The 144,179-nt window shown below is 36.5% G+C and overlaps 9 protein-coding genes across 10 annotated transcripts in view; 6 read left to right on the forward strand and 3 right to left on the reverse strand.

Moving 5' to 3' along the window:
* The first annotated feature begins 19,829 nt into the window (after nt 1-19,829).
* Nucleotides 19,830-35,263, forward strand: cpxm1b (carboxypeptidase X (M14 family), member 1b). The gene is made up of 13 exons (XM_073854498.1): nt 19,830-20,557; nt 23,319-23,428; nt 23,529-23,668; nt 23,747-23,831; nt 25,617-25,767; nt 26,285-26,373; nt 27,198-27,321; nt 30,672-30,868; nt 32,151-32,330; nt 33,658-33,952; nt 34,037-34,182; nt 34,303-34,399; nt 34,540-35,263. Exons 1-13 carry the CDS (start codon nt 19,900-19,902, stop codon nt 34,848-34,850), a joined length of 2,583 nt encoding a protein of 860 aa, XP_073710599.1. The 5' UTR covers nt 19,830-19,899; the 3' UTR covers nt 34,851-35,263.
* Nucleotides 35,264-35,931: 668 nt separating this feature from the next.
* Nucleotides 35,932-45,456, forward strand: cox18 (cytochrome c oxidase assembly factor COX18). Its single transcript, XM_055178350.2, has 7 exons — nt 35,932-36,084; nt 36,638-37,055; nt 39,023-39,123; nt 40,919-41,085; nt 41,491-41,606; nt 43,623-43,730; nt 45,109-45,456. Exons 2-7 carry the CDS (start codon nt 36,651-36,653, stop codon nt 45,274-45,276), a joined length of 1,065 nt encoding a protein of 354 aa, XP_055034325.2. The 5' UTR covers nt 35,932-36,084; nt 36,638-36,650; the 3' UTR covers nt 45,277-45,456.
* Nucleotides 45,457-49,751: 4,295 nt separating this feature from the next.
* Nucleotides 49,752-60,722, forward strand: igfbp7 (insulin-like growth factor binding protein 7). The gene is made up of 5 exons (XM_055178349.2): nt 49,752-50,211; nt 53,265-53,374; nt 56,970-57,071; nt 57,225-57,351; nt 60,632-60,722. The coding sequence occupies exons 1-5, from the start codon at nt 49,806-49,808 to the stop codon at nt 60,652-60,654; spliced, it is 768 nt and encodes a 255-aa protein (XP_055034324.2). The 5' UTR covers nt 49,752-49,805; the 3' UTR covers nt 60,655-60,722.
* Nucleotides 60,723-61,977: 1,255 nt separating this feature from the next.
* polr2b (RNA polymerase II subunit B) lies at nt 61,978-77,712 on the reverse strand. Its single transcript, XM_055177656.2, has 25 exons — nt 77,564-77,712; nt 76,784-76,856; nt 76,517-76,667; nt 76,313-76,425; nt 75,810-76,029; nt 75,563-75,721; nt 75,305-75,469; nt 75,029-75,225; nt 73,762-73,881; nt 73,222-73,408; nt 72,986-73,129; nt 72,758-72,897; nt 72,363-72,474; nt 71,212-71,366; nt 70,933-71,131; nt 70,642-70,810; nt 69,284-69,380; nt 68,277-68,371; nt 67,721-67,971; nt 65,306-65,395; nt 64,989-65,096; nt 64,677-64,790; nt 64,433-64,593; nt 63,966-64,161; nt 61,978-62,276 (listed from the first exon to the last, which is right to left on the reverse strand). The coding sequence occupies exons 1-25, from the start codon at nt 77,580-77,582 to the stop codon at nt 62,187-62,189; spliced, it is 3,525 nt and encodes a 1,174-aa protein (XP_055033631.1). The 5' UTR covers nt 77,583-77,712; the 3' UTR covers nt 61,978-62,186.
* Nucleotides 77,713-77,860: 148 nt separating this feature from the next.
* On the forward strand, nt 77,861-82,983 carry noa1 (nitric oxide associated 1). The gene is made up of 7 exons (XM_055177657.2): nt 77,861-79,198; nt 79,662-79,826; nt 80,328-80,539; nt 80,661-80,792; nt 80,865-80,981; nt 81,610-81,727; nt 82,205-82,983. Exons 1-7 carry the CDS (start codon nt 78,001-78,003, stop codon nt 82,444-82,446), a joined length of 2,184 nt encoding a protein of 727 aa, XP_055033632.2. The 5' UTR covers nt 77,861-78,000; the 3' UTR covers nt 82,447-82,983.
* A 2-nt stretch (nt 82,984-82,985) lies between these two features.
* rest (RE1-silencing transcription factor) lies at nt 82,986-93,153 on the reverse strand. Its single transcript, XM_055177655.2, has 4 exons — nt 92,982-93,153; nt 88,591-89,516; nt 87,123-87,206; nt 82,986-86,804 (listed from the first exon to the last, which is right to left on the reverse strand). Exons 2-4 carry the CDS (start codon nt 89,504-89,506, stop codon nt 84,826-84,828), a joined length of 2,979 nt encoding a protein of 992 aa, XP_055033630.2. The 5' UTR covers nt 89,507-89,516; nt 92,982-93,153; the 3' UTR covers nt 82,986-84,825.
* A 1,613-nt stretch (nt 93,154-94,766) lies between these two features.
* b4galt1l (DP-Gal:betaGlcNAc beta 1,4- galactosyltransferase, polypeptide 1, like) lies at nt 94,767-114,961 on the forward strand. Its single transcript, XM_055178071.2, has 6 exons — nt 94,767-95,722; nt 98,880-99,115; nt 104,352-104,539; nt 108,485-108,607; nt 111,248-111,352; nt 113,234-114,961. Exons 1-6 carry the CDS (start codon nt 95,449-95,451, stop codon nt 113,361-113,363), a joined length of 1,056 nt encoding a protein of 351 aa, XP_055034046.1. The 5' UTR covers nt 94,767-95,448; the 3' UTR covers nt 113,364-114,961.
* A 21,067-nt stretch (nt 114,962-136,028) lies between these two features.
* exosc3 (exosome component 3) lies at nt 136,029-138,026 on the reverse strand. The gene is made up of 4 exons (XM_055177995.2): nt 137,744-138,026; nt 137,400-137,549; nt 137,113-137,264; nt 136,029-136,461 (listed from the first exon to the last, which is right to left on the reverse strand). Exons 1-4 carry the CDS (start codon nt 137,975-137,977, stop codon nt 136,254-136,256), a joined length of 744 nt encoding a protein of 247 aa, XP_055033970.1. The 5' UTR covers nt 137,978-138,026; the 3' UTR covers nt 136,029-136,253.
* Nucleotides 138,027-138,273: 247 nt separating this feature from the next.
* The window catches only part of tcerg1a (transcription elongation regulator 1a (CA150)), a 24,929-nt gene continuing 19,023 nt past the window's right edge, over nt 138,274-144,179 (forward strand). Inside the window, exons 1-6 of one of the 2 annotated variants that reach the window (XM_055177991.2) lie at nt 138,274-138,432; nt 139,033-139,234; nt 140,328-140,480; nt 142,042-142,333; nt 142,474-142,710; nt 143,543-143,605. In XM_055177991.2, the coding sequence (XP_055033966.2) occupies nt 138,386-138,432; nt 139,033-139,234; nt 140,328-140,480; nt 142,042-142,333; nt 142,474-142,710; nt 143,543-143,605 (994 nt within the window). In that variant the 5' untranslated portion in view covers nt 138,274-138,385. The remainder of the gene's footprint in view (nt 138,433-139,032; nt 139,235-140,327; nt 140,481-142,041; nt 142,334-142,473; nt 142,711-143,542; nt 143,606-144,179) is intronic. The other variant, XM_055177992.2, reaches the window with a different exon arrangement.

Genomic DNA, 144,179 nt, shown 5'->3' on the forward strand with positions numbered 1-144,179 from the left:
GTGAGCGTGATGGTTCCATTTCCGGGCCAATTATCTTTCTGTTATATGCTTGCCTCTATTCTGATGCTGCACCTTTCTCATCATCTCATCTTGAGACATATTTGCAAATTTAGGGCTTGGTGATATGCGATAAACAGCATGAGGGTGATTAGATAATTGTGGATACATTTGGTGTCCAAAGTCATTCTTTGTTCTGCTTTTGTTATATTCTTACTTATTTTAAAAAATTTGGTACTCATTAGGTACGTTATTGATGGCTCAATCGGTTTGGAAAGCCTTCATGTAAACAACTTAATTAATCTGATTGAGATTGATCGGATGCAAATTTCGAATGTATTGAAAAGGGTGGTGTAGTCCGATCTGTGTAAGTACGCATGTAAACGCATGAATCGTATTATTTTTTCAATCGAATAAAAAAAGACCTTGTGCACACGTGCAGAAGAATTGTGCTTAAGTTCACATCCATCTTATATTTATCTCTTATTCACAGAAACATGCAATAACAAGGCAAGGCAATGGCAACAAGCATTATTATTGGGTAATGGGGTCATGCGCTGTACATTCTGCAGCGTTCATGTGTACATAACATTAGGCTACATAAAGCGATTAAAAAGCGTCGTGCCTGTGTTTTCTTTGCCTATATATGAAAACATCTTAAGAACAACTTTGACTTCGTACATTTATCCAGAGATAAAACGTGAACTTGACGATAGAAAGTTTAAACAACTTGAATTCATAAGTCATTTAAACTTTTTGGACTATAGTTGCTATAAATTATAAAAAAAGTTGCGATTAATTAAGCTCATTCAATTTAATTATTTTATTGTTAATAGTGACTCCTCTCTGGTCAAGAAAGTAAAAATGACTTGCTAATTCAAGTTTAAGTGCAAGGTCACACTTTATTTTACGGTATCACTGTTACAGTGTAATTATACATTTAAGTACTAAGTAATAATCATTAATAACATGTACTTACTAAAGGGTTGGGGTTAGGATTAGGGTTTAGTTTAGGGTTAGTTGCATGTAATTATGCATAATTAACTGTTATTACTAATTACATGTAGCATGTGTAACAAAACACCGTAAAATAAAGCGTTACCCCAAAAAGAATATGATTTTCAGCTATAAAAGCATATTTTTACAAAAGCATATTACATTGTTATGTCATCACAATGAATATGAAATGATTAAAATACTTTTTAATGAAAAATCAAAGAAACATAATTACTTTCGACACTAAATGATGTGCCTGCAATTATAAAATCACACCTGTGGCAGTCTGAAGGATATTACATGCTCCTGTAACTCAGTTGGTAAAGCATAGCATTAGCAGCATAAAGTGGGTTCAGGAACACACATACTGATAAAATGCATACTTCAAATACACTGTACGTCGCTTTGGATAAAAGCATCTGCCAAATGCATAAATGTAATGTAATGTAAATGACATCACTGTAGGAGGACAGCCCATGTCGCTCACAGCAGCAGATTATTAAAAAAAAAAAAAGAAATACTGACTTGGAACAGTACAATAAAATGCAATATAACCATGCATAGTTTATATGAAAACTCCAATTAGGTGATTCTCATGAAAACTTGGTTTTAAACATGTCAAGCATGAAAATGTAAAAATTGCTTAAATTTACTTTTTTTCCCACCAGACATTGAAAAACAAAGTCTGGAGTAAATGGGAACATTAATTTAAGAACTTTTACTTATCATTTAACACTTTTTGTAACATAATTTAAAAAATTTGTCCTAAAAAATCTCATTACCGCAACAGTCAGAAAACATCAACACTGACATATTTTCAAAATGACATGACAAACCTGAAAGAACATAATTTGGAGATTCTGCACAGGCAAGTATTATGCTTCTATTAATTAAATTAACATTTAATAAGCATCTGTTGCTGTAATGATAATCAAAATGTCGTGTACGCATTCTGACAAGACAATATTTCAAATTAACTGTAAAAAAATGATCTTACCTGGTAGCCATCTTGAAGTAACTGGTCCATGTGCTTGGTCACTCAAAATCAAACTTTGTTAAAATTCTGTATGTGTGCCTTAACTGTTCTCAAAAAGTGTTGCGGAGGATGAGAACATCAGGCATGGACACATCATTTTCCTAATTTTTCGTCATTATTATTATACATGAATATTCAGTAATTATTTTTTCTGTCATCTTAAGTAGTCTAGCAAAACATCCATTTATTTTTTTCTTAATATTTTTGTGTTAATTTGATTAAATTACAACATAACGCATGTTCAAACACAGCCGGACAAATTGCGGTAATGAGAATTTCAGCAGAAAATTAGATAATATTTACCATTATAAATTCTTATGTTGAAATCACACATTGTGCAAGATAGAACACAGTATTGTGTTAATTCTGATGCTTTTTAATGTTACTATATTACACATTTTAAAGCTAAAATCATTAGTGCCGTGGTGTTTCAATGGTTTTGTGAGAATCACCCAATTATCTTGTTTCTATGTATGTTCATAATGTTGAGGGTTGTGCAGCCAATTAAACTCTAAGGAATTTGGTGCAAATTAATCTGTCACATGGCCAAATTAGACAAAAACAAACATGGGCAAGTTGCATGACACGCCCCATGCCCACAATGCATGAAGGTGGACTACATTAAAGAACAAAATATTAAAATTCTCTCAAAATGTACTCACCATCATGATGTATATGTTAATACAGTTAAACACAAACTAATAATTTTATCTTATATGAAAGCCTGACATGGCCAAGCTCCAAAAAAGCACTCACAAATGATAAGCAAAATTATATGGTTGCGAGAGAAAATGAGAACTATTTTGATCTGGGATGCATACAACTATTCCTTTAACACAGAAAAAGTGTGTTCACTTTGGACAATAATGCTTTTTGGTAGCTGTTTTGATTTATTACTGTACAATCAAAGTCCTGATGCAGAAAAAGGTGCATGTCAATCAGAAAGGCATAAAATTATAAGACCTTCTGTAATTTATGGCATCTAAACAGAGCTACACAGACGTGGTTTTTACTGTCGTATTTCTCTACTGTGCCTCCACCAACATAAAATAACGTGCCATGTCTTCAACATAACCATCACTCATCTCTTTCATCAACGCAGTCGTCATTGCAGCCGTTTCAAGAGCTCTCCAAGGTGCTGAAAAAGCCACACTTCCCTTTACCTGCGAGGCCCGCCGCTCCGCAACCCACGTCAACCCATCAGAGCTCCGCAGAACTGAGTCGACCTGCCTCTTTAGTTCTCAGCGCTCGTCTCCTCCGTCCCGAACAGAGGACGAGGCTGAGCGGAGGGAGTCGCAAACGACTCCGGGGTGTCTTTGTTTAGATTAATGACTTTTGAAAATACAGCAGTCTCACAAATTCATGGCCAGTGCCACGCAGAGCTCTTAAGGGGATGCAGCGAAAAGACACAGACTGACAGTCGGGCTGCCGGCATCATTATCTGGCTTGAGCCTCCGCCATTAAGGTGGCAAAGAGCTGAAGGGTGTCACCCTCCGGAGCAGAGATTTCACCTAAAGCTCTCATCTGCTCAGACTGCGGGCGAGCAGGACCCTCCCAGGTGAGAGTGCTGAGGTGAGCTCTATTTCATTGCCTTTCGGCACCGGTACATCGACCTGTTAACCTTACTGTGACAGGGAAAGAGACTGTGTTAATGTCTCTCGGCGCTCTTTTGCCTTAGATTGACGGTTACTAAACTGAAATACATGAATACGGTGATGTCTGAACTTGCTCAGATAGGACAAGCTCTTAAACTATGATTTTTAGTTGTGTTAAGAGTACTGAAGATAAAGTATTATCATTACACTGCATGTTAACAAACATAATTAAGCTGATAAACTCAAAAAGTGTTCTGTTGTTTTCTGCGTGAACCCTAAGGGCCAGATTTACTAGGAAAGCGCTGATGGGAGTGGTAATATCTGCGGGTTATTTACTAAAAGCGCAAATTGGCATAACAGCTGATTTCCATAATGACTAACGTGACCAGCGCAAATTCGTTAAGGGTCACAAATAAGCAGAGCTGATGAGGTGCGGGTGATCTACTAACACCTGATGCACTTGGGTTCAGCACCACGGACATCGCAGTGGAAAATTTGGGGTGTGTTATCCCATATAAGTACACTGAAAAGAACTAGAGGACAAAAAATGTACAAGAACTTTTCAAACGTTTGGTATTGTGTAACGTCTCCTAGCGACTTAAATTTATTAATTTCAGCAAATAAAAAATACCATCGCTTGGCAAACAGTATTTTTGATTAATATGTTCCTCTGGCATTCCAAATAATCTGTTACATGTATGGCTGTCACGGTTATGAAATTTGGCTAAGAAATAATTGCCTTATAAATTGTGACGATTATGATAATTAATTGTCTGTTTTATTGCTTTAACATTTAATTCTCATAAATTTTTTGTTTGTTCATGAAATGTTTTTCTCACATTGTTGTGATTATATAAATTAAATCCTTTGCAAGGTTTATTTATATATTTATATAATATATTTGTATAATTTATATAATTATTTAATGAAAATATCAAAACCTAAAAATTCTTCATATGACATATAAAATATAAATGCAATAAACATAAACTGACTATACCAGAACAGGCCTTAAATAGTGGCAAATCCTACTTATGTTATATTAGTACTGGACCAAATGTCTGTAGTGGCTGCAAAAAAATCAATGTTTTACAGATTCTTAAGAATAGCATCCTTCACTTCCTTAAATTTGGAATTGCTGAAATTTTTGAGTGACTTTGAAATGTGCCACGAAACACTGTCAGTTAAGGAGCACCATCTGATACCGTCTTGTTTATACAGGCGCTGCAGCTCCCCCTTGTGTTTTTTAGAGAGATGTGCAATCATTGCGGTGATCTGAAATCATTGTGATGATGTCAAACAACCGCAATAAGGTCAGTTACAAAAATAACTACACCACCCCTTTTCAGCCCTATTGATACACTGCACGAAAATCCCAACAGTCGTTATTTACCGGCAAAATGATGGTTTGCACGGGCGCAAGCTGTTAGTAAATCTGGCCCTACATGTGTTTGTCTCTGTAAGAGTTAGACAATTTTAGATTAGGTAAAAACATTTTGTGGGTCAACCTAATCTTTATGCACTGGGAAATAGAAATAATAATTGCGTTGTTTGACTATTTGCCCATTATTTACAAAAGTTGTTTCACATTTTAAAAATGTGGGGATAAAAATAAAGGGAACAAGAAGCAAAGTAAAACTGCACGAATCTCAGCAGCATAGCTTAATCTAGTAGTTTTTAATGACAGAAGAATAAGTCAGCCAAATTTACTTAGAATCGTTTTGGTGCAACACTACATTTGTCAAAAAAGGTACAACTTTTCGGACACTTTAAAACACTTCCACACTGCCGACATGTTTGCCGTATTTATAAAGCATATGCATCTCAATCTGCAATGGTTGGTATTTGATCACATCATGAAAATGTTATTGTTAAGTGAAATTTATTTTGTCTTTTTTTCGCTTATTCACCAAAAATGCTTTTTTACTATTTTCGGTTGAATAGTTTTGCTTGCCGAACATTCTGTGCATACCAAGCCCCTAAGGTGACATTGGAGTAAAAAAACTCTAAAGTTTAGTTATATGTGCTCACGCAAAACCTTTATGTGCAGAATTTTTTTGAAGTTTAGTTTCGCGCACGCACATGAAACTATCGCGTGCGCACATGAAAGCCAAAGTTTATGCACCCAAAAGTTTCACATGAGCATGTGATAGTTTTTGTGAGCACACGATAGTTTCACGTGCACATGCGAAACTAAATTTATTAAATGTCCCCTTAGGGGCTCCGTATGTGCATCCCTACCTGAATGTTTTTTACTGAAAGGCTATAAAAACTATAAAACTGCACACTAACATCTAATATTTTTGAGGAAAACATTCCAGGATTTTTCTTTATATTGTTGAGTTTAGTGGACCTCAACAGTTTACAGTTTCAATACAGTTTAAAATTGCAGTTTCAATGCAGCTTCAAAGGACTCTAAACGATACCAACCGAAGCAAAAAGGTCTTATCTAGTGAAAAAATTAAAATAAGTATTTTTTACCCCACCTTCTCGTCTTGCACTAGACTTGTGATGCGCCTGCTTGACCTTATGTACTACGTAATCACATCGAAAGGTCACGCATGATGTATGCAAAACTACAGCTCCAGTGTTTATAAGTTTGGAGAAAAAGGACCATTCCAATGTTATTGTATGTGAAATGATACCAATTAATGTCTTTGTGTAAGTTAGTTGTTTGGTCCGCAAGTGTGCATTTCACATATAACCCGTGACCTTTCGACGTGATTACGTAATATGTAAGGTCGCGCTGGTGCGTCACACAGCTAGTGCAACATGAGAAGTTGTGGTTAAAAAGTACATATTTATACGACCCTTATGCCTCTGTTGGGAGCGTTTAGAGTTCCTTTGATGCTGCACTGAAACTACGACTGCTCGATTATGGGCAAAATCATAATCATGATTATTTAACACGGTTACTCAATGACTTTGAAAGCATGCATTTATTTAACTTTTTATGTTGCAATAAGCTACACGTATCGAAGCCTGTGGTGCCTTATGCACACATTGATCCAGCAGCACGCAACTTATATTTTAAATGCACAATAATTTTTTTACCTCAATTATCTTGTTTTTTAATTGAAAATCAAAAACAATTAATTGCACATCCCTAACTAAAACTCCAATTTTAAATTGCATTGAAACTAAACAGGCAATGCAGGTTCAAATCTAGTTGGTGATGCTTACTGCCTCTTCTCATCATCACTTTCACTTTGTTAATACAGAATTATAAAGAGAAAAAGATAAACAAGTAAAACCAAAACCAATTCAACATTATTGATCCATAAAGCTCTCCATTAAAGGGATATCACAGCTTCCTGAAAAGTGCACAGCACAAACCACAGTTTCAATCCAATCTCTTAACTACTATCTTCTCCCTAATTTACAGTTTTCACTCAGAGAAAAAATCCTGCTGATGTTTGCCACATGTCCAGCATGACCATCTTGAAATCAACACATTGTCATGCACTCAATAAACAAGTCATTTCTAATGAGTCTGCTCGCTGCCAGACACCAACACATTTATGTAAGGTTAAGCTTAAAAAGTAGTTTAAACTGGAGTCACAAAATCATAAATCAAACCCTCTGTGGGTTTTTTTGGCAAGACTTCAGGGAGAAACGAAGCGGCCGGGTGCGGGTTTATCCTTGGAAGTGTCTCAATAAAGCCCCTGTGAAAACCTTCGCAACAGGAGCGGTCAGTATTAAGTGTCGAAAATGACACAAGCCGGTTAGCTTTTCCACAGCCGTAGCCACATATGGCAGCTGTTCAGATGGGTGCCTGGATTGAGAGACTGTTGCCGCCATTGCTCGGAAACGGTAGATCCAGAGCAGCTGTGCCGCACTGTTTAGATTAATAAGATCAACGTGGAAGACATTAAACACTAAGCGCTGGCCATGCCAACTCCGGAGAGTCCCGTAATGGTTTCAATATTACTGGGGCATGTATGAAAGAAACCTTACATTAATTCATTTAAACAGCCATTTACATCCTGTGGTGAGGGAGTCGGGTCTGACAACAGCCCATGAGAGGCCCGGCCAGCGATCTAGTGTCCCTGTCAGCGTAATAGGGTCATTTTGACACATTGGGCTGGATCCAGCTTGTATGATTAAATTCTCTGAATGCCAAGCAAATTTTGTGGATTAATTGCTCCCAAAAATTAAAACCTGTAAATTTGCGAGAAACAGTGACCGTTAGTTAACACCAACTAAAATGGTGTGATATGCACAGAAGTAGACAAGAAACAAAGAGTTAAGAGTTTAAGTTCATATGCACTAACAAAGTTAGGAATATGCAAATCTCAATATTACTGTCAGAAAAAATTTGGCATTAAATGGTCCCAAGCTGTCGGTGGGGCGGTGCCCTTTAAAAAGGTCCTGTAGGTGGGTGATTCTCACGAAAACTTGGTTTTAAAAATGTCAAGCATGAAAATGTAAAAATTGCTTAAATTTACTTTTTTTCCCACCAGACATTGAAAAACAAAGTCTGGAGTAAATGGGAACATTAATTTAAAAACTTTTACTTATCATTTAACACTTTTTGTAACATAATTTAAAAAATTAGTCCTAAAAAATCTCATTACCGCAACAGTCAGAAAACATCAACACTGACATATTTTCAAAATGACATGACAAACCTGAAAGAACATAATTTGGAGATTCTGCACATGCATTTACAATCAAAGTATTATGCTTCTATTAATTAAATTAACATTTAATAAACATCTGTTGCGGTAATGATAATCAAAATGTCGTGTAAGCATTCTGACAAGACAATATTTCAAATTAACTGTAAAAAAATGATCTTACCTGGTAGCCATCTTGAAGTAACTGGTCCATGTGCTTGGTCACTCAAAATCAAACTTTATTAAAATTCTGAATGTGTGCTTAAACTGTTCTCAAAAAGTGTTGCGGAGGATGAGAACATCAGGCATGGACACATAATTTTCCTAATTTTTCTTCATTATTATTATATATGAATATTCAGTAAATATTTTTTTCTGTCATCTAAAGTAGTCTAGCAAAACATCCATTTATTTTTTTTCTTAATATTTTTGTGTTAATTTGATTAAATTACAACATAACGCATGTTCAAACACATTGCCGGACACATTGCGGTAATGAGAATTTCAGCAGAAAATGAGATAAAATTTCCAATTATAAATTCTTATGTTGAAATCACACATTGTGCAAGGTAGAACACAGTATTGTGTTAATTCTGATGCTTTTTAATGTTACTATATTACTATACTATATTATTAAAGCTAAAATCATTAGTGCCGTGGTGTTTCAATGGTTTCGTGAGAATCACCCAGGTACACATATGTGGTACTAATATGCACTATTTACATGCAAAAGTGTACTTTTTAAAATGGTACCACTCCAGTGACCATTTTTTCTGACAGTGTACAAAAGCACACTAACAACGGTTACAGTAACAGTTTGCAAGACTATGAAAGTCAACTTCCGAAATGTTTCTTTTAAAAAAAAATTCATGGAAGCCTCATTGTGTCGAGGCACGAGCTTTGGACAATTCTCTACTGAAGGCATCCCTTGCGTACTCGTCAAGATGTCCTTCAAAAGCAATCAATAGGGCACCCAGGCATAAATGGAAGCCAGTTTGAGAGTTTTGCTATGATATGAATTCTCCTCAACGTCCCATCTATCAAGATAAAACAAATGCTGCTCATTACTGGGGAAAAATACACCATCGTTCCAGCAAGGGCAATTTTGCCTCCCCAAAAACGTGTGGGAGTTTTTAATATTGTGGAGTGGAGCGTGTGTCACCCAGGGACCCACTTCAGCTCTTCATCAATCTGCCGTTCCCCCCATCTACCTCCCACCCCCACGGACCTCGTCAGAGATCTACAGACGAATCTGTGCCTTATCGTTTTAGAACAATGCTTCGTACTGCTCGCTAGAGAAATGTCCTATTTGATTTCAGGAGAAGTAAATGATCTTTCATCTACAAGATAAAATTGGAAAGTTTAAGCGTCAATTGACTACCCTTGAAAAAAGAATTTGAGGAAAAGAATCTCTGGCATGTTCAAAAAGTCTTGAAGATTTCAAAAGTTTGATTGATGTTACCATCACACGAAACCCACCATTTTCATTTCATGTCAAGTGAAGCCAATGCAGACTGTTACTGTAATTATCTAAGGTAGCACTTAGAGAAAAAAATTAAATGTAAAGCAGACCCAGAGGAACGTTTTATTGCCCAGGAGTTTCTTTTTCATATTTTAGGATTTCTCAGTTAAAGTGCACCTAAAAACAACGTTATTTTGGTATAATACAATGTGATTGCGTGGTTTATGGTTTAAAAAAACACATTAACATGCCGTACATTTTTTAGCGCTCCATATATCCTGCCTTCCTCAAACGCATTGATTTTGTATAAAGTTCATCGATTTGAAAAGCGCTGTGTCCCTGATTGGCCAGCTGATCTGTACTTTGTGATTGTCCTGAATACCTCTGACATCAGTCGGGAATGTGCCGCTCCTTACCATGTTTGAAAGATTCCCTCACAATGCAATGCTAACAGGAGTTAATTTACAGGCTGTGAGCGGGAGGACTTATAAAAATGTCGGTCTTGTCTACATCACGAATCACAGAAAGTAAACCGTTGCCTACAATCCGTGTGTTTGTTGTAGTCCAACAAAAGAGATTTACATTGGAAATGATAACTCGCGTAATCATTTAACCTTGGGGTTTATTTATTTTGCATATCTTTAACCAGATACTAACACACACTTACTCGACAAAGGTAATCGTGAATTGGACCACACTCTTAGAAAGGATGTGTTAATTTTCACTTAAAGGTGCAGTGTGTAATTTTAAAAAGATCTCTTGACAGAAATGCAAAATAATATACAAAACTATATTATCAGGGGTGCATAAAGACCTTTTTATAATGAACCGTTATGTTTTTATTACTTTAGAATGAGATGTTTTTATCTACATACAACGAGGGTCCCCTTACATGGAAGTCGCCATTTTGTGCCGCCATATTTCTACAGAAGCCCTAAACGGACAAAATTTTTTTGCAAAGTTGTCTCTGTCAATGATATGTTTTTCTGGTGGCGGCTACCGTAGCTTCTCTATGTGTTTCAAAAGCGAGGGGTGAGCAGTGGACTGAGCCGTTGGTTGCAATGCGCAACCTCACCACTAGATGCCGCTAACATTTACACACTGCACCTTTAAAAAGTTAAACGTTTTTTACAAATTATTTCAGTTGATAACACCTAAAACTGTAAGCTTTTTTAACACACATTTTTCACTTATAGTGAAAAAATGTAAGTTGAAAAAAATACGTTTTTAGATGTTACCAATAAAAGTCATTTTTTAAATGTATGCAACTTTAATTTTTTTACACACTGTAAAAAAATTCAGTAGAAATTACAATGGTGTTGCAGCTGGGTTGCCGGTAATTTACCGTAGATTAACATTTATGTTATTTACTGGCAAGAGTTTGTTCAAAGTTAAATAAATGTCAAATATTGACAAGTCTTTATCTTTACAGAACAAAACCATACAATAACAGCCTCATGCAAAGCATTCTGGAAACCAGAAATCATCATCAACCTTTTTCTGTTTTTTGCTTCAGATTTTGTTTCCCAGAATGTTTTGCTTGATGCTGTTTTTTTAGTTTTAATATGTAAAGACAAAGAACTGTAAATGTTTAATGTTCATTTAACTTTGAACAAAATGTTGCCAGTAAAAAACATAAATTTAAATCTACGGTAAATTACCGGCAACCCAGCTGCAATTTCTACGGAATTTTAGGCCAGAAGAGGTATTGCAATTTGTTGCAATGGGGCAAACACTTGTGTATGCGAGTCAAAATATGTATAGTTGTGCAATTTTTCGAATAATTTAGATTTTTGCACATTTCGATTGCAAAAACAAGATAATAATTCGTTTAGGTCATTTGATTAGTGTTCTGCATTACATTTCTTTCATTTCACTTTTGTGTTATAAATCCAGTGCGTCATAAGCGGTTGCACTGCTGCGCCTCTCTCTTTCTCTCGCATGTGCACGCGCTCTCGTATCTGTCCGAAGTCAGATCATTAGGTATTAATCCTGTTTATGTTTGTAAAATTATATGCATTTCAACCGAGCTGAAGCAAAACTATCCCTCGTGTTTAAAATATGAATGGACCGATGTGTTTATCCTATATATATTTTTTTCTTTAAAGGTACCACTGCTTTTACACGTGTAGCCTTCTGCAACGACACTAAACAAATGCATTGAATTAAATAAAATGTTTATATGTATGCATGCATGCATATATGCACGTTTTGAAGTAATCAGGTAAAATAATATGGATTCTGGTTTTTACCCAAAAAATCGGGATTGTGATTTTTCCCATAATCGAGCAGCGATGAAGAATACTATGCAAAGCTGTACGTTCAACTGTGAAGGTACATTTTTGTGTAAAAAACTAGAGCACAGAGCTATAAATATTAATGTAGATAACATTGAGACTATTAAAAATGTTAGAGTTCCTATTTAAATTTCTAAATTCAGCATGTCAATGGAGGACAATTTGAAACGCGGAAATCTCTTCTAAAACTCGAGAGACGATTGAGTTATTAAAGAGATTTTTCTTTCCTGTTAGGCTTACCAGGCAGGTGAGGTCTTGAAAACAGTTCACCCTCATTTCATACATTACTTGATCTCAACTAGACTAATCCAAACACATTTTCTTAAACCTTCAAGTGCCCTTATTATTTCACGCAGACAGTTTCTCCATTATGCGTATGTGCAGTTGAAGTCTAGGTACGCTGATTTAGCTTTCGTCCGGAACTATGCGTCCCTCCCCTGAGGTTTTGGGATCTAAGCCATCTGGTTAAAGTTCTCACAGTCCATTTCCCCATACTTCACTCTCCACAACACCGGCCGAGAGGAACTAATGCGAACGTGAGGCAGAACCGTCCGGCACAAAGGCTCATTATACATCTACACTGGGCCGAGCGGCACACACCCATCAAGTAAAAAAAGTTGCGCGTAGGCTTTATTTAACAACCAGAGGAAAAGATCGTTTCCCGTTGACAAGTCCTGGCCTTAACCCTGCGCCGTTCTCTTTGACTCATCGTAAGTTTTCTATCACAATGCGGTGGAAAATAGCCCTGAAAAGAAAGGATTAGAGCTTTGCAAAAAATATAATAATTTCCATCTGGACAAAGAGAGGTGGGGGAGGACTGGGGATTTCTTCCCAAAAAACATCTGGAGAAGCAATCTGGTGTAAATAAGGAGACAACCACTCACTGCCCACCCAATAAATAACACACCGAGCTAGTTCACAATCTGGGTTTCCCCACAGCCCCGAACATGACATTGAATTAGGCTTAGCCAGCAAGCTTCAGGATGGATGTGAGTGCATGTTAGTGTTTGTTTGTATATTTGTACGTTCTGTCCTATTGCAGTCGTTCTCCTCTGCTTTCCTCATTTGGACAGTCACTGGCAGGTAACACGCATTGGTCCGCATGGAAAAGTATCCCGCCTTCTTCGGGATTGCGTTTGCCAGCGCTCTCGAGCAGAGGTAGGCAAAGAAGTATTGTGCAGGAGAAAACATCTCTCTCTTCCCCGCGGGACTTTCAACGCCTCGCTCAACTAGAAATATTTGTTTTCTCTGCTAAGATAGTAGTTTAGGTAAACAGCATATTGCCTGTTCAACTTGGCACAAACAGGGTTTGTTAATTACATTTTCCATGCCAGACAAACATTCAAAGTAAAGCTTTTTTTGGTACGATTTGTGAACAAAAACACACACTTGTATCACAGCAATTGTTTAACAATCCATAAATAACTTAAAGGTGCATTTTTTTTTATCTCATCCTAAGACACAGAGACAACAAGTCACTACAAGTTGTAGATTGATCTCTTTAAAAAGACAACTGCACATTAAAACATCCTGAGCAAAATGACAATATGACTTTAGCTTGACCAATAGTATGAGTTTGGGGCAGGACCATCTGTTTATTTAACCAATGGCATGCAAGCGAGTTTTAGGGAAACCTGTCTGTAGCTGCAAAACCTTATTCAATTCAATTTTATTAATATACTCTGTCCCCGCCCTTGACGAGTGTTCTCGTCAATTATAGGCAGGGTGCTATGATCTCACCCTACCCCAATAGAATCTGGTCCTTTATTTGATAGACCCGCCCCACACATGCAACCCAGGCAATGATGTCGGTTAGTAGACACGCCCCTTACTGCTGATTGGCTACAAGTGTGTTTTGGTAGGCGGCCTGACTCCCTTTCCAAAGTGTTTTTTTTAAATCACGCACCCCACATGCAAAAGAAAACATTTGCATAAGAACTTGAGGTTTTATGTTAATCTGTAATACCACGATTATCCACTAGATGGTGCACTTACCCAATTTATAAAAAAATTGAAGCAAAAAAAATAGTGCTGGGCAAAGATCAATCGCGATCAATCGCATACAAAATAAAAGTGACCTTTGGCACAATATATGAGTATGCGCTGTGTGTAATTACTATGTATAAATAAATACACACACATTCATGTATGTATTTAAGAAACATTTACATGTTTATATATATTTATTTATATTTTTATATATTCTATATTAAAAATAAATTAAAAACAATTATATATAAGTAAAACAATTCTGAAATAAATATATGAATGTGTGTGTGGTTAAATATACACAATCATTAGACACAGCACACCCACATATATTATGCAAAAAATCACTTTTATTTTGTATGCGATTAATCGCGATTAATCTTTGCCCAGCACTAAAAAAATATATATTTATTAATTTTATACTCCCTGTATGTTTTTGATAATCATTCTGAATCTGATCTATAACAAAATTCCTTCACAAAAATGCAATTACTTCTGGTTTTTGCTAAAAAATATATTTTTTAAGAAAAATACCCATATTTAATCGTTTATAAGCAGAGAAAAAATATAGATAGGATGAAACATTTTTTTTTCAGTTTTGTTTGTTTACTGCTTGTTTGAAAGCAGAGGGTCTGATTTTTCATTTGATATATTTGTATGTTTATATATTTTTTCAAAAAAGGCTGGCGGGGAATGAGTTAATTGTTTCAAAGCAGCTTTACTTATCTATGTTGCAACATTAACAATAAGAAATTTTCCACAAGTAAATGGTACTAATCTGCACAAACATGTCACACTTGCAATGCAAATGAACTGATTTGCATCCCCTATCCAAACCTAAAGTCCTACTTGTACACGAGGGTCAGTGTACAGAGCGCATGACGAAAATTTCATCATCAGAATAGTACACGTGTACTGTACGTGCAATGCCAGTTTTTTTAACCATTCACACATGTGCGTACATTAGGAGTATGTAGACAAGGAGAGGTATTGCAATTTGGCGCAATGTGCATGCGACAAACGCCTGTGTACAAATTTGCAAGGCTGTGCGTTTGACTGCGCAGGTACGCTTACATGTGCCAAAAAAGTTCAACTTTCAGCATACCAACTGTAAGCAAGAGATGTGCATCATACCCAAGCTTACTCCCATTGCCCAGCAGTGCCAGATGGTACAGGCCCGGGTCTAAAGGGTGAAACACAGGGAGTCAGGGCTGCAAGGGTGACCCAGGAGAGGCTCTCGAGGAGCCGTAGGCCACCCCTCCATACATCTATCAGGGCTGAGGTGTTAATGAGAAAGATGGAGCGAGTATTGCACAGGAAGGGAGGACATATTAATGAAAATGACAAAAGAACAGATGTAGGTGAGCAGGTAGAGAGATGCAGAAGGAGGAGGTAAATACAAAAAGGTTGAGGGTCGCTAATGATAAAATCATGCAGGGGTGATGAACGTAATGCTCTTTACCATGGAAAAATGGGGAAAGACTTGCATCTGTATTTATGTTTGCTATTATTTATGCTGGCAACATTCGTGAATTCGAAACCAAATTCAAATTTGGCATCGAAACTCCGCTCTGGTCTTTACCACAGGGGATTGTGCTGATTTTCCCATCATCCTTTGCAGCCAGGTGTGTTTTTGTGCAGCAGGGCCCAGCAGAACATCACATGCATTATGGGATGCTGAAGGGTCGGGAAGCAGGAAGGGGACGAGGGTCATGAATATTTTATAGAACATGAGAGGGACCAAACTGAGGTCATCAGGAGATCATCAGCTGAGCCCATCAATATTGCATGACACTTCCACATGTATTGTTCATGGAAGGGGAACGTCTCAGGGGTTTCGCTCGTTTCGGATGAATCCGTGGATTCGGTCGAGAGAGAGAGGAAAGTTTTATGATGGGATTCAACTTTTTGGTGGATGTAATAAATGACTGATAAACCTGACAGAAAGCAGAAAGCTCGGCTTGATATAAGATTACACGTTTTAAATTCTCTAAATCTGAACTGCAGTATGTCGATACTATAAAGTGATGTCTAGGGAACCTGAAGCTTTTGCCACCTGCTGATCGCAGTTTCCATTTCGCTAAAACACAACAGATGTATTTCCCCTATTAAATCTCAGAGAAAATTATGCAATGTCAAATGTAGCAGGCGATTATTTCGGAAAAGCTTACATGGGAGTTATAAATAATACAAATACCAAATTATCATAAATCCATAGTACGATAAACAAACCGAGAAATGTCAATTAATGCCATGCAAAAGACAGTACAGTAAAATGCCTAATTAACCAATGAGTAGTGATTTGTTACTGACCGCCGAAAAGCAGTCTGTTGTTGTTCACGGGTAACTTAAACTTCTCCATTACACTTTCCAACGTTCTGTACAATCCATAGTTTCGATATATTTATAAGTCGGTCCGAAATCAATAATTGAGCAGCGGCGTATATCGTGCTGTTAGATTCTCAGATGGGGGGAGAATGAATATTTATGGTTCTGAAGTCCTGTAGTGTTGTGGAAGTACACGGAAGTAATGAGATGACACACGGAGCAAAACCAGAAGAGGAAAAATACCTAACATTTGTAACATAGACAAATGTTTAAACTCATTTGGGCTGTTTTATTTGAAACTAACATCTCTTGTTTTTAGGTCAGGACAGGTTAAATTTCTGAATGTGGTGGTTTTTATAAAGGACCTCTGTGAATTAATACAACTCACCTGCTATACAGAGACACCGTGGTTAATTTAGGTGGTATAGTGTGCTTAAAATAAGACTGAGCCAGGCAATGTTACTGTACTTTATCATCTCTCTCTCGATTAAAACATATTTAAAAAGCATGAAGTAATTTATAATAGTCTATTGAAAACAAATCCACATAAGAACCATAAAACATACTGATCAGAGTATATAGTTAAGCTATTAATAATTCAAGCGACAATCTTGTTGTAAAACTCCCCGTACACGCACCCACACCCTCGGTCCTGGCTCTCTTTCTTTCTCACACAGGATTGAGTGCGAGCCTTCACCTGGTTTAGATCAACAGAAGTTGCTCAGCAGGTTCTCAGGTTCCCCGTGTATGGCCTGGGTCCACGGCTCTCATAGGTCATTAAAGGAGCGGCATGCTGCTAACTCTCACTGCTGCTGGGTCAATGTACAGGACACACTCACTTCTGCTCAAACGTGCCTCTAATGAAGGGAAAAGACTGCATTCCCATGACTTCAGATTTTGAAAACATAACCAGGCCAGCTGAGAGATTAGATGGGTAGGTCGACAGAAAAATAAACTTATATTTATGTTGCAGAAAGTAGAGGTATTAAAATGTAAGGTATATGATTCCTTGAATTGCTCAAGACCTTGAACGTGTTTTCGATCTATAAAAAACTATGCATTTTATTTATCTGTAGAAATAATTCTAATAACACGTTTAATTTATGGTGCTCTAACTATTATGTTCAACCAGGGCATTGTGAGCAATAACTTCGTTTTATTGCGTTTGTATGCTGATTTCATACACTACTATAGTATCAGCAACCCACCTGAAATATCACTGTGCTATCATGTTAACACCTATACAGCACAACAGACTATAAGTCTACAACACCCATATGTTTAAAGAGTAGGGCAGGTTCTGAATATATTGCAGTGTTAAACTTACTATTAAGTGTTGACATTTCAGTCTTCACATTGAGTGGCAATGGGTAAAACTGACAGGTTTCGGATTTTCCATGCAAACTCTGTGTTTTCTCACGTTGGATGTGGGCGCATGTGTTGAGCACACACATACTAAGAGAGGAGGGACTGAGAATAAATTAAAATGGAAACATTTAGATTTTTTGCATTTTTTCAGCAAAGCATAAGATCTATTTAAGACACCAATAAATGCATTTAATTAAAATTATTTAATTATAGTAAATATGTTAAACGTTTGTGTTAAATAGTGTTAGCAAACAGCTGGGCATTGTATATGCATATAAATCAAATAGGCTAATACATAAATCTCTTTAACACGCAGTTTACCTATTACAACCTTCAGTGAATAGTGCAACACAGTTTTATTAAATACATTTCATTTTAAACTAAAAACATATGAGGAAAGAAAATTGGAATAAGCATTATAAAAAACATCTGTGTAATAATTGAAAGAACATGAACATAATCAAATACCTTAAATGTTTAATACTTGTATTTTTTACTCAATAAAAGACAAACGGACATGTTTTCCAACACATATTCTATCATAATTAATGGCTGTCTGGTCATTTTTGCTTTGTTTGTATAATGCAAAATCATACTAGTACAAGTGCGTTTAACTTGGCACGTTTGAACGATTATAACGCCACATTTGACAATGCACAGTGTTTTGTCGCCATCTAGTGGAATGTCTTGATCACAAATATGTAGTCTATACATTTATTTAGGTATACACAACATTATTAGCTAAAATTTTCGTATTGGGGAAATTGGGGAAAATTGGAATTACAGTGTTTAATTCCTGTCAATAGCATTCAGAAAAGAAACTACATTTACATTTAAAGAGTTTGTTTCCAAAACGAGATAACTCTAATAAATCTTGTTTTTTGATATTGCGTTCCAATTAATATCAATCAAACTGCAGTTGGTTTGTTTTGATTAAAGCCTTTATAACAGCTAAGTATCACAATAAAACACAATAAAAACATGATAACAAAATAATAAACATGTTTTGACAAAAAATAAAAAATAAACAGAGTTAACTTCATTTAGTCATTTAGCAGACGCTTTTGTCCAGATAGTAATATGCTAATCATAAAATCCATACAAAAAAGCTAAATAATAATGAATCACTGGCTTATGTTCACATATAATAGTTGTACATGCAGGTTTACTGGCTGTTTTTAACAGGGTTTGCCAATCTGGAGTTTGCAAGGAGGTAGGAGGTTCATGATTTGATGAAAACAATTAATTTGTTAAAATCAAATCATAAAATGTAGATTTTAAATTTAAAATTAAATAACTAAAATTACTTGCATAAAATATATATTTTATTTGTTTAATTTGTATGTTATGTGACTATTACAAAACTCTACAGAAGCGGTTTTCTAAGTCTTATCCTAGGCTCAGAATAAAATGCTTTTTTGAGCTGCCTTATTTTAAAAACATCTTGCACTGACATTTCTTAACATATATCAGTCAGGGCTTAACATAAAGGACTGCCCGGTGGCCCGGGGCAAGCGTGAGAGACGTTCGGGCCAGTAAAAGCTATTGTCACTTGCCCGATCGGGCCAGTGCTTCACCCTCAGTCACTAAAATATATTTTAATGTATATAACAGTAAACACAACAGTTTGCTGTCAGTTTACAGGTAAAGCAGAAAAGTTGGGAGCCTTTTTTCAGGAACATGTCTGTTGTATATGTATAAAATTATATTTGACTTTTGAATTATTATTTTTAAATATGTGACACTGACATTTTTTATTGGGGCCAGTACAAATTTTGGCTGGGCAAGTGAAAACTTGAACCACTATAAAAAAAATATTTGCGTTGAGCCCTGCCAGTGCCATTATTTTGTCTCCAGATGCACACCAGTATTGTTTATGTAAGGTATGTTTGTAAAAACTACTTAAATATCCTAATATATCTAAGGCCTAGTCCTGGATTAATCTAAAACCAGCCTGGGAAATTGCCTCATAAGCTATAATATAAACAGGCTAATAAAACAACTGACCTGACCTGTGATCCCCGCTAGGTGGCGCACTGACCCAATTAATCGAGCAAAACCTTTTCGACACTAATTGAGAGAATAATACAGGAGTACAAAAGTGAAAGCCCAATAGTTATTTCATTAGTTTAAACGAAGCTTCTAGTAAGAGTGTTAAAACGATATGTTTATTTATGTGTCAGTGGCACAAGTTACTTTTTAGCCAACTTGCATGCATTTCATTTTCCTCCGTTACACACAGTATGGTTTGCAACAAGAGTGGCGCGTAATTTTGCCACATTACGGTGTTTTACGCATTTCAATTTTAACCAAGCAGCATCTCAAAGCTTACATTTTACACAGAGCTAAGGAAACCATGGCACCAACCGTTATACTTGTATCTTTTTTAACAGTTTTAGTTGGAGAAGTAACTAGTTTGCCTTCTTTTAAAACATCAACCACCACAGTGTCGTCCTATAACGCAAATTACACTCAGACATCATTTGCAACGAGAAGCGTGAAAACCGGTGTTCAACACAAGACCACCAACATTTACAAAAAAATCTCACTAACAAAGGTAAGCAAACTCACCAAGGGTCTAAAACCCACGACAGTTAAACCTGAGAGGAGCACCAAAGCCCCAAAACCCACGACAAAGGCATTAAAGCGGACAGAAGGAACCACGAGCAGCAAAACTGGAAAAGCGACCACTTCACGTCCATTCAAGTCAACTGAGGTGATCACGAAAACGACAACCGTAAAACCAACTAAGACCACTTCAAAGACCATCACAGTGAGTTTCCACACAGAGGACCTGAATGAAAACATTGACAAGAGTGTGGAAAGGAGAGTGTGGAACACTAAAGACAGTGACGAACCACCAGTATTTGGTAAGAAATTAAAATATGAAGAATTAGAATTGCATGCATTTCATGCAAATGAGATTAATAAAGATTGCACACGTGAATCAAAATCTGTATCTCTTATCTAAATAAAAATAATTTATTGGCATAGTAGGTAAAATAGCATGAATAAACCTGCATATATTCATATATATTATATAGATGTGTGTGTTCATATATGCCTTTATGTTGGTGTTGTTCATGTAATAATATGCATGCATACATTCTTCCATACATTAATAAGAGCTGTAATTCATGCAGTCCTTAACCTAGCATGAGAAGAACTTAAAATGTAGGACTGAATATTACATCTGCTAGAATTATTAAGCTACAGCTAATGTCTTCATTATGAAAGAAACCAAAAAAGCTAATTTTCATTTTAGCTTCGCAGTTAAATTGCAGTTTAAGCTGATTTGCTTGAGAAACATTATGTAAGACAAACTACATCCAGACCACTCTAAACACCTCTTAAATATCCTCCCCGCATTACAATCAGTGCAGATGTGTTTTATTTGATGTACATAACACACACAACGTTTTAATAGGCAGTAGGACAATGGTCCAGCAGGTCAAAGTAATTGGGTCATCTAAACACTAACAGTGCCAGGAAACTTCTTCAGTTTTAGATGAACTGGATGGGGCAATTGCTGACTCAGTAAAACCAGAACAAGAGCCAGATGTGCTTTTCATTTGAATATAGTACGATCTATTTTACATGTGCCAATAGATGCTAGTTAAATGCTACTTGGTGCTTACAACCAACTAAAGCTGTAAGAAATGTGTCAGTATTACTCATGTTATTCAGTTGGAAACAATATTTTGGGTGATTAGCATTGCATGTGGTGAACTTAAACATGTTTCATACATTGTGTCCACAATATTAGTTCATGTTACAAATAAAGTTAAATATGCACTTTTTAGATGAAGCAAGTTTATTTATAGTGATTACTCTGTGTTCATAATCTTATAGTATCATTATTTTCTACATTCAAATTCAATAGAGATTCATAAGACAAAATATTTAATCACAAATCTTTTTGAATAGCTAGCATCATGTGAAAGTATTTACTACACATACCATAGTATTAACTATAGTACACTGATAAACTGTAGTAAGTAAAGTACCATAGTATACTTTAGTTCTTACTACAGTAAACTATAGTGTATTTTAGTATACTATAGGACATTATAGTATTTACTAGAGAAATGTTACATTTCCTATAGTAAGTTTACCATAAATTGCTATAGTAATACAGTTTACTTTATTATAGAATGGTTCAAATATACTATAGTATTTTCTAGAGTAATTTTACTTCATTTCCTATAGTTAGTTTACTATAAATGACTAGTATTTTAATACAGTTTACTGTAGTATCTCTATTGTAGCATGGTTCAAAAAACACTATAGTATTTACTAGATTAATTTTACTTCATTTCCTATTGTTAGATTAATATAAATTACTATAGTACTTTTAATACAGTTTATTGTAGTACATTTACTATAGTATGGTTCAAACACACTATAGTATTTACTAGATTAATTTTACAACATTTTTCTATGTTAATTTTATTATAATATACTATAGTATTTTTTCATTTGGGGTTCCTCTAGAAATTGTTTTTTCTTATGCAGTTAGGAATTCCCTCACTGTCCCTCACCTTAAGTCTTTTCCAAAAAGGTTTATAATCAAATGGGTTTCTAATTCAAAAGACAAGTGATGTAAAAAATAATTTTCGATAAAAAATAATAAATCAGTTCATCATGGAACTAACGCACATCAGTTTTCGATTTCATGCTGCGCTGCGCAGCGTGATCGGCCAATGACATCAAAGTACCGCGAGAGCTGAGTGCTTGGTATGCTTTCGATTGGCTCTCGCGATACTCTGGTGATATGAATGGGATATTGCCTAACTTTTCCTCTAACTAGTTTACTACAAATCAAGGAACCGGCTTTACTGAGATGCGCATGACAGTCCCATCACAGTTTTTTCACATGTGAACAAAAAAGGGGACTAACTTCTCACGCAGTAAGTTTTGATACTCTTGTCAGTTGTTTGGCGTCTCGCATCATGAGCGCAGCGTCTTGACACTGGTCAAACTGTTAAAAATTGCGTTGTTTTTAAAAGCACGAACGACTTCTATGTGTAAAACACAACGGGAAATAATTGTATAGTACGGTGAGGAAATACTAAAATACTTACAGGTGCTGTATCTGTTGTTTGATTTTTCTGTCACTGTCCAGAAAACTTAATATTCATGAGCCACGCTTTCGTCAAATAATTTAATTCACCAGCGCGCGCTTAACGTCTGCCTATCAGCCAATGAGTTATGGAACGGCATGTAACGTAATTAAGAATTCATGAGCAAAGCTTAAACCTTAGGTTTATAACTTAAACTTTTTACCTTAACTTTCTAACTTTAGCGTACATAAATATATAATAAAGAATATGCTGTATTTTATGTTCACCTCATTTAGTATATTGTAATACGATAATAACGTCCATAAATAACATTAATACCAGCAAGCAATAATAGATACGCTTTTTTAAAATACTTGAATGTTAATAAATTATGTGATATATATCCAATAATCAGATTCAATGACTGATGGTTTTATCATTTTAAGTATGTTTTCTTTTCATTTTGTTTATGTCGTGTCTCTCTCCAACTGTCTGTCTCTGACTGAATAGCTTATCGCTAAGCCAATCTTTCTTTTTTATTCCTTCCTTTTCTTTATGTCTGTTTCAGAATGTCCCCCTTTGGGTCTGGAGTCTCTGAAAGTTAAAGACTCGCAGCTACAAGCCTCCTCATACAAGCGCAGAGGCCTGGGGCCACACAGAGGCCGACTTAACATACAGGTGATCTTCAATAGTCTCACTTATTAAACATTTCCTCTCTGCATTATACTTTATGCATTTTCATCACACACAATCCATGATGTTTCATGGCACTGTGTAGTCGGGTGTTGAAGATGGTGATATCTATGATGGAGCCTGGTGTGCCCTGTACGAAGACAAGAACCAGTGGCTACAGGTAGATGCCATGAAGCTCACACGGTTCACAGCAGTTATACTACAGGGCCGCGCCTCCATATGGAGGTATTTCCTAATATTTCTTCACAATAATGTCATAACTGATAGTAAATAGTAAGAATAAAACACACTTTTCTTCTGTAGCCTGGATTATGTAGAAACCTTCAAGGTGCAGGTCAGCAATGACACCATTAAATGGAAGCCGTCCATGAACGGGACAGAAGAGGCGGTATGTTGGTTTGTTTATTAAAAAGTGTTTAAGACTCTCACTTCTTTTGGGTATTAAAGGGACACTTCACTTTTTTTGAAAATATGCTAATTTTCCAGCTCCCCTAGAGTTAAACATTTGATTTTTACTGTTTTGGAATCCATTCAGCTGATCTCTGGGTCTGGCGGTACCACTTTTAGCATAGCTTAGCGTTATCCATTGAATGAATCTGATTAGACCATTAGCATCACGCTACAAAATAACCAAAGAGTTTGGATATTTTTCCTATTTAAAACTTGACGCTTCTGTAGTTACATCGTGTACTAAGACCGACGGATAATTAAAAGTTGTGATTTTCTAGGCAGATATGGCTAGGAACTATACTCTCATTCTGGCGTAATAATCAAGGACTTTGCTGCCGTAACATGGCTGCAGCAGGCGCAATCATATTACTCTGTGTCCGAAAATAGTTCCCTGCCATTAAAAGTTACTCTGGCCCTGTCCCAAATGGCCCACTTCATGTGGACTTTCGGTCTCATGGACTTAAATTGCGCGTGCTCACTTAGTTTACGAGTCCGTAGGGTGTCCCATTTCTCATTTTTACATTTTGAAGTGTGCTCATCAGCACCCCCTTTGCCCCCTGATGCGGTCTTCAGCGAAGTCCCTAAAGTCTGCAATACATGATGTCATCAAAGTGTGGACTCTGAGGAGGACCACAAGTCCGGAGTGTGCCATTTGGGACAGGGCCTAAGGGGACTTTTTCCAGACGCTGCGTAATATCATTGCGCCTGCTGCGGCCGTGTTGCGGCAGCAAAGTTCTTGATTATTACGCCAGAATGAGAGCATAGGTTATAGCGATATTTGCCTAGAAAATCGCAACATTAATTTTCCGTCAGTCTTAATACACGATGTAACTACAGAAGAGTCAAGTTTTAAATAGGAAAAATATCCAAACTCTTTGGTTATTTTTTTGGCGTTATGCTAATGGTCTAATCAGATCCAATGTTTTGTGCTATGCTAAAAGTGGTACCGCCAGACCCGAAGATCAGCTGAATGGATTCCAAAACGGTAAAAATCAAATGTACTCTCTAGGAGAGCTAGACTATGAGCATATTTTTTCAAAAAAAGTGAAGTGTCCCTTTAATACAAATACTGCAGGAGCGGACATAGATTCCCCTTATGGCCATACACATAGTTTTTTTACCCCAAAGTACACTGATAATGTTAGTAATGCCATAAATTTGTTTTTCTACATTATCAATGACCTTTATAATATAATGCATCATTTTAGCTGCTGTGCCGGTGAGACTTATTTTACCAACCAGAATAGGACCAATTAAGAGTGTGCTGTTTCTTCATACAGTAACAGAATATGATTACAAATTATTATTTTTATTTTAAACTCATTTCAAAAGATCCAGAATCATTTAATATTCTGTGACATGACCCTTTCAAGTGTCACTATTTCCTATCATTCAACAGAAATCAGCTAAAACAAAAGTTATTTTCCAGACATTCATTGCTGCTGGTCGATATTAGCTTCGGTGTCGTTGTGACATCATTACATCCATTCAGAGGTTCCAGCTGGCACGGGTACTTTGCACTAACAGAGGTTGGAGGCAGTCTCTGGTAGCACTTGGCAAGGTTAAGCATCTCTTTTCAAAAGAAAAGCTTGCCCACTGCGGACTCCACTGTGCCAGGAGTGTGCCCTCCTTGCACAAGGAGCCATGCCAGCTGCCACAGGCAAATGTCATTTGGATCCTATCAGTAGGATGGCTCACCAGAAGTGATCTTGTATGCTAACAGGTGTTTGAGGGAAATCAGGACAGCGAAACGCCAGTCTTGGCGGTTTTACCCGAGCCAATGATGGCACGCTACATCCGCATTAACCCTTGGACCTGGTTTAAGAATGGAACCATCTGTCTGAGAGCTGAGATCATGGGCTGTGAGCTTCCAGGTATGTAACATACGTTGATCTCTCAGTTAAAGGCGGGGTGCATGATCTCTAAAAGCCAATGTTGACATTCGAAATCATTTAAACAAACACGCTCCTAACCCAATAAAATCTTTTTTTTGATACACTACAAGTGTGTTTTGGTACTCGGCCCGACTCCCTTTTCCAAAGTGTTTGCATGCACCCCGCCTTTAACATTTAAAATAACTTGGAATATATTTTAGGTAAACAAAGCACACTTATCAAGTTCATCACAATTGCAAAGCAATGGGCTTTGTGCCAAGCTGCACTGCTTCCTGAACTTCAGCCAGCTCCTTGTTTCCTGTCTGCTATTATTGGACAAACTGATTAATCCAGGTGTGTCTGATTATTGTTGTTGTGACTACTGAGGTCAGGCACACCTGGATTTATCAGTTTGTCCAAAAAAGGCAGACAGGAGGGGAGGAGCTGGCTGAAGTTCAGGAAGTGGTGCAGCTGGGCATAAAGCCTATTCACTTCGTAATATTGGATTATGTTAAAGATCCGAACAATATCTACCCGTGGCAATCTGAGGGGGGCACCAAGGATAAGTTGGATTTCAGACACCACAATTACAAAGAGATGAGAAAGGTAAGGAGGAGCTTTGTGGTTTTCTTTTTAAAGTTAACTTGAAAGTCAGTTTGCAAATCCTTTTACTGTCCTTAGCACTTTACATTAATGTGGGTTCACACCAGCCGCGTTTGAGGCGTAAAAATTGCGTCTACTTTGAGTTTACCCACTTCATTTGCGCGTGAAAGCTGGCAAATTCTAGTCATCGAGACATTCACGTGGAAATTCGCGTCATGGGAGGGGCTTCTGCGACTCCGCTTGCTTCCTGTAATCATGTCACTACTAGAGCAAGCCCCTTTTTCCGCCAAAGTTCCCATGTTTCAACTTGCGCGTTTACTGCGGCAATGCGCAATTCGGCACATTCGCGCAAACTAGACACGCAAATGAGGCGGAATCGCGTCTACTGCGCTAAACGCTTCATTCGCGTCGCGAGACCTCCAGACGAGCGTCAACACGTCTTAACATTGAAATCACTCGCGCTTGAGGCCTCTACCGCGGCTGGTGTGAACGCAGTATTAGGCTACAAGATTTAAAACCCGCCTCTTGGCTAAAAAATCTAACTTTTTCAGCTTTTGTCAAATTGGTATGTGAGTGCAGCCTTGTAGATCACTTATGCTCAGTTTGACCACTATTATGCAACTGTGTCAACATGAACCCAATCTTGTGCGCTGGTAAAGAAAACCACACTTAAATACATACAGAGAAAGAGAAGCACGGGGAATGTTTTAATATATTACCCATTTCTTTGTAGAAGGCACATTAACATTTATTTTGGAAGACATATCAGTAAACTCAACTGCATGTGATTTCTCATAAGATCTCTTAAAAAGCTTCTGACCTTTCAGCTCATGAAGTCTGTGAACGAGATGTGTCCAGACATCACCCGTATTTACAGTATCGGCAAAAGCTACATGGGCCTTAAACTTTATGTGATGGAAATCTCAGATAATCCAGGAAAACATGAGCTGGGTAAGTTTGAGTCATAACAGACTATTTTATCACTAATGTGTTGCACTAATCCTACTTCTCTAATTCAAACACAATAAACAATGATAAATGGAAATTTATTGATTTAACAGTGGCATTAATTACAAAAGTGTTAAAATGAATGCATGATTTTTAAGCACAGACTTGCACCACATGGATGGACCAGATTGAGTCTTTATAAATATAATAAAGATTTTATAACACCTTGGCTCTCCTGATTTTGCCAAGTGGTTCATGTCCTCAGGGCAATATTATGTTGACCCTGGGACAACATTTCAATCAATCAGATTTCAGAAAAAGTTTACAGTTTGTTTTCAAGTTTAAGCTTACAACCAGGATTAGCTGATTCTATTCCATTGTTTTTCACTTATCATTTCGCTCTAATTTTAGGGTTTGGTTATGGTTTGGGGTGGGTTTAGGTTTTATTTACAAAAATGTTGTCCTTGAGGACGTCTCTCACTTGGTAAAATCAGGTTGAGCATCCCACCTGGGTGCATTAAAACATGGTGCAGTGTATAAACTGGAGCGAGATAAGTTGCTGAAACCATTATAAAAACTGTGAAGATGTTTAATATGCAATTAGCAGGTGCAGTTGGTCCATATATGTGACCCTGGACCACAACCCTACTGAAAAATCCAGCTGAGACCAGCATAAGCTGGTGAGCTGGTTTTAGCTGATCTCCAGCATGGTTTTGCTGGTGTAGGAAGCTGGTTTTGCCGGTGTAGCAAGCTTTTGGTCACTTTTTAAGCTGGTCTAGCTGGACTTGTCAGGCTGGGAGGACCAGCGTAAACCACATTAAACCAGCTAAACCAGTTACCAGCTTATGCTGGTCTTAGCTGAATTTTTCAGTAGGGAAACCAGTCCTATGGGTCAATTTTTAAAAAATTTAGATTTATACATTATCTAAAAGCTAATTAAATAGGATTTGATAGTTAAGATAGGACAATAATTGTTCAAGACACAACTATTTGAAAATTTTGAATCTGAGGGTGCAAAAACATCTACATTTTGAGACATTCGCCTATAAAGTTTGTTTGCACTGCATCCACTCAAATTTTCTAAATATCTTCATGGAATATGATCCTTACATAATATCCTAATGTTTTTTGGCATGTCAAAACATTTGCTACTTATGACGGTCCAGGGTCACATATATTAATAATATCACGAGAGTGATTGAAATAAAACCCAATGCCTCTCGTTCTCTTATTCACTCTATTCGTTTACACTGGGCAGCCCATGTGTTTGCATTGGCCTGTGGGCTACACATGTGGTTCTTCAATGAAGGAGCTTGCCAGCGCTGGCAGTGGTTTAGTCGGCTCATGCCAGCACTCATAATGCAGTAGCTCGGGATGCCATTGCAGATTTCAGATGAACGGCTCCAGAGAAGGAAAGTGGAAAGAAATAAACTCACCCGCCTGGTGTTATAAAATTACAAGCAAGTGGATGAAAGCATGTGGCAATTGTACATTTGCCCCAATTAATGTAAAGTTTCTTTGGGTGGATAAACAGCAGCCTAAGGCTCCACATTCAATACGGCTTTTTTTGAATACATATATCTATTCATTATGATGTGTTTGTGACATGAAAACACATTATAAAAAAATCACATGTGCTTGTGTTTAAATTTCTGATGTTCACAGAAAACCTGAAAATATTGGGGAGTTTTGGGTTTAATGCCACATGCAACATGTCAGAGACCTCATAACACACCCAGAAGTCATCTTTTTCCTGTGTTTTTTTTTTAATAGTTATATTTGTAATTATTTTAATAATTTAATACTTATTGTCATGGATCACAAGATGTTTCAAGCCATAACAATATAATATTTTCTGTAAAATGTGTAGCTGAAAAGGGTGATTTTCTGTTGTCTGTATTAGTCAGTGTCCATTTTGTTACTGTCAAGCTCTGTTGCCAAGTAACATTGTTGACAGTATAACTGAACTGGCAGTCATACACAGAGAAACACACTTTCTTTCTCTCTCTCTCGCAAACACACACACAAACACACACACATATACATTAATGTCAACACTGTTAGTCTACCTTGGTAACAGAGTTTGACAATAACAGAGTTGACACTGACTAACTGGAAATCATGATTTTCAGCAATGTAAGACTTTACAGAAAGTGTTATATGATTGTGGACAATAATGTCTTGTGATCTTTGACAATGGGTACCAAATTATTAAAATATAACCATTTTTAAAAAGCATTTTAATGTACCTGCAATTATATAATCTCTCTTTATCTGGCAAGCCTGATTTCCCTACTGAAAAGTCCAGCTAAGACCAGCATAAGCTGGTGAGCTGGTTTTAGCTGGTCTCCCAGCTTGGTTTTAGCTGGTAATGCTGGTGTTGCAAGCTGGTCTAGCTGTGTTTTGGTCACTTTTTAAGCTGGTCTAGCTAGACTTAGCTGGTCAGTCTGAAAGACCGGCTGACAAACCAGCTTGACCAGCTTTGCCAGGCTGGGAGGACCAGCTTAGACCAGCTTTGCTGGATTATCATATGTGGTTTTACTTTTCACAATAATCAGACTTGTAGAGTTTTGCCTTTTTTCAGACACAAGTGTTTCGTCTTTGCATTTATCAACTCTGTGTTGGGAATAGAGGGGTCAAAGTTCAGTTAGTTGTTACTCAGATTCCTTTACTCCTCTGGAAATTCCTCCTCTTTGCGGGAATGCATGATGTTTTCATAGGGAGAGAGGCATTACTGAGAGTCAATGGATCAACTGTTAGAGAAATGGGGGTGATTTAACCTTTTTAATATATACTTTACTTATATACATTACAGACATGACTTTCAGCTCCCATTGGCTGACAAAAAGACTGCAAGCTCCAACCGAATCAATATTTGTAGAAGTAAATCAGCCATGCTTGGTTGCATATGCATAAATGTGTCTCAGTTTTACATCTTTTCAGTCTTTGCATTTACAGAAGATCAGAGTTCACCACTTTCTCCTCATTAGGAAGATGTAAGGAGATGAAAATTTCATGTCTGACTTTTGTAATTGCATGGTTGTTTTTATTGGTCACCCCTTTTTTTGTCACAGAAATAGAAAGCATTTCAAAACAATAATGTTTGTCATAATGATAAAATGGGTAGAGAGAGCAGTGATAAGGGCCCCTTATGAGCTCCTAGACAGAAAGTGCCATATTTCAGACCCCTATGTTACACTGTAGTAAAGATGAAAAGGCATCTGGTCAAAGCATGGAAGGGTGCTTTACAAAACACAGCCGTCTACCTACCATAATACATCTAAAAGCTGTAAGTAAAACATTTTTCTGTGGAGTCTTGAAGCATTGCTAATGCATGTTTGCTCCCCCTGCAGGTGAACCAGAGTTTCGCTATGTGGCCGGCATGCATGGCAACGAAGTGCTGGGTAGGGAACTACTGTTAAATCTGATGCAGTACATATGTCAGGAGTACAAACAAGGAAATCACCGTATAGTCAAGCTGGTGAAAGAGACGCGCATCCATCTGCTGCCCTCTATGAATCCTGATGGTTATGAAAGGGCTTACAAAAAGGTAGAACAGAAGAAACCCATCCAAACCAAGACCTTATTCACAAAGCATAATTCATGAAAGTCATTTATTGCATACATGAAACTTTAAATCTTGATCTTTCTATATTCAAGCCAATTGTAGTCTAATTCTTTTTAAAAGTAATCATTTTGCTATACAGTTACCTAAAGGATGATTAGGAACACCATACTAATACTGTGTTTGTCCGCCTTCAGAATTGCTGTAATTCTATGTGGCATTGATTTTACAAGGTGCTGAAAGCATTCTTTAGAAATGTTAGTCTATATTGATAGGATAGCATCTTGCAGTTGATGGAGATTTGTGGGATGCACATCCAGGGCACGAAGCTCCCGTTCCACCACATCTCAAAGATGCTCTATGAGTTCTGGTGACTGTGGGGGCCATTTTGATATAGTTAACTCATTGTCATGTTCAAGAAACCAATTTGAAATGATTCAAGCTTTGTGACATGGTGCATTATCCTGCTGGAAGTAGCCATCAGAGGATGGGTACATGGTGGTCATAAAGGGATGGACATGGTCAGAAACAATGTTCAGGTAGGCTGTGGCATTTCAACTATTCCCAATTGGCACTAAGGGGCCTAAAGTGTGCCAAGAAAACATCCCCCACACCATTACACCACCACCACCAGCCTGCACAGTGGTAACAAGGCATGATGGCTCCATGTTCTCATTCTGTTTACGCCAAATTCTGACTCTACCATCTGAATGTCTCAACAGAAATCGAGACTCATCAGACCAGGAAACATTTTTCCAGTCTTCAACTGTCCAAATTTGGTGAGCTCGTGCAAATTGTAGCCTCTTTTTTCTATTTGTAGTGGAGATGAGTGGTTCCCAGGCAGGGTCTTCTGCTGTTGTAGCCCATCCGCCTCAAGGTTGTGCGTGTTGTGGCTTCACAAATGCTTTGCTGCATACCTCAGTTGTAACGAGTGGTTATTTCAGTCAAAGTTGCTCTTCTTTCAGCTTGAATCAGTCGGCTCATTCTCCTTTGACCTCTAGCATCAACAAGGCATTTTTGCCCACATGACTCCCACATACTGGATGTTTTTCCCTTTTCACACAATTCTTTTAAACCCTAGAAATGGTTGTGCGTGAAAATCACAGTTGATCAGGACCACACCCCTAAATGCATGGAAACAACTGCCATGTGATTGGTTGATTAGATTGTTGCATTAATGAGAAATTGAACAGGTGTTCCTAATAATCCTTTAGGTGAGTGTACTTCATAATAATAGTGTGTTTGATAAGCATACTTTATCTTTCAGGGTTCAGAGCTGGCTGGGTGGGGATTGGGTCGCAACAGCTATGAGGGCATAGACATGAATCACAACTTTGCAGATCTGAACACGGTGATGTGGGATGCCATTGAACTGGAACAAGACAAATCTAAACTCATCAACCATTATTTTCCCATTCCAGAGCACTACACTTCAGAAGACGCTTGGGTAAAGTAGAGCAGGGAAGATCACATACATTAAAGGGGACATTTCACAAGACTTTTTGTTAGATGTAAAATAAATCTTTGGTGTCTTCAGAGTACGAAGTTTTAGCTCAAAATAAAGATAATTTATTATAACATGTTAAAATTGCCACTTTGTAAGCGTGTGCAAAAATGTACCGTTTTGGTTGTCCTTTAAAATGCAAATGAGCTGCTATTAGCACTAAATGGCAGTTTCGTGGTTGAAAAGTGCAGATTAAGGGGTATTATCCCTTTCTGACATCACAAGGGGAGCCAAATTTCAATGAGCTACACTGTAAAAGATAAATTGTTGGCTCAATTAATTATTTTTTAGTAACTAGTTGCACAGAAATTTTACGTTCACTCAATTTCTGTCTCCAAAGTGTTACCTGGATTTTTGTTTTTTAGTTGGCCCAAACTTGACTCAAATATAAAAAGTATGTTCACTCAACTAGCTTTATAGTTCATTCAACTAAAATGTTTTAATCAGTTGAATCTTTAAAAACTTAAAACAAAGACTCTATCAATTAAAATTTAAAGGAATAGTCTACTCATTTTCAATATTAAAATATGTTATTACCTTAACTAAGAATTGTTGATACATCCCTCTATCATCTGTGTGCGTGCACGTACAAACACATCAACGTTTTTCCTATTTAAGACGAGTAGTTATACGAGCAAGTTTGGTGGTACAAAATAAAACGTAGCGCTTTTCTATGGGATTTAAAAGAGGAACTATATTTTATGGCGTAATAGCACTTATGGGAGTACTTCGACTCGGCGCAGTAACACCCTCCCTCTCCCATTATGAGAGTGAGAAGGGGAGCGGACTTTTCAGGCGATTCGAAGTACTCCCAAAAGTGCTATTACGCCATAAAATATAGTTCCTCTTTTAAATCCGCTTAGAAAAGCGCTACGTTTTATTTTGTACCACCAAACTTGCTCGTATAACTACTCGTTTTAAATAGGAAAAGCATTGATGTGTTTGGTCACTTCTAACTTTATCTCTAAATGGTACCATTGAAAGAATGGGGCTAAGCTAAATGCTATCGAAGCGTCGCAGCGCGCTCCAGCGCTTACGTGCACGCACACCGATGATAGAGGGATGATTCAACAATTCTTAGTTAAGGTAATAACATATTTTAATATTGAACATGAGTAGACTATTCCTTTAAGTATTTACTCAATGTTTTATGTGTTACTTCAATTAATATTTATTATTTGTGAATTTTTAAAAACTTTTTAAAACCAAAGGTTACACACTGCACCTTTAAGCTTTTAATAAATCCCATTAATTCATGTCTTTTCTGAAGGTGGCTCCAGAAACAAGAGCAGTCATCAACTGGATGCAAACGTTCCCATTTGTACTCAGCGCTAACCTCCACGGAGGAGAGCTGGTGGTCACGTACCCATTCGACATGACCAAAGACTGGGCTCCGAAAGAGCACACTCCCACCGCAGATGAGAGTTTCTTCCGTTGGCTGGCCACTGTTTACGCCAGCACAAACCATGTGATGTCCAACCCTGACCGAAGGCCGTGTCACAACGAGGACTTCCTTCGTTACAATAACATTATAAACGGAGCCAACTGGCACACGGTGCCGGGCAGTGAGTACTTCTGAGATCAACAGGGGGATGAACTGATGTAGAAATGCGATTTATCCGTAATGCTGCATGTTTTTGTATTTGTAGGTATGAATGACTTCAGCTATCTGCATACCAACTGTTTTGAGGTGACAGTCGAGCTGTCCTGTGATAAGTTCCCTCACGCCAGTGAGCTGCCTATAGAATGGGAGAATAATAAAGAATCTCTGCTAATCTACATGGAGCAGATACACATATAAAGCACATGTTAAGGGTCCCTAAACATTCCCATATCATTGATCAAATACCTCTAATTTGTCAAAATGTGCTGATGCATCTGAAATCACAGGAGTTTGTCTATGTGGCAGATACACAGAGGAATTAAAGGAGTGATAAGGGACAAAGACACTGAAGCTGGGATCGCTGATGCCATTATAAAAGTGGATGACATCGACCACCATATCAGATCAGGTAGGGTCATTGAGAATCCGCACATCATTATGAAAGATTTTTACAAGTCTTAAAGTATTGAGATGCCAACATTACAAAATAAAACAGTATTTAATGAATTTTGATATACCTCAATGCAAAATGTTTTCTTATGATTTCAGCTTTTGATGGGGATTACTGGCGACTGTTGAATCCGGGTGACTATGACGTAACAGTGACTGCAGAGGGATATTTACCATCATCTCGAAACTGCAGGGTTGAATATGAGCACTACCCCACCATTTGTGACTTTTACCTCACAAAGACACCAAAACAGCGTCTGAGAGAGATCCTGGCCAAAGGCGGCAAGATCCCCAAGGACCTGCAGCTGCGACTGCGCCAGCTGCGCATACGGAAACTGCGTGCCAGCACTAAACTTATTAATCAACGTAGGGTGTCACAGCAACGGAGGGCCAGGGCGACCCACCCTTAGATTGATTTTTAACATCTAACCTGTTTTGCCGGTCAAGTACAGGATTAAACCTTATTAAAGTCGCAGGCAATTGAAATGAACTTTAAAAATTAACTATGATTTTACTACATCCTCCATGCTATATGTAGTACAACTATAGTAACTACAAATTTACCATTGTATCACTACAGTAACAGTAGTTTAACTGTGATATTTGTAAATAAACTATGATAATAATAATACTAAAGGTAATCAATCTGCCAAAAAATGTGGTTACTACACTTTTACTACAGTAAAACCATAGTTAATTTTTCTAAATGAGTGACAGAAAGTTGCCCTTACCTGTTGTAACATACATCTTGTATTATACATTGACATTTTATAAATTGTGTACATTTCACATAGAAATACAATAAAAACGGATTTCTACTTTATACACTTGATAAATTGTCAATATACAAATTGTTTTTATATATACTTAGCAGTTTTGATATATGTGCTTACATGCAAATTATTAGTCTGGAACTGATTTTTTAATGTAAAAAACAAAGACAACATGTAAGCATTTGTGATGTCTAAATATGAGTAGTTATAGATGTTCAGAAGAATATAGAAACGTAACCTGTAAGTATAAACTGTTGTGATGGCTCTTGAACTAAACTTGAACAGCACATATCTGAAGGACACTAGAGTCTATGTGACGCCAATAACTTCCAGCAGATGGCGGTGTTGTCCTTTTTTTAAACTTTATACTTTAGCGTTGTGGAAAATTAATAAATATTTTTGAAAGCTCTTGAATGTATTGTACGAAACCTGTGAGGGGTTTTTTTTCAATTAAAATGTTCGTTACGATGATATATAGGCCGTCTCGCAGTTTTCAATCCGAATGCTGCAGGCTCCGGAGGTCGCATATGCATACGTCATTAATCCTGGTTTATTTAAGTTAACTGAGAATTATATTCGTAAGTCATATGCAAATTACAACAATTTACGATTAACTTAGAATAACAGTCAAATTTATAATTGTTAATATTCTAAAATAAGACAGTCTTGATGACGTATGTATCCTACGAATGTGACCTCCGTAGGCTGCAGCTTTCAGTCGGCCATCGTCGTGTGACGTCATATTTAAGCGCCTTCTCGTGCTCTGACAGTACGAATGAAATCTGTACAGTTGCATACAGCGAAGAATATTTGTCTCTGACCATACATCGCATAAAAGATGTGATGATTGAAAATTTGAAAGTGCCAAAAGGTGAGCATTTTTGTTATGTTACTACCAGTTGACCAGCAAGCAGTCAGTTACTACAACCTTATAGGTAATAAAGGTTAAAAGTGTTATCATTGACGAATATGTTTTATATTTATGCGTAAATGTTGGTATTTCAATGGTGTTTTCTAACCAACATTTTCACGTTTGTGTGATCACATGTAAAAATAATGTGGTAAATAATATTATTGTGTTAGCTTGACATACTGTGGTAAAATGACTAAATAATACTGTAGTGTAATTGAACCTTACCATAGTAAACTTTAAAGTATATTACACTATAGTTAAAACTACAGAATACTGTGATATACGTTATCAAACTATATTACTGTAAAATATTACAGTAAAAAAATCAAAATGTGAAGTAATTGATTTTTTGTCACAGATGCCATCATGTGTTTCTTACTTTTCATGTAAAAAAAATGTGACAGAGAAACTAAATCTAAAGTTAAATGTATTAAATAATTCTTATGAATAAATAAGGAGTTTAGATGCAAACCCCTAAGTGTGTCTGACATATTTTCTTGCATTTTTTTAGACATTAACACAGCATGATGTGGCTGAAGCTGGCCAGGTCATCCTGGCAGATATGTCGCCATGACAACCTAGTGATGCTTAGACCCCACATCAGAAGTTTATCTCAGGGCTCCCTCAACCTGGACCTCAGAATTCAAAGCAACCAGCCTTTCTGCTCCAAGTCACCACTGTTAGGTGCCCATCGCTCCTGCACGCTTGCTCTGGGTCTTCAGCACAGAAGAACTGTGACCACAGCTAGACCAGGCTGGTATGAAAGCATTGCTGAATCCACTCCCGTGTGCCTCACAGAGAAACTCCTGGTGTCCACACAGGAGATTACTGGACTGCCGTGGTGGGCCAGCATCATTTGCACCACGCTGGTTCTGCGCACTGCCATCACACTTCCCCTGGGCATCTACCAGTCGATCATCATCGCAAAGGTTGTATCAGGAGCTGCTACAGTTGTTACTTTAAAGCGAGAATTAGCAGCTTGGTCAAAGCATAGAGCAGATGCAAAAAATCTTGTTAGTAATGATGTTGTTTTATGGTGCATTTGCCATTAAACACTTTTTTTTTTACATTCAACATACACTGTCAGAAAAAATGGTCCCAAGCTGTTATTGGGGCAGTACCCTTTAAAAAGGTACCATTTTGGTACAGATATGTACCAATATGTGCTAATATGCACTCCTTGGTACCAAAATGTACATCTGAGTTGGTAAGATAATAAATAATGTGACAGATTTATATATAGAAAATATATAAATTATGTAATGTGCAAAGACTAAAATGTATAATATTGTATATTTTAATGCTGAGAGCACATTGAAAATCTAAGATTTAATTACGATGTACTATAATACAAATTCATTATAAATATATGGGGCATTCTATAAATTCGGTGCTTTTTCAAGTTAGAAAAATGAAAAAAGCTTAATTAAAAAAAATTATAATAATGTATATGTATGAATTAAAGACATTTTTAAATGACAAAATCTCCTAATTCCTGGAATTAATGTCACTGGAATATACCATTTATATTTTACAAGGTTTTTTGTGAGGGTAACAGGGCTCTAATTAAATCGGGGACACACAATAAAATTATTTATATTTTATAAAAAACAATAATGTATATTTATGCTAAAACATTGCTTAAAAAAGACTATATTTAGAACAATATGCAAATGTGATTTCTGTATCATTTTGCATTCAATTTGCATATTAAAAGTCCTGTTGAAAAAGAAAAATCATTGCAAGGGACAGGCCAAAAACCTTACCCTTATCAGAATAAACGCTATTTTAATTATATAAAATAATATTTGACTTTACATTTGTGTAATATTGATGAAACAATACACATTATTTATATGTTTTTACATCACAAATGTATTTGTTGTTAGAGTACTTCTATGTCTGATTATTATTATTTATTTATTTTGGACGCAAAAGGCACTGATTTTATGGAATATTTTCCAAAAATAAATTTTTCAGTTTAATTTATCAGTCAAATCATTTTTCTTATATAAAGGTAATTTGTAATGACACATTTTGCATTAAATTAGATTTTTTCCTAATGGTCTCAGATGTTTGGATCCCACCGTACTTTAATTTGAAAAAAAAATCAAGGAATATTACGTTTGCCTCTTTAACATGGCAGTGCTTTACAATTGCTTATAATGCAAAAGTTACGGTTCCAGACCCTTGTCATGTGAATGTGTTTATTTATGTGTACTTTGTAAAGGAGGTAGATCTAGAGGTCAGCAGATATAACAGAGTAAACACTAGACATCATGTTTCTCATTAAGCATCTCTCCCAGCTGTGGGATATTTTCTTTTCTCAAGTATGAGGAAGATTGAAGGAATGTTGCCCTCCCTTTTCCTTCCTCACTGATGTCCCATAACATGAGAACATAATCTCCATCATGTCTCTCATCTCTTTAAATGTGCATTTTTAATATCTTAACTCTATTAATATCAGAGATTCACTCAACCAAGTCTGTTGTCTGTTTCAATTACAGTTCTTGATTGATCAAAACCATTTTATAGTCATGGAAAAATGTGTGTGGGTGGTGATCTCTAAAGAATTTACCCACACTCTAAAAATGGTAACCGTGAGTTATAATAGCTCAGCCATTGGGTCATTTTGAACCCAGCTTTTGTCTAATATTTACCTAGTATGGGTTAAAAACCACCCAGACATGTTTAGTGTGCAAATTTATCAAAAGCCAGAAAATTATTTGTTTTCATTTCTATAAATGAAAACACTTGTCCCACTAGACTAGACTAAGGTTAGATCCTTAAGGTCCTTGTCCGGTTTTGAGTTACTGGTTTCATATGCAATATTTTGGCTGGGCTTGAAAAAGAGGTCAGGCTGGAGAATAACACAATGTCCTTTTGTCTCAGCTAGGTTGAAGCTTTGCAGAAAGAGATTGCAGAGTTCGCTCGCCAGTTAAGCTTTGAGATCTCTGTGAAAGCAAAAGAGAAGGGCTGGTCAGAGAAAACATGCAGGTTTGGTCATTTTAAGAAAAATTTTGAAGGAATTAATTTTGTTCATTTTGTTAAAAGTTGATTTTTCATACTTTGTTTTTATATAGTTTATATATTTTATTTTAAAAAACGTTGCCAGTCAACACCAGCATTTTTTATGATTTCACAAAAGTTTAATGCCTTCCTGAAATTTTTCTTCTATAAAAATAGAAACGTTTTTTTGTTTGTTTGTTTGTTTGAAACCAAAGGGTCTGTTCTTTCATTTGATATATTGTACATTTCACCCTATCTTAATTTGTTCTCGTTTTATCACCTCTCAAATATGGGTAGGTTTTTTCAAAAATACAAAATAATGTGACTTTTGTTAGTGATCAGATTCAGATTTAAGATCAAAGTGTTTTATAAGTTGGGTAAAAGCGCCACCTAGAGGATAATAGCGGAAATATAGATTGCTGTAAAAACTCATCAGGGAAGCGTCATTGGCAGGGAAGCGTTTTGTCTTGATTGACAACATAACAAGTTAAAGGGCTTTCAACTAAATTCTCTAAGTGCATAAATAAAGAGGTGCGTATGTCGGATTTCAGTTGTCGAGCTGCAAGAATTTTTATCCGGTATTAAATTTATTGAAAATTGGCAGAATTATATATTTTTTTTGCTTTTAATTTCTTTCAGCGAGTGAAGAGTGACTGGAGACTTTAGCTTTTTACCAAAAAGCTTGCATGTTTTGGAGCATAAAATTTCAATGAAATTACTAAAATTACATTTGTGAAAATAAAGCATTTCAGATACTGACTATTAACCTTTTCATTGCCGTTAACTATTTCCCCTCTTTTCATAAATTAAGAGGAAACCTTTGCATGAAAAAACGTGTTCCCGAGGAGTTTTTATTGTAATCTGTAATACCGCGGTTGTCCACTAGGTGGTGCACTTACCCAATTTATTAAAAATGAAGCAAAAAAAATGATTTACTAATTTTAAACTCTGTTTATGTTTTGATAAATGAATCTGATCTCTGACAAAATTCCTCCACAAAAATGCAATTATTTCAGCTTTTTGCTAAAAAAAAATCAGTATTTTTAAGGAAAATACCCATATTTAAGAGTTTAAAGACGGTTTCATCGGATGCACGTGCGCTGACGCGATACACGTCTGGATCCAAACTTTACTTTCCGGTTTTGTTTTTTTAATGGTCTGACTAGTTGCTAAACTGATCTCTTGAACAAATGCCTCGTCGAAAATAACAAATGTTTTGGTTTCCTAGCTAATCTATGTGTTCTTGTTTTGCTTGTTAAACTACGTTTAAAGAACTTTGTTGCTATTTATTGTTAGCGGAGTTCCCAGAAGTTACGTGCGGACCACGACAACCGCTTGTTTGTTACTGCTGAAATCATCTATAAGTAGAGAAAAAATATAGATAGGATGAAACGTTTTTCCCCCGTTTCTTTGTTTGTTTAAAAGCAGATGGTCTGTTTTTTTTTTCATTTGATATATTTGTAAGTTTATATATTTATAAAACACATTTTTCCTGGAACCTATTTTGTGAAACGTTGGTGAAAATCACAAAAAAATGTTGTCGGGCAACTTAAAAAAAATAAAAAATTGGAGGGGAATGAGTTAAAATGAATCTACTGAACCTAAATATAGTTGATAAAAAAGCTCATTTACAAGAAAGCATCTCTTAAAAGTTATCATAAGCCTTTTAATTACTAAGTGTTTGTTCAGGTCAAATTTCTCTGATAACATTCATTGTCTATTAAACTAACACCTGCTGGATTCTGTTGTGTTAACTCTTTTCTTGCTTTAATGACATCTGCAGGTTTCAATTTAAGAAGAATCTGAAGCGAATTGTATCTGAGCTGTACGTCCGTGATAATTGCCACCCATTCAAGGCCAGTTTGCTGGTCTGGGTACAGCTGCCCATGTGGGTGTGTTTGTCTTTGGCCCTGCGTAATCTCAGTCTGGGAATGGGACATGTTCCTTTTGGTAAGTTGCATCTGTTGGTTTAAGGCAACTCCAGATACTCTAATTGTGTGAAATAGCCCCCTAAACCCTTACATTTTGCATGATTTGAAGGGACAGCCATTTTGTAGTAGTGTCCAAAATTATAGTGGACATTATCAAGTATGCTTATTCAATAACTGGTATACAACCAGGAAGTGTTACCACTTCACAGTAAGGCGTGTGATGGCACCTGCAGCGTTTCCAGCGTTAGTGTCCGAATTCACTTATTTGTATTTATTCACTTATTCAAGTGCACTATAGTAGTGAACTAATGAGGAAATGGGGTTATTTTGGACACAGTCTCATTCTTTATTCTCAGTGAATGTAACATGATCATTATCAACAGCACTGAGACCTCTAACATGCATATTTTTGCACATTTCTTAGCATCTGATGCCTTGCTGGCGACAGGAGGAACTCTGTGGTTCCCGGACCTCACGCTTCCCGACTCTACCTGGATCATGCCTGTTTTTCTTGGCCTCATTAACCTCTTAATCACAGAGGTCAGACAGATGTCCACACCTGAACTTTCTCAAGATCAACCTAAAACATAGCCTTTGATTTGTCTATCACAGAAAAACTTTGGGAAGTTAAGTTTAGATGGTGAAGGATATTTAGGTTTCTTATTTTGAACCTTTAGTTTGTTATTATTACTCTTGATTTGTTATTTATCAGCACTTATTTAGATCCTTTATAGCTTATGTGCATAATAGATTTTAGTTTTGTAATGTGTTTCCTTTAGAGCATTGTGCAAAGGTTGTGGGTTTGATAGTTGTTTTGTTTTTAGATAACATTGATAATTTATGCATATGGCCGACACTTTCATCCAAAGCAACTTATAGTACTTTACAAGGCATACATTTTTATCAGTATGTGTGTTCCCTGGGTCCGAACCATAGACTGTAAAAAATATAGACGTAGTGTCTTTTTGTGTAGTGTAGTTTTGTGAAGAGCTTTTTTGAAGCCAATAGTAGGCGGAGCTTGCCGTCGCCATCTTGGCTGCGCATCACTCGCAGATAACCAAAAATGGGTAAAGAGGCGGGATGTGTGTGAAGCTGAAATGGTTAGTTGCTGAAACCACGCCCCCTAGCTCGACTCTAGTGACAGCAGTGGCAGTTCACCCGTCACTCAAGTGACAACGCCCTTAATTATGCAGAACTTTAAAGGATTAGTCCATTTTCTTTAAAAAATACAGATAATTTACTCACCACCATGTCATGCAAAATGTTGATGTCTTTCTTTGTTCAGTCGAGATAAATTATATATTTTATATAAATATTATATAAATATATTTTCTCATTTTAATGGACTTTAATGGACCCCAACACTTAACAGTTTTAATGCAGTTTAAAATTGCATTTTCAACGCAGCTTCAAAGGGCTCTAAACGATCCCAAACGAGGCATAAGGACTTATCTAGTGAAACGATTGTCATTTTTGGCAAGACAAATAAAAAATATGCACGTTTAAACCACAACTCTCGTCTTCCTCCGGTCATGTGACGAGCCAGCCCGATCTCACGCAATACGTCATCAAGTCAAAAGGTCACGGATGATGTATCGAAACTATGCCCCAGTGTTTACAAGTGTGGAGAAAGAGGACCGTTCCGACGTTGTTATATGTGGAATGATGCTAATTAATGTCTTTGTGTCAGTTTATTGTGTAAAATGGTTCGCAAATGTGCGTTTCATATATGTAACACATGACCTTTCCACGGCATTACCCAATTACGTGAGGTCACACTGGCGTGTCATAGGACCGGAGGAAGACAAGAAGTTGTACTTTAAAAGTGCATATTTTTTATTTTTCTTGCCAAAAATGACAATTGTTTTGCTGGATGGGACCCTAGTGCCTCGTTTGGGATCATTTGGAGTCATTTGAAACTGCAATTTTACACTGCATTAGAGCTGTTACATGTTGGTGTCCATTAAAGTGTCCATAATCCTGGAATGTTTTTCTCAAAAAACATAATTTTTTCTCGACTGAACAAAGAAAGACATCGACATTTGGATGACATGGTGGTGAGTAGATTATCTGTTTTTTTTTTTTAGAAAATTGACTAATCCTTTAAGGCTTAATATAATTTAAACGGATGAGTTACAAAAAAATTCACCCATCTCACAATTGTCATGAAGGGCAAAATTAGCTATAAAGGTCAAAAACACTTTTTATACCAGGCTGTAAACATATATTTATTTCTGCTGTAAAGTTGGGAATTTTTAACGTGGGGGTCTATGGGAATTGACTCCCTTTTGGAGCCTCTAGTGGCCAGTTGATGAATTGCAGTTTAAGTCACTTCTATATCGGCTTCATCAGAGAGATCGGAAGGTTGCCCGTTGATTCGAACCCATGACCTTTTGCATTGCTATGCAATGCTCTACCACTGAGCTATAAAGGAGCATAAACACCTGCATATTCCTTATAAGATTCACCTGTTTAAGCATTCTTGTCATACCAGTTGATGTTTGTTTGTTTGTTTTTAAATTCACTCTCAAGATGATTTTTTTTTTTCGCATCCAGATCTTCGCCCTGAGACAAATAGAGCCTTCAAAGTTCCAGAAGTATGTGACCAACTTCATAAGAGGAATATCTCTGGTGATGATTCCTATAGCCGCCACAGTCCCGTCAGTAAGTTCAGCCATTATCTGCTCCTTCATCAGTCTACAGTAACTTCATGTAAAGCGTATGAGGGTCTGGATCAGGCTCTGGCACGTATGACATCACGTTTTTAAGAATAGACAACAATGGCACGTTATCTGGGTCTGTCTGTACCGACGCAGATATACCCCTTATTGCCCACTGCTTTGAGGCTTTTGATCACGTTATAAAAGGGCCAAGGGGTTGTGTTTCTGAGACCAGCTACAAAAAAGGAGATGTTTTTAACTTCTCCAGCAGATGTACAAATCGATGTCTCGTACTTATCTCGCTCTATTTCTGTTGTGTCTCCCATGATCTTACATAAGAGCGGTGAATGAGAAATCTCTCAGTATGAGAACGCTTCATAAAAACATTCTGAATTCAGTTTAGCAAAATTTAAAGGGGACATATCATTAAAAATCTGACTTTTTCCATGTTTAAAAAAATTGGGTCCCCAGTGCTTCTCTCAACTTAGAAAATGTCTAAAAGATCAATCCAGTAACTTAGTTTTTGTAAACCATTCTCTGCAAGCATGTGAAAAAATAGATCATTGAAATGTGTCTCCCCTTGTGATGTCAGAAGGGGATTCTATTATAAAAATACAACCTCTTAATGTAAACTTTCCAACCATGACACTGCCATTTAGTGCAGAAAGAGAGAGAAAATATTTGACAGCACAATTTAGTTTCAATTTCAACAAACCACTATTATGGCGATCAGTGTTTTTATCAGCTCATTTGCATTTAAAGGACAAACCCAAAAACGGCACATTTTGCTCACACCTACAAAGTGGAAATTTAAACATGCTATAATAAATTATCTCTGTGGCATTTTGAGCTAAAACTTGACATATGTACTCTGGGGACACCAAAGGTTTATTTTACATCTTAAAAAAGTCAGGTCCCCCTTTAATATACAATTATTTTCATTTGCAACACAACAGAACCAAACAATCCAATATATAATCATATTAAAGGTGCAGTGTGTAATTTTTAGAAGAATCTCTTGACAGAAATGCAAAATAATATACAAAACTATATTATCAGGAGTGTATAAAGACCTTTTATAATGAACCGTTATGTGTTTATTGCCTTAGAATGAGACGTTTTTATGTACATACAAAGAGGGTCCCCTTACATGTAAGCCGCCATTTTTCTACAGAAGCCATTAACGGACAAATTTCTTTACTAAGTTGTCTCCGAAGATGACATGTTTGTCCGGTGGCGGCTACCGTAGCTTCTCTATGTGTTTCAAAAGCAAGGGGACTAAGCCGTTGATTGCAATTCGCAACCTCACCACTAGATGCCGCTAAAATTTACACACTGCACCTTTAAATCTCTCTATTTATTTCTCTCTCTTTCTCTCGTAGTCTATGTCTCTGTACTGGCTCAGCTCAAGTTGTGTTGGGTTGGGACATAACCTGCTCATGAAGTCCCCTCGCTTCCGGAGTATCTGCCGGATCCCTCCGACGCGCTCCGACTCGGAATCTCCATACAAGGACATTGTAGCTGCCTTTGTGGCCAAATACATCAGATAGATGAATGCGGAAAAATTCATCTCACATTCACCATGTGGACATCTGCATATGTATGATTAATGATCTACCGTATTTAAATATGACATGTTTATACAGGAAGTTATTTATAAAAAGACTCTTCCAATGTGTAGTAGGATTTTAAGATGCCATTGAAATGATAAACAAGTCTCTTTTGCTGTTTGATGTTGTCACTGTGCTCTTGTCTTCCGATGATGTTTTGTACAAGTCATTGCAGGGTTTTTTAACTTTTCACTAGTGGGCAGGTCAGAAATTTTAAAGTAAGTGGACCTCAATGTCTACTCTCAAATTACATACTCAAATGGATTACATTATGTTTTTTGAGTCATGGATTGAATCAAGCTAAGAAGGGGTTGGGGGGAAATAAAACAAGAACAAATCAAGAAATTACAAGTATATGAAAATAGAAATGATCAAAGTTATAAATAAAGTAATGTCTAACAATTGTATATTTAGGTACAGAAATAGAATCAAATGAATATTAGCACTGTCTTCATGCTATAAATTAAATATAATACATCTTTTTAAAGCTACAGTAGTGAATTACCTTTGTCTTCTGTTGTTTGTTTAACATAATGACACAAACATAAGCACAATTTTTAAGGGTACTGCCACTTTAAGACCGGATAAGCACAGATCCATATATTGCTACTGCCCAGTCTCACGAAATTTCGTTATAAAGTCACGTATTTTTTTTATTCTTTTTTCTTGATCGTATAACGAATTCCTGTTTTCGTGTGATTATCACGTATTGGTTACTCGACTGTTTTGTCCTATTTTCTTACCATTGTCGCTTCGGTTTAGGGTAAGATTAACTCTAACCCTAACGCCAGGTGACATATAAAAAAATTAATCAGAAAAAATAGTATAGATCAATATATAAAGTGACATTCTAATGCAAGCACCAAATCTAACCCTAAACCGAAGCGACACTTTAATAAACAGGAGAAAACACCGAAAAATTGATAGACAACATAAGCAGCAATGTACAGTGCCAAGATTAATTGCGAGCGTAGTAATAATGTAGCGTATAGAAGAGCCTGTTAAGTTAAAACAACACTAAAGAGTTTTTGCTCTTTGCTCCCCCTACAGGTTGGAAGCGGAATTGTCCATTACAACTGTCGTAAATAATTTAGCCTACTGCAGCAAAACTGGCTCTGATTGGATTGAAGGTCTGCCGTTAAGCAAGTTTTTGTAGTTTTTACTCGAACTACAGGAGCGCGACCCAACGGTTGGAAACTTCTTTAGGGCAGGTTTTGGCCGATAGAGGGCTGCAAAGTGAATGTGAAAGTGCCGTTCACCTTGTTTCGAGTGGATGAACGATTTTTGGAAACGTTATTTTAAGGTAAAAAAACTTGGTGTTGCTTTAAGCAAATGTCAGCTGACTCCCTAGGGGTTGAAAAAACTCCTAGGAGAAAAAAACTCCTAGCTTTTTTAGTCGGGGAAAAAGTCCTAGGAGGAAAAAAACCTTGAGAGAGAGCAAGACAAAGCTGATTCAAACATTCATATGTAAGGTTTAAACGCATGCAAATGATAAAATGTATTTATTTAGCGATTATTATTAAAGGGGTCATAGCGTGAAAAAAAATTAATGTTAAAGTGTTATAATTGGGTCCCCAATGCTTCTATCAACCTAGAAAATGTGATAAAGATCAACCCACTAACTTGGTTTTGGTAAGCCATTTATTGCAAGCATGTGAAAAATTTGGTTGTTCAGATTTCGCCTGTTTTGTGAGGTAGGTAAGGCGAATTACAATAATACCGCCCCCTTTATCTGGACTATCCAACCACAACACTGCCATTTAGTGCATAAAGAAAGGGAGAGAAAATAATGCTGCGTTCCAGGCAGGTTTTTGAGCCAGTAAATTACGCCTTCAAACCCCGACTCACGACTTTGTAGCGTTCCAGGCAAGTCACGCCAATCTACCTGAGCGCAAGGAATTTACGTCACCTTAACATGTCCATGCGGTGATATACTTTCAGGACATACTTATTGTTTTAGACACATAACACTGTGTAATAGATAATCGTGTGTATTATTTACTATTATTGTGATATTATTATTAACTTGACTGCAATGTTATATTGTCCTTAAGTGTATTCCCACCGTGTACCACTTGCAGAAACACTGCATCCATGGGGGCGGCCATTGTTGTTTTGTACGGTTTCGCGTGCTATGTGACATCAGAGCTCGGAACTGGGAGTACATCGATCTAGTACGAGTTCACGGGTGTGAAGTCACGGGTTTGACTGCAGTTCCAGTGCACTCTCACGGGTAGAAGGTTGGAAAAACACGGGTTACATGTTGCCTGGAACGCTGCACAGCACAATTGAGTTTCAATTACAACAATCCATCATTGTGATCAGTGTTTGCATATTATCTGCTCATTTGCATTTTAAATGACACACCCAAAAACGGCAGACTTTTGCTCAGGCCTACAAATTTGCAATTTTAACATGCTATAATAAATTATCTATATAGTATTTTGAGCTAAAACTTCACATACACACTCTGGGGACACCAAAGACTTCTTTTACATCATAAAAACAATTCATAATATGACCCCTTTAAAGCGATTATTATTAAATTTATGTTCGATTTTTTGCTTTCCCACAAAAATATTTTGTGTCCTGGGTGGACCACCCTGGCCCTTATGTAGCCTCTCCACTGCTCCTCACCTTCAGTATTAATGTTACAGACACTGCGGGTGGGATATTTGAGATTACATCACATTTATGCATTTGGCAGATGTGCATAAGTGACTTACAGTGCATTCAGTCTATAGATTTCTTTAATCGGTATGTGGGATCGAATACATGACATTTAAATTGGTAACGCAATGCTCAACCACAGAGGTCCTTTATCAGGCCAGGAACCCTTGATGGATGGAAATAATAACATGTGCATACCAAATGTATCATTCACTTTTAAGAATGAATGTGCTTAAGATGCCATAGAAGAACAATTTTTTTATAATCTAAACCACGGTTTTTCAAACTTTACTATGGCTGGGACCCCAACATATGATGTATCTTTAGAAAAGGACCCCTTTCCTAAAATATATCCATATTTTGTATACCTTTTAAACTGTGTTAGATAAAAGTGTTTGTTTTAATACTTAAATAATTGGCTACAGAGTAGACTTTCACAGTTTTTGTTTTGTATTTGTTTTTTTTTGTTTTTTTCTTGGGACCCCTTAAAACATTTTGGGGGACCCCAGTTTGAAAACTTTTGATCTAAAGAACCTTATTAACCTCAAAGTAACTTTTGTGAAACAAAAAGGTTCTTCGGCTGTTTAAGGTTCTTTATGGAACTATTCATAAATGGTTCTTCTATGGCATTGTGAAGCTTCTTATTTTTTAGGAAAGCAAATGTATAGCTTAAATGCATTCGCTTCGGATAACTTCATCCGCTAAATGCATGAATGTAAATGTTTGAAACATTTTAGATGTTTTACAGACAGTGAAAGTAAAGTGACATCACTTAACCTCAAAAGCCAAACTGAAGCAGTACTGACATCTGCCTCCATCATTAGTGCAAAAATCATGAAAACTGGCACACCTTGTCCCCCAAAGTAAAGATGTTCCCTCATCAGTAAGGGTTTTCTTTCATCGAGCCCTCATGTGAAAGGTGTTTCCATCCTGAGCAGGTAAATGAGCAGACATGTTCATGTTTGGATTGTAATATTAAAAACAGTAACACAGGGAGGGGTGGATGTTGACAGATAGTTTAAAAATACCCTTCCTGAATAGTCAAACGTGACCAAGGACACTTCTGTGCTTGTTTCTTCTTGCAGATATGTGTGGGCATGTTGCATGTCAGCTTTAATGTATACAGGATGACAGTTCATTATAATGCTGTCTAAGCACATTTGACAAAAAATTGACATGAACTTGCACATGACCTGCACTGGCATTCCTGTAATACCATGTCATGTTTGGTGACACTTTACAATAAAGTTGCATATGTTTATGCATTAGCTAACATCAACTAAAAATGAACAAAACAGCATTTACTTGTCAATAAAAAATTCCTTATGGGTTGATCATGTTCATGTTAATCAATGTACACCACTAGTCAACATTTAAAGTGGATCAAAAACTAAAAGTTCTTGAACAATACTCATTCTTGTCTTAGGACAACTTTGATTAATTTTTTTTGATCCACTTCAAATGTTGAGTGTGGTTAACTTAAGTTCATAAATGGAATCTTATTGTAAAGTGGGTCAAATATGGATATACCCAACCAATGGGTCCAAATTAACCTCTAAAATATTCTCGCTTGTTTTAACCCATATTTGGGTCAAATATGGACAAACCACCCTATGCTTGGTTGTTGTTACCCAACTATGTTGCAATAACCCAGCATTTATACAGTGACAGTCACATGATCTCCTGCAACACCAACATCTCCAAACAGAATGGTGTTTATTGGGCGGGGTCTGGCTCTCTATCCCAGCCGGGTAGAAGCACCAAACTGTAAAAGTGCCTGAGACCCTTCACATCACACCATGATCTCTTTTCTGCTATTAACACTGATTTGCGCGGCCTCGGCCAGCCGCGTGCCTCGCACCTGCGGCACCTGCGAGTTGAGCGCGTGCGAGCCTTTGCCTGCCGAGGGCTGCGCGTACGGGACGCTGATGGACGCGTGCGGTTGCTGCGCGTTCTGCGCGTCTGGGGCTGGAGAGCCGTGCGGGGTGCGCGGAGTCGCAGCCAAGCGTTGTGCGCCTGGGCTCGAGTGCGTCAGAGACAAGAAGAGTAAATCAGGTGTTTGCGCGTGTAAAAGCGACTATCCCGTGTGCGGATCTGATGGTGTGAATTATAAGACCGGCTGTGATTTAAAAGCAGCGAGTCTGAAAGCTGTGAGTGAGAAAAAACCCGAGATTAAGATCCAGAACAAAGGCAAATGCGCCCAAGGTGAGATGCGTTCAGTTGATATTTCATTTTGAATTATCTGCTGTTTAAAAGTTTTTTACACTTTAGGCTAATATTAAACTCATTAAACTTTGAAATAACATAAATGTAACTTTGGCAAAACTATAGGTATCTTTAGAATTTGCAAAAATTTACTTTTATCAAGCAGCTTCTTGAGGTCTCTCATCCTAAGTATTCACATCTATTCTGGGCTTTTATTGGCTGCTTTTTTCACTATAGTCAAAAATTGTATTTTGAATATATAAAAGATAGTCTTGCAATGAAATAAATGCATAGGTTTGTGCAATTATGTTTTTGCCTATACAACACTAATATAAAACACTGCAAAACTTTAGATCAAATGATTTTTAAGATATTTAGAAACATTTAAGTGAAGTCAACTGAAAATCCGGCACACTCTTAAAGGGGGGGGGCAGTTTTATGACATTTTATGAAATACATTAATTTATCATGAATTCTGTGTAATTAAACCAAAAAAAAATAAGGCTACTAACCCATAGCACTATTAACCCATGTTTTTTTATTAAAATGTTGAGTTTTAGAACAGTTTTTTGTCACAAATTTTCTTTGGGGGGCCGCGCAGGAATGTACCTTACACAAGGGGGGCCGCACGCTGAAAAAGTTTGAGAACCACTGCCATAAAGAGCCTTTACAGGGATAGTCACACAAAAGGAAAAAAATTGTCTTCATTTTCTCATCCTCATGTTGTTTTGAACCTGTATGAATTTCTTTTTTCTGATAAACACAAAAGAAGATATTTTGATAAATGGTGGTAAGCAGTAAGCACACAGTTGATTGTACCCATTGACCCCCATAGTAGGTTAAAAAAATACAATAGAAATCAATGGGTACCATCAACTGTGTGCTTACCATCATTTATCAAAATATCTTCTTCATCATACTTTCATAATATTTGTTTTACTACTATGGAAGTCAATGGTTACAATCAGCTGTGTGCTTACCAATATTTATCAAAATATCTTCTGTGTTCATCAAAAAAATATATATGTATATTCAGATTTAGAACAACATGGGGGTGAGAAAATGATGACAAAATTTTCATTTTCAGGTGAATTATCCCTTTAACATCCAAAAGTTAAGAAGGAAATGGTTATTTTGAAACTTTGACGGAAAATCTTTGGGGAACCAAAATGGGTTTTCTATGGAGTTGTAATGTACACTGTAAAAAGATTCCGTAGAAACCACAGTATCACTGGCAGCTGGATGCCAGCAACCCACTGCAAATTCAACTCTATGTTACTTACCGGCAACAGTTTGTTCAAAGTTAAATGAACATCAAACATGAACAAGTCTCCGTCCCACAGAATAAAAATATAAAACAACAGCCTCATGCAAAGCATTCTGGGAACCAAAAATCCTCATCAACCGTTTTCTGTTTTTTTCCTTCAGATTTTGTTTCCCAGAATGCTTTGCCTGAGGTTGTTATTTTATTTTTATTCTATTAAGACAAAGAATTGCTAATGTTTAATTTTCATTTAACTTTGAACAAACTGTGGCAGGTAACCAACATAAATTAAAATCTACAGCAAGTTACCGGCAACCAGCTGCCAGCAACACTGCAATTTCTACAGGAATCTTTTTACAGTGTAGGCTACTATAAATTATAACATACTTTAAAAAGTATTATTTAATAAAAAATGTATTTCTATAGGTTTTTTTGTTTATTATTTATTATTTAGACATGCATGCTAATTCTAAGTTTTTTTTTTAAAGCTGCTGTGAGTAAGTAAATACCTTGGTATGTGAATATGTTAATCTACTAATACAAATCTTTCAGTGTAATTCTCTTAAATATGCCACTGTAAAAAATCCAGCATAAAGTTCAAACAACTTGGTTTTGCAAGTCAATTCAAACTACAATTTATAGTTTGGACCTAAAAAAAGTTGACATAACTTATAAAAACTAGTTGAAATTGTTTAACTTACTTTGTTAAGTTGAAGTAACATAAAATATTTGACAAAAATGCTGCATTTTTACAGTACTTTTATGTCAGGGGAAATATGTTTTTTCCTGCTTTATAAAAAGTGCTTTATCTATAGTAGGCTACTTAAGTGTTTATAATGGTTGCCAGTAAACTATTTATACTGGTCTGCTTACATGCACAGCATTTGTTGTATTTAAGTATTCCCAGGCGCCAGCAGCCATTTCGAAGTCAAATGTTTACTTTATCCAGCTTAAAATGTGACCATGGGGCCTTACAGTTTATACACAAAGAAATGTAATGTCAAACTAACATCAGATAAATTTTTGCTTAAGTGTTACTGGTCTACATGATTCATGTTTCTTTTTCCCCAGGAGCACCCCAGATACAGTAATCTGCCCTACATTTGACCAGGGAAAACTTTATTGAGAGAGAGAGAGAGAGAGAGAGAGAGAGAGAGAGAGAGAGAGAGAGAGAGAGAGAGAGAGAGAGAGAGAGACTGTGACAGGGTGTGTTAAGCCGAGCAAGCCTGAAGGCCATTGTTTTCATACAAAGTTTAAATGTTTCATGATCCCTGAACAGACATGTCTAAAATTCCAGCCTCTCGGGTGGATTTACAAATCTGTATAGGGAGTTCAGCCTGATCAAATAACTGTGTCTCATTCAGCCAGATACTAAAGCAGACTGTTGGTTTAGAGCAGATTCAGATGGTTTGAATCTGGTTTAAAGCCAACCTTTGTGTAATTTGTTAAAACAGATGATGTGAGATAAAAATAACCAATTCGGTTAATAGAAACATTTCTCTGAAGAGATTTATGAGGCCATAAATCATTTGGAATTTTGACCCGTAGTAACTTTCTCCTTTGACCTACGGTCATTTTTTTTCTTTCTCATGCTAGAACCGAGGTAACACGGCATACCCATAGAGTTGTCCTCATTATAACCTGTCAATCACTTTATTGTGCAAACTCTCTTCAAGAATTCTTTGCTCTTTCAGGCATGAAGCACATATGCTGATAACGCTTGCATGCCATGATTATATAATCCGAATTTGAATGCAACCTCTGAATCATGTTTGTATGCCCTTCACAGCCCCTGTTATTGTGACAGCACCAGCTGAGGTCTGGAACGTGACTGCATCACAAGTCTTCCTGAGCTGTGAAGCCACTGGGATCCCCACCCCGGTGCTCACCTGGAGAAAGGTACCACTTTTGTAAATAAATGCGTATTTTCTTGGTTCTATCGTTGAATGAATCAGTTATGAGTCAGGGATTTATCACTAGATCCTATTCTAAAAATAATGGGGTTAGACAATGCCATATAGAACTATATTTGGCTATACGGGTCCAAAAAAATGTTTGTAAGTACATCCTTTCTAAGAACACAACTTTAATTTGGAAAATTAAGATGAAAAACATGAAATATTAATATGAAATTGGCATATAAAAATAATATTCTAAATATTTAAAAAATAAATAAATATGATAAAATATGCATTTAAATTGGCATATAAAAAATATTGTAAATATGTAAAACATAACTATATATTATAAAATATGCATTTAAATTGGCAAATAAAAATAATATTCTAAATATTTAAAACATAAATAAATATTATAAAATATCCATTTAAATTTTAAACAGCTGTAATTGTTTTGTATAAATCCCAGCTTCACAGAGTTAATTGCTTAAGATTGCAACTAGAAGTATGTGCCATTACGTGCAATCACGCGCAATCACATTTATAGCTACACCTCAGATCTAAACACTAGATGTTATGGTTATGTTTGATTTTTATTTGTATAGCTCTTTTAATCGCCTCTCAAAAAAACTACTGACACCGTTATCGTTCAATAAGTCGATATAGTCATTACCGCGACAGGCCTACTCTGTAGACTACTTGGTAATGACATATTGTGGGCACCAAACACAATTGTTTCCTTCATCTTATGTTAACCTCCTGCATGCAAAAAAAAAAAAAAACGCTTGAAAACAGACCTCAACATAACACCAACGTTACAGTCAAGACACCTCCACATTAAATTACACATTAAATTAAGTACAATGTTGTTACAATGCTACAAACAAAGTTGTGACTGTTGAGTTAGCGCTATATGCTAGTTAATGCTATATGCTAGCGTTTAGGGTAAAGTTCTACAATTGATGTTACACAAACTTACCACTCAGAAACGTTCATTAACAATCTCCAAACAATTGATTGTTCCTCAAAATCTGTATCTTCGTCTGATACAGACTCAAACATAAGGTCTGTTTACACACACATAGAGCTACTAAACTGAGCTGCTCTGTGAAAGAGCCAATCAGAGCAGAGCTCAACATTATTATTCATGATCCTATCAAATAATGTAATAATAGACCATTTCGTTCTAAAGGCAAATCCTAGGGTTGTAAATGGACATGAAAAGCAAATTTTTGCACTTAAAAAGATTTTTTTCAATGCATTCTTTGGCACCTTTAGGGGTGTATAGCGCAGGCTAAAATCCTGCATGGAAAAAGGAAGAAGGGAAATACATTCCCGAAGATGTTTGTGTATACAGTAAAGATCCAGCTATGTCAAAGGATATCCTACTCTATGAATAACAGCTCATAGAAACAATAGAGCAAGAAATATGGGAGAGATCAGGACAGGAAGGATTTGATCAAACATTCCATCAATTATCATGTGTTTCCACTGTAAAGCTAACAGGATTCAGACTCTTTCTGATCTTAGATATATAATACCTCATGTGCAATGGATTATACATTTTAAACATTACAGTAACTCATACAATAAGCCAAGGTGAAGGACCGGAAAATGACGGTCTAACAATTAACTTCTCAGGACGTCTAAAGCCTTAGGAAGTACCACACAGGCCAGATATACAGTACATGAGGTAATGTCCTTTGTATTTTCTTAAAGGGATAGTTCACTCAAAAATTAAAATTCTGTCATTACTTTTCCATCCTTATTTTGTTTTAGACCTGTATGAATTTATTTTTCTGATGAACACAAATTAAAATATTTTGATAAATGATGGTAAGCACTATAGTAGGAAAAACAAATATGATTGGATTGGTTGGTACCATCAACTATGTGCTCACCATCATTTATCAAAATATTTTCTTTTGTGTTCATCTCGTGTGTTAAAAATCGCAGCTGATATGCTTTTAATTTATTTTTAAATTATTTTTATTTATTTTTAGTAAAACCATGGTCGTAAATATTTAGGGATGTAGTTGATCTGTACCAAACTCTTACCTTCAGTTTTTCTGCCAAGTTCTCTTTTGAAACAGACATTGAAGGAGATTGCAATAGAATAAGTTATTAAATAAGTAAAGACTGTGACCATCAATGTCATAATGAAAATTGCGCCCCTGTCTCTCAGTCCCAAATTTAGCAGTTTGGGGTAACAGAAAAGTTGCCCATCTCGGATCAGATTTAAGAACGCTGATTGGCTACATTTGATGTCTTAATATGTGTTTACTTCTTTAGTCACCAATTGGCCAGACTTCTACAAAGACCCGCTCTTTTTTTTCAGAAAGACGGTTTTGGTCCTTTAAGGTAGTTGTTATACACAGATATACACTTACCTAAAGGATTATTAGGAACACCATACTAATACTGTCTTTGACCCCCTTTCGCCTTCAGAACTGCTTTAATTCTACGTGGCATTGATTCAACAAGGTGCTGAAAGCATTCTTTAGAAATGTTGGCCCATATTGATAGGATAGCATCTTGCAGTTGATGGAAATTTGTGGGATGCACATCCAGGGCACAAAGCTCCCGTTCCACCACATCCCAAAGATGCTCTATTGGGTTGAGATCTGGTGACTGTGGGGGCCATTTTAGTACAGTGAACTCATGTTCAAGAAACCAATTTAAAATGATTCGAGCTTTGTGACATGGTGCATTATCCTGCTGGAAGTACCCATCAGAGGTGGTCATAAAGGGAAGGACATGGTCAGAAACAATGCTCAGGTAGGCCGTGGCATTTAAACGACGCCCAATTGGCACTAAGGGGCCTAAAGTGTGCCAAGAAAACATCCCCCACACCATCACACCATTGCATTAATGAGAAATTGAACAGGTGTTCCTAATAATCCTTTAGGTGATTGTATGTTCAAATGTTCACTTTTGAGATAAAATTATTTTAGATAGTAATTTGATGCTATAGGAACAGGGCGTGTCGTTATGATTGACATTTGTGATTCCTTCAGCGCATGCCCTGCGTAAACATCATCGTACATTTTATGTTCAGTTCATTACAATGGAAGGAAGCGGCATCGCACCGTCCATCTTTATTTCTTTGGTGCAGGAGAGGTAAAATATGGGGAAAGCAAATATTTTCCATCATGTCACAAAATATATTATATATTTATTTATATATTTTACAAAATAATGATAATTTTATTATTTTGTGAGTGTGGCCAAGGGTGGGCGGTGCCCTTGCGCCCGCTATTGACCACCCTCCACTACAAATTCCTGTGAGATAAGGCTGGATTTACTGTAAATGAGGAATTGCAAATCTAAACTTATTCAAAACCAAATACTTGTATCCCTCCAGACCAGAGAAGATAGAAATATTAAAACAAACACTAGAATTACCTTTAATAATAAATACAAATTGTTTTTATTCAATGTATACTTTGCTACCCTGTAAGATATCCAGTAGCTCAAAATTTTCAAGTTTTAAGTCTCTTTAAACCTGAAAATATTACTAAATATTACACTTATTGTTTATTCTGCTTATTCTGAATGATCCTGCTTGGGGTTTAGCATGAGTTTGTTTCTCACAGATTTCTGATGGGAAAATTGTACCTCTCCCTGGAGACAGAGAAAACCTGGCGGTTCAAACCCGTGGAGGCCCGGAGAAGCATGAGGTCACTGGTTGGGTCCTAGTAAGTTTGTTCAGTTAAATATATAGTCTGTGAATATAACAAAATATGAATATTTATTAGTTCTCTGCAATTTAAAACAGTCCAGATTTATCACACAATCTCGATTTACATGTGCTCAGAATAGGTAAAAAAATCAGTTGCCGTCTCTTGCAGATATCTCCTCTTACCAAGAATGAGGCCGGTTCCTACGAGTGTCACGCCAGTAATATTAAAGGTGAAGCTTCGGCTGTAGGCACCATCCATGTGGTGGACTCCATCAATGACATTCCCGCTAAGAAGGGTGAGTGCAATTTAAACAACTTCATGCTTCAGGTGTTGTAAAAACTAGGATTTGTCGAAAATATGAGTGTGTTTGTATGGGACTTTTGTGTGCTGCACATGGATCATGTCCCTGCATGCTGTGCACTCTTTACTTGGCCCATATCGGCTCTTTGTAAGCAAGATGGTTGGCGTGACAAGCATTGCTGCCGTTGCCTACTGCAAGTGGCAACAGTAAAATACCTTGCAAAAGAATGTTCCCTAGTTATCAAGCTTAATTTCATCAAACCAGATTAAATGTTGGCATGCTCAGATACACCACAAAATTACAAAATGTGATTGATTGCCTAATTGTACTCAAAACAATATGTGCCTCTTTCATGCATAAAAAACTGGGCCAGTGCCTAAAGATAAGAGCCTGGGATATATACGTTTCATGGGTGGGCCACTTCTTCTCACAGTCTATTGAAGGCTTCAGGGGATAGTTTACCACAAAATGAAAATTGCTACAAAGTTGTTTCAAACCTGTATAAATTTCTTTGTTCTGCTGAATACAAATGAGATATTTTGGAGAAATGCATATCTGGGGCACCATTCACTTCGATAGGGGTCATATTATGATAATTTTTTTAAAGATGTAAAATAAAGCTTTGGTGTCTTTAGAGTGCATATGTCAAGTTTTAGCTCAAAATACCATATCGATAATTAATTATAGCATGTTAAAATTGCCACTTTGTAGGTCTGAGCAAAAATGTGCCGTTTTTGGGTGTGTCGTTTAAAATGCAAATGAGCTGATGAAATGCAAACACTGATCGCAATGATGGTGGTTTTTGCAATTGAACCTCAATTGTGCTGTCAATTATTATTTCTTTCTCTCTGCACTAAATGACAGTGTTGTGGTTGGATAGTGCAGATTAAGATTAAATTTGCCTTGCTACCTAAATCATAAAACAGGCAAAATCTTTCACATGCTCGTACAGAATGGCTTACCAAAACAAAGTTACTGGGTTGATCTTTTTCACATTTTATATGTTGATAGAAGCACTGCAGATGCAATTATAGTACTTAAACATGGGAAAAAAAATCAAATTTTTACGCTATGACCCCTTTAAAAAATGCAGATATGGGCCACCATTCACTTTGATAGAATTATTAAAAAATGCAGATATGGGGCACCATTCACTTTCATAGTATTATAACAAAAATGCAGATCTGGGGCACCATTCACTTTCATAGTATTATTAAAAAGTGCAGATCTGAGGCACCATTCACTTTTATAGCATTATTTAAAAAATGCATAATAGGGGGCAACGTTCACTTTTATATTATTATTAAAAAATGCAGATATGTGGCACCATTCACTTTCATAGTATTATTAAAAAATGCAGATCTGGGGCACCATTAACTTCCATAGTATTATTTCAAAAAAATGCAGATCTAGGGCACTATCACTTTATCAGTATTATTAAAAAATGTAGATATGTGGCACCATTCACTATTATAGTATTATTTAAAAAAAAATGCAGATCAAGGGCACCATTCACTTTCATAGTATTATTAAAAAATGCAGATCTGAGGCACCATTAACTGCCATAGTATTATTTAAAAAATCCAGATATGGGGCACCGTTCACTTTGATAGTATTATTAAAAAATCCAGATATGGGGCACCGTTCACTTTAATGCCGATCTAGGGCCCCATTCACTTTTATAGCATTATTGAAAAATCCAGATATGCGGCACCGTTCACTTTGATAGTATTATTGGGAAAAAAAGCAGATCTAGGGCCCCATTCACTTTTATAGTATTATTAAAAAATCCAGATATGGGGCACCATTCACTTTCATAGTATTATATAAAAAATGCAGATCTGGGGCACCATTAACTTCCATAGTATTATTTAAAAAAAATGCAGATCTAGGGCACCATCACTTTTACAGTATTATTAAAAATGCAGATATGGGGCACCATTAACTTTTATAGCATTATTTGAAAAAATGCAGATCTAGGGCACCACTCACTTTCATAGTATTATATAAAAAAAATGCAGATCTGGGGCACCATTAACTTCCATAGAATTATTTAAATAATCCAGATCTAGGGCACCATCACTTTTATAGTATTTTTAAAAAATCCAGATATGGGGCACCGTTCACTTTGATAGTATTTTTAAAAAATCCAGATATGGGGCACCGTTCACTCTGATAGTATTTTTAAAAAATCCAGATATGGGGCACCGTTCACTCTGATAGTATTTTTAAAAAATCCAGATATGGGGCACCGTTCACTTTGATAGTATTTTTTAAAAATCCAGATATGGGGCACCATTAACTTTTATAGCATTATTTTAAAAAATGCAGATCTAGGGCACCGTTCACTTTAATAGTATTATTTAAAAAAAAAAAATGCAGATCTGGGGCACCATTAACTTCCATAGTATTATTTTTTTTAAAATGCAGATCTAGGGCACCGTTCACTTTGATAGTATTTTTTAAAAATCCAGATATGGGGCACCGTTCACTTTGATAGTATTTTTTAAAAATCCAGATATGGGGCACCGTTCACTTTGATAGTATGATGTAAAGATCCAGATGTGGGGCACCATTAACTTCCATAGTATTATTTTTTAAAAATCCAGATATGGGGCACAGTTCACTTTGATAGTATTATTAAAAAATGCAGATAAGGGGCACCATTCACTTTGATAGTATTTTTTAAAAATCCAGATATGGGGCACCGTTCACTTTTACAGTATTATTAAAAAATGAATATCTGAGGCACCATTCACTTTTATAGCATTATTAAAAAATGCAGATCTGAGGCACCATTCACTTTTATAGTATTTTCCTGCTATGGTAATCAATAATGCCACAGATCCACTTGGTTACAAATAAAATATTTTACTTTCTATTGAGCAGAACAAAAAAAATTATACACGTTTGCAACAACTTGACGGTGAGTAAATGATGACAATGTTAGTTTTTTTGGTAAACTACTCCTTTAGGACTGCACATCTTGTCCAAGAACCCAAAGACAAGTTGTCCCTCCAGATGATAGCCCTTCCAAAGAAATCTGCGTTTCTGGAGAAGCCTTACATGATGATGTTTGTCCTTTTTATCATCCTAAAGTAACAAATCAAAAATGTTATCATAGCGGAGTTATGGAGAATCTTAAATCTGTTCCTATTTATCTCTTGTTTTGCTGTTGTTGAACATTTCTGATCGGCTGACACAACACTATAAATGTGATGCATAAAATGCAATATTTTATTGTGATTGGTGCCTCCTGTGTGTTTGTATGCAGTGGTGAATGACGAGGAACTGTAAGGGGACTTCATGACCTCTGATGGGAGTCCTGTCAGGAAAACCACATCTTCCTATTGTTCACCTACGCATTTGGACAAGCACTACACTCTGCCTGAAGCACACATGCAGCACTTTTTTCTATAGTTGTTATTCAGACACACTCACGAAAGCCAAACCTTGACATTTACGTCCATTCATTTTCTTTACCTCACTCTGCAATCTGTCTGCCTGCAGAACAACTTCGATATTGTAAAGCACTAAGATCAGATTGGGCTCAAATATGCACACACAAATCCACGTGAACATTCAGGCACGCAGACTCTACGTGGCTTATGCTATCTCTCACAAATCCATTCACACTCGCATGCAATCGAGGCACTTGGGTATATCATCTCTACTTATCACTTACATCCTTTGATTCTCTTTGCAATTATTTTTAAAGATAAGCGTTTTTGTTTAATACAAGTATCGTGCTCAATTTTAAGATATTGTCTCACAGTCAACGTCTATGGTGCTGAATAACATTTTGATTGTCGACTGTTTTTGTGCACAATTTTTAGAAACGGTTTGCCAACAGGGCTCGATAAAGCTTAAACCAACAAAAGAAAACATATACAGCTGCCTAATCCTTCAGCATAACATTGTAATGCAATTAAGCTATTTGTCCATTACTGTCATAGTATTAAATGTTGTCCTATAAAAGTGAGTATGTATCTACTGCTTTTGTTTCAACGTTTTTGTGTATCTCTAATGAATAAAGATATACTTTACAAGACATAAAGTGTATTGTCTTTGTTGCAGGCATTTTTATAGAGCCTTGTTTAATAAAAAATTACATTAAAACTGTATTTAGGCATAGATGAATAATAGGAGTTATGTATATGCAGGGTTTCCACACCTTAGTTAACTTCAAATTCAAGGACCTTTCATGGAATTTCCAGGTCCAATACCCTCAAATTCAAGGACTAAATGTGGGGATACATTTCAAGTGAGAGCAAGGTTACATTGTGTTACCTTTTAAGATACATTGTTACAGTTCCCTTTTGAGGGAACTCGTGCTGTGTCACTGCGGTGACACTTTGGGGACGCTTCCAGGGGTAAGTGCAATGTTGTTAAAATGCTAAAAACAAAGTAAATAGACCATTTCATTCTAAAGGCAAAATCTAGGGTTGTAAATCGACATGTAAAACAGTTTCTGTATATTTCTTGCACTTAATAAAGCCACATACCCTCTATGTGGACATCAGAGAACAATTTAACAGATTATTTCAATGCATACTTTGGCACCTTTAAAAAAAAACGTTTTATAACGTTTAATAACCTTTAGTACAGAGTAAAGACAACTTTTAGCGTTTTTTAAAAAAAGCTTTATTTTATTCAGGCGGAAACCAAAACATTGCTGTTCCAGCACATTAACACATGAAAAAACAACAAAATATAAAAGTACACAAAAGCCCAGCAGACAGGAAGTGCTGTTGGGATCCATTCAAAATCAATACGATTTACTGAATATTCCCAGGTTCCTGTTTCCCATGATTCAGCTGCGTGGGCGTTCAGCTGGTCATCATTCGTGGGGCGATGCTCATAGACATCAGCTCCTGGAACAAGAGTTTACAGGCGTACGGCATCCTGACCAGAGATATCTGAAAGAGCAGAATAGGAGTTGGTTCCGAAAAACAACAACAACAAACAGGACTTTAAAAAAGACTGTGAATGTGTAAGTCGTTTAATTGTCCCAGAAATAAAGACGATAATAGTCATTATTTACATTTTGAGACCATGTTGTCACAGATTATATAATTACAATAAAATCAATTCTTTTTTTTGTGATGTGACACTGAATTTAAAGGGGGGTTTAATGGTATTTCAAGCATTCTGACTTATTAACACAGTTAGAGTTGTTTCCTCATGCTAAACGTAGGCAAAGTGTCAAAACAGCAGTTGGACGTGTTACAGAGTATTTCTGTGCCGAATGCACTTCGCCAGGGTTCGTACAAGTTTCGGCAAGTTTTTTTCGATTACAGTTCTAACTGACGTTTCAGGGGTTTTCGATACGTATCACTTCTTTATATGGGCTTCCGCCGGAAAACTTCCCCCGGAAAACCCCGCCCAGCCGTCAGTCAGCGGGAGACGCTAGAGCTGCTAACAGCTTATCACGCCACTCAGCTTTGTTTAATTTCAAAAGTCAACAATGGCACAACAAGAAGTGTGTTTTTGGATGTAAGGAGAAGACATCCAGCCTTATGGAAACAATGGATATAGTTTATTAGCCGGGGTAGCAGCGGAGTTTTGCGTGTGTGTTTGATGCGGTGGATTTTCAGAACCGGGTCATGACGAGTTACACGTGGTAAGTAAGACTTCTGTCTTATGTTGGAAATAGGCACGTGCATATTATATAAATGACACGAACATGTAGTGAATCATAAGTTAAAACAGTGTTGTATAGTGTTGCATGACTCGTACTCGCTCCTCCTGCGAAAGTAACTCCTCATTTTCATTTTTTCGTACATTATCGGAAAGATTCGGTAAAGCTAATCTTTCTTTTATAAATCTGATTAAACTAAAGACTCTTCAGAGATATAAAGGATGTCATACTACTCTATAGGTACTCCAGATTAACATCAGAAATGCAGAAACAGCGTGTGTTACGTGAGCTTTAAAACCGCACATTGTACTTTCTGCATCTATCATCAAAGTATTTATTAGTAATACAGTGTATTACTTAGTAGAAATGTGAATATTTGGTTAGCATGTTGATTTACGGTATGTGCCCCTTAATTTTCTGGTTGCGCACCTAAAATTTTCAGTTGGGGCCACTGTGCTCCTAGTGAAAAAAGTTAGTCTGGAGCACTGTATATATGGATTTTTTTCCAGAAAACTTTCAATGACCTGTATCTATGCATGCATGTTTTCAAAGGGGCGTGAATTTTTTACCCAGATTCACAAACTTTCAAGGATTTTAAGGACCTGTGGGAACCCTGGTAGTTACACGAGTAAGTATGTTGGCACAAAATAAAACTTTAGTTTGGAGCCATAGGAATGAATGGGGCTAGGCTGAATGCTAACACATTCAAGACACGCTGTACAAAGATTAAGTTTACGCACTGAATAAAGGTATGTATATATTCATTTGTCTAAGTTGAGGTAAGAACATAGTAAAATATTGAAAAACAATGGTGTTTTCCTTTAATGATGCTTTGGCGTTCCTAAAATACATTTGAAGACATTCATAGCATTGCAATAGTCACAAACCTAAATATTTGTTAATACCGAAATACACAATTTGTAAAAGACGGAGTGATTATCCAAGATGTCTACGAATAACCGCTCACCTGCGTCTTGTTGCGGCAGCCCCTGCACTCGTAGGTGTGCGTGCGGGTGTTGGCGATGGCCATGAGACCGCACAGATTGCAAACGTGGACCTGGTACGGGTCAGACGCCTCGAATAGCCTCTCCTTCAGGAACTGTGCTGCACCGTGGGCAATCTGACAATCACGTTCCATCTCTCCGAATCGCAGCCCACCATCACTGCATAAAAACAGTCAACCATTACTTTTTGAATGTATGAATTACATTTCTTTTAATTCACTTCTAGGTTTGATAGACACTTTTATCCAAGCTTGATATTTTTGCGAGTATGTGTGTTTCTTGGGTATCAAATCCATGACGTTTTACGCTGCTAACACAATGCTCTACCAATTAAGCTACAGGACAGTGTATAAATACATGCTTAAACACTTCAAGCCTTTCTTCCATCATTCATAAGATCCTGTTTATCTGGTGGTTGACCCCAACTTACCGTGATCTGCCCTCCATGGGCTGTCTGTTGAGAATCTGGACCGGCCCACGGGCTCTGGAGTGAATCTTATCGTCTACCATGTGCTTCAGACGCTGGTAGTATGTGGGTCCAATGAAGATCTGTGAGGTGAGCTTACGACCAGTGAAACCGTTATATAAAACCTATCAAAACATAAAATAGGGGGAGACAATCTCAAAAAGTTTAAAACAGCCATTTTTAAATAAAACAGAAGACAAATCTTCACCTCATTTCCTCTCAGATGGTAGCCATATTCTGACAGCAGGTTGGAGACTTTTTGTACGTTCACAGCGTCGTTAAATGGTGTGGCATCACCGATCTCTCCTTTGTTAGCAGAAACCTGAGGAAGCAAACAGGAAGTGTTCAGCATGTTGAAGCTGGATGTGTTTAAAAAAAAATCACAAATGTATCCAATCTAAAATGACCTTTGATGTTTAGAAATGAGCAAACATGTCAGCATGACATCTGGAAAATGTTTGCAGCCCTGTGTCCATCAACAGAAGGACCAACAAAATAAAAGGACGAAAATGAAACCTACCTTCCCTTGCAGACACTCGATCAAATGGCCGACTGTCATTCTGGACGGGATGGCGTGAGGATTGATGATAATGTCGGGAGTGATACCTTCACACGTGAAAGGCATGTCCTAAAAAGACAACACACATTCAGGGTCAGACATCTGCACTTGGGTTTGATGGAAATCGTTTACAACGTCAGTGTGCTATCAGGAGATGTTTAGGAGTAACATCCTGTGCGAAGACCTTCGAATGCACGCTAGTCTAAACAAAGCAAGCCTACACACTCGAGAGTGAGGAAATGCAAGTCTTGAATTTTCTCATGAAATCTGTTTCTCACCTCTTGTCTGTATTGGATACCGCAGGTACCCTTTTGTCCGTGACGACTGGCGAACTTGTCTCCGATTTGGGGAATACGAACCGAACGCACCTGTTTGAACACAAAGATTATTTACAAGATTATTTACAAAGATTATTTGAACACAAAGATTATTTACAAATTTACATATTTTATTTACGCTGGAGTGATGCATTACACATGATGACTCAAAGTACATGGATGAATGGAAAAGTCACACTTCAGAAAAGTCATGAGCAACCAATCAGCATCAAGTAAGCCGGGGAGCCCAGGGTTTCTGCAGGTTTCACCAAGTCTAATTTAAGACTTTTTAAGACCATTATTAGTGAAATTTAAGACCTATCACATGACAATGAAGTCCAATTTTATAGTCCAGTGTGCATGCATCAATGTGTTTTTGAAGACCTTTTATCTTTCATGACAAAAAAGATGTATTTTCTAGAGGTGTGACAAGACACTTAGCACGCAAAAAAAATGCGACACGAGATTTTTACACTTTGCTGATATTACGATACAAAATTTTAAGAAATGCCCAATAATAAAATATAAGAAGAAAAAATTGCCTTTTAATTAACTAAAATCACATTTTTAAAATAATTTAACCAATCTAGGGGTTTCACTAAAAATTATTTTGGTAATAGATGATGATCAGGTAATCTAATTTTTTTGGTAATAAAAACAGACCTAAGTGGGTAAAAGCATTTAGAATGACAATAATGATGAGACAATAATAATTGGTTCAAATAAAGTATCAAAACCAAATAAACACATGGTTTTAATAAACAACAATATTTAGTAATATAGTAATATTTAGTAGACTTAATACCAAGTAAACAACTTATAAAAAGCTTTGTTTAATTCAGTTTTAATTTGAAACTGTTAGAATTAATCAGCAAATTATTACCTTTGTGAAAATGGGACATGCTTCTTTTTATTTGAACTCTTATTATTTTATGGTTTTTTTTGTGTGTATTTGGGTTAATGCGTTTTATTTATTTATTTATTTTTGTATTATCGAGAAGGAAACTAGATTTCGCCTCGTTCACGCGAATTGAGCGTCTGGCGCGAATGGTGCTTATTATGCATTTTGCGTTTGACGTGAATTTGGCGTGAAAATTTAAACTTTGGAGGATTTTCGCGCTGCGTTAACCAATCAGGAGCCTGCTTGCTGCTGTGGCGGCAACCCCGCCCGGATTCACTCATTCAACATGGAGGAACGTTGATATTGTCCGTGAGCAGTCACCCGGAGCTATGCGACACAAGTTCTTATTTCTATAGAGACAGGAATAAAAAGGACCTCACTTGGGCAACCTGTTAAGTTGTAAATACACATTTCACATTTGAGGCATGTGACGTTTATAGACCCGTGGCATTCCCTCCGTTTTTTTAACTATTTTCCCTCTATAGTAAGGTGACCAAATACAAACGGGTAATTATCTCTTAAATGCACAATCAACATCAGACATCTTGCAAACAGACAACCGCATAGCACTTGCCCCTCCCACAAGAAGTGGATTTCGCCTCTGAAGTAGACGCGCGGAAAAAGCAAGCATTTGACACGCGTCTACTTCGCTCTAGACGCGCGAATGCATTCAATTATTTTCATACTACAGAATATAAGACGTTTAAAGACTTTTAAGGATCCGCGGACACCCTAAATAAAGACAAATTCATTTAAAGCTACGTGAAAACAGAAGACGAAGACAGGCTTCGCTAGCAGTGACGCCAACCAAACGTTGATTCGATGTCTGATGGAGCAGAAGCCACGGCGCTTAAAAAGCTGCTGATGTTTCGCATACCGTGGCGCTCAGAGCTCAAACTTTTCTCCATTTGCTTATACCCGGTCTACGCACTTTAACAAACTCCCTGCAAACGTGTGCATTAGTTGGTTCAGCCTGACATATAACGGACATGTAAAACGGTTACAATCTTCTTCTTTTCAATCTTGAACTTTTCAAAAAATGTATGAAAGGTTCAAGCCAGGTCCATTTTTTACTGGATATTGGTACAGGTGAGCCGAAACCTTTTCTATTCTATAGAAGCATGGCAAGCTTTAAAAATAATTTCTTTTTTTACACTGAAACACATTCAGTCACCGACTTCCAAACTTCAGTGTTAACTGTTGTTTACTTCAGCAGTGAGGCATTAGCACCATTGAGAGTCTCAGACTGCACAGCCAACACAATAAAACTGTTACAGGGGTTATAAAAAACCAACGTATCCGTCAAGTGTTGGTTGGGCAACATTATAAGACCTTTGATACGCAAATTTAAGACATTTTAATGCTAATTAAGGCCTTATTTTCATACTACAGAATATAAGACGTTTTAAGACTTTTAAGGATCCGCGGACACCCTGAATAAAGACAAACTCATTTAGAGCTCCATGTATACGTACTCTGATTTTGCAAAACTTGTAGCCCTCCTGGTTTAGTGTGACCATGACTTGGTCGACAATGCCAGTCTCACTGGTGCGCAGAAAAGTGCTACAGTCTCTCTTAGTGTAGCGACGGTTGGTGCTATCCATCTCATCGTCGTTCTCGGGAAGAGTCACGGTTTTTCCGATGATGACGTCCTCGCCGGATACACGCACACCGGGAGCGATCAAACCATCGTCATCTAGCTTGTCATAGATGGCGTGTCGCATGCCTGAAAAACAAGAAATGGGAGATAAACCTACTTAACTTGACTGATAAACTTCACAATATACTTTCCACAGAATTCTTAGCCATGCATGATAAACACGATAAAGCACAGTTCAGCCGTGTCAATCTGACTTTACACATGAACATCATTTACATCACACAAGTCTGTTTGCTGGGTTTTGAGCTATACTGAAACGTTATGGTTCAAAAATCTGCTCCATATAGCATCTTCATGTCAATGAGATTCATCATTCTTGCACTATTTTTTTTTTGTTTCATTGATTGAGAAAAACTGTCATGCTGGGTCACCTTGACAGGTCTCTCTGGTGGGTTTCTCAAAGATCTCTTCCTGGTCAAAGCCTTTCTTCGATTCCTGTTCCTTATACGAGCGATAGAACACTGACCTGAAATCAGAGATGGATTAATTCAAACTTTGCTCGCATCAAAGAGGCTATTTGTACCTGGTATTAAGTTTACCCAAAAATAAGGTTTACTCATTGGCTAGTCATCATGTACTCATCCTCATTATTTTAGTGAACACAAACGATGATATTTTGGATTAATGATTTGTGAGCACACAGCTGATTCTAACCATTGACTTCCATAGTAGTAAAACAAATATTATGGACATATTGTGATAAATGGTGAAGATATACTTTTTCCTCACACATTTGATGGTACCCAGTGAATTCCATCGTATTTGTTTTTCCTACTATGGAAGAACTATCCCTTTAAGATGCATTTTGGTCGATCGGATCACAAGTGGACAAGAGATTTGAATCGGTCTCTTTTTTTCTACTTTCGACCGCGTCTGTCTTGATTACTTTAAGGGGGAGGTCTGTGGGCAAGCACGTCTGCTTTCGTTTAAACGCGTGCGGGAGAAATTACACAAATGGTTTAAATTTAAGAAAACTAATATTTTGTCACAGTGAGTCAACTGCTTGTGTTGTTAAACATCCTGCATGAGTTTTATAGATGCATGTGTACGAGCTTTCTCTGATATTTCAGCGCAATTGATCAAATAAGCTTGCGCAACTTTCACATGCTCGCAAAATGAAACAGCCACTTCAGTTTTATCAATTAAAACCTAAAGATAGCACTGTACATTATGTGTTTGCTCTAAAAGTCAGGTCCTATGCTAAAGCATTGTGCTCGATACATTACATTAGATCAATAGGCTGAGAATAGGCGTTTTTTTAGGGGGTACACATCTGACCCAGTTTACACCTATATTTAGCATCGTCCACTCACGATCCGATCGACCAAAGTGCAGCCTATTATGTCACCAGCAAACATCTACCCAGATGACGACATACCTGAAGAATCCACGATCCACAGCCGAACGGTTCATGATGACAGAATCTTCCTGGTTGTATCCAGTATATGAAGCAATAGCCACAATAGAATTGATGCCTTTAAACAAAATATTTAAATTACTACTTTAATTCCATATATATAGCCCAAAATGTATGCAGGGTTCCCACACCTTAGTTAACGTCAAATATAAAGACCTTTCAAGGACTTTCCAGGTGCAATACCCTCAAATTTAAGGACTAAATGATGGGGACATATTTCAAGTGAGAGCAAGGCTACGTCGTGTTACCTTTTAAGATACATTGTTACAGTTCCCTTTCGAGGGAACTCGCGCTGTGTCACTGCGGTGACACTTTGGGGACGCCTCCAGGGGTAAGTGCATCTGAATGTGTATATCAAATTCAACCAATGGTGAGGCTTAACGACAAAGACAGGGTGACGCGGGAGCCAGGAAGTATATCGCTATCTGAAATATTCCCAAAGACGGCGTTACAGGGACGCAGGAAGTATGGCAAGAGAGACGCAGCGTCTTGTTCCCTTCTCAAGGAACAACAGTTACATACGTAACCCGAGACGGTTTCATGTGTCAAACACAACTATGCAAAAAAAGCATTTTGGTATGAATCAACATTCACATACAGAAGATATAAGCACTTAAAGTGAACAGCTTACCACGTGTGCTTAAAAAGTCTAGAATATTTATGATTTTATCCTACACTACACAGGGAATAATATGGATTTTTTACAGAAAACTTCTTGCATAAAATAGATTCAAGCACTTTCAATGACCTGTAACTATGCATTTATATTTTCAAAAACTTCCCAGGGCCTTGAATTTTTTCCCCCAGATTCACAAACTTTCAAGGACCCGTGGGAACCCTGTGTATGTGATAACTTACACCCTTCGTGTAGAGTAGGGCTGCAAGGCCAAAATATTGCAAATGTGCACATCGCAATGGTTTGCTATAACTGAATAATTTTAATACTTCAAACATGTATATAGATGGTTTTATAGTTATATTTTTATACTTATAGTTATTGTTATCATCAATAATGGCCCTTTACGCTAGAGCAGGGGTCTCCAACCTTTTTGTGAGCTGTTTTTAGTCTACAGTCAAAACTTTTTTGTTTTACTTGTTGATTTTATTTAATTTGAGATGATTTATCAAACTTTAACATACATAAAAGAAGACAAGCTAATATAAAAAATATGTAACAAATACATTTATTAATAGAATGTGCTTTGGTGGGCCATGTTGGAGACCACTGCTCTAGAGGAAACGAATGTTTTAAATCAATCACGGTAGTAGTATTATCACTATTACTACATCTGTGTGTATCAGTGTGATGGACAGATGACCTGCTGGCAGCTCTCTGAAGCGCAGATACTCCATGGAGCGTGTAGTGACGAGAGGTTTCTGAGGGTAGTACAACACGTGGGCCAGGGTGTCCATACGCACGTGGAAGTTGGTGATGTAAACTCCCATGGCTTGTTTACCCATAGCAGACTGGTACGTGTTTCTGGGAGACTGGTTGATAGAAGATTAAAACCAATAAGCTTCAAGTTCATTGTGGGGATATTAATCTTTTGTGGTTTACTGTTTTTACTACATAAAATCATTCACACTGTCTAAAAATATGTTGGTGGTACCTGGTTGTGATCAGGGAAGGGAATGATGGATGCACAGACTCCCAGGATCATGGACGGGTGGATCTCACAATGCGTGTAGGTGGAGCAATAAGCCACGCTCTTCTCCTGAAGGTCATCAGGAGTCATAGCCAACATCACAGTCTCCTCTTCTAACGTGTCGATATATTCAACAACACCGCTGGCCACCAGGTCTTGCCAACTGCACAGAGATCATTCGTTACAATGGAAAAGTAAAAAACTGCAACCGTCCTGAAATAATATATTCACACGTCTTTGTACCTGTAGTTATTATATTCCCTTTCCTTAAGCTGGTCGATGTGTCGCCTCTTCAGAAGTAGTTTCTGTTTCTCCACGATGAGAAGAGGACGGCAGATCCTACCAGCATCAGTGTAGATCCTGATCTCCCTTTCACGAATGTCTCTGATCATCGACACCTATAACAAAACAAAAAATGTTTACGACAAGCAAACGGTACCACAAAAAGTATTAGATAGTATTGTGTCTCCATTGAGAAAAAGGCTTAATTGTTTTTATATAAAAGCAAAGATGCAAGAGTTATTTTTTTTACCACATAATGTCATATGTAGGGCTGGATATTGTTGAATTTAATCGAATTTTGATTCTTGAGGCTTCGTTTCAATTTGATTCGATTCAGTATTGATTTATTTGCTTCGATATCAATTCAGTAATAAGTAAATACACAAGAAATTAAGTGCTTGAGTATATTTTTACAGTGTTTCCCACAGGATTTTGAAAAACTTTTGCGGTGATGACGTCACACACCGATTAGCATATATGTGACGTTATTGCGTCGTGTTTTACTCTTTGATCTGTCACATTACATTGCATTTTAACACAACTGAATGCTATTTTTACATATTATCTGGTCTGTTGTCTATAAAATAGTGACTAAACACAATCTCACTAGAGTGTTGCCCACAGCGCCACCACTGGCCGGTGGGCTGAATCGATTAATAGGATTTGATGAATCGATATTGAATTGATAAACAAATAATTGCAATGCATTGATGAATCGATATTTTTACCCAGGAAATGTCATTATTCTGAAAAAAGTCAGGGCTGCAAAACGATTAATCATGACTAATTATTTGAAGAATAAAAGTTTTTTTTAAAAATTATTGAATCATTATGAATATATAAACACACAAACATGCAAATATATATTTAAGAAATTATATAAATATTTAAAAAAAATACACATGCATTATGTGTGTTTTACATATACATAATTATTATACATAGTACACACACATATGACGTAAACAAAAACTTTTATTCTGCAAACGATTAGTCGCAGGACGTAGTGATAGTCTTATTGTGAAACAACTTCAATATTCCCCCAAAAATTACACTTTTCATTTCAATTCAACCATTTTGCATCCCTAGAAGAAGTAAGTGTAATGTCACACCTCAGACACGATGATGTCCATCTGTCTCCTCAGTTTTCGTAAAGTGTTCATCAGTTGCTCAGGGTCTTTATGAATGCCGACCCAACAGCCGTTCACAAAAATCTTAGTTGCACTAAAAAAAAATCAACATACATTTTCCATGTTTAGGTTGTTTTTTTAAACGCTGTGGGACAGTTTCCCAGACAGGTTTCAGATTAATCCAGGACTAGGCCTTAGTTTAACATTAGCACATTTAAGTAGTTTTTACAAACATATGTCAGTTAATAAGCCCTGTCCGTGAAAGCGTCCCTATGTATTCAAATAGCCAAATGAATAAAACATTTTGTAGAAAAACATTGATTGTAAAGTAGATTTTTGGTATAGTGCTGCCCCCTACAGGTCAGGACGACACTCACTCGGCAATGGCAGCGGGTGAGATTTCTTCCAAGTTCTCCATACTCCACTCCTCCAAGAACTCCAGGATGGGGGAGGGCTGAGAACCCACAGAGATGTAGGCCATAAGAGCCAGATTCTTCACCAAACCTACAGCATGACCCTAAAAAACAAAACAAACCCATGCATTTCAGCTCAATTTCTGAACGCATTTATGCTCAGAATCAAAGTAAGACATTTGGTAGTACTACCTCAGGGGTCTCGGCAGGGCACACCATACCCCACAATGTGTTATGGAGCTGTCTAGGTTTGGCAAGTTTGCCATCTCGCCCGATGGGGGAGTTTACGCGACGCAGGTGAGAGAGAGTGGATGCAAATGTTAACCTATTCAACACCTGAGATACAACATTACATTCAAGTTACATGACTCTCAATACATCTTGATCATACAGTTATTATCAAACACAATGCAGTAAGCTCATCATACCTGAGATACACCTGCTCTGGCCTGATGGGCTTTCTTCACATCCCCCCAGTTGCCCGTGGCTAGTGAGTACTTGAGGCCATCAGAAATAATGCGTGTCTTAATGGCCAGCTCCAGATTAAAGTCCTTGCCCCTATCAATGAACTTCTGTGCATACATTCTGATCTCCTTCAGCAGGTTCTTGAACATCCTGGCAATGAGAGACAAATGAGGATTATGTCATCTTCAAGCATCCACAAGTTTTATTTTGTGCCACCATACTACTCATGTAACAGTCTTTAAATAGGGAAAACATAGAAGTGTTTGGTGGCTTCTAAATTCATCCCTGTTTGGAGCCATAGGAATGAATGGGACTAGGCTAAATGCTAGCACATACACGAGGCGCTGTATAAAGATTAAAAGTGCACGCATTGAAAAAAGATAGGTATGTATTCATTTGTCTAAGTTAAGGTAAGAACATAGTAAAATTCAAAAAAGTGGTGTTTTTCTTTAAGCATTATTTGATATGAGCCTCTGTAGTGGATACAATATTAGTGGTCTTACCCTCTGAAAAGAAATGCAAGCAGAGGTCCGGCAAGATCAAGCCTCTTGTTGCCGTAGTGATCTCTGTCATCCAGCTCTCGCCTACCCAGAGCAGCCAATAGCAGTCTGTGAACCATGTAACCTAAATATGGAAAGAAATATGCGCTTAATATAATTAATACAAAATAACAATATATAAACTAGAAATGCAATTCCCAAGCAATTACCAGTGCATGAAAATGCAAAAAAGTTTTAAAAATTGATTGACAGAAATGTAAAAGAAGTTTGGTTTAGTAGTCTACCTGGCTGTTAAAATGTTTTAGTGTGAAGTTAGCATGATTTAATAAAGTTATCATGATGTAATATGAAGCTATCATGATTTAACATGATGTTAGCATAAAGCTAACATGATTTAACATGATGTTAGCATAAAGCTAACATGATTTAACATGATGTTAGCATAAAGCTAACATGATTTAACATAAAACAAGCATGATTTAACATGAAGCAAACATGATTAAGGATAAAGCTAACATGATGCTAACATGATTTAGCATGATTTAACATGAAGCTAGCATGATTTAACATGTACCTAACATGATTTAACATGAAGCTAGCATGATTTAACATAAAGCTAACATGATTTAACATGAAGCTAGCATAACATTAGCATGAGGCTAGCATGACGTTAGTATGATTTAACATGAAGCTAGCATGATTTAACATGAAATTAACATGATTTAACATGAAGTTAACATTATTTAGCATGAAGCTAACATGATTTAATATTATTTTAACGTGATTAAACATGAAGCTAACATGTTGTTAACATGATTTAACAAGAAGTTAGCATGAAGTTAACATGATTTAGCATGTAGCTAACATGAAGCTAGTAAGATTTACCATGAAGCAAACATAATTTAACATGAAGCTAATATGAAGCTAACATGATTTAACATGAAGCTAACATGATTTAGCATGATGTTAACACGATTTAACATGAAGCTAGCATGATTTAACATAAAACTAACAGGATTTTGCATGAACCTAGCATGATGCTAACATGATTTAACATGAAGCTAGCATGATATCAACATGATTTAACATGAAGCTAGCATTATTTACCAAGCTAACATGATTTACCATGAAGCTATCATGATTTAACATGAAGTTAACATGATTTAACATGAAGCTAGCATGATTTGGCATGAAGCTAGCATGATTTGGCATGAAGCTAGTAAGATTTAGCATGAAGCTAGCATGATAACATGAAGAAAAAAATTTTTACCCTAAGAAATACGCCTTTTTGGTCTCACAGAAATCTGATACACCAACGTGTGGCAGCACCTCCTTCTGAAGAACCTCTTTAGCATATTTAATTCTTCTCTCTTTGGTGACACCGGGTTTGGCGCCTCTAGAGCCAATGAAGTTCAAAGCTACGTTTTGTTCCTGAATCACAAAGGCCTCATCCAAAGATGGTTTGACCTGGGGAGAGACGAGTCCATTTTAGTACAGCACTTCTCTAGATAAATCACTATTTATTTAATGAAAAAGGATTAAATACCATCTCCATCATCTCAGGATCATCAAAGTCATAGATGATATGTTCAAGGATGTCTCTATCAGACACAAAGCCCAAAGCTCGAAACACAATGATGATGGGCACTTCCTGCCGGATATACGGCAAAGTAGAGACAATCCTTTGTCCAATGGCGCTTTTCTTTACTCCCTTGACACACACAAAAAAAAAAGATTCAGTGAACAGAGGGCTACTGCACATATGTAACGCTGTATGGAGAAAGAGCCCTCATAAGAGACTGACCTGTCCTCCACGGGCCATCATGCTGACCCAGATGGTGCTGGTGGGTCTGGAGGAGTTCTCCAGACATGATCTACACTCTCCAGTGTAAGCATACTTGGAGTCTTTTTTAGCAAACACATACACTGTGTTAGTTGCCATCTTCTCTTGTGCAATCAGGACCTAGACACGTAGCAAAACAGATTAGGTAAATCTCTTAACCAGGCAGGTAGGTATAATCACTAACATATGGTAGCTGCCCGAAGCAGACCTTTTCTGAACCGTTGATGATGAAGTAGCCTCCTGGGTCCAGTGGGCACTCGTTCAACTCGCAGAGATCACGATCTGTCAGGCCGCTCAGCAGACAGTACGTTGACCGAAGCATGATGGGAATTTTGCCAATGAAGGTTTTCTGATGCTGCGTCTGTTGTTGCTCTTCTCCGTCCTTTATGATTGTTTTTGTGATGTCCACATAAAGAGGAGCAGAATACCTGCAGTCCAGTTTTAATAATCAGTAATAATCAGATTTTCAGCTATATAAGACACTTTTACAGAAAATATTATATTGTTATGGCCTAACACATCTTTTGATGACAACGAGTACCAAATTATTAAAAATATAACTGTTAAAAAAGCACAAAAAGCAGTAACTTTGGACACCAAGGGGTGGTTTCCCGGAAAGGGATTAGATTAAGCCAGGACTAGACCTTAGTTTAATTAGGAACCTTAGGAACTTAGTTTAATTTATCCCATCTATTGAAGGGCATCACTCACGTAAGATTACGTAATCTGGCCTCATTTGGCATCATGGGTGAGGGAGCGCCATCTCTTTCCCAGTGAGTGGGTTTGGACAAGTAGATCTGCTCAAACTTCAGCAGGTACCGTGGCTACAGATGGGAACGCAACCAAATAAATTAATTAGTTTTAAGCGGCAATTAATGAAATGTGCATGAAATAAAAGGTTGTAAGGACACTTACCGGGTCCTCCACCTCTCCAGATGTGTGCTGGGCCTCAGCCTGCAGGTCGATGGGCGGAGCATCCTCCACGATCCTCTGCACAGACATCTGGATGAACTCATCGAACGAGTCCAGCTGCTGTCGCACCAAACCCTTCTCATCAAAGTACGAACTGGAACATTTAAAGCAATGACAGATATCTACATCAGCAAATTTGATGTTATAACTCCCACAAGTTGTTTGAAGTAAAGATTCGTTTTTCAAATATCTGATCTTGGTTTGCATTACCTGATAACAATCCAACAGGCCTCCTGCCACAGATCAGGGGTGATTTCATCATCATCTTCATCATACTGGATATCTACAATAGTAAATATTACAAAATTTAGTTAAATGTAGCATCTCCACTAAGAGTCCTTAAACTAAAAAACCTTACACTGAAATGTACATATTACGTCTATTATTTCTACTTTAAAGCATTGCAATTCAATATGTAACCCTGTGTGATTTACTATTTTCTACATTAAATCATCATACAATACATAACGTAACGAACAATACATCTTTGAATGAGTAACGTTAAAGCCATTAAACTTTGATGCTCCTAAAATTAGATCACCTAGATATCACAGACAGGGTCACATATTATTAAACAGCAATTTGTATCATTCACATAAACGCTTTAAAAAAAAGTGTAATTGCATTTTTTATGTATCTGAGGACCAGAGATATTACAAAGGGACTTTGGTTGATAACAATTGTTCAATGAGGCTAGCAAAGACTGCTGAAACAACACTGTTGCTGTCAATTTAAACGTAATAAAACAATTAAGTTATCGATACCCAAGTTCTTATTATCACTCTGAAATGCATAACCACATAATTAATAAACACAAATATTATACAAATGTAAAATTGCTGTTGTACAACTTGCTCAACGCCACAAAGCTAACTTTAGCTTTTAGCGAGAAACGTAGATCTAACGCTGAAAACTTAACTTCTACAACGCATTTCAATGTAAAAACACAAGAAACAAACATATGCTGCACTTAAAATTTCGCACACATACCTTCATCTTGATCATACATGATGATTGTCGACAAAAATCCTTATTTCTGATCAAAATACTCTTAAGTTTATTTGTGCGCCCGCCGCACGGCGTTAATTTTCTGAACCGCTATGGACGAAACACAACGGCTACGGAATTATGCGTCACTTCCGGGACCCGTGGTATATATTTATTTATATGTGCTTTATTATATATATTTTTTTATTTAAACAATCCAACAAAGTAATTACAAATCCTAAAATAAAAATGTAAAAATTTACAGTTTTTAAATTATATTTTATTTTAATAGACTGAAGATTGACTTCCGGTGACGTTTTGATTGTACGGCGAGCGGCGTTGTGTTTTCTCACTCACGTGGATTCGTTGTCTTTCAAGGTTGAAGTGACTGTAGACATGTAATTATTCAGAAAAAAACATATACTGTCATTGCTGTGATAATGTACAAGTTTTTAGGATCACCGGTATTTAAATTTTACTCTCGTGCGTGTTTAAAACACACCCCAGTGTTGAGACTGCAGCTGTCAAAATGTCAAGGGATGGAGATGCCTCTGCGGTCATTTAATGAAAAATCTCATACGAGTTACAGATCATCCAGATGTGAGGCTTTAAATCTGAAATGTTACAGCACTGATAAAGGACCAGCGGATCAGCGTCAAGGTAAGGATCTGTACACATTAGTGCAACCACAGAAAGAAGAGGATTTTATGTTTCTGGACTTTGCTGAACAAGTGGACAATAAACATGATGAACAACCTGATCATCTTCATTTACACAAACCCACTGCAGAAGCAAAAGTTCATAAAAAGACGAACACTGACAAGCTTAGAGGACTGGAAGTACAGCTAAGTCATTTCAAAGAGCCTACAGTAAAGGAAGATTCGTGGATTGAGTTTCACGATGAAGGCTTTCCTCTGGAGGTACAAACTAAATCAAAGAGAGTTAAAAAGCAACAGAAGATCTATGGGAGCCCTGATGTGGAGATGCCAGTCAGTGACACGTGTTGCTCTGGATGTGGGGCACTCATGCACTGCACTGACCCTGACATCCCAGGTTACTTGCCAAGCGAGAAGTTCAAAGTCCTTGCAGAAGAAAATAAACTGAAGAAGGCCATATGCCAGCGTTGCTACTTGATCAACCACCACCAGAAGGCTTTGAACGTCACCATGTCCAAAGAGGAGTACAGAGATATAGTGGGCAGAATTAAAGCTGAGACGGCTTTAGTCCTGTTGATAGTGGATCTTCTGGATGTTCCAGACTCCATCATCCCAGATCTTCCACAGCTTGTTGGGACTAATAAGCACATTGTGATTTTAGGGAATAAAATCGACCTGCTGCCTGGAGATGCAGAGAATTATCTGCAGCGCATCAAACGTCAGCTGGCGGCCTACTGTGCCAGCATGGGTATTCCAAACAAAGATCTCAAAAACATTCATCTTATTAGTGCCAAAACCGGATATGGAATTGAAAACCTTATTTCCACACTACAGTCCACCTGGAAGTATAAGGGTGATGTTTATTTGGTTGGCACTGCTAATGCTGGGAAATCCACACTGTTCAATACGCTGCTAGAGTCTGATTATTGCAAATCCAGAGCTTCGGATGTCATCCATAAAGCTACTATATCTCCATGGCCTGGTGAGACATGTAAAGGAAATGGTCTACTAAATGTTGAAATTTGGAAATAGTAATATAAGAAAGAACAAATAGGTGTGTCCAAACTTAACTTAAAACTCCTTCTAGGAGTTTTTCCCACCGTGTTTTCTCCTAGGGGGTTTTTCGTCCCAGGGAGAGTCAGCCAACTTTGGCTTAACTTAGCACTTTACTGTATAAGTTACATTATTACTATGCTCGCTTGTACGGTTTAACCTTAGCCGCTATATTCTACTTCTTATATTATCTATTGATTTTCTGTGTTCTCCTCTACATCTACTCATGTAAAGCTGCTTTGCAACAATTAACAATTGTGAAAAGCGCTTTATAAATAAAATTGAATTGAATTGTAAATTCTCAAAAATTAACCTCTGCAAATGTATCATATTGCTGTCACACTTTCTTTAACTGTTAAAAACACGTGGACCCCTCCTGTCTCTGAATCTAGGAACAACATTAAACCTCCTGAAGTTCCCCATTATTAACCCGACCCCCTATCGTATGCTGAAAAGGGCGGAGAGACTCAAACAGACATCTCTTCTGACAGAGGAAGACATGAACCCTCAGGAACTAAAGAGAATCAAACAGTTTAGCAAGCAGGGATACTTGGTCGGTAAGTTTTGTTTAATTTTTGGCCTTTTGATCCTTTCATTGAAAGCATTGAACAGAACAGAAAACAGACAATGAAGGACTTCACGTAAGAACCAAGAAGTTTTTAAAGAGGACATACCATGAAAATTTGACTTTTTTTAAGTGCTATAATTGGGTGCTTTTATCAACCTAGAAAATATGAAAAAGATCAACCCAGTAACTTAGTTTTAGTAAACCATTCTCCACAAGCATGTGAAAAATAGGTTATTGAAATTTGGCCCCCCTTGTGATGTCAGAAGGGGATTAAATCGCCCCTTAATCTGCACTATTCAACCACAGCACTGCCATTTAGTGCAGAGATCAACTCATTTGCATGTTAAAAGACACACCCAAAATTGCACATTTTTGCACACACCTACAAAGTGACTTTTTTTAACATGTTATAATAAATTATCTATATGATATTTTGATGAATATTTAGGGGACACTTTTATCATCCCGTTTTTAATCTGGCTTATTTTAGGTCACATCGGGAGGACATTCCGATCGGATCAGTCCCATAAGAAAACTCTTGTGGAGTTTGATCCTGACAGTCTGAGCTTTGGGGAAGATCCAGAAGAGGACAACAAACAGTTTGTGTCTGTGGATTCCCCCACGGACACAGAATTAACCTATAATGAAATTAAAGATGCTCATTGGTTCTACGACACCCCGGGCATCATGAAAGAACGTGACGTGAGGATCCTTATTAAATACATTTTTATTGTATTTCAGTGTAAAATTCAGGTACACAATTATTTTTGTAATAATAATAACTGTGTTACAGTGTTTCACAAAAATGTCACTTTATATACAGGTTCTCAATCTGTTAAATGACCAAGAGGTGAAGTTGGTGGTACCTACTCAGGCCATTACTCCAAGAACATTTGTCATAAAGCCCGGTATGGTCTTGTTTTTGGGAGCTTTGGCACGCATCGATTATTTGGAGGTAAGAGACAGCTTGACTTTAAGGTAAACTTTTGTTTACTGCATGTTTTTAATGTTTCATAATTCTTATTAGGGGAAAAACTCATGCTGGTTAACAGTTGTGGCATCGTCTCGAGTCCCGGTTCATATCACCAGTTTGGAAAAGGCTGACGAAATCTACCAGAAACATGCTGGGAATATTCTTCTTGCAGTACGTTTAAACACAGCACACAGACGAGGCCATAGATCTTGGAAACATAACACTGGTCAAAGTCATTACTTCAGATTTGAATTAAAGGGATGGTTCACCTTAAAAATGAATAATTGCTTTACTCACCTTTAAGCCATGCTAGGCAGACACACAATTGCAGTTATATTCAATTTAAAAAAATTTAGCTTTATAATGGCATTGGATAGTGCCCCATTTTTAAAGTTACAAAAAGTGCATCCATCTATCAAAAAAAATGATCATTACAGTTATTGAATGTTGTCTTAAATAAAGCAGTGGGTTTTCGTAAGAAAACATTTATATCGTTTTTGATGGATGATGCACTTTATGGAGATTTAAAAATGGGGCACTATCCAATGCCATTATAAAGCTGAAAAGAGTCAAGATATTATTTGATTTAACTCTGATTGTGTTTACCTAAAGAAGAAAGTCATATACACCTGGAATAGTTTTGATGTTGAGTAAAATATGGGATCTTTTTAATTTCTGGGTGAAATATTCCTTTAAAGTTTTCCAAAAGTAATCAAGCAAATAAAATATTTCCTTGTTCACAGTCATAACTGTGTGTTTTGGATGCATGTATTGATGCAAATGTTTTTATTTTGGCAAGGTCCCATCAGGTGGTAAGGAGCGCATGAAGGAATTTCCACCACTTATTGCTCAAGACTTTGAACTCCAGGGGCAGGGCTGCAACACATCCATTACTGATATCAAACTTTCATCAGCAGGTAACATGAAGGAGTGGTTTCCGGTGTTTTTCAATAATACCTGTAGCCCTCAGTTGGTAGAGCAATGTGATGTGGGTTTGATTTTCAGTGAGCACACATACTGATAAAAATGTTTTTAAAAATGCATTGCAAGGATAAACGTGTCTGCCAAATGTATAATTGTAACTCAAGATTATTTTAAGCGTATGTTGCTACCTTTCTAGACTAACAGTTTTTTGATTGGTAATACAATCACTAAAATGATAAACAAAAAGATAACATGATATGTGAATTTGTCATTCTCTATAGTATTAACATCTGATTTTCATCTTTCGTGTTTATATCAAGTCTTTAGAACAAACTTTATATTTTAGACCAAATTACTCCTATATATGTGGCTACACATCCCCCATTATGAAAGCTCACACTATATAAAAAAATCTCCTATTGAATGTTATAACGTGAGCCCCAGTTTATGATTCCTCTCATGTCTTTCAGGTTGGGTTGCTGTGACTGCAGCAGAAGGAGATCATCTGTTACTGAGAGCTCACGCCCCTGAGGAGGCAGGACTGTGTCTGCGCACCCCGCCTCTACTGCCCCACATCATCAATCTGAAAGGAGAACGAATCAAAAAAACTCCTGCCTACAAGAACAAAAAACCACAGGCGCTGGTGGACACCGGCCTTTCTGCAAGAGCAGCTGAAAGACTCAAAGTTAAAACAAAAAAAGGGAAACATTGAAAGCACAACGGCCAAATACTTGCACTCTTAAAAATAAAGGTGCTTAAAAGTTGCTCATTTTTGGTTCCACAAAGAATGTTGGTTCACCCAAAAAGAAAAATTCTGTCATTATTTACTCACCCTCATATTGTTGTAAACCTTTATAAATTTATTTTTTTTGCTGAACACGAAGAAAGATTAACTTTGGGTGAACTATTTCTTTAAATAACAGTTTCTTTCATACATTTTTATAATTTAAAGAACTTTGAATACGAAGAAACTTTTGTGAAAGGTTCTTCAGATGTTAAAGGTTCTTTATGGAACCATTCAGCCAAAAAATGGTTCTTCTCTGGCATCATCAAGCACCGTTATTTTTAAGAGTGTGGAAACGAATTAGTGTTGAAAAAAATCGAGTATGATTTAACAATGTACTGATGCTTGTATACTGCATTATGTATTTTTATTCTGGTGCACTTGAAATGTGTATAATAATTATGAATTTACCAGATTTGTACGCTTATTTTATATGTTATTTCATAAAAATATAAGAAACAGAAAGCTGGTGGCAATAATTTTATTTTTTCATCTAAACAGTACAGGTCATAATAGATTTCTATAAAAAGCCAAATATAATCATTACCCAATCGAATCAAGGGGACCACATTAAGGTTGATTTTATCTAATATAATTTTGACTACCTAACATGACAGTCACACACTTGAATAAAGTAACATGAAAATGACTCGTGTACTAGAATAAAAAAAATAAACACAAAAAGTGACGAGAAAAATTGTACAGTGATAAAGTATCAAACCGTTCAAGAGTGCAGTTTTACAAGGGTACCTGTCTATCTGAAGCCTATGATTCTGCTCCTACAACCCTGTAACTACGTCTTGCTTTGGCAACATACAAAATCCAATATTGCACTTAATGCACTACAGGCAAATTACTCTTACAGTGTTTATTAATCTTTATACATGGGAGATACTAACTGACGTAGGTTGAAAGCACTATTATTTGATAAACTTTGGATTACATGTAACACATTGATGCAGATATAGTTTATTCCAGCCCATTCTCATGAAGTGCGTACATACACCAAATTTCAATTTTGCACGCATATGACACGCCAGTCCCTCCAGCTCGCTTAATACTGCACATCATTGGTGTTATTTTATCAATTTTTAGTTTTTTACCATTGTCGGTTGAGTTTGGGGTTAGAACAACTTTGGTTAGAATCAAAACCCTGATTCTAACCCCAATTCCAAGTAACCACGGTTTAAAAATAGACAAAAAAAATGGAGAAACCTATATATTAAATGACATCCTAAAGCAAATCCCAATTCTAACCCCAAACCCAAGCGACAATGGTTTATTAAAACAGAAGAAGAAAAAAACATTACATAAGATGTCACGAAAAGATGCACCGTATAAAGTTAACGGTAGGGGCTGGCGTATCATATGCACGCAAAATTTGAATTTGGTTTATGTATTGCATGACTTTTCACACTGCGTGCAATTTATACGCACTTCGCGAGAATGGGATGTTTATTCTGTGAAAGGGAATGTTGCATGGTCGAAAAAGGAGGGAAAAGACAAGCCTCTTCCATCTGAGGTTAGATAAAAGAGATCTACAAAAAAAAGCTCAATTTGATTGTCTGAGGCTTTGAAGAGCAAAAGAGGAAATAAAAATATGTACAGTTTATTAACAAAAGCAACCATCTTTGGATTTAGCATCAAATTTTAAATTGTATCCGAAACCTACGAGAGAAATAAATCTACAAACTGAGGAAATTCTGTCTTATAGACAAATTGCAAATGAAAAACATTTAAAAGCAAATTTACAATAAGAGAAAAGGCCTGCAAATGAAATGGTTAGTTTCGTTGTGCTTGCACAATGACAATAAATTTCTTCTCAGTTCTAGTTGTCAAGTGCTCTCAAAAAAAAAAGGAAACAATGACACAAGCCAGCTTTAAACGAACATTTTGTTTCTTGCTGACCAGTGATGGAGCTGCTTCACTCAAGTGGAAGAGCACAAAGACCGTGAAAGGCCTTTTATCATCAGGCCTATTCAGCAATGGACCACCTGGGTCTGTCTAAGATCAGATCTTTGCTGAGATGGATGCTTCCTTGCTGAATAGCCCTCTGTTTTGTTGCTTCCAAGTAGTGTGACAATAAACGTTGATGTTCATTTTGACCGAGTATTTGTCACTACGTAAAGTTTCTTTTGTGGACTTGAAACGGTAAATAAAGGAATACTGTGATATGAAATCAATAAAGTTGAATTAATGTCGTGTCAAGCTAAATACTGAAAATCTTGAAAAGGCTTAAAGAAACATCCTCAAAACTAGCCACGGACACAAAATAGCTAATTGCAATTGTCCAAAGAAGATCAGCCCTTACTTGTCACCCTGAGCCGGCCCCTCCAAGTAATACACATTTACTAGATGGCGGTTCAGATGGCGCCGGTAGTCCATCTCCATAGAGAACGTACGGTCACAGAAGATACACGTGTGACTGGGAAGTTTGCTGGAAGATGGAAGCTCCTCCGTAGGAGTCTCTGGAAGTTTTTCTCCACCTTCTGTTGCGGCAGCTAATCCGTTAAGGCCAGAGTCATAGCTTCCTTCAGAGGCACAGTCGCTGATGTCACTTCCCCCATCGTTACTATGGATACCCTCATCATCTTCCGCATCGGTGGATTTGTGACCAGGTGGACCAGGAAGTTCAAGAGTTGGGCTAAACCCGGGCTGCTGTTGGCTGAAGCCTGGGGAAGTCTCGCTGTCAGTAGGCGAAGGCATCTCACTTCCACTGTCAACCTCTGAAATTTCATTTGGAGGTCCTGATGAGGTCTTGTCCTCCATTCCTTTAGGCAATTCTGGCTCTGGGGTTTGGTGTGTAGGTTCTTGCTCAACAGAACTGGTCGTGCAGATTTTCTCTTCTTGGCAGGTCACTGCTGTAGGTATCTGCTGGTGTGGTCCATCAAGCACCTTGGGCGGTTCTGTAATGGGCGCTTTTTCAGTTTGTGGGGTGCTTGACTTCTCTGGGTACTCAAGGACATTGTCACAAGTGTTCTTGGGTTCCACAACAGATACATTGGGTTTGTCTGCACTTGTTGTCTCATTTTTGCTTTTGCTCTTCATGGCCTTGAGAACCTCAGGTATGGTGCGATTGGTCACCGAAGCACATGAAGTTGCAGATGATGACTTGGTCGAATCTTTCTTCTTGCGCTTGACCCGCTTGGACGGATTGTTTGGTTCTGAAGTCTCCATCTCTGGTAGATTCATGGCATCTGCTTTTCTTTTTGATGGTTTAGTCCTGACTTCTTGGTTTGCCTCTTTTTCACTGCTGACCTTTGCTGATTTTGTCTGCTTCTTACATGGTTTCTTCGTTTGAGGTTTTCTGCAATCCTTTGCAGTATCTTCAGTGTTTTTCACTGTCTCGTTAAATGATCTGTTTTCTTTCTCCAGCTTCTTTCTTTCCTCTTTTTCTTTTTGCTTATCTAGAAGGTCTTTCTCCACTCTTTCTTTGTCCAAATCTAGACTTTGGCCCTCTGCCACAACAGTTTGATGTTTTGCAGTTGCTTCGTTTGCAGCCTCCTTCAATGACTTGTCTTTCTTGGAATGACCCTTTGTAACCTTCCCCAAAGATTTAGAGGACTTCTCAACCTTTTTTATCGCTTTCTCCTTTTTACTGTCTTGTTTGTCTGTGCATTCCTCTGGTTGTGTGGTCACAATGTCCATAACTTTTCCAGAAGTCTTACCTTTAACCTTTTTAACTTTTTTCTCTTTCCCGTCAGTTTTCGGCACTGACTTTTTCTCAGTAGGTTGCTGGATTGGTTTTCCAGATTTTTCTTTACCGATGACATCAAGGTTTTTCTTCGAAGTCTGGTCTGTCAGTTCAGGTTCTGGAGCAGAGGTGGGTTTACTGTGTTTCTTAATGGAGAGGTTAATGGGGCCTGATTCAATGTCATCCAATTCTCCTGCTTGCTTTTCCCCGTTTTCCCTTTCTTCGACCTGATTCGTCTCAAGATTATCGTCATCATTCTCGGGTGGGTCATCACCGTCGGCCCTTTTGGCACGCAGCCTCACCTTTGACACGTCCATAGAAATTTCAGAGCATCCCGGGTGTCTGGACTTGATGTGGTACTGCAGGTTGCACTTCTTGGATGCGGCATACTTGCACACCGGGCAAAGAAACTGGCGAGGGTTGACGTGAAGCTCAACATGTTTTTTAAAGTTGCTGCGGTCTGCCGTCTTGTACTGGCAGTAAGGGCAGCTTAAGGGCTTGGGTCCATTGTGGACCTGTCTGGCATGGCGGGTCACTTCGTGCTGGTTGGCTGCCAGGTAACTGCAGCTGTCACATTTGAAAGGCCTCTCACCTATTGTAAAAAGACCATAAGGAGAAGGTCAAGGCTGAACAATGAATCTTTTATATCAACATTTTGAGAGGAACACAGATGCAAATCTCATGCGGGGAGACAGATAAAAGACGGGTGGACACATCACAATACAGAATCACATTCTAATTCACACCGTATATCACAAACCGTGTACCATTTTATCCAAAGCCATCTGGCTCCATGGAGTGCAACAAAAAAGAGAAACATCAAGTTGATGTAGCTGATGAACAACAGTTTATATCAAACCCTGCATTACGAATTTCCCTTAAACTACATAAAAATACTTCATACACTCACCTGAATGGGTTCTCATGTGTCTAGTAAGGTGAGTTTTTTGTGAACTGGAGTAATCACAGTATATGCACTGGAAAGGACGTTCACCTGAAAAATGAAACGTAAACACTAATATTAGCTAACAGCTATCTGATTATTGATTATTTGTCACACCAAATTGGCAGTAAAAATTTGAAGTTCACCCAAAAAGTAAATGAAGAGCTCAGATGCAAAACCCTCTAAGGATGCATCTGACATGTTTCTTGTAAATGATTTTTTTATGTTTAGGTTTAGTAATTTCACTTAAATAGCAATGAAAAGGTTTTAAGTAAGTTATTGAGATGTGTTACAAATGCAATTTTAGTCATTTAATTTGTATTTAATAAATTTGACTGCAAAGTCCTCTAAGGGGGCATGCACATCAGTTGTTTCCAATGAAAGCACCACGCTTTTCAAAAATGCCAGCAGCTGGCGGGTTTTGTCCGCACTGAGCGCCGGCACTCGGCAGTTTATCCGCGCTAACTGCTGAGCACAGAGAGTTGAAAACTATTCAACTTTAGGTGAAACGCTCAGCTTGCCAATGTGACTTCTCACTCGGCCATCAAATCAGAAGGGGAGGGACAATGTCCCAACAACCAACTGGCGCATTAAATGGTTTGATGTACACACCACTTGAGTGCATGTTGGCTTTTTAGGCAAAGATTTCCACTTCTAAAAGTCTCCCATCATGCTTTTCTGAATAAAGATAAAAAGCTAAAAAAAAATCGTCAATACCCTATACAATAAACCTTCTTTAAGCAAGTAAAAGCTCTTGTAGCTCAGCAACTAAAATCAGACGTACAAGTGCCGTCGTTCATGCTATTCATATGTTCATGCAATTTCTTTGTGGTGTTTAGCGAATTCTGCCAACAAACTGGTATTTCTGAATTACCGAGCCCCTAAGGGGACATGGAGCAAAAATTAAACAAAGTTTAGTTTCGCGTGCGCACGTGAAACGTGCTCATGTGAAACTTTCGCGTGAGCACGCGAAACTTAAGCGTGCGCACGTGAAACTACCGTGTTTAGTTTTGCGAGCTCACGTGAAACTTTCGCGCACGCATGTAAAATTTTCATGTGCGCGTGCGATAGTTTCACGTGCGTGCGCGAAAGTTTCACGTGAGCACGCAAAACTAAACTAAAAAAAAAAAAAATCTGCACATGAAGGTTTTACGTGAGCACATGATACTAAACTTTAGATTTTTTTACATTTTACAATGTCACAGTGGCTCGGTTCTGAATGGCCTGAGGCCGGGATTAAGCAGATTTGAAGCAAAAGTATTTGATAAAAGTATAATACGTACCGAAAGCATTCGGTTAATATAATTGTAAATGTTTTTGACGGAGGTGATGTTTAGCAGTTTTTGCATCCGAGCTCTTCAAATATTATGCCATCATGTCATCATACTTTTGTGGTGAACAAACCTTAATTTATAGAAATTTATTTCAGACATACCAGTGTGGGTCCTGATGTGCTGTATGTAGTTATTTTTGCGATCAGAAAAATAAGAGCACTGGTTGCAAGTGAAAAGCTTGCTGGGAAAGTGATTCCTCAGATGTTTTTTCCAGTGGTATTGACTGATGGTGCTGTAGGTGCAAATAGTGCACTTGAACACTCTCTGACCTTCTCCCTCTTTGGTATGATGCTTAAGATGAGCCACATAATGGTCGTAGCGATTGGTGTTGTACCCGCAGCGCTCGCAGCGTATCACGCCTTTGAAGTTAGCCTGACTTTCGCTGTTCTCTGGGTTCTGGGTGTGAGGTTGTCCCGATTCATTGGCCAGGTTGTCATCTGAATCACCCACCCTGTTTTCCGCAATCATTTTATTAGCGTTGTGAGCGCCAATATGAAGAATGAAGTCCTTCTCGTTCTCAGCTTGGAACTGACAGGGTTTACAAAAGAAGGGCTTTTTCTTTTTGCCGGACTCATAGACGGCGACCGGACTGCGCTTACGCTTTTCCACAGGTGGGGGTTCCGTCAAGTTTTTTTCAGAGGGGTCCTTCGCCCGCTCAATCTCACCATGATCAAGCACTATTTCTATCACCTCTGGTTCGACCGCAGTGGCCTGTTCAGCGTAATTGCCCTCGGACGTCTGCAAGTTGTCAAGGCTGTATCTGACGACGCCCTCTTCGTCGCTATCAGAGTAGTTGCTTCCGACAGTTATGAGTTCAAACATTTGCTTCTCTTCGGCATTGCAGTCCGAGGCAGATGTTTCCGATGATAACACCACATTAGCCAGCATGACTAGCTGAGGGGCGACCACATCGTTTCGGGGCAGCTCGGGAAGATCATGACCCACCTCTGGCAGGGGAATGCCAACAGTAGGCATGAAGATGCCAGCTGTAGATGGATAAATTGTTTGAGCAGACATGCTCAACCAGCTGAAATACAAACAGAGACAGTTGTTTTAGTAAAGCCCACCCTAAAACTCTAAATTCCAATTAAAATGTATGAGCATTTATAATAATATCCTATAATGTGTTTTAGGGAAGATCATCTGATGGTGAAACAAAACAAATAGCTGCTCTGTCATGTGCCTTGTATTTGGTTGACTGATTAAAGGCGGAGTGCGCAATGTTTGAAGAATGCTTTGGAAAAGGAGACGGGCCGACTACCAAAACACACTTATAGCCAATAAGCAGTAAGGAGCGTGTCTACTAACCGACATCCTTGCCGGGTTGCGTATGTGTGGGACGGGCCTTTTAAAAGAAGGTCCAGATTCTATTGGGGTAGGGGCGTGTTTGTTTAGGTGATTTCAAATTTCAACATTGGCTTTCAAACATTGTGCACTCCGCCTTTAAATCACTTACATCACTTTTTCGCAGATAATGAGTTTCTGTGATTGAGTAAAGATAAATAGGTCCAGACGTCACGTGACCCATTCTGTTTATCCCCCATTCTCATTCATTCAAAAGATTTAAATATGTACATCCAAAACTTAATAGATGAAACATAACAGATCGCGATATTGCATTTTAACGTGTATTAGCCCAGTTTTTTACATTTTAAACTCTTTCATGTCATTTAATGGCTACTAATAAACATAAAACCTTTAAACAGCATGTTGAAATAGTAAGGTTTGAAATAAGAATCAAATGTTTAACTCTAGGGAAACTGGAAAATGAGCATATTTTCAAAAAAAGTAAACAATACTGTAATGTGTTGTATAAATGTAAAAATAAAAAGCTTCTAGGGCTTCTAATATTATCAAATAGACCATTTTTATGTGATTTGTTTTTGTTTGGATTTTGTAAATCATTTACATTTGTACACTGATGGCATTTATGTACAACTACAATGCATTGCTATAACTCCCATTGTTATACATGTTCTTATGCAATAAAAAAAAACTTTAAGAAAAGTCGAAATTTTTAGGGATGCACCGATACCGATACTGGTATCGCTCTCGATACCACATTTTCTAAAGTACTCGTACTCGTTAAAAGTCCCCCGATACCGGGGATCGATACCACGGTCTGAGAAATGTCTATGTTTGAGCGGCGTGTAAGGGGCTAATGCCTCGTGTTAACCAAAGAGGCAGAGCTTACAACAAACTGAAAAAAAATACTCGAGTTGCACTGTCATTGTTTACATTTTTTATAATTATGTATTCTGTAATATGTTGCATACAACATGCTTTTCATTTTAAATAAATGTTCTTAATTCCAAACTTGTCCCTTGTTTTTTTGTTAAATTATATGACTAAAGCTGTTACCTGTAAATAAAAAAAAAACATGATTTAAATTAAGTACTCGGTATCGGCAAGTACCGAAATGCAAGTACTCGTACTCCAAAAAAGTGGTATCGGTGCATCCCTAGAAATTTTATTTTATACTAAAAGCACATTGAAGTAAAGTATATTTCAATAAATGATGCAGTACTTTTATGAAGTCACTAAACTACGAAACAAGATTTAATTCCGGGTGATTTCTGAAAATTAATTACAGCAGACAAAAGACAGCTTCAAACTCTTGACCGATAGATAGATAGATAGATAGATAGATAGATAGATAGATAGATAGATAGATAGATAGATAGATAGATAGATAGATAGATAGAGAGAGAGAGAGAGAGAGAGAGAGAGAGTCAGTTTAGTTACATACAGTCAACACTGTTACTCTACCTTGGTTACAGAGTTTAATACTAACAGAATTGACTCCAAGTAATTCAGAAAAGAAAATTATGAATTTCTGCTATACAACATACTTTTTACAGAAAATATTATATTGTTGTGGCCTATAATTATTACCAATTATGGAAAAATATAACCATAACCATGACTGTCAGTTTTGTTACATACAGTCAACACTGTTACTCTACCTTGGTAACGGAGTTTGACAGTAACAGAATTGACTCAAATTAATTCAGACAACAAAAAATTATGAATTTTTGCTATAAAACATACTTTTTACAGAAAATATTATTATTGTACCAATTATAAAAATATAACCATTTGAAAAAACTGAAGAAAAAATAATATCTTTGGACACCAAATGTATCTGCATTTATTTTATCACACATTTGCCTATATAGACTAGTATTTTTTTCTGATTATTGAAAACAAAGTTATCTTGGCACTAAATTTTTAAGTGTCTATTTCAGAAAGAGTAAACAAAATAAAACTATAAAATTCAGGTGAGGATTTTTGCTATTCTAATTAACACCATTTCCTTAGAATACTTTTAAAAATATATAATTTCCGTATTTTATAATATATGTAAACAACAACTCATAACAACAAAAACTAATCTATAAACACTTTTACAGTACAAAATAATTTCTAAAAATAATTTATTGTGTTTTTTTTTGCAGTAAGAAAATAAAGCAACTTTCTTGAAATACAGCTTAACTTTACACTAACAAGCATACAAGTAAACAAGTATAGGTATGGCAAAAAGCAATGCATGGCCTGAGTTTTGTGTGCTCAGAAATGTGTTCGGCCATTTTAAAACAGCACCAACTTCAGCCTGCGAGTGGAGGAGGAAGAAACTACACAAACGAGGAGAAAACTAGCGCTGTTTAACTGTACAGTTTTGTTAAGATGAACACATTTTATTAATAAAGCATTAAGCATTTGTTGTAAAAGGTTCAAACAAACTTTGTGTAAAACGCGAGAGCGATTTTGTTAAATCAAAGTTGTCAAATGGACTGAAAAAACTTTGACCTTGTTGGACAGCTCCAAACGCGAGCCATCTAAGTTAAGCGAGCTGCGCTTATCTGACTTAATTCTAACGTTATTTATTAAAACACACACGTACGTTTAATTAAAATGAGTGTTTTAAGAAAGATATCGAGATTAACGCAAATAAATAATAATAAAAAAAGATGTAAATCGCATCACAAAACAATCTGGGTGATTTCCGAAAAAGGCTCAAGTAAAAACACAATATATCGTTTACATTGAACAATATAAGCCACAATACATCTGTGGAAAACTTTTTCATTTTCCCTTAAACAAGCCGTAAAAAGTTAACGTACAAAGCTTCTTAAAGATAAAAACTGCTTTCCGGAAACTCCACGCAACAACAACACAAACGCCACACGACAACCCCACAAAGTTACGATTTAAAAGCAATGACTGATCGAGAAATTCTTGTTTCTTTTCTTTTTGTGCTGTTTATGGGCACTTTTGTGTGCAGTTTTGGTCAGAGTAAGTGTCTAACTGTGTGTTAGCCGTGGTCCTGATCTGATCTCTCACCACACTGCAATGCACGAGCTCAGATCAGCCCTGGACAGCGCCTCACCCTCCATTTTCACTACAACTCTAACTTAGTCAGGCCCGTGCACTCAAAAAGCAACACAAAACCACACCCCAAGATCCCATGAAAGCAAGCCCGCAAACTCACCAACTGGGTTCAACCGCTGTTCGACGATAATGTTGTAAAAAGAGGATTCGCGCAAAGTTATTTCCAAACTCTTTTAAGTCGATCGAGGAAGTGCGCGAGACTCACGCATTCCAACACATAGCTCTCGCGCGGCGCTCGCGGGGGAGGCGTGACGTCAGCCCAGTGTGCTGCTCGCACAAGGATTGCTCCTGTTCTCGCTCTCCTAAAGTTTACTATTGTATGTTTACGTACTGGAGCATCAAGACTATACAGACAGTACTCGTGATTAATGTATCTAATCAAATGTGGAGTCCTAGTAGTGACGACATGTTCAATGTAGCTGAACAATGAACAGTTTGCTTAGGCCAGAGTGATTGATTTTATGTTAATTCTGAACCACATGTCACAAACAGACAGGAAGTTTTTTTTATTCTAATACCTAACATATTCCAACAAAGGCATCATAAACTTTGGATTTTTAGTTGAGAACACAAGTAAATATATGTGACACTGTCTGTGGAATCCAGGCCAAAGTTTTTTGATTTGAATCTTTGACATGATCTTGGTCAGTATGAAAGATATCAATGTTATTTTTCACAGAATCTTCACCAAAATTGACTTTAGCTTTAGCTTTTTGTTTTTACATCTGTGTCACTTTAAGTTTGATGCACATAATCATTTATATGCTTTAACGGCTTTTATGCTTTTACAAACTAAGAAGGGTCAATTGCATAAAAGTTGCTCCTTTTATATATTTATAAGAGACAGAGAGATTTGATACAATCAGGCTGCCCTGCTGAAAAAAAACAATAAAACCATTACAGAAAAGTCTAATGGTTTTATTGGGGATTTTATTGGTTCTAATGGAATATGCCCCAAAACACACAGTGTATTGTGTACAGTGGGTTTTGTTAGTCTCTAATGGTATGTATTGGTTCTATTGGTTCTATGTATTGGTTCTAATGGAATATTGCCCAAAACACACTACAGTGTAGTGGTTTTAATGGTAACAGCTAATGGTTCCTATTGGTATTTTAATGGAAACGATTAGAATTTTCTGTAATGGTTTTATAGTTTTTTCAGCAGGGAGTTAAATGTATACCTTTCTTAAAGGGAAGTTGGATGTTGATGCCCACTGGGTGTTGAGATCATTCATGATGCAGTCAGAAGAAAAAAATCATTACATTCTAAGGATCTGAAAAGATATGTTGTTGGTCACTTTCTGTCATTTTATAATAATCATCAAATTAAGTTCTCTGCATTTTGTTTGGAACATTGTTGTAAAAACGTTGTGATATTTATTTGTGGACACAAGGTGGCGCTCAAGACCAACACGAGAATCATGTACCATTTGGTTCACAAATTTTTTTTTTTTTTTAAGTTTTCTTAGTCCCTGTTTTAACTGATCTCTGTTAAAAAAAATCTGAAATGCGATGTTGTTATTTTACATTTGAATAACTGTATCTCTGACATAAATGCAAATTAATAAAAAAATGGCAAAAATAATTAAAATACTGCATGCTGTGCCAGTCAACGTATATTAAACTTTAAAACATGCCAGTGACATGTCAATAGCTGTATATTTATAAAATGTACATATTATAGAAATATACAATCTATGTATTATATATTGTTTCGGTCACTCATTCGTGTTTAACGGAGCTATTATTTTGAAAACGATCCTTTATTTTGTTGCTGGCTTCTTGTGATGACGTAAATATACGGCGGCCTGCGCTGATTGGCTGATCTGTAAATCATAATAGCTGCCTGATTCGCGTACGTATTGTATAGAGATCAGCGGCTTCTATTCAGCAGCGAACAGTCAGGCGGCGCTCAACTTTCTTCCAGATCTTATGAACTGATCTGAAAGCGCTACACGTTATAGTGAGGTCTGGCTGGGAAACTGCCCGGAAACTTACCGACATCTCCGATAAAATCTCGGATTACGACGTAACGGAGATATATGCAAACATCTGAGGTTTTGAAGTTGTGGGATTTTGAGAAGAGAAAGGCGTTTGAAAGCGAATTTTACTTATTTTGTGGCGTTATGTGAGTCCTATAAACTTTATAACGGACTTGATTATTCGTGTTCATACGCGTTTAAACGTTCAACGAGATCCAACGGTTTAACGTATAAACGATTTTTTTGTTATAGTTTTATTTTTAACGACGTTTTACCTGACGAAAATGAACATATATAGTGGATCACACGCAAGTAGCTGGGAACTGAACGACTCTGTTAAATCATTTAAAATGTAATGGCCTCAATTGAGGTTTATATTGATAGAAAATCTATACGATTTCATGTGGAATTATAATAACAATTTAAAACAACTGTGATAAAGTCGATTAGTTGTTCAAATGTATCCAAAAAGCCTATGACATGGCATAAGGGTTGACTCATGTATTTGTGGTAACCCTTCGTGCGACGTTATTCTCAAATCCTATTTGAAAGCTTTAATAAAAAGCCCAAGCAATTGCTTCTACAATGCGGGATACAACTTTAAATTTCAGTGGTTTACACAGGACTTGTTCCCTGGTGGTGCTACTGTGTTTCCTGCACATTTTTGTTACTGTGATATATTACGTTAGAAACTCCGATTCAAAACAAGCATTCGTACAAAACCAGCAAACCCCACAGATCCACAGAAAACTGACCGAGCAAAAGGTCACTACAGAGGAACCCAGAGCACCACAGGCTAATGCACCTTTAAATGTGACCGAGAAACTGGAAACATGTCCTGACAACCCACCTCGACTGGGTAAGTTGATCTAAATTTGTGTACATTTGAGAACCTTTTAGGCTTGTTACTGTCATATTTATAATACAGAGATTATGGTATAAGGTAAATGCATTGTCCTGTAAGGCTGTCTTCATAATAACGTTCATGATCAAAATACTCTGATAGTAGCACAAACCATTTTTAAATTTTGAAGAATTTTGACACTTCTTTTTCTACACAACGAAAGTGAAAGTTACCCCAAAAATTACAGTGAATGGGGACTGAGTAAAAGTTACCTAAGAAATTGAAAGTGATGTTGGCACTGAGTGAAAGTTACCCCAGAAATAAAATAAAGTTGCCAGATGATGAATTGTAAAGAATTTTGGCAAATATTTTGTATATACATCGAAAGTGAATCGGGATTGAGTGAAAGTTACCCCAGAAATAAAAAATAAAGTTGTCAGATGATGAATTTTTAAGAATTTTGGCAATTCTTTTTTATATACAATGAAAGCGAATGGGGACTGAGTAAAAGTTACCCCAGAAATTAACAAGTTGCCAGATGATGAATTGTAAAGAATTTTGCCTATTCTTTTTTTTATATACAATGAACGCGAATTGGGATTGAGTGAAAGTTACCCCAGAAATAAAAATAAAGTTGCCAGATGATGAATTGTAAAGAATTTTGGCAATTCTTTTGTTGATATATATTGAAAGTGAATTGGGACTAAGTGAAAGTTAACCCAGAAATAATAAATAAAGTTGCCAGATGATGAATAACAAACAGATGACGAATCTGGCAATTCTTTTTTTATATACAATGAACGCGAATGGGGACTGAGTGAAAGTTACCCCAGAAATAAAAATAAAGTTGCCAGATGATGAATTGTAAAGAATTTTGGCAATTCTTTTTTTGATATATATTGAAAGCGAATTGGGACTAAGTGAAAGTTACCCCAGAAATAATAAATAAAGTTGCCAGATGATGAATAACAAACAGATGACGAATTGTAAATAATTCTGGCAATTCTTTTTTATATACGTTGAAAGTGAATGGGGACTAAGGGAAAGTTACACCAGAAATAAACAATAAAGTTGCCAGATGATGAATTGTAAAGAATTTTGGCAATTTTTTTTATATACTTTGAAAGCGAATGGGGACTGAGTGAAAGTTACCCCAGAAAAAAATAATGTTCTCAGATGATGAATTTTAAAGAATTTTGACCATTTCTTTTTTATAAAATGTGGATTGAGTGGTGGTTCCTCACAAAATAAAAATTCAGTTGTCAGAGAATGAATAAAAAATTGTCACCTCTTTTTTTGTACAACAAAAGTGACTGAGTGAAATTTATCACAAAATAAAAAAAATTGTCAAATGGTACATTTTAAAGATTTTTTTAAAGAATGGAAGTGCATGACTGAATGATAGTTCCTCGCAAAATAAAAAGTCACTCGTCAGTGGATGAATTGTTAAGATTTTTGGCACTTTTTCCAATGCAGTGAAGTTTATGTCCCCCGGAGGTAAGAAACTCTTGTGGGTTTGTACTGAAACAACATGACAGTGAGGTTTTTATGTGAAGTGGGGTTAAACCAAATATGAAAAAATGTTGTCAGATGATGAATTTTAACGGATTTTGACACTTCTTTATTTGAACAATGAAAGTGAATGGAAAATATTACCCCCCTCCCAAAAAAATAATTTGTTATCAGAGGGTACATTTAAAAGGAAATTGATGATTCTTTTTCGTGACAATGAAAGTGCAAAGGGATTGAATAAAATGTGGAATTTTTTTGGAATTTTGGTACTTTTTCTATGACGTAAAATGAAACGCCTTGAATCACCTTTATTGTTGGAAGTAAGAAAGTCTTGTGGGTTTAAACTGAAGCAACGTGACAGTGAGTAGATTTTTGTGTTAATGATCTCATTAAAAGTTTTTAGCCAGATTTTGATGTAAACCTGTCACTTTTTAATGCTTATTTTGATATACTCACTTTTTGTCATCCAGTGTAGTGTGTCTAAAGTAATAATTTGTGACCTGTCATGTTGTGTTCTCGCAGACCACATTCCTAAAACAAAGGCATGTTTTTGCAGCTGTCACGACTGGATGTTAACATTTACCCCACTGTGTTACATTTGTTGACAGTTCTCTTGCAAAAGTGAATTGGTCAACTTTACTTTATCTACTCTCGCTGAATTTTTCACGTGGACGTGCCTGAATCTTTAGACCTCTATTTTGTGGTTATATCAGGTGTTATGTTACGCCATTATAGCATCCTGCCATTTATTTTCTCTAGACAGTATACCTTTGCTGCTGCGTCATAATGTACTGTATTCACACATACTTTAGGTGTGATGAGTAATCATAAGAATGCATGTGACATTTTCAGATAAAAAAATTTAAATATTATTTCACAGAAATGTATTAATTATCCATATATTGAACCATATGTTTGTATTTTTCTAAACCCCTGATGATAGAGTCTAGACATCAGAAAAATATCTGTTTATAGACGGTTTCAGCAGTAACAACATACACAAGCGGTTGTTGCGGTCTGCACGTAACTTCCGGTAAACTCCGCTAAGAAAAAAAATAACAACAAAGTACTTTTAACATAGTTTATTTATATAACAACAAGCAAAAAACCCCCACATAGATTACCTAGGAAACCAAAACATTTGTTATTTTCGACGAGGCATTTGTTCAAGAGATCAGTTTAGCAACTAGTCAGACCATTAAAAAAACGAAACCAGAAGTAAAGTTCGGATCCAGACGTGTATCCTGTGGGTCCGATGAAACCGTCTATACTCAAGTTTTCAGTTTTAGTTAAAGGAAATAAATGTGTTATGACCAAAAAGGAAAGGTTTTTGGAAGACAACAAATTATGTAGGAATTCTGTGAATTAAAATGCACAAACCAGAAGCAATAATATCCAACAAATGGAGAAGGGATGACTCTTCAAAGAACAAATATTTTTTTATTTTGGGGTGCAAATTTATGAGGATTTATGAGACCTCCTTAAATTGACATTTAAGATATCAGTATGGTTCAAACATTTGTGAAAACTTTATATTTTCTGGGTAAGTTTGACATTTGCATGCAGTTGCTCATAAATGAAATCCAGAATAGTTTGTGTAACCATTTATTCAACATCTCCATGTATATAAAGCATGTCCATTGTGTTTTTGTTTGTATAGTGGGACCACTCCGGGTAGAGTTTTCTGACCCTGTCACCCTTGATCTGGTGAGAAGTCAAAACCCAGAGTTGCAGCTCGGTGGACGGTTTAAACCTAAAGACTGCATCGCCCAGCAGAAGGTGGCCATGATCATCCCCTTTAGAAACCGTGATGAACACCTAAAGTATTGGCTCTATTACCTGCACCCCATCCTAGAACGCCAGCAGCTAGATTACGGCGTCTACGTCATCAATCAGGTTTGTCTTTCCATCAAGCAGTAAAATAGATTGTAGCAATCTTTGACCCTTTGTTGCTGTCGCAAATGCTTAATGTGCAGTTACATGGGTTCAAAGGCCTCCGGTACAAATTCAGAGTAATATCACTGAGTCAAAGGTTAAAATTTGTTAAGTTTATTTAAAGGAACAGCTCACTCATAGTTAAAACTTTTGTCATAGTTCACTCTTGGTTGGAAACACTGTTGGTGCTTTTTTTAAAGTCTATATGTCAAGGTCAATCTTAACAAAAGCACCATAAAAAGTGCTCTACACAACTTGCCCACTATACTTTTAAGTCATAAAAAGGCATTCAATGCTTGTGAGGAACATACTTGATGTTGTGTTTGTGAAATAATCTTTCTTGAGCCGGTCTGAAACCGTTCAATGATCCAGTTAACAGATTATCAGTAAATAATGATTGTAATCTTTTGCTTGTTTCTAACAGAAAATTCAAAAGATTCATGTGTAGCATAGACGTCAACCGATAGTGGATTTTACCGATAACTAAGTTGGTTCCTGCTTGCCGGTAACCTATTTATCAGCCGTAGGGCTGTCACGGTTAAGAAATTTGTCTGACGGTTAATTGTCTAATAAATTGTGCCGATTAATTGAGTGCTTTGACGATTATGATGATTAATTGTCCGTTTTATTGCTTTGACATTTAATTTTCATAATTTTTTGTTTGTTTACGAAATAATTTTCACGCATTGTTGTGATTATTTAAAATAAATATTTTGCAAGGTTTACCTGGCAGTACATATTAATACACATAACACATATTTAAAAGTAATCTGATAATGTCTCATTTATACAGGCGCTGCAGCTCCCCCTTGTGTTTTTTAGAGATATGTGCAATCATTGCGGTGATCTGAAATCATTGTGATGATAAGGTCAAACAATCGCATAAAAAAGGTCAAACAATCGCGACGAGGCGATTATTTAATCATTTTGACAGCCCTAATCAACCGATAGTTTTTAAAATGGATAGTGAATAAAAAACAAACATAAGACTCAAAGTGAAACCGTGCTGAAATATATTACAAAAATAATAACACAACAGTACTGAACCATGAAAATGTGTTAAATGAAATAAATGTGTATAAAAATATATGAATTATATGAAGTATTGACGTAAATACTTCTGTGAAATACTCCCACTGGTAAAATTCAAATGACGTAAATGTTTATTATATCTGTAGTCTTGTATTTTAAGTGCTTCTGTTTTAACATTTAATTATTATCTAATCAAAATAACAAAAGATGTTTTGCAATGATGATATAAGAACTGAAATCAGATTTTGATTTGTTGGATATATTAGCGTAGCCGACAACTGCATATGCTTGCTTTCATTATTAAATTAAAAAATATGGACTGGTCCTGCTAATATTAGCGTCCTGTCAGCCGTGACAACAAACTTGGGTTTTCTGCAGTTGTTTCTCTGCTAATGCAGCATCTAGTCACCAAATGAATTACTTTATAATGATATAAAGCAACAGACGCACTCGGAAAAACTTTCAGCATGGATTTTTTGCAAATAGTCGATTGTTACACCAATGAACTATCGGTGCCGATTAATCGGTCTACCTCTAGTGTAGCACACAAAACATATACTATGATATCACTATTGTGCTCAGTTCTAGTCCCTATTCCGTCTTATGGCATGAAAATTTTTTTTTGTTTAACTAGGTCTTTACTGTCTATATTGTTTTCCCTAAAAACTTAGACTAAATAAATGCACACGTATTCTGTGTGCTTTCCTTTTGCTCTTTCACATTGTGCTGATAAAACACACCGTACCCATGCTAAAATTGTCATTGATTCTTATGGCTTTTGTTAGCGAAGTGGAATGTTTCCCTTAAGGCAGACTTTTGTAACAATATCCTCTTTATTTTGCATTATGTAGTACTTTTGCTTTCTTGTGTAGTTACTTTTACTTTATTCTTCTGCATACTCAAATTTCTTTATATATACAATACGCAATGATATTGACCAAAATTCATATGTCTGTATATTTGGGAAAACTTGATATACCGCTCAGCCCTAATACACATTTCATACTCAAAGATCATTTAAAGGGCGTTTTTTAATAATCGGCATCATTTGTTTTGGAACAATGTAGCAAAATGTTTACAACTTGAGAAATTATGCCTGTGACTCACAAGTACGGGCACGCTGCACTGCTCCAGCCAGGTTCTCATGCTTTTAAATTATTCCTGCCCTTCAGAAAAAAGTAAACTGAAACTGGGATACGTTACACATTACACAGCAGTTCCCTTAGCTATTGTAAAGAGCAGCTGTCTGCAGTTAAGCGTTTCTTCGAAAAAGGCATGTGATTATTTTTGACAGTATGCAAAAATCATACTGTCTTCATACAGTAACTTTCCATGACATTAAAGAGAGAGAGAGAGAGACTCGAGAGTTCTCGATTCTGGTTGAATTGGGGTTTATCAAGTTATCTTAATCTAATCTATTTTGTCTTTTCTGTGGTTTGGTATTCCTCCAAACGATGAGAGTGATGTTATTTGTGGCTTTACACTAAAACTTCCTATCCAAGAGGGTCTTGATGACATCTATTTCTGATTGCTTTCCAAAGCATTGCCTGATTGTCCTTTCTAATTTTTCCTCTTGCTCTCTCTGTCACCCCCTCCTTTCTTTGCACCTTGCATTTATTTTTTTCTCCCAACTTGCATTCCTTCCCGTCACCCCGTAAACCCCTTTTATGCACATCAGAAGCCCTTGCTGTCGGGAAAAGGTGAGACGTCTGCTTGCTCTTTTTCTGGCCAATCATGCTGCGTGTCACTGGCTGCACCTGGTGAATGGTAACGTTGATCTCTCTATTGTCTGTTTCTCTATCAGTTCTTTTCTTTTAATTCTCTCTTTCTCTCTTAGTGCATTGTTTTTCCGGTAACGGCAACTTCAATTCCAAAAATAGCTACATTTTATTATTTTAAAAGTGTTTGTGTAGCTCAGTTGGAAGGCTTGTGGGCTTGATTCCCAGATAACTCACACTGATAAAATGTACTTTAAATGCACTGTTGCTAGGGCTGCATGATTCTTGCTTAAATGTGAATCACGATATTTCTTCATGGGAAATATTAAGATCATGATTCTCTTAAACGGTTCTCTTTTTTTCGACAGAAACATTTATTGCACTCAAGTAAAAAATGTGCTACACATGACTTTTGGTTATAATAAAGGGTCTTAAAAGCTCCTTTTCTTATTTTAGACCCCTTAAGATGGCTAACTTAAATTTTGTTAGCTGTTAAACCTAAACAATAGAATGTTGACATTAATAAGTAAAAAGAATAAAAATTAAGAGCACCTGTCCTTTTTGTACACTCGGACTGGCCAACCTTAAAACTTTGAAAACACAAAACCTTTTAAACACTAAACAATGATACAGAGGCCGTTTCTCAATCCAATACTGTATATGCAAGTGAATCGCCGTCATTTAGAAATAAGATCACATTTATGTATGAATCCAGATCGTGATTCTTTTTTCGATGAATCGTGCATTAATGTTTTATTTTATTTATTTACTTCTTTGTTTATTTACTGTAATATATCATTGTTTATTTTTGAAAGTACCGCTATTTTTTCCTTTAAATAGGAGCATTATTTTTCTAATTTTGTTGGAAGACCAGCGACTTTTGAAAGTGTTGTTTTATTTATTTACTACTTTGTTTATATTTCATTTTATTTAATTGTTGTTGTTTATTTTTTAAACTTCCTCTTATTTATTTATTTTATTTTGTTGCAAGACAACTTTTCAAAGTTTTAGTTTATTTATTTACTCATTTCGGTTTTATAGTTTATTTTGGTAACCACCCACATTTTTATTATTATAAAATTATTTTTATTATAAAATATATTTATACCTGTATTTATTTAGCTTTAAATCTAAGAGCGTTATTTACTTTATTTAATCTTGTTGCAAAAAGAGCGACTTTTCAGTGTTAGTTTATTTATTATTTACTTGATCTAATCTTGTTGCAAGACTAGCGACTTTTCAGTTTCAGTTTATTTATTTACTTTGTTTATTTATTTAATTTAATTTTTATTGTTTATTTTGGTAATTACTTATATTTATTTTATTATAAAATATTTATTTAGTTTTAAATCTAAGAACATTATTTACTTTTTTCAAAATAACTTTTTTCAAAGTTACATTTTATTTATTTACTATGTTATTTATTTTATTTGTTGCTTTTTTAAACTACCTATGTCTGTTTATTTTGGTAACTATATCTTTATTTTATTTAAATTTAAGAGCATTCTTTACTTTATCTAATTTTGTTGAAAGACTAGCGGCTTTTCAAAGTTTCATTTATTTAAAGTTTCATTTAGTTATCAGTTTATTTAGTAAATTTATTTACATTTTTAGTTAGATTTTTTTAGTTTATTTTAGAAACTACCTATATATGTTTTCTTCTTTAAATCCAGGCCCGAGCACCCTGTTCCAAAAACGTGGATGTTTTCTCGACACCTAAATCTCCCCTATATGAACAATGAAGCTTTTGACTTTTAGTTCTTTGTGTTTTGATTTCTCAAGAGTCAAAATCTCCTCTTTAGTCTCAGGAATCCTCTAGCGAGACACAACAGACTGATGATCAGATCTTGGCGTTGACACATGAAACCAGCACATTATGTCCACTGAAAAGCTCGCCGGAGAGCAGAATGATCTAGTTCTTTTAACTTCATCCTGAAAGTGGAGGCCACATCTTTCAGATCAATCGTGGATGTCCTCCACGACTCGGCTAGAACAAGCACACCTCAGTTTGTTTGGGTTTCCTGTTATAAAGCACCATATGACTACTGTCTGCGAGGTGTAGGGGGGTTAACAGATTACTCGTCTCCCGCGAGGCTACGCTGTCGTTAAATTTCATTACACAGGCTCAAGTGCTGCAGTAATGCTCTTTAGATCAAGAAAAGGTGGGCTTCAGGCAGAAACGTCATCCATTAATCATGAGCCCAAAGCCTAGATCCAGCGAAAGGATATGACAGTGCTTTGCTTTGGGACTTTGTTCTGTCCGGCTCAACAATCATCTTTAAAGCAATGCTTTTCTTGTTTGAAGTATAAAAATGTATATGCAATATTAAGCAACAAAGCATTATAAAACCCAGCTTTTGTTATTTATTTGCAGTCATTATGTGTAGTTTGCAGCTCGGTATCTTCCTGATCTCTTCCTGAAAGTCTTCCTTCCTCATCATTGACAGGAAGGCGATGGGATATTCAACCGTGCCAAACTCCTCAACATAGGTTACGCGGAGGCCCTGAAGGAGTACGACTACGACTGCTTTGTCTTTAGCGATGTTGACCTCATTCCCATGGATGACAGAAACATCTACAAGTGCTTCAGTCAGCCCAGACATCTGTCTGTATCTATGGACAAGTTTGGCTTCAGGTATTTTTTGTCACATCGTAACAAAAAATGTAACCATTACATAAGACAGTATCATAGTTTTTTATAGTTACTGCATGGTTGTTCAATAATGTTACTCTTTCTTTCATAAAGAGGCTTCATAAAACCGTAGAAGAACTAGTTTGGGATGAATTCAATTTCTTTCAATCATATTCTGTAAAAAGCATAATGACAGTCGATTGGATAATTAAATACTCCACTTCTTGGGAAATTTCAAGTGACATCACATGTGTGTCAGATTGGGATCCTTTGAAACCTTAGCAGTCTGTGAGGAGTAAAACTATAGCTTGTAAGACCTCCAGCACTTGCTTCAAACGCTGCGCAACCACGTAGACACAATCCTGGTTAAGCTGCGCTTTGCATGTCATTCAAGCATGCCGTGTGATTTCAGCCTTGAATGTTTTTGTTTGCTTTTACAGTGTGTAATGAGCAAATGATATCTGATCAAGTTTTGGTTTAAAGACGCAATCCTGAGGGCTGTTCCATAAAACAAGATTATGAAGAAAACAAGATTATGAAGAAAACAAGATTACGAAGAAAACAAGATTACAAAGTCAGACTTATTGACGGTCGATTCGGTTCCATTAAAGGGGTCATAGCGTGAAAATCTGACTTTTTTCATGGGTCCCCAGTGCTTCTATCAACCTAGAAAACATGAAAAATATCAAGCTAGTAACTTTTGTTTTGGTAACCATTTTTTGCAAGCATGTGAAAAATTAGGCTGCTCAGATTTCGCATGTTTTGTGAGGTAGGTAGCAAGGCGAATTACAATAATACCGCCCCTTAATCTGCACTATCCAACCACTGCACTGCCATTCAGTGCAGAGAGAAAGAGAGATATAGAAAATAATTGACAGCACAATTGATTTTCAATTGCAACAAACCATCATCATTGTGATCAGTTTTACATTTCATCAACTTATTTGCATTTTAAAGGACACACCCAAAATGGCAAATTTTTGCTTGGACCTACAAAATGGGAATTTTAACATGCTGTAATAAATTGTCTGTGGGGTATCTTAAGCTAAAACTTTACATAAGCACTCTGGGGACACCAAAGACTTATTTTACATCTTTAAAAAAAATCTCATATGACCCCTTTAAGCAAACTTGAAAACTCAGTCACTATGGCAACTTATGCTGGGAGAATAGCCTGCTCCGGGGTTGGATAAATGTCAGGCTAAGCCTCAGTTATTGCTTAACTAGACTTTTACTAACACTGAACTGTAAATGCCTCAACTTATCGTTATGGAACTGATTTAAGTGTGACTGATATATTTGGTTAATTTAAGTCAGGATTTGAATTTTAATCCACGCTGTTCCAAGCAAGTTTTATGGAACAGCGCTCTGGTTTCAAGACGCAATCCTGGTTTAAGGATGCAATCCTTGACTACTTGAGCCTCATTCAAATTAGTAGGACTGTGTAAACCTCAACTAACCATTATGGAACTGATTTAAGCGCGACTGATATATTTGGTTAATTTAAGTCAGGATTTGAATTTTAATCTCTGCTTTTCCAAGCAAGTTTTATGGAACAGCGCTCTGGTTTAAAGATGCAATCCTGGTTTAAGGATGCAATCCTTGACTACTTGAGCCTCATTCAAATTAGTAGGACTGTGTAAACCTCAACTAACCATTATGGAACTGATTTAAGCGCGACTGATATATTTGGTTAATTTAAATCAGGATTTGAATTTTAATCCACGCTGTTCCAAGCAAGTTTTATGGAACAGCGCTCTGGTTTAAAGACGCAGTCCTGGTTTATGGGCGCATGGGCGCAGTCCTGGTTTATGGGCGCAGTCCTGGTTTATGGGCGCAGTCCTGGTTTATGGGCGCAGTCCTGGTTTATGGGCGCAGTCCTGGTTTATGGGCGCAGTCCTGGTTTATGGGCGCAGTCCTGGTTTATGGGCGCAGTCCTGGTTTATGGGCGCAGTCCTGGTTTATGGGCGCAGTCCTGGTTTAAGGTTTATGGGCGCAGTCCTGGTTTATGGGCGCAGTCCTGGTTTATGGGCGCAGTCCTGGTTTATGGGCGCAGTCCTGGTTTATGGGCGCAGTCCTGGTTTATGGGCGCAGTCCTGGTTTATGGGCGCAGTCCTGGTTTATGGGCGCAGTCCTGGTTTATGGGCGCAGTCCTGGTTTATGGGCGCAGTCCTGGTTTAAGGTTTAAGGGCGCAGTCCTGGTTTATGGGCGCAGTCGTGGTTTATGGGCGCAGTCGTGGTTTAGGGTGTAAAGGCGCAGTCGTGGTTTATGGGCGCAGTCCTGGTTTAAGGTTTAGGGCGCAGTCCTGGTTTAAAGGCGCAGTCGTGGTTTATGGGCGCAGTCCTGGTTTAAGGTTTAAGGGCGCAGTCCTGGTTTAAGGTTTAAGGGCGCAGTCCTGGTTTAAGGTTTAGGGGCGCAGTCCTGGTTTAGGGTCTAAAGGCGCAGTCCTGGTTTAGGGTCTAAAGGCGCAGTCCTGGTTTAGGGTCTAAAGGCGCAGTCCTGGTTTAAAGGCGCAGTCGTGGTTTAGGGTCTAAAGGCGCAGTCGTGGTTTAGGGTCTAAAGGCGCAGTCGTGGTTTAGGGTCTAAAGGCGCAGTCGTGGTTTAGGGTCTAAAGGCGCAGTCGTGGTTTAGGGTCTAAAGGCGCAGTCGTGGTTTAGGGTCTAAAGGCGCAGTCAGGGCTGTGACGGTGGCATTTTTTTACCACCGCGATGGTAACGCACAAATAAATAAATATTGCGACGTGATGTGACGTGAAGTAAATGTGAAGCATTTAGGCCACTGATGTATTTTAAGATATGTCAGTGCAAGTAGGTTTCAGTTTGGACAGCTCTTACATGTATTTTAGTCTAGGACTAGTCTAATCCCTGTCTGGGAAACCGCCCCTATAACTGTTAATGTTATGAAATAAGACAGTCTTGATGACGTATGCAGCTTGCAAGCGCTACAGCCTTAGGATTGAGAAACGGCCAATATCTTTCTTCACAAATATCTTTGTGACATGACGTTTGTGATTTTTACAACCGTCACAGCCCTAGGCGCAGTCCTGGTTTAGCTGCACTTTGCATATTATTTAAGCATGATGCTCGTGTCCTGTATTGTATGTTTTTGGACACTTTTACAGTGTGTAATAAGCAAATGATATCTAATGAAGTTTTGTTTAAGCCAACGAAGCATTTTTTTTTTTTGTAACACATGTTGGCAGTCTTTTATAAGGCCGTAACAATATTCAGCGCTGTTAGTGTGGCCTGCTGGATCCGAGCAGCCGGTTTTTCCCACAGAGCTTGAAAAGCATCTGGAAGCGATTTGTAATTTTACTGTGCGGAAGAAAGTCAGGAAAGACTGCTCGCTAGTACCTAATGCAGAATACCACGTTTACTTATTTGTTTCAAACTCAGTTGGCATTTGTTTACAGGTGGTTATGCAAAACAAAACTCAAAGTAGGAATAACAATGCAATCATGCCATATAATCCTGTTTGTGGATCTCAGAAATTGATCTTAGTGCGATTTTCCTAAATTTCAATTTAAATATATTTTAATGTTTTGTATGCATTCATTTGAATGTAAACTAGCATTGTACAATACCCTATTTGATGTCACAAAGGCTGTGTAAAAAGAAGCATTTTACCTAACAATGAGACAGCCCGATTGGCTAAACAAATCTGGGCTTGCTCAATTGTTTTTACATGTCTGTCACAGAAACGGTCTTCTCAGAAAGCCTGATTTCCAGGTAGCAATATCACGTCACACCGCAGTACCCACCCACAACATCTATCCATCTGGTTCACAGTGAAACTCTGAAGCCGCAGATGTTTGTATGTTGACATTAAGCCCCTGCTAATTCTCTTCAATGCAAAACACAGCTTTCCCCATAGAGAAGCACCGAGCTTAGCAACTGCACAGTGCACGCAAAGTCTCCCTTGAGTCTCAAATCTCTCTCTTTTTACAGGTTACCGTACACGCAGTACTTTGGTGGCGTGTCGTCTCTTAGCAAAACCCAGTATCTTAAGATCAACGGCTTTCCAAACAACTACTGGGGCTGGGGTGGAGAAGATGACGACATATTCAACAGGTTTGAGTTTTTTCCATCTTCCAACCGAGCGCTTGTGCTAACGTCATCTAGCTGTGGGGTTTTGTGAGGTCTATTAAAGCCGGATGTGTAAATTGTTCTGAGAGTTGAGATATAAGTGTCACTTCCTGTCGCAGTGGTGTCGACACATCATTTCACAATCTTAAACTCGTGGATAGGATATTTATAGCTTTGTAGTTGCTTAAGGGGCAACAAAATAACTGAAATGCCCAGCACACTTTTTAGTTTCAGGAACTGTTTGTTTGAGCTATCTGGTTTTGTGTATGTGATAAAAAGCATTCTGGAGCCAGCAGGATGGGCCTGATAAACCTTATCATCAGCATGAGCATTCATGGGTGTGGGGGCACTCAAACTGAAGTTGGCATTTTATGTCTTTTCTGCACGTTGTTCTTATTTCTTGTTTTTGGCCACTTTTTTGAGAAGGTTACAGAGAGAACAGGAAGTGAATCCCGGATGTGCACCAATGCTCGGTGTGCCACTAGGCCGTTGATAGTGGATTTTACAGATGCGGATACAAAGTTAACCGATTAATCGACCGATTAATAAGACTCGACCGAGTTTTTAAAATGGCTAGTGGATAAAAACAAACATAAGACTCAAAGTGAAACAGTGCTGAAATGTATTACAAAAGTTATAAACCAACAGTATTGAACCATGGAATTGTTCTAAATGAAATAAATGTGAAAAAAATATATCAATTATATTAATAAGTATTGAAGTAAATACTTCTGTGAAATACTCCCACTGGTAAAATTGAAATTACATAAATGTCTATTATATGTGTAGTCTTGTACTTTATTTGCTCCTGTTTTAACATTTCATGATTTTCTAATCAAAAGATGGATTGCAGTGATGATAAAAAAGAACTGAAATCAGATTTTGATTAGTTGGATGTTAAAGGAACAGTATGTAGGATTGTGGCCAAAACTGGTATTGCAATCACAAACCTTGTGGCTAAAACTGGTACTGCAACTGCAATCACACAACTAGTGGCCAATACACAAAATGACAACATAAACATCAGTTGAGGGCTACAACTCCACTTTTTAAATGACAATATCCTTGCCAGGCCACTGATGTCAGTGATATAAATATTTGAAATGAAAATTAATTCGTAATGTCTAGTGACATATCAGGACCATTTTATGATTCATTGATATAAATTTCTTACATACTTTTCCTTTAACGTAACCGAAAGCTGCATATAGGTCAGTTTCTTTCATTATTAACTTAAAATATGGATAACAGTAATCCGCTGGAAATAAACAAATGCAAATCCATAATAATAATCATGACAGTAAACATTTGGGTTCGATTTATCTGCGTGTATTTTTTTTTTTTTTTTGAGAAACTACTAATATTATTGTCCTGCCAGTCTTGATAACAAACTTAGGTTCCTGGTGTTGTTTTTCTGCTAATGCAGCATCTAGTCAGCAAATTAATTACTTCATAATGATATAAAGCAACAGACGCACTGTGAAAAACTATCTGCATGGATTTTTGCTGATAGCCGATTTTTCCACCAATGAACTATCGGTGCCGATTAATCGGTAATTAATCGGTCGATTAATTGGTCTACCTCTAGTTTTTTGGGGGGGATATTTATTACTAATGCTGTCTGAAAATAGCATATGTTTTGGGCTCTAAACAGACCATATGTGACCCTGGACCACAAAACCAGTCATAAGTCGCCAGGGTATATTTCGAGCTATAGCCAACAATGCATTGTATGAGTCAAAATTATATTTATTTTTTATGCAGAAAATTGTTAGGATATTAAGTAAAAATTATTTCCATTAAGATATTTTGTAAATTTCCTACTCTAAATAAAAAAATAATTTGAAATGAGTGTTCCTAAGGGCTTCATTTGGACAACTTAAAGGTGCAGTGTAAATTTTAGTGGCATCTAGTGGTAAGGTTGCGAACTGCAACCAACGGCTTAGTCCACTGCTCACCTCTCGCTTTTAAAATGCATAGAAAAGCTACGGTAGCCGCCACTAGACAAACATGTCATTTTCGGAGACAGCTTCGTAAAAAAAGTTTGTCCGTTAAGGGCTTCTGTAGAAACATGGCGGCACAAAATGACAACTTCCAGGTCTTTATACACTCCTGATAATATAGTTTTGTATATTATTTTGCATTTCTGTCAAGAGATCGTTCTAAAAATTACACACTGCACCTTTAAATGTGTTTTTCTCAATATTTTGATAATTCTTTTGTACCCTCAGATTTTCAAATAGTTGTATCTTGGCCAAATGTTGTCCCATCCTAACAAATACATCCATGAAAAGCTTATTTATTTAACTTTTAGATGATGCTTTATTTTTAAATTCCCTTATGACTGGTTTTGTGGTCCAGGGTCACATATGTATAAATAACATATTTTAATCTTCTGCACAGGCACCTGCCACATGTGATTTCTTGTGAAAATGTAAAAATCTCTTGTGTATCTATTGTGTTCGCTTAGTCTTGTTTAGCGCTAATACCAGCGGTATTGTAGCATACAGGAAAAAGCACTTCCTGCCATCCAACTGGCATCCTGCTGAGCGTGTGAACTTTGAACCGGTGTTATGTTTGCTTTACGCATAAACGAGTCCAAGCTGACATGAGATGTTTTGGCAGGATCAGCTCCAAAGGGATGTCCATATCGAGGCCCGACGGGATGATCGGCAGGTGCCGAATGATTCGTCATGAGAGAGACAAAAAAAATGACCCAAATCCTCAGAGGTACATGAACACATCACAGGCTCTCTTACAAACACAGACCGTACTTCAGAGCTTTTAGTAAACGTTTAAGCTCTCTGATAAGCTCAAAGGTCAAATATCTCAGTTGGCACATTGCACAGTTCTGTTTATCTTATGCAGTGAATTTAACTGTTCATTCATTTCTGCATTAATAAATGACACTTTGTAAGATATAAAGGGAAAGTTGACAAAAACATGTGTTTTAATGAAAAAAATCATTAGGATTTTAAAGATCATGTTCCATGAAGATATTTTGTACATTTGCAAATATATAAATAAATAAATAAATAAATAAATAAATAAATAAATATATATATATATATATATATATATATATATATATATATATATATATATATATATATATATATATATATATATATATATATATATATATATATATATATATATATATATCATTAGTAATATGTGTTGCTTAGGACTTCATTTGAACAACTTTAAAAGCGATTTTCTATATAATTATATTTTTTGTTTTTTAAATAGTTGTATTTCACCCAAAAAAATACCCTATATTTGAAGAGTTTGGTTCCAAACGCGATAAACGCCATTTTTTTAAATGAGTTACCGCCAAAATCAGTATTGTATCAGGTCAGTATTAAAAAGTAAATTCTTAATTTTACGCAAAAGTCGATATCCCCCATGTTATTCTTTCATCTTTTCTTCGTTTTCCCAAAACGCGATAAATGACAGTTGTCCAGAATCCAATAAATCCGCTCAACAAATCACAGCACCCCATTCCACGCATTGTAAACGTTCAGCGCAAATTGAGCGTTGCTGCGGGAAACACATGAGTTGAAAAATCTGAACTTCGGTGGATTTCCGCGCCGCGTTAACCAATCAGGACCTTGCTGTAATAGTGACGTGATTACAGGAAGCGAGCGGAGTCTCAGCAGAGTCGCAGAAGCCCCTCCCATTACCCAGATTTCCGTGTGAATGTCTCGAATGACTAGAATTTCATGCCCGGCTTTCACGCGCGAATGAAGCGAGTAAACTCAAATGTTCAAGCGTCAAACTACGCGCGAATAGCGCGTTTTTGACGCCTCTACCGCGGCTGGTGTAAACGCAACATAACACATTGACCGCAGGGGATCTTATGAAAAACTTTCCATTATTTTACTCTAAGTCAACGAAAATCGAGCAGGACCAAAACATTTTACAGCTGATCGCGGTCAAGTTCAGTGACGACGTCCCAAGTATAACAGCAGCAATGACAGTGTTATTAATAAATGTAAATGTTTTGATTAATGCCATTAATGTTTATTTTTTTTATCAGTGTATACCACTAGTCAACTAAATTAATATAACATGGTAAAGATGAATGCATATTTATATATTGATTCAATAGATTTATAGCATTTTGGGAAAAAAACTCTTTTTTTTATTACATTTTGCGGAAAAAAATAATCCGTTTTTATAATAAATCTTTGAAAATCAAATTGTGGATTTGTATTTTTTATGTTTTTATAACCTAAAGATGCTATGTGAAAGTTTGTAACAGAAAAGTCACTTTTTTGATATAGAAAACGCATTGTTACCCAAATCAGTCAAAATGGATTTATTGTGTTTTGGAACCAAACTCTTCATTTGTAACCAAGCAGATCTGGGGCACCATTGACTTCCATAGTAGGAAAAATAATACTGTAGAAGTTAATGTAGCCCCAGTTCTGTTTGGCTTTTAATGTATCTTAGAAAATCCTCTTATGTGTTCAGCAGAACAATTTTTTTTAACAGGATTTGTATGTGAGTAAATGATAAAAAAATATTGTTTTGTGAACTATCCCTTTAAGAGGTTAAAAGCCCTCTGGTTTTGTGGAATGTTAATGTTGTCTTTTCCTGCCGCAGGTTTGACCGAATAGCTCACACAAGGCAAACAATGGCAGGAGATGGGATCAATTCACTAAAATATAAAGTTGTTAAAGTGGAAAAAGACCAGCTATTCACAAAAATCACAGTGGATGTTGGGAATCCGTGATTCCTGCGGGTCCGACTCAACAACAGTGCACAGCAACACTGGCTGTAAAAACCAAATGTGCCTTGATATATCAGAGACGATCTTCAAATTCTATATTTCTAAAAGACTTCATTTTTTGCCATCTTTGCACATGCGATGGTGAAAACGGGGAGCGAAACTTTATTCCTAGAGAATCAAAACTATTCAGCAGCAAAGAGGACATTTGAGATGGTTTCCAGTCTCGGACACTTTCGCTGGGAGAAAAGATCTCTTGAGCCGTTTGACTGTGATGTAAATCGCTGACGAAAATGTCCCGGTTTTGGGACGTGTGAAGATTGTGGGTTGATGTGTGTTTGGAATTATATTTGTTGTTTTGGAATCATTGAGTGTGTGTTTGAAGGGAAATCTTTGATGGACTAATTTTGTTAATTTTGTGCAAAGTAAGCGAATGCAACATAATAAGGCTGTTGATCGTGTGTAGACGTACAGTACACTTAAAAAATGCTGGGTTTGAATTGAACTTATACTGGGTTGTTTCAATTAAAAATGTTGGGTTGTTTTAACCCATTATTGGGTCAACCCTAAACATTTTCTGGGTGTTTTTGACCCAGCATTTTTTAAAGTGTATACCAGGCATTTTTATGATCGGTATACATTTTCAAATTACATTTTTTTTCTTTTCTGATTGCTGTAGCAGGTATGTGTGATTAATGAGCCTTAAATGACGTCTCTCTCTCTCTCTTTTTGAGACGAGACGTCTGAATGTATTGGCTTTAATATTTTCTTCTTCCAAGTGCTTGATGTGTAGCGGACCAATAAGTGGCATCCGTGCATTATTACATCTGAAATGACATTCGATTTCTCCTTTCTGTTTGTTCTTGAATTATCTTTGTTTTATTTAGATGCACAATGAAACTTTCAGATGTATGCAGAATGAAACTTACAGATGTATGCAGGTCACATAAGGGCACAATCACATTTACGCTGTACTGAAATTACAACACGAAGCCATTGACAACTTTTGTTGATAATGTATTTTTCTTCTTTGTGTAATGTTTGTCAAACCTTTCAGTGGAAACCAAAAATGCCTTTTATCTCAAATGCATGTCAGCTGTTTGCTCAAGTGCTTTTCAAGATGGCTGCCCGTCCGTACACAATGTACTGAATATTTAAGTCACGGCAGCCAAACGGGAGGAATTTTTCTTTCCGTGTCGACCAACCCAAAAGGCCCACAGATTTTCTTTCCAGCTTAAAGTCTCTTATGTCTTAAATCCTTTGCAATGGGAAAGAAAACTAGCTTTCTACACGGCACAATGCATATAGAGAGAAGGGATTAGCGGCTATTTACTCAAATAAAGTCAAACCAAAATGTTTAAGCAAATAAACTTTGGCTTTTATGGCTTTTTTCTTGGTCGGTTAAAGCGAGGTTTAAATCTCTTCGGACAATGGTCTTTGTTTGAGAGCCAGCTTAATTAACTTGTTTGTTTGTTGTCCTCCTCCTTTCTGATTTTACAGCACAAACTGCTTTTCTCTGTTTTGACGCCTCTCTTGTCCGATTTCCTAAATGTAATGCAGTGAAAATCAAACTAATCTGAAAGAATTAAATTGTGTTTCATGTGCTTTGGCTCCTGACTTCAGTGTGTTGTGAAATTAAAGAAGGTAACCTGACCTGTTCACCTGTCCCCCAAGAGACCCAACGTGTCACTCTAACTTTCCATGCACACAAACCAAGTTAACCCTTACTTAACCAGGTAATAATTTGTAGCGTATATAGATTGTATGTGGGTCATTCTACAAAAAAGGTGGAAATGCTTGTCCCTGGCTTTTGCAGACATCTTAATCATTTAATTTGACCCAATAATCCCATAATGATATATATTTAATAATAAATATAGACCGTCCTTAAAATGATGAGAGAGTTTATTTATGTAATTTTCTTTTTTTCCTTTTTTTTTGAAAGTTGCCCTGTCCCTTTGATCATACATGGAAGTTGAACTGTGTACTTATTATTTAAAACCATGTTTTTTATAAAACAAATCTAATTTACATTTACCTTTAACCCTGTATGAATTTACTACAACACTGAAATGGTAAAAATACACTATTAATATAAATAATATCAAATAAATATTTGTCCCCCAAATTTATGTCATTGGTGTTACCCTACCCAAAGCACCTTTATTTTGAAACAATGCATCATCTCTTTGAAGTTTTTCTTGGGGCAAGAGGTCAGTGGAGGAAGGCAAAAGGTTTGTGAGATGTCTTGCCTTATTTGTCTGAAATATCATGATATATCTAAGAATTTTGAGAGAAGATTTTTTGGATGTCATTAGTGTTACTCTTTTTTATAGCTGTGAGTGTTAAGATCTTTACATAAAAATACATTATACTGAAAAAGTATGTGATTGTTACATCTCTGATGAAATAGCACATGGCTAATTGCAGCCATTTTGTTAAAATGTTTGTTTTTTCTGTAAATTGTCATTAGTGTTACCATCATTGGTGTTACCGTCATTAGTGTTACCGTCTTCTCTAATGAGTACTTTCTAAGCACTATTCCTTTAACTGACCAACATAAAAGCATACAAACAAAACAAGATGGAAAAATGTTTAAGTTTATAAGTTTTATCATATTCATTATCTATTATTATATTCTGATTTTGTCAGGTATTGAAGATACAACGTCATGGATTCTTTATTAAAATGTATTAAAAATTAAACATAGATTAAGTTCCCCGTTTTGTGGATTTTCATAGATTTGACAAGCTAATTAATGCTATTATAGAAGTTTTGGGTGTTTTGAAAGAAGTTCATTTAAGCAGATTTCCATCACCCGGGTGATTCTCACGAAACCATTGAAACACCACGGCACTAATGATTTTAGCTTTAAAATGAGTAATATAGTAACATTAAAAAGCATCAGAATTAACACAATACTGTGTTCTACCTTGCACAATGTGTGATTTCAACATAAGAATTTATAATTGGAAATTTGATCTCATTTTCTGCTGAAATTCTCATTACCGCAATGTGTCCGGCTGTGTTTGAACATGCGTTATGTTGTAATTTAATCAAATTAACACAAAAATATTAAGAAAAAAAATAAATGGATGTTTGTTTAGACTACTTTAGATGACAGAAAAAATATTTACTGAATATTCATGTATAATAATAATGAAGAAAAATTAGGAAAATGATGTGCCCATGCCTGATGTTCTCATCCTCCGCAACACTTTTTGAGAACCGTTTAAGCACACATACAGAATTTTAATAAAGTTTGATTTTGAGTGACCAAGCACATGGACCAGTTACTTCAAGATGGCTACCAGGTAGATCATTTTTTTACAGTTAATTTGAAATATTGTCTTGTCAGAATGCTTACACGACATTTTGATTATCATTACCGCAACAAATGCTTATTAAATGTTAATTTAATTAATTGAAGCATAATACTTTGATTTTAAATGCATGTGCAGAATTTCCAAATTATGTTCTTTCAGGTTTGTCATGTCATTTTGAAAATATGTCAGTGTTGATGTTTTCTGACTGTTGCGGTAATGAGATTTTTTAGGACTAATTTTTTAAATTATGTTACAAAAAGTGTTAAATGATAAGTAAAAGTTTTTAAATTAATGTTCCCATTTACTCCAGACTTTGTTTTTCAATGTCTGGTGGGAAAAAAAGTAAATTTAAGCAATTTTTACATTTTCATGCTTGACATTTTTAAAACCAAGTTTCCGTGAGAATCACCCACCCGAATTCCATCTTTTCTGTAGAATGACCCATATATGTACTTATTTTTTTACTAAAAAAAAATAAAAACAATACCCAACCTCCCTCACCTTAAAAATACCATTATGTATGAGCTTTACTGCTTTCAGTGTGAGCGGTTAACAATGGGAGTGTGATTAGCTGGTGCTGATGTTAATGTTTACCCTATGACAGGAGGTTTTGTGTGAATTATTTACTGTAGGTGGGGTGCATGGCACCGCGCCTGTTTCAGTGAAACAGAATTATTAACCATTACTTTGTATGGTGTGCTATGAGGAGGCAGTAGGGTTGGTCAAGCGTGGTTGTGGGTCAACGTGAACTGATTAGGGTTAGGAGTTTTGGGGTAGGAAAATTGTACTTTGACATGTTGTTTCAACACACGATTTGTTCCAGCGATGCATCTTTTTTGGTACAACCATCTGTTAAGAGTTTATCTTGAGATACAAACCTGATTCCCAGTGGGCATTTAACTTTCAGATCACCACAGCATGCAGAATGGAGTTTCCTAAACAAAGCGTGCTGTTAATCAGATTTTGTTTGCTTATGCAAAGACGTGTTTTCATAGGAAATAGGTTAATGCATGCAAATGCGGACGTGCTTCATATGACACTTTGATAAAGAACTATATTACACACAAGGGCAGTTTCCAGTACAGGTTTAGATTAATCCAGAACTAGGCCTTGGTTATATTAGGACATTTAAGTAGTTTTTACAAACATGCCTTACAAAAAACATTACTGGTGTGCGTCTAAAGACAAAACGGTAGCACTGAAGAAATGTCAGTGAAGATGTTTTTAAAGTAAGGCAGCTCAAACATGCATTTTAATCTGGGATTAGGATCAAACCTGTACTGGAAACCGCCCCACAGTATTAACACACAAAACAAATATGAGTGCCCAATGTTTGCATGCACTAACATTTATAAGGTCTTTACCTTTCCAAAAAAAAATAAATAAATAAAAGCCGACTGTGTAATGTTAATAAGATCTCTTCCATAGTTTTATAGGGGTGGCCAGAGATTAGTTTAAACCAGGACTAGACTTTAGTTTAATTACGAAATATAGTTTTAACAAACATGGCTTACTAAAACATTACTTGTGTGCATTTTGAGTCAAAACAAAGGGCACTGATCTATTTAAAGATATTGCATATTCCCTATATGGGGCGGTTGTCCAGAGAGGGATTCAACTAGTCCTAGACTAAAATAAATGTAAGAGCTGTCCAAACTGAAAACAACTTGCACTGACACATCTTAAAACACATCTGTACTCTTTGTTTTGCCACAAAATGCACATAAGTAATGTTTTTAGTAAGGCATGTTTGTTATATTTCTTAGTTAAACTATAAGGTCTAGTCCTGGTTTAAGATAAAAAACCACCCCATAGAGTTTATGGGGCATTGTTTAAAATGTTAACATGCATAAAAGAAGCCAGGCTAATGTAAAATATGTAAATAAATATTAAAATTGACAAAACAATGGCAATAATGTATTTTAAGTTATGTCGGTGCAAGCTGTTTTCAGTTGAGACAACTCAAATGTGCACTTTAGTCTGGGACTAGACTTAAACCCATGAGAAATCGCCCGTATGTACAATTTGTGTGTCAAATAGGATATATATTTAAATATGATTTCAGTGTATGATATTTAAGTGTATCATGTTTAAGAGTTTCTGTGGTGTTAAAGGAAAACAGCACCGTTTTTCAATATTTACTATGTTCTTGCCTCAATTTGGACAGATTGATACATGCCTTTCTTTTTTTAATGCGTGCATTTGGTTTTTGTACAGCGCGTCGTGTATGTGTTGGCATTTGGCCTGGCCACATTCGTTCCTTGGGATCCAGGCCGGGATGAATTTGGAAGCCACCAAACACTTCCATGTTTTCCCTATTTAAAGACTGTAACATGAGTAGTTGCACGAGTAAGTATGGTGGCACAAAATAAAACGTGATTTTTTTAAACAAATGATTTTTTTGTATATATTGTATGGCGGAAGAGCACTTAGTTTGCAGCACTTCGACCTTGGCGCGCAGTGACATCACCACTCCTGACTCCCCACTCGCTCAAATTATCGTTAATATTACTGCACCCGAAAACATGAAAGTGTTTGGTGGCTTCGAAATACATCCCTGTTTGGATCCTAAGGAATGAATGGGGCTAGGCTAAATGCTAACACATTCACAACGCGCTGTACAAAGATTAAATGCATGCATTAAATAAACACAGGTATGTATTAATTCATCCAAGTTGGAGTAAAAACATTGTAAATATTGTAAAACGGTGTTTTTCTTTGAACACAGGCACACTTTTGGTAAATCGGGATATTTCTGTAGTTTTTGTTTTCCTTTGCATCCAAACAAGCACTTTTATTCCCATTTCTTAGTCATTATAATTTATTATTATATATACTTTGAATGATTTAATAATTCATTTTCTTGGTTTCTGTAAAGCTGCTTTGAAACAATGTAAAGTAAATTTTGATTGATTGGTTGGTTGAAATATTACAAAACATTTACTGAAATTCCAAGTCACAGATGGATAAGGGTGGTATCAAAGTCCATTTCCTCCTCTTTCGCAAGAAATGTTTTGAAACTTCACAATGCAGTAATAAAATGCATCTGTCCAGTATACTGTAATGCTAATATAATGTTTCTCTTCACAGGCAAATAAGTCCAACTGATATTCATTGAGTCCTGGGGATGCCTACATTATAGGCCATGACATGATAGGGAAGCTTTTTGGCAATAGACAGCAGTCCATTTATTAAAAATAAAGAAAATGTTGTCTACTTTTGTAAACATTTTGTATACATTTTAGTTTTAAACAAGTAGTAATATGAAAAGAAAATGATATCACTGTTGTTGAAGTCGATGGGTGCTATACCCCTATCATTTATCAAATTATAATATAAAAAAACTCATACAGGTTTAAAACAACTTGAGGATTGATAAAGACAGTGTTTTTGGGTGAACTATCACTATGTAAGCAGATTTTTTCCTGTGCAAGAGAGACACGACAGCGCCTGTTGATGGAAAAAAACCTTGCTGTCATTTCTTCAAATACAGGTACCATGATACCCATGTCCTGATACTCTTCCCAATAAATGAAACTGGTTCGACAAGGAAGTTTAATTTGCATGAACAGGCATTCAAGCATTAAGCAGGAACTTAACATTATTTGTGTAGCAAAATAGCAAAAACATTATTTATGCAGCAAAAACAAAACTAACCCTGACAACCTGACTGACGATAGTCAAAAGATAATTTTACATATACAGTTTAAAATCTGTGTAAAGTCATTTCAGAGAATTGTAGAAAGTGTGATACTCTCTTCTGAATGCGGATGTATTTTTTTATCAGTGGTTCAGTGTTGCATAATATTCTGAATATAAAAAGTCATCCAGTAATGGTAATGTGACACTATTTCCTTATCTGAACAAACTCACTTTTAACTTTTCAACCAACGCCTGACTTCTCAACCTCACTTTAACAGTCCATCATGTAGCAAGCCATTTTTATTATCCAAACATTTATCTAAATGTTTTTTTGTTGTTGAATATCCTATTTTACAATTCTGTGCTCGTTTAAATGGAAATGTACTCCATGATTTTCAGATAATAGTGAAAATGAGAGGTGGATTATGTCAAAAGAAGAGATCAAAACAAGCACTCAATGTTTTGGTTTTCAACCCACAATCTCTGTCTGTCTGTCATGATTTTAGCTCTCCATTTTGTTTAACAGGTGAAACAAATGACTTTAAAAGATGGCCGAGCTCAGCAGAACAGAGCGTCGTCTTTCTGTAGGATGACGAGGGTCACAGTTTACTGCATAACTCAACGCTCTGGAGCGGAAACAAGGGCGGAGCTACTGACAAGAGGATGTCTGCCACCTACTAAATTAGAGAACAGGAAGGGTACGACCCATGACCATACTGCAGACTCATAAAGAAAACAAAAAATGTTATTGAGTCATATAATGTAAAACAGGAAAACCGATGAAATATGTATTCAACCCTTCTGAAAAAAACTAAATCCTGTTATTTAAATTTAGGTAATAAGAAAACAAAATAAAACAAGATTTTAAGACATTTACACATTAATGGCAGAGGCTTTTATTCAAAGCAACTTACTGTATATTTTCATAAGCATGTGTGTTACTTGGGGATCAAACCTTTGCATTGCTACCCCAATGGTTTTTGTGCTACAAAAAGACTTTAAGTAGGGGAGAGCGGGGCACAACCTAACGCTTGTTGGTTTTGGCTCAATCATTCAAAAAAATTTGAGTTTGATTAATTATATTTTTACACAAGCAACACACGCATCTCTGCTACAAATGAACATTTGAAGTTTGTTTCTACTTACCCTTCTTGGACAATTACACCAAATGTGCGAGAAGTGCAAACGTTATAACTTACCCCATAGGTGGGGTTAATTGTAACAGGTTGGGGGTTACTTGACACTTGATAAAAATTAAGTTTGCATGCAAATATTTCAATACTATTTTGTCTATATACTTGAAGTGGATATTTTTTATATATCTGTCTGTAATAGACCGGTATCCACACTGTATTTATTCATTAAGCCCTTGTCTAACAATAGTTCAATTATAAATGGATACAAATGTCTAAATATGTGAGAAAAAGCAGCACAATTATGACAAAATTTTTTTTTATATGTGACCCAGTCTTTAATATCATACTACAGTTTCAAAATCAAATTCTGAGATAATGAGCATCAAAGTCTGATTTTAGCCATTCATTTCATTATGATTTCAATATTTGATGTGACTTTATTCAGTCAATATTAAATATATGAACAAAAATATATTTGAGACACAATTTTTGATACGACAGGCACATTTATTTTGTTGGCAGCCAGCAATCATTTGTGTGTAGTCTATTTAAAACATTGGCAAGAATTACGCTAATGTTAGTGGTTTTCATATCATAAGTGCTGAGGGGTTAGTTGTAGCACAGTGTTACAATTAATGCCAATTAATATCAAAATATTTTTAAGCCCACCAAAAAAGTTGCTAAGAGGTGCAGACATATTTCAAAATGATGCTATGTTTTAGTCAACAAGACACTGATTAATATGACATAGATTTGATATCTTACACACCCAACTTAGAAACCGAAAAAAACATTACAAAAATTACTTACATGCCACCAAAACACTCGTTCATCAATAACTCTCTGGAAAAACATTATACATTTCCAATATTTTGCAGGAGATCGTCTGTTGGCAGCGTGAAAAAACTCCAAAATGCTCAACCGTGTGAAACAATGTAAACAGTCTGTGTTACAACTAACCCTGCATTAGTTTTTGTCCCGTGCACCCCTACTTTTAAACCTCAATAATAACCTGTAAACATGTTATCGTATACTTACTATTGAATAACTTTTCCTACCTTGGCAGTGAAAAAACACTGGGGACCCAAATATAGCACTTAAACATGAAAAAAGTCTGATTTTCATGATATGTCCCCTTTAAATGCAAATAAGATGATCTTTGCACAAAAGGGCATGCCGTGGTTGGACAGTGTAGATTAAGGAGCGGTATTATCCCCTTCTGACATCACAGGGGGAGCAAAAATTATCTATTTTTTCAACATGCTTGCAGGGAATGGCTTACCAAAACTAAGTTATTGGGTTTTCTTTTTCACATTTTCTAGGTTAATAGAAGCACTGGGGACCCAATTATAGCACTAAAACATGGAAAAAGGTCAGATTTACATGATATGTTCCCTTTAAAGGGGACATTTCACAAGATTTTTTAAGATGTCAAATAAATCTTTGGTGTCCCCAGAGTATGTTTGTGAAGTTTTAGCTCAAAATACCATATAGATAATTTATTATAGCATGTTAAATTGCCACTTCAATCAACCTAGAAAATGTGTAACAGATCAACCCAGTAACTTAATTTTGGTAAACCATTCTTTGCAATCATGTAAAAAATAGGTCATTGAAATGTGGCTCCCCTTGTGATGTCAGAAGGGGATAATACCGCCCCTTAACCTGCACTATCCAACCACAGCACTGCCATTTAGTGCAGAGATCAGATAATTTGCATTTAAAAGGACACACCCAAAAACGGTACATTTTTGCTCATATCTACACATTCACAAAAAAACACATTTCTGTTTCTTCCATTTTTGGAACATTTACGATGAACCTTTAGAGAGGGACCCCTAAAATATATCCATATTTTATGTAACGAAACATTTAAACTGTGTTGATGTATATTAAATGTATATTAATTGTGATATTATAAAGTCAGCAAATTGTTTACAAACTTTTCAGTTTCAATTACCTATTTTTTTCCGCATGATTGCAGAGAATGGTTTACCAAAACTAAGTTACTTGATTGTTCTTTTTTACATTTTCTAGGTTGATAGAAGCTCTGGGGACCAAATTATAGTACTTACTAGGGATGCTCCGATCAGGATTTTTGCAGGCCGATACCGATCACCGATTTGTTGTCTTCGTGATCGGCCGATACCGATGCCGATACCGATTTTTCAAGCTAATATGCAAGCTCTTTGAATACTGTAACTGTTGAAAAATTTTCTAGATAAAGTAATACCACAGATGTAGTCTTTGTTATATTACTTGCAGTAATTATTAGGTATATTATTGTTTTAATAGATAATCAAATAAATTGGCAAAACAAATATTTCTTCTTCAAAAAGAAATATAATAATTAATAAAATCTGTTAAAAGTAATGAAAATAAAACCCTTCACAGTCTTTACTGTATGAATTAAATATACACGCATTCGTATGAAGTACAACAGTTCTTTAGTTAAGAGCAGAGAGTGATTTTATTGAGAGATGAATTAGGATACTGCAGCTTTAAGACGTGAGAGAGATCGTGTTGTATACGCTGTTTGATGGGGATATGAAAACGCGTCGCGCTGTTACGACCAGAGCATGTCCTCATAAAAAAAACACACATCTCTGTAAAAGCAAAGAGAGAAATCCAAATGTGCACGTCGCACATGAGCGACGGGTTATAAAAATGCTCGCACTGCGTAAAAATGGTCTCTAATTGCAGCTCCATTCAGGACCCCTATATGACAAAAAAAAAAAAACAGAAAGATCGGTTCATGAGATCGGCAAATTTAGCGAGGACCGATCGATTCATTTAATGCCGTTATCGGCCAATACCGATCTGCGGCCGATCGATCGGAGCATCCCTAGTACTTACACATGGAAAAGTCAAATTTTCATGATATGTCCCTTTTAATGCTACTAATCTCATTATTAGATTATGCACTGCAAAAAATGATTTTCAAGAAAAAAAATCTTAGTATTTTTGTCTTGTTTTCAGTAAAAATATGTAAAAATTCTTAAATTAAGATGCTTTTTCTTGATGAGCAAAATGATCCAAGAAAATAAGTCAAATAAGTAAAAACCAAAAATATAAAATTTAAGTGATTTTGTGGATAAAACAAGCAAAAAAATCTGCCAATGGGGTAAGCATTTTTCTTAAACACTAAATTCAAGAAAAATTCAAGAAAAAATTGCTTACCCCATTGGCAGATTTTTTTCTTGTTTTATGCACAAAATCACTTAAATTTGATATTTTGGGTCTAAAAACTAGACTTATTTTCTTGGGTCATTTTACTCATCAAGAAAAAGCATCTTGATTTAAGAATTTTTAGATATTTTTACTGAAAACAAGACAAAAATACTAAGAATTTTTTTTCTTGAAAATATATTTTTTGCAGTGTGAGACTTAATAGTCTGGATTCACACGTTTGTATGTTTCATCAAATTCAAAAAGTAACTCTCAATACATAAGCACATTTCCCAAAATGTACAAATGTAGCCCGAAATTCACAAAATTTGCAATACTGTTATACTGGCAAAATCTTGGTAAGTTGGTACATTTTCCTGGAGGAGCAACCGAAGCGGCTGAGCTCATGGAAAAACTACTTAAATCGTCTGGTCTGTTGATAAGTCAGTTTCCCCTTATGTATCATAACCACAGTCTCCAGGTAATAATATGCCACGGTATGGAAATAAGAACCCAATTCTTGGCTTTGTGGTTACTGGTATCAACCAAACAATCCACACCAGTCTATGTTTCTCATGGTTACGTTTGCTTCTCCTGCGTTTGGTGAAGCTATAAAAGCGGATGCCAAACACACTGTGATCCGGCCAACCTTATAAGAGCTAATGAGAAGCAGAGATGCATTCAGTTTGTTGAGAAACATCTGCTTGTGTTTTAGGGTAGCTTTACAGATGAATGTGGAAGACTCTGGCAAGCAAGGAGGTGAGGAGGTGGACAAGAAAGGATGAACTGCGTGCAGACGTATGGGTATTGAATATGGTTACAACAGAGACTGGACAGCTGCTGGTCCGTGCAGGCAAACGTCCAGGACTACGGTGAGAACATGACATCAGTTCTGTACAGCGGAGAGAAGGCCGCTGAGCCACTAACAGCTGCCTTCTGGCTCTTAACACAGATTTGAGACACACACACACATATACAGCATGGGCAAATTTCCATCAGCATTTTTTGGACTCTCGGAGGGCTCTGCAGGAAAAGGATGCTATTTGAAGGCTTTATTTTTGAACGAAAGTAACCGAATCACTTCATTTTATGGCCTTTCCAGCAACAAAGTATACATACTAGTGCTGGGCAAAGATTAATCGCGATTAATCGCATACAAAATAAAAGTGATTTTTGGCATAATATATGAGTATGTGCTGTGTGCTAATTATTATGTATAAATAAATACACACACATTCATGTATGTATTTAAGAAACATTTACATGTTTTTATATATTTATTTATATTTTTATATATTCTATATTAAAAATAAATGAAAAAAAAATTATATATAAGTAAAACAATTCTGAAATGAATATAGGAATGTGTGTGTGGTTAAATATACACAATAATTAAACACAGTACACGCACATATATTATGCAAAAAATCACTTTTATTTTGTATGCGATTAATCGCGATTAATCTTTGCCCAGCACTAATACATACACAAAGAATGATTTTCAAGAAAAAATGTTCTTAGTATTTTTGTCTTGTTTTCAGTAAAAATATCTAAAAAGTCTTAAATTAAGATGCTTTATCTTGATGAGCAAAACAAATCAAGAAAATAAGTATAGTTTTTAGACCAAAAATATCAAATTTAAGTGATTTTCTGCATAAAACAAGCAAAAAAAATTTGCCAATGGGGTAAGCAAATTTTCTTGAATTTACTGTTTAAGATTTTTTTTGCTTACCCCATTGGCAGATTTTTTTGCTTGTTTTCTTGAAAATCATTTTTTGCAGTGTACACAAAAAAAATTCTGGTTTTTCTTTTTGACCCAATGCATATGTTAAAAATACCCCAGCATTTTTTTAAAGGGAACATGTCATGCAAATATGACTTTTTATAATTGGGTCCCCAGTGCTTTTATCAACCTAGAAAATGTGTAAAAGATCGACCGGACTTAGTTTTTGGTAAACCATTCTTTGCAAGCATGTGAAAAAATAGGTCATTGAAATGTGGCTCACCCTTGTGATGTCAGAAGGGGATAATACCGCCCCTTAACCTGCACTATCCAACCACAGCACTGCCATTTAGTGCAGAGATCAGCTCATTGGCATTTAAAAGGACACACCCAAAAACGACACATTTTTGCTTACGCCTACATACTCACAAAAAAAACATTTCTGGTTCTTCCATTTTTTTTCCATTTATGATGAACCTTTAGAGAGGGACCCCTAAAAAATAAATATCCATATATCCATATTTTATGTAATGAAACATTTAAACTGTGTTAGATGTATATTAAATGTATATTAATTGTGATATTATACAGTCAGCAAATTTTTTACAAATTTGGCAAGTGTCAAGGACAGAAATGGTCAAAATATGTACCCCAGCTGTCACTGGGGCGGTACCCTTTCAAAAAGTACAGCTTTGCAAGAGTTCATATTAATATCTTAGATGTACATACGGCTACCAAAGAGTGCACATTAGTATCTCAATGGCACATATTGATACCACGTGTATACATCTGTATCTAACGGTACATATTATTATTATTATAATGAATTTTATTTAGCCGCCTTTCAAGACCCTCAAGAACACCGTACAAAAAAAATAAGTACATCAAATTACAGTCATCGAAACATTAGTACAGGTCAAAAATGAAATAATACAGTGTAACATTCACATAAAAGCCAGGTCTAAGGCGCAATTTAAATATTAGGACCTTTTTAAAGGGTCTTGCCCCAGTGAACATTTTTGCATTGTCTTTTATCACTTAAAAATGTTTTGGGACCCCTTAGATCCTTCTGGGGACCCCTGGGATTCAACCCTATAGTTTAAAAAACATGCTTTGAACCTTTGATTGCAAATACTGTGGTAATGTGTTTAGATTTCAAAACCATTACCACGGTCTTACGCAAGGACTAAACAGGAAAATTCTCTTGCTTCTTTGTTTTAATCACAAAAGTTGAAATGCATTTAAAGGAAAACACCACCTTCTTTAAATATTTTACTATGTTCTTACCTCAACTTAGACAAATTAATACATACCTATCTTTTTTCAATGCATGTACTTAATCTTTGTACAGCGCCTCGTGAATGTGTTAGCATTTAGCCTAGCCCCATTCATTCCTTAGGATCCAAACAAAAGTTTTATTTTGTGCCACCACCATACTTACTCGTGAAACTACTCATGTAACAGTCTTTAAATAAGGAAAACATGGAAGTGTTTGGTGGCTTCTGAATTCATCCATGTTTGGATCCTGGGGAATGAATGGGGCTGGGCTAGATGCTGGCACATTCACGAGGCGCTGTGCAAAGATTAAGTGCACGCTTTGAAAAAAGATAGGTATGTATTCATTAGTCTAAGTTGAGGTAAGAACCTAGTAAAATATTCAACAACGGTGGTGTTTTCCTTTAAAGAAATTTAAGATTTAATTTAACATTTTAATATTGCAACAGTACAGCATGACATTGTCAATTCAAAAGAAAGCGTCAGTGATGCATTCCTGCACGACTGTGGCAGAACAACACAAAGCCATGGCCAAGGACATAAAACAGAGATAACCTTAAATGCACTGTAAGTCATAAACCGCTATAAAATAAAATGATACCAAACAAAAACTAATGATGAAGGAAGCCAATATCAGTGCATCTAATTTGAATATTACAGACGGTTATGAAAGCCATTTGTGGCCACTGAGACAACAGAGTCGTCCGTGTCAAGCCTGTGTTTGTTATTAAAGCTCTAGCAGAGTTTTCTCAGCTTTCGCTAGGACTGTTTTCTCGGCAGGGATTATTTTCTCTGGCACAGGACGTGCAGTCAGCGATTCACTGCTGCTCGCAGGACTCTGGAGAAGCATTAAATGCACATTCGTGGAATATGCAGACGCAGGAGACGATGGCAAGCTGCTGGAGAAAGCGTGAAAGTGCTTGCAGTCTTTTGCCCAGGGTGACGTAACCGCGGCGAACAGACCTAATTTACTGTGATATTCAGCCAAGATGGGTGTAGGATTTTGAAGGGATAGTTCACACAGAAATGAGAATTATGTCACCACTCAACCTCACCACTCATGTGATTAAAATCCTCATTTGTCTTTTTTCTTTCAATACTCTTTAAAGGGGACATTTCACAAGACTTTGTCAAGTAAATGTTTGGTGTGCCCAGAGTATAAATAGCTCCCATTCTGACATCACAAGGGGAGCCAAATTTCAATAACCTGTTTTTTCACATGCATGCAGGGAAAGGTTCACCTAAACTAAGTTACTGGGTTGATCTTTTTCACATTTTCTAGGTTGATAGAAGCACTGGGGACCCAATCATAGCACTTAAACATGGAAAAAGTCAGATTTGCATCATATGTCCTCTTTAAAAAAAAGGCTGGGATATTTTTAACATATGCATTGGGTCAAAAAGAGAAAAACCCAATCTCTTGGGTTGTAATTTAACCTGTGCTGGGTTATTTTAACCCATTGTTGGATCAAATATAAAAAAATATATTATTTTCAATATTATTGTAATATATATATATACATATACTATTTTCAACCCAGCGTTGAGTCAAAAAGATACAAACCCGTCCGTTGAGTTACATTAACTCAGAAAATATATATTCGTCTCTTTTTGAACTAACGCTGGGTTAAAATAACGGTAGCACTTTACAATAAGGTTGCATTAGTATTGTTCACACTGCAAAAAAAGACTTTCTTACTTAGTATTTTTGTCTTGTTTTCAGTAGAATATCTAAAAATTCTTAAATTAAGATGTTTTTTTCTTGATGAGCAAAATTACCTATGTAAATAAGTCTAGTTTTAAGACAAATAATATACAATTTAAGTGAAATTGTCCTTAAAACAAGCAAAATTATCTGCCAATGGGGTGAGAAAAAAAATTGTGAAATAAGATTTCTTTTTTCTTAAACACTTAATTCAAGTAAAAATTTCTCACTCCATTGGCAGATATTTTTGCTTGTTTTAAGCACAAATTCACTTAAATTGTACATATTCCTTGTCCAAAAACTAGTATTATTTTCTTGGGTCATTTTGCTTATCATACATCTTGATTTAAGAATTTTTAGATATTTCTACCGAAAACAAGACAAAAATACCAAGCAAAAAAGTCATTTTTTGCAGTGCATTGTTAGTTCATCTTAGCTAACGCATTAACTAAGTGTTAACAAATACAACCTCATTGTAAGAACCCAGCAATTTTTAAATGCATTTGGCAAATTGACTTAAGGTATTCATTTGATCAGTATGTGTGTTCTTTGGGATCAACAACCTTTTGGATTGCTAATGCAATGCAATGATTGACCAAGCCTGGTTTATTTTTTAACATGGGTTTGGCAAAAAAGCTTTTTTTACCCAGCACTGGGTCAAAAAAGGACGAGCCCAGGCAATGGGTTAAATTAACCCTGAAAATGTTTATATTTGACCACACAATGTGGTAAAACAACCCAGCATTTTGGGTTGAAAAAACCTGGTTAAATTACAACCCAAGGGGCTGGACTCGTCCATGTATGGTTTTGCTGTTTTACTTTTAGTCAAACAAAAATCTCAGTCTCATTTTACCTCTAACAATCCAAAATGAATCAAGAATTCCTTACTAAATAAGGAATTGGAGAATAGTGATTCCTTTGTGTTCATTAACTTTCATTTTTGGGTAAACTATTCCTTTAATTACAATATAAATGACATTCCAAGTGTGAGCCTGCAAGTGCAATGTCTCTAAAACGTCTGTTTAAGTCCTCATTGTTTATTCTCTCCTCGAGCAAAGGAGAAGGTAATATTTAACTTTCTTGTTTGGCATATTTCCTATAGTTGCACTTGCTACCCCAACCTTGTGCAATTCTCGTAACAGCGTGAAGGTATGTGTGTCTCAGAGGAGATGTGAGGACATGTTAGTTTATTCACTGAAAACAATGTGCTTGTCTAAACAGGCTGGAGGACGTCCACCTTCAACCTTCATCTAAATTGAAGGTTTTGTTGGCCCGCGCACAGCGTTGCAAGAAATTTGTTAAACCTGTTCTGCTCTGTTGAACCGGTTCTGTCCTTAAGATGCCTAAAGGCAAAGGAAATACAGATTGATATTTTATCTTGTCAATTGCAATTACAAGAGCTTTAGGCGGTTTGCTTTTATATTAGTTATGGCTTTGTGGTTTTCATATTTCATGTAGGCAGATTCTGTCAGACCTCAGATTTGCTTTTCTTTGATTAGCTGATGTCTTACATGTCCTTAGCAATGAGTTGGTGTTTGATTCATCGTTTCACTTTCTTCAAGATACCCAGCAAGTAATTTTGCATTTGAAAGGCGCCATCCAAACGCAGCTGTCAGTGAAAATTCTGTAGCCCCAAAATAAATGAAATAAAATAAATTAATTAATCCAAACACCTCGTAATCACTGCTTACATGATGGAGTATCAAACAATTCACAAGTTATTTGGGCAAAAACGACACAGAATTCAAGTTTATTTTGGCTATAAGTTAGTTACTTATAGATCAGGTATATAGTTAACCTAGACTGTGAAATGATGGTATTGCTTGCTAAGTAATGACCTAGGCCTACATTTCACATTTGGCAGACACTTTTGCACAGTCTGATCTCACAGAAAGTCTTGTTTTAGTCACAAAAAACTTGATTAATTTATTCGTGTCCATGGCATGAAATTCAGCTTTTTTGTGCCTTGAGCATGAATGTCTTTTTCATGTCTCTCGCACAAATTTCTATAAATAGTTTTTCATGTCCGTAGCCCGTAGACTTTCTTTTTCGTTTCATTTTATGTATTGTTTTCTCATAGTTTTTTCCTATTGTCGCTTGTGATTGGCCAATGATTTAAAAACAGAAGAACAAAAGAAAACAATACATAAAATGACAAGAAAGTTGTGCCACGGACATGAAAAACAAGTTATAGAAATTTGTGCGAGTGACACGAAAAAGACATTTGGGCTCAAGGCATAAAAAAACAGAATTTCGTGCCATGGACATGAATAACTTAATCAAATTTTCGTGACTATAACACAACTTTTCTTACACAAGTAATTTTGCGTTTAAAAAAACGCTATCCAAACGTAGCTGTCAGTGGAAATTAAACGGACGTCTAACCGTAACTCCAAAATAAATAAATAAATAAAACCAAACACCTTGTAATCACCACTTACATGATGGAAAATCAAACATCTTACAAGTTATTTGGGCAAAAACGTCACCTAATTCAAGTTTATTTTGTCTAGAAGTTAGTTAGTTAGTTAGTTACTTATAGACTATACACTGCAAAAAATTATAAAGAAAAAAAAATCTTAGTATTTTTGTCTTTCTTCAGTAAAAATATCAAAAAATTCTTAAATTAAGAAATTATGAGCAAAACAACGCAAGAAAATAAGTCTAGTTTTTAGATCAAAAATATCAAATTTTCATAAAACAAGCAAAAAGAAATCTGCCAATGGGGCTAGGCATTTTTGTCTTGAATTTTTCTTGAATTTAGTGTTTAAGAAAAATGTTCAAGATTTTTTTGCTTGCCCCATTGGCGGGTTTTTTTGCTTGTTTTATGCAGAAAATCAATTAAATTTGATATTTTTTGTCTAAAAACTAGACTTATTTTCTTGAGTCGTTTTACTCATCAAGAAAAAGCATCTCTTGAATTTCTTGAAAATCATTTTTTCCAGTGTATCAGGTACATAGTTAACATAGACTGTGAAATAACGTTATTGCTTGCTGGGGAATGACCTAGGCCTACATTTAAACATTTGGCAGACACTGATCTCACGAAAAGTCATGTTATAGTCACGAAAAATTTCGCTTTTTTGTGCTTTTTTGTGTCACTCGCACACATTTCTTTTTCGTATTATTTTATGTATGGTTTTATGATTGTTTTTTCCTATTTTCTTACCATTGTTGCTTGGGGTTGAAAATGAGAAAACAATACATAAAATAACACGGAAAAAGTCGTGCCACGGACACAAAAAACTATTTATAGAAATTTGTGCGAGTGACATGAAAAAGACATTCGTGCTCAAGGCACGAAATAAACTATTTGGGCAAAAACGACACCAAATTCAAGTTTATTTTGGCTAGAAGTTAGTTACTTATAGACTATATCAGGTATATAGTTAACCTAGACTGTGAAAGGATGGTATTGCTTGCTAAGTAATGACCTAGGCCTACATTTAAACATTTGGCAGACACTTTTGCACAGACTGATCTCACGTAAAGTCGTGTTAAAGTCATGAAAAATTTGATAAATTTATCCGTGTCCATGGCACGAAATTCAGCTTTTTTTGTGCCTTGAGCACGAAAGTCTATATATAGTTTTTCGGGTCCGTAGCACGACTTTCTTTTTCGTTTCATTTTAAGAAATGTTTTCTCATTGTTTTTTCCTATTGTCGCTTGGGGTTAGAATCACTTTCTGTTACATTTTTAGACAACCTAAACCAAACCCCACTCCAGGTGAGAATAGTTTTGTATATAATGTATAAAAACCAATACATAAAAGTATATAATCCAAATCTAGCCCCAAGCGTCAATGATTAAAAAATAGAAAAACAAAAGAAAACAATACATACAATGACAAAAAAGATAAAGAAAGTCGTGCCACGGACATGAAAAACTATTTATATAAATTAGTGCGAGTGACACGAAAAAGACATTCATGCTCAAGGCACGAAAAAATGAATTTTATGTATTCTGCGTTTAAAAGACGGCATTCAAACATAGCTCTCAGTGAAAATTTAATAGATGTCTAACTGTAGCCCCAAAATAAATTAAATAAATTAAATAAAACCAAAAACCTCGTAATCACTGCTTACATGATGGAATATCAAACATCTCACAAGTTATTTGGGCAAAACTGATACCAAATTCAAGTTTATTTTGGCTAGAGATGAGTTACTTATAGACTATATCAGGTATATATTTAGTCTAGACTGTGAAATGATGATATTGCTTGCTGGGTAATGACCTAAACCTACATTTAAACATTCGGCACTTTTGCACTGCTTTACCAAAAAGTGCATGAGAAGAAAGTGTGACCAAATTAATCTTTCCATATAACATCATCTTGGAAATTACAGAATAATTTACCCAATCAAATGACCTGACATTTAGTACCAGTGTAGTAGTCGTGTCCAAGACCAGAGATTTAGTGTCAAGTCTGGCTGTGTATGTTAAACAATAAAACTCCCAAATCATTTGATGTGGGCCTAACAGCTGTGTCAGCAAGGGAAACAAGTCATTTGATCCTTTGAGGGAAATATGGGAACGACTGAACAAGCGGTGACAGAGACGGGATACTTCTCCAACCCTGGTCGCCTGTGTACTAAAAGCATTTGTTTCAACATGTTAGGACAAAGATTACCATAATACTCCCCCACCTTACTGGAATTTGCTTATCTATAAAGACTGAAACTCCCAGATAAATTGGTGCTTGTTCCAAGCCTAAACATCTAAAATCAGCCTTTGTCATTGTTAAATCAGGAAACAAAATAGCCTTAACAAACTGGGATAATCCCAGCAAACCAGTTTAGGCAGTTTTGACCCAATTTGTCAGCAAGGCGCAAATAAGCTTCAGAGACTGAAGAGTACAAGTGAAACAGTATTATTAAATTATAACACAAATAAACCACAAAGACATGATGCAGAAGACTCTTAAATGCTGCTAAATAGCAATAAAATTGTTTTTTTGGGCTTGTATTCACTTTAGGTGCTATAGCACATATTATTAAATTATAAAATAGTGCTATTGAAGTGGTGCTATAGTGATTTAAAGATAGATGCTGTACCTGGTTCCTTATGATTACAAGCCAATGGACTGCTTTTAGTGCTATTTAGCATCATTTTTATTTTTTGTATAGTTATAGTTTTGTTAAGCAAAAACAAAAATAAAAACAAAAATGGGACCTCTGTCCATCCTTTACATGACTGAATAGATATGGTTGTTGTTTTAGTGAAGAGCTATGAACAATATTCATCATGCCTGTGAGAAAAGAAATAGGCATTTTCAAAAGAGGGAAATGAAAGTATGCTGGTTACTTGTTACTAGGTTCCCACCTTAAAATATGATGTCATTTCCTGTAGCTAACTGTAAAAGTACGAGGTCTTTAACCACAAACCAGTTGAAACAATTAGAGAAAAGGCGCCACCTTCTGGATGCTAAGAATACAATCACATTCAGATTTGAGCCTTCAGATTGAATGACAGGGATTTTTGATGAGGGAAAAAAATGTAAATTGATGTTATTGTAATCAATTCAGTTTTATTTGGGACTTGGATTATAATTTCTTTTAACAATTGGCATGGATATACCAGTTTAGCATTCACAACATTTCAATGTATTAAGAGACATATGGGGAGAGCGGGGCACAACCTAACACTTTTTGGCTTTGGCTCATCATTAAAAAATATATTTAAGTAAGATGAATCATTTTTACACAATTAACACGCACGTCTCTGCTACATATGAACACTTTAAGTTTGTGGGACCTATTGGTGAATTACACACCCAATTCAGAAACAAACAAACAAAAAAAACATAAGATGACGAAATTTACTTCCATGCCTCCAAAACAACTCTTTGTTCAATTTCTTAACCAAAACACATCAAAACTTTTTATAAATTCACAGGAGATCTTCTGTCAGTAAGAGAAAAATACTAAAAGCACAGATTGATCGGCCCTGTATAAATATGTGAAGTAGCCATTTTACAATTAACCCCGCGTTAGTTTGTGTCACGCTCACCCCTACTTAATAGCAGCACTATAAATTTATCATGGCCTAATTATTAGTCACGACTATTCATTTGCAGAATAAAAGTTTTGCTTACATAATTATTATACACAGTACATTAACAAATATTGGGTATATATAAATACAAACACATGCATGTATGTTTTAAGGAAAATATATTGATATAATAAAATGTATAAATTATATGTATATATACAAATGTTTATACACATGCAAATATTTCTTAAATATATACATGCATGTGTGTGCATTCATATATTCATAATTATTAAACACAACACACACATTTAATGTGTAAACAAAAACTTTTATTCTGCAAACGATTAGTCACGACTAATCATTAGGCAGCTCTAATTATAAGTAGGCTACAGTCACTTTTGCTAATTTTCTTATAAAAAATTTGCAATAATCTATATTAAAATTTTGTCTTTTTTTAACCCCAATTTCTGTACGGTTTAATTTTTATATGTTTATTGACAATCTGCTTTGCAAAATTGTAAAAAGCACCTAATAAATTTGAATTAAATAACAATTCAATTAAATTTATTAAATCCTTTTTAAATTAGTGGATGAAAATCCACTTGCTTTTTAGCATTCATTCATTGAATGCATTCAAACTGCAATATGTGGTTGCAATAAGTGTTTAAAATAAATCATTTTTGCCCATAAAAACAATCCAGAAGACTATCATTTACTTTTCAGGAATACAAACACATGCTGCTACAAATGAAAAGACAAATATATTCACAAGAAGAGGTGACCTCTTCTCTGGTGCAACAGCCCACGCATCAATTCCAAGTCTCTCATTCAGATAAAAAAATAGGGCTACTAAAGAAGGAACATCCATACACATTTAATGATGTGCTTATTATCACTTCGAAGTTGCATTTGATGTATCCACTATAAGGAGCCTTCAGACACTTTCTTAAATAGTGTCTGTCTCTGTTGTGAGGTCATGTTTTCGCAGGTCTCCAGAAGATTGGCCACTATCAGTGTCTGCTGAACAGTCTTTGCTTTCACCCACACTCTTCCATTCAATCCAACAACCAACTCAAAGGGGAAAATCTTTTCCAGGTCCTTCACTATTTCACTGTGAGGAGCGAGAAGTCTTATGGAAGAGAGAAAACATAAAAAAATTACAGATGTGCTACTGGGAATCTTATAGGGGTTCCAAAAAGCATTCCTATTCATTTTAATGGGATAGTTCTCGCAAAAATGAAAATCATAATTTCCTCATCCTTTTGTTGTTCTAAATCTGTATGAATTTCTTTTTTTTCTGATGAACACAAAATAAGATATTATGATAAATGATGATAAGCAAACACTTGACGGTACCCACTTAATTCCATCATATTTGTTTTCCTACTATGGAAGTCAATGGTTACAATCAGCTGCGTGCTTACCATAATTTATCAAAATATCTTCTTTTATGAGGACGAGTAAATTATAACAGAATTGTAATTTTTGGGTGAACTATCCCTTTAATAGCAGTTGCCCTATACTAAGGTAATTATATAATTGCAGGTACATCTGGTGTCCAATGTCATATATTTTTTTAAATGTTTATAATTTTACTTTTTTTTTCATAATTATGGCCTGTAACATCTTGTGATCCATGACAATGAGTACCAAATTATTAAAAATAATATAACCATTTGAAAAAGCAGAACAAAATGACTTTGGACACCAAATGTACCTGCAATTATATAAGTGTATAATAATGTATTACATGATAACATGTTGCACTTAAAATACACACCTGCGCACCAGTCCCAATGACACTTTAAAAAGCAGCCCGTCAGCTCCAAACACCCCCATTCCATTGGCTCTGCCACAGCTGTCAATACACACCAGCTCAGGCTCCATATCTTTGTTTGCAATTGCGAACTGGCCGTACACCAGATCCCCCACCTAAATATAAAGTAACACAATTTCTCTATTATTTTCTGTGAAAACTGAAGAATTTTGCAAACTCAAAGGATAGTGAACGTAAGTAGTATCAACTACACATTGTCTTTCAAAAGAAACTCATGCACATTAGAGTACCTGCACATTAGGTCTGTTTCTCTTTGTAGCTCCCTCAAATGCCAGATATGAAAGAGATGCCTGCTCACTTCCTCCAACATCCACTTTGAAGATATCACCAGATTTTGCTGTCACAATACCAATGACACTTTCACCCTTGGCTGGTACATACTGCAAAAAGTAAGGATAGATTTTTTTAAATGCACAAATATGGCAACATCATGGTGGTGTAGTCAAAGGCTTTGCCTCATTTTCCAGTGTAGTATCCCAATGTTTTGAAAACGTGACAGAAAAACATTATTTTAAATAAATAGAATTAACTTCTATAAGATATTTTAAGTGGCAGGTTATTTACAATCCCTCACCCGTCTTTGTTGAGAGTCTATCCAGTACAGGTTTGGATGTTTATGGCGCAGAATTCCACTTTTAAACACGTGAACTTCATCGCCATTTCTCCGAAGCCCTGGACCACAAATAGTTTTCTCGCTTTTAATACTAACATTACCGTCTTCAGATTCAGGCAAACTGCATGAAAACAGATCGCCAGGTAATAATACCTCGCCTATTTTCTCTCTGAAACGAGCATGCACGGTGTCCATGACAAAAGCCAACGTGAGCGCCCCGCGACCCGCGTGCGTTTGTGTACTTCCGGTGTCATGAACGAAAATTCGGTAAAAATAAAATAAAAGTTTAAATAAAAAGAAAAATATATATAGCAAATTACATACATTAATGTATCAAACAGAAAAAATGTTACAACAAAAAATGAAGCAATAAAATACTGGCAAAAATTAGGCGATATCGTAAGTGGCACGTGACCCATTACTTACGTTTTAATAAATTAAATAATATTTTATTTTGTATATTTTTACACAAAAAATGCTTAAAATCATAAAAATCTTAACTTACCTTTAGCAGAATTCTTGGCATAAAGTTACATTTACAAAAAGTTTTGTCAGCTTTGAACGACTCCAGACCGGAAATGGGACTTTTGTTGTTTTTCAGCGATGGCGGAGCACACAGAGACAGAAAGCATTGGCCTTGTCGCTACCAGGTGCGGATTTTAGGTTATATTTCAAATTTCGACTAAATCTAGTCAGCAGTTATAACTACACTTCGCTTATTTATTAATACTGCACTCGGCGGCTTTAACCAGTTTAATGGTTTCAGTGTTTTAAAGCCTCGACTGGTCGATCAGTTCTTTGACAATGTAAACACAATAACAGCATATGAGTGAACTGTTGACAATATTTTTATATCTTTCAGTCCAACTACTAGAAACTAACCCAAGATTTATATGCATGTATATGTATTTATGTAAGTTTTCATTAAATCAACAAATGGTTTAATGTGAGCATGATTCAAAAGAGTAAAACGAACTGTGTTTTGGCCTGTATTTGTGAAGCAGCTGTTGTGTTCATATAGTGTTTGGAACTAAATGTATAAATATAAAATATTAAACATTTTAATGCAAATACATAACTATACAAACACATTTTCCAGGTACACGTGAATAATCCTTCATTATCCACTGTTTAACATTGCTTACAATCCCCCTCTCCTCTTAAATTCTGTTTAATTCGGATTCCACACGTAAAGCTTTTTTTTACTGTTTATAGTTGGTTTTTAAAACAAAATATTTTTAACCCATCAGCATGGCTCAGCAGCCAGCACTACATTTCCCTGCCACTGCTCCTCCTCCTGCTAACCCAGCGTCCCGCAGACAGCCGTTACTGAGCACCCCCGTGCCTCCTTTTGCCATGATGAGGGGTCCTCCACCTGCTGCCCAACCCCCTTTTGGACGAATTCCTTTTGATCCCAGTGTGCCTCCGCCCATGGGTGCCCCACCTTTACAGGTATGAATGGTCATTTGTTCTTAACATTTTGGGGCAGTTTCCTGGACAGGGCTTATCAGAGTCTCAGATTAAAATGCATGTTGGAGCTGCTTTAATTACAAAACACCTTGTACTGACATATTTTAACATATATCAGTGCCATTGATTTGTCTCAAGATGCCCACCAGTATACAGAATTCCCACGGATCCTTGAAAATTTGTGAATCTGGGGGGAAAAAATTAAGGCCCTGGGAAGTTTTTGAAAATATACATACATAGATACAGGTCATTGAAAGTGCTTGAATCTATTTTATGCAAGAAGTTTTCTGGAAAAAATCCATATTATTCCCTGTGTAGGATAATATCATAAAAATTCTAGACTTTTAAAGCACACGTGCTAAACTGTTCGCTTTAAATGCTTATATCTTCTGTATGTGGATGTTGATTCATACCAAAATGCTTTTTTGCATAGTTATGTTTGACAGATGAAAACATCTCGGGTTGCGTATGTAACTGTGTTTCCCTGAGAAGGGAACGAGAAGCTGCGTCTCCCTTGCCATACTTCCTGCGTCCCTGTAACGGCGTCTTTGGCAATATTTTAGATAGCGATATACTTCCTGGCTCCCGCGTCACCCTGTCTTTGTAGTTAAGCCTCACCATTGGTTGAATTTGATATACACATTCAGACGCACTTACCCCTGGAGGCGTCCCCAAAGTGTCACCGCACCTCGAAAGGGAATTGTAACAATGTATCTTAAAAGGTAACACGATGTAACCTTGCTCTCACTTGAAATGTGTCCCCACATTTAGTCCTTGAATTTGAGTGTATTGGACCTGGAAAGTCCTTGAAAGGTCCTTGAATTTTAAGTTAACCAATGTGTGGGAACCCTGAGGATAGTTTTCTTGTAAAGTTCGTTTGTAAAAACCACTTAAATGACCTAAAAAACTAAGGCCTAGTCCTGGATTAATCTTAACCCTGTCCGGGAAACTGCCCCTTAATGTTAAAATAGTAAATTTTACAACTTTGTGCTAATTAATAAGCCAGGCATGAGTCTTGCCATAATGGTGTTTCATTGTAATTTTAGCATAATTGCTCTTGTTTTTTCTATTACAGAGAGCACAGTTCATGCCCCCACCAACGGGATCCATGCCACCTCCACCTGGCATGATTTTCCCACCAGGAATTCCCCCTGCAGCTTCTCCTGCTCCACCTTCTCTGTCATCTACAGAAGAGATCTGGGTGGAGAACAAGAGTCCAGAAGGAAAGGTATGACTATAAAAGCATGGTTTGCTCAAGGCATCTAACTTTACAAAGACGTCAGTTTATATAAAAAGGTGCATTACTATTTTTAAGTATTTTTTTGTTTGTTGTAAAATCAAAATTATGCAAAAAATCCACCTGATAGCTTTGAAGTGCCTAGTAGGAGCAGAACTATTTATAATTTATATTTTAGTGGGGGATTTTTATCAGGGTTTCCTGCAGCATATTTCAGTTAAGGCGGCCCCCCTAAGCTTGAAACCCTACCACCTTAACTAGCTCGTCCCATAAAAATATATATAACAAAATCGCTGCACAAAAGGCCGTCAAGTGCATCACACCGCATGCGGGGACGTGCACCGAATTGAGAAAGACGTGGTCCGGACCATCACTGTCAGGAGGATAACTAGCCAGTTGATAAAACATCTCGGAGAATAGCGCATATGCGCTTCACACCGTGAGCGTGCACGCGCACCACACGGCCGAAATGAGATAAAACGTGGTCCGTCATGTCTGGAGGATAGCCAGTTAATAAAACGCGTGTCTGTGAGAACTGTAAGTGGACTTAAGTTTTGGGTTTATTTAAGCCTGTTATTGTATTAGTCTATAGTTCTTCTAATTTTAAAGTAAGTTAGCTGGTGATTTTGTTGTTTGAGCAACATGCTAAGGTTTCACGTGCCCGTTGATTAGATATAATTGTTGAGCGCTCTTGCTCACTTTATTTATGTGCATCATTTACATGCTACAGTAGTTACACTCCTTTAAGATAATGTAATTAATAGCGGGAAATAATCGTTTTTTAAAATTTTTGCGCTATCTATCATCGTTCGACTTCATCACGCAGCTATTCCCATTAGAGGTATCTGTTAAAAACATTTAAATCCATTAATAATCTAGTATGTGTTCATTTTTTGTCATAGTTTCTTCAAAATTAAGTTTAATTTGAGTGTTTTAAAAATAAATATTTTATTTATTTATTTTATTAAAATATTTTAATTTTCATCATGACGCATACGCCCCGCCCCTTTGATTGCCACACCCTTGGCCCCGCCCAACCCTACCACCTTAACTAACAAAATTTCTGCGGGAAACCCTGTTTATACCAAAAAAATAAGCCAATAGTACAATTTTGGATATTAAATTAGTATGTAATACATTATATGTAAGTAATAATTGACGACAGGCCATTGAATGATAAGAAAATAATGCACACCAAAGGTGGTAATGCGGCACAACGCGAAGTAGGGTGTGTGTGCATTATTTTCAAATAATTCAAAGGAAGTTAATTATTCCTCTAATACCACGGTTACCACAAATATTGCTCTGGTGCCTATTTTTAAGACATTTGACAAGTTAGGTGTGCGGTTATCAAAAAATAATGCATACCCACGGAACATTTCTCAACCAATCAGAATAGAGCATTCAACAGACCTGTGGTATAAGATTGATTTATTTGAATTAATTGCAATGAATTATTGTTGGCAGACAGTGGGGCATGTCTGTGTTTTTTGCAGTTAATTGTGCTAAATGTTTCAGCAGTCTCTATACTGTGCACTCGTTCTTTATACAGGTGTATTACTATAACGCACGTACACGAGAGTCAGCTTGGACAAAACCTGAAGGCGTGAAGGTGATCCAGCAGGCAGAACTGGGTCCACTAATGCTGAGCCAGGCAGCGGCGGCGGCGGCAGCAGCAGCAGCGGGCGGGGGTAACACTGGACCCGGTTCATCACCCAGCATCCCAACTGCAACAAGCAGCAATGCAACCTCACACAGCTCTCAGACTCCTCCCACAGTCATGATCGCCACCTCCTCCCCCAGCATGACTTCAGCTTCGCCCCTCCTTCCGACACCTGCGACAGGTAGATTTCCAGAACCAATGTTTATATGGACAGTTTTCATGTTGTACATAGCATCATACCACCAACTCCTTATGCAGATGTTTGGCCATTCATGTGTAAAATAATTTTCATCATCCCTGTCTTTATTGTTTGACCCGTAGTCCCAGAAGTCGTGGAGATGTCGTCCGCTGTGACCACAACCCATTGTGCCATGCCAGCCCCATTAGCAGCTGTCAATCCCCCGACAGTGACGGTCGCCATGACAACAGGACCGCCACCCCTGTCGGTGGCATTGCCCCATACTGTGCCACAGTCTGCAGCTCCAATGCCAGGATTCCCTCCCGTCATGGTGCCTCCCTTCAGAGTGCCTCTGCCCGGGATGCCTATTCCACTGCCTGGTAAGTTTGACCTCTGAACCCCATTATTTATTCTTCTGCTGTACTAGCAGTCTTTGAATGCGACTGCCTTTCTCATCTCTGTTTCCTGGTCTGGTTAAAAATCCTTGTCTTTATCCTTGCTATTCAGAGCGTGTAGTTTGAAAAGAAAACCTGAAGGTGCCCATATTCTCCTTCTTTGCTTTTTGAATGACGAAGAACTTAACATTTTATGTAATCGTGTCAGTTAGGAGATTTATTAAGCAGGCTTCATTATGTTGAAATGATAAATGCACATCAGATATTTTATTCTTTTGCAAGACTGACGTTCTGTGTTCCATAGATGGCAGTAATCCGCCATTTTTATGTGCACTTGTTGCTAACAAGCGAACAAAAGCAAATGTGATTTTAACTTTGTATCACACCAAGCTGTTCTTAGATCAGTTAGCAGTGCAGGATTATCCTGAAGTTGTATTTTCTTCCTAATAAATCTGGTATTTGCTCTTTTTACACATAGATGCAGTAGATGACGTGTGCTGAGGCACTTTCACACATGCACCGATCCTTCCCAGCTTATTTATAGGTTTTGCTTAAACAGTACCCACTGTTGAAATTTTGGTAAATGAGCTCTGCTTATTTGCCAGTTTGAAATGTTGCAAGCTTTAACATTACCAGAGAAGTCACATACATGCAATTGCGACATTGCATTTGGTTATAATCCTGTAATGTATGATGATAATTGTTGTGAAATGAAATGCAGTTTTACTGCAATTTTACTGCATTTTAACGGGTTTCATGTGTGAAAGTGGCTTTGTCTCTTTTCCAACACTCTGTGCTTGCCTATACGCTCTTTCAGGTGTAGCAATGATGCAGATAGTAAGCTGTCCCTATGTAAAGACTATCTCTCCTACCAAAAACGGTAATTCCCTCCCCATTACGGCATGTTAGTAACTGTTGTGCATTTTTATGCTTTTTTGATACAATTATTTAAAAGGGGAGTCCCTCTGTTTCCACCATACAAATAAAAGATTACAGTGACTTAATCTGTTACTTTTAACTAAATCATATCAGCTTATCTGTTGTTTTGACTTAAAGGATTAGTCAATTTTCGACAAAAAAAATCCAGATAATTTACTCACCACCATGTCATCCAAAATTTTGATGTCTTTCTTTATTCAGTCGAGAATTATTTTTTTTTTCTTGAGGAAAACATTCCAGATTTTTCTCATTTTAATGGACCCCAATGGACCCCAACACTCAACAGTTCCAATGCAGTTCAAAATTGCAGCTTCAAAGGACTCTAAACAATCCCAAACGAGGCACAATGGTCCCATCCAGCGAAACGATTGTCATTTTTGACAAAAAAAAATATGCACTTTTAAACGACAACTTCTCGTCTATCTCCGGTCCTGTGGCGCGCCAGTGCGACCGTTCTGATGTCGAAAGGTCACGTGTTACATATATGAATAAACTAACACAAAGACATGAATAAG

This window comes from Misgurnus anguillicaudatus, chromosome 16 (genome assembly GCF_027580225.2).
Source record: "Misgurnus anguillicaudatus chromosome 16, ASM2758022v2, whole genome shotgun sequence".
Classification (NCBI taxonomy): Eukaryota; Metazoa; Chordata; class Actinopteri; order Cypriniformes; family Cobitidae; genus Misgurnus; species Misgurnus anguillicaudatus.

Bases quoted from the DNA above. Each gene is read 5' to 3' on its own strand.
- b4galt1l (XM_055178071.2), top strand. From the start codon at position 95,449: ATGCGGGATACAACTTTAAATTTCAGTGGTTTACACAGGACTTGTTCC. The intron at 104,540-108,484 runs GTATTTTTTGTC...CTCTTTTTACAG, and splicing joins ATGGACAAGTTTGGCTTCAG to GTTACCGTACACGCAGTACT. The intron at 111,353-113,233 runs GTACATGAACAC...TTCCTGCCGCAG, and splicing joins AATGACCCAAATCCTCAGAG to GTTTGACCGAATAGCTCACA.
- igfbp7 (XM_055178349.2), top strand. From the start codon at position 49,806: ATGATCTCTTTTCTGCTATTAACACTGATTTGCGCGGCCTCGGCCAGC. The intron at 53,375-56,969 runs GTACCACTTTTG...TGTTTCTCACAG, and splicing joins CGGTGCTCACCTGGAGAAAG to ATTTCTGATGGGAAAATTGT. The intron at 57,072-57,224 runs GTAAGTTTGTTC...CGTCTCTTGCAG, and splicing joins AGGTCACTGGTTGGGTCCTA to ATATCTCCTCTTACCAAGAA.
- cox18 (XM_055178350.2), top strand. From the start codon at position 36,651: ATGATGTGGCTGAAGCTGGCCAGGTCATCCTGGCAGATATGTCGCCAT. The intron at 41,607-43,622 runs GTCAGACAGATG...TTTCGCATCCAG, and splicing joins TTAACCTCTTAATCACAGAG to ATCTTCGCCCTGAGACAAAT. The intron at 43,731-45,108 runs GTAAGTTCAGCC...TTTCTCTCGTAG, and splicing joins TAGCCGCCACAGTCCCGTCA to TCTATGTCTCTGTACTGGCT.
- noa1 (XM_055177657.2), top strand. From the start codon at position 78,001: ATGTACAAGTTTTTAGGATCACCGGTATTTAAATTTTACTCTCGTGCG. The intron at 79,199-79,661 runs GTGAGACATGTA...CTCTGAATCTAG, and splicing joins TACTATATCTCCATGGCCTG to GAACAACATTAAACCTCCTG. The intron at 80,793-80,864 runs GTAAGAGACAGC...AATTCTTATTAG, and splicing joins CACGCATCGATTATTTGGAG to GGGAAAAACTCATGCTGGTT.
- polr2b (XM_055177656.2), bottom strand. The intron at 73,130-73,221 runs GTATGATGAGCT...GTTGTATCTCAG, and splicing joins CCAGAGCAGGTGTATCTCAG to GTGTTGAATAGGTTAACATT. The intron at 71,132-71,211 runs GTACAAAGACGT...ATCTCTGTGCAG, and splicing joins AGGGAATATAATAACTACAG to TTGGCAAGACCTGGTGGCCA.
- exosc3 (XM_055177995.2), bottom strand. From the start codon at position 137,977: ATGGACACCGTGCATGCTCGTTTCAGAGAGAAAATAGGCGAGGTATTA. The intron at 137,550-137,743 runs GTGAGGGATTGT...TACTTTTTGCAG, and splicing joins TAGACTCTCAACAAAGACGG to TATGTACCAGCCAAGGGTGA. The intron at 136,462-137,112 runs GTGTGTATTTTA...CTCTTCCATAAG, and splicing joins TCATTGGGACTGGTGCGCAG to ACTTCTCGCTCCTCACAGTG.
- rest (XM_055177655.2), bottom strand. From the start codon at position 89,506: ATGTCTGCTCAAACAATTTATCCATCTACAGCTGGCATCTTCATGCCT. The intron at 87,207-88,590 runs GTATGTCTGAAA...TTCATTTTTCAG, and splicing joins GCACATCAGGACCCACACTG to GTGAACGTCCTTTCCAGTGC. The intron at 86,805-87,122 runs GTGAGTGTATGA...TTTTTACAATAG, and splicing joins ACACATGAGAACCCATTCAG to GTGAGAGGCCTTTCAAATGT.
- cpxm1b (XM_073854498.1), top strand. From the start codon at position 19,900: ATGCATTTCATTTTCCTCCGTTACACACAGTATGGTTTGCAACAAGAG. The intron at 27,322-30,671 runs GTAAGTTTGAGT...CTCCCCCTGCAG, and splicing joins TCCAGGAAAACATGAGCTGG to GTGAACCAGAGTTTCGCTAT. The intron at 32,331-33,657 runs GTAAAGTAGAGC...TCTTTTCTGAAG, and splicing joins ACACTTCAGAAGACGCTTGG to GTGGCTCCAGAAACAAGAGC.